The sequence below is a fragment of the Pongo abelii genome, chromosome 5 (assembly GCF_028885655.2).
Source record: "Pongo abelii isolate AG06213 chromosome 5, NHGRI_mPonAbe1-v2.0_pri, whole genome shotgun sequence".
Lineage (NCBI taxonomy): Eukaryota > Metazoa > Chordata > Mammalia > Primates > Hominidae > Pongo > Pongo abelii.
In genome coordinates, this window is record NC_071990.2 from 111,969,801 (window position 1) to 112,109,658 (window position 139,858).

The 139,858-nt window shown below is 43.4% G+C and overlaps 2 protein-coding genes, 1 long non-coding RNA gene, 3 other non-coding genes and 4 pseudogenes across 6 annotated transcripts; 8 read left to right on the forward strand and 2 right to left on the reverse strand.

Annotated features, from left to right (window-relative positions):
• The first annotated feature begins 477 nt into the window (after positions 1-477).
• Positions 478-605, forward strand: LOC112134061 (small nucleolar RNA SNORA40). The gene has a single exon (XR_002915645.2). It is a non-coding gene; the product is annotated as a small nucleolar RNA SNORA40 (small nucleolar RNA).
• A 9,461-nt stretch (positions 606-10,066) lies between these two features.
• Positions 10,067-10,968, reverse strand: LOC100436776 (ornithine aminotransferase, mitochondrial-like; annotated as a pseudogene).
• A 9,203-nt stretch (positions 10,969-20,171) lies between these two features.
• On the forward strand, positions 20,172-20,278 carry LOC112133973 (U6 spliceosomal RNA). Its single transcript, XR_002915570.1, has one exon. It is a non-coding gene; the product is annotated as a U6 spliceosomal RNA (small nuclear RNA).
• A 1,501-nt stretch (positions 20,279-21,779) lies between these two features.
• LOC100432389 (calponin-2-like) lies at positions 21,780-22,761 on the forward strand (annotated as a pseudogene).
• A 582-nt stretch (positions 22,762-23,343) lies between these two features.
• LOC112133821 (ribosomal biogenesis factor-like) lies at positions 23,344-27,971 on the forward strand (annotated as a pseudogene).
• Positions 27,972-38,578: 10,607 nt separating this feature from the next.
• Positions 38,579-58,817, forward strand: AMD1 (adenosylmethionine decarboxylase 1). Its single transcript, XM_002817243.5, has 9 exons — positions 38,579-39,024; positions 50,596-50,682; positions 51,959-52,085; positions 53,355-53,457; positions 55,266-55,308; positions 55,404-55,548; positions 55,841-55,933; positions 56,017-56,172; positions 56,579-58,817. Exons 1-9 carry the CDS (start codon positions 38,915-38,917, stop codon positions 56,717-56,719), a joined length of 1,005 nt encoding a protein of 334 aa, XP_002817289.1. The 5' UTR covers positions 38,579-38,914; the 3' UTR covers positions 56,720-58,817.
• Positions 58,638-63,940, reverse strand: LOC134761600 (uncharacterized). The gene is made up of 2 exons (XR_010140501.1): positions 63,873-63,940; positions 58,638-60,849 (listed from the first exon to the last, which is right to left on the reverse strand). It is a non-coding gene; the product is annotated as an uncharacterized LOC134761600 (long non-coding RNA).
• An 18,589-nt stretch (positions 63,941-82,529) lies between these two features.
• LOC100437143 (28 kDa heat- and acid-stable phosphoprotein-like) lies at positions 82,530-83,090 on the forward strand (annotated as a pseudogene).
• Positions 83,091-125,425: 42,335 nt separating this feature from the next.
• On the forward strand, positions 125,426-134,888 carry GTF3C6 (general transcription factor IIIC subunit 6). The gene is made up of 6 exons (XM_024249101.3): positions 125,426-125,834; positions 126,180-126,260; positions 127,453-127,516; positions 127,611-127,655; positions 129,456-129,569; positions 134,529-134,888. Exons 1-6 carry the CDS (start codon positions 125,778-125,780, stop codon positions 134,807-134,809), a joined length of 642 nt encoding a protein of 213 aa, XP_024104869.1. The 5' UTR covers positions 125,426-125,777; the 3' UTR covers positions 134,810-134,888.
• On the forward strand, positions 130,521-130,624 carry LOC112134078 (small nucleolar RNA U13). The gene has a single exon (XR_002915661.2). It is a non-coding gene; the product is annotated as a small nucleolar RNA U13 (small nucleolar RNA).
• Positions 134,889-139,858: the final 4,970 nt, after the last annotated feature.

A 139,858-nucleotide genomic window follows, 5' to 3' on the forward strand; every position in this document is an offset into this window, starting at 1 on the left:
GCCTTGTGAAGTCAACACAAGTAACCATTACATCATGGGATGATGACATTATGATTCCTGAAAATATGAGCTGTGTTTGTTTGGAATGAAGAGTTTGAAAAGGGCAAGGCTTTGAGAATTCAAGAACTTGTCTAATGTGATAATAAAGATAGCCAAAGACAAGATGATTTCAGCTGGGCTCAGTGGCTCATGCCTATAATCCCAGCACTTTGGGAGGCTGAGGCAGGCAGGTCACTTGAGGTCAGGGGTTTGAGACCAGCCTGGCCAACATGGTGAAACCCCGTCTCTGCTAAAAATACAAAAATTAGCCATGTGTGATGGCAAGCACCTGTAATCCCAGCTATTTGGAAGGCTGAGGCAGGAGAATCAGTTGAACCTGGGAGGTGGAGGTTGCAGTGAGCTATCATGCCACTGCACTCCAGCTTGGGTGACAGAGCGAGACTCCGTGTTAGCAAAAAACAACAACAACAACAAAACTGCACTTATGTATGTTTTTGTTTAACTTGTGGACAAAGACTTATGGATAGATGCAAAAAATAAATCCTCCTTTGCAACCCAGAACTCATTGTTCAGTATGAGTTTTGATACATATAAGAAGGGATATTATGATACCTGAGACAGTTAACTGATGGAGTATTGATAGCCATAAAGGTTGGTCCCAGACCAGGCACAGTGGCTAAAGCCTGCAATCTCCACACCAAAGTGGGAGTATTGCTTGAAGCCAGGAGTTCAAGATGAGCCTGGGCAAGAACGTAACAAACACCTCATCTCCACAAAAATTTAAAAATTAGCTGGATATTGGGGCATGTACCTGTAGTTGCAGCTACTCAGGAAGGGGAGGCTAAGGCAAGAGGATTGAGCCAGGAGTTGGTGGCTGCACTGAGCTTTGATGGCACCACTGTACTCCAGCCTGGGTAACAAAGACAGACTGTCTCTTAATAAAAAAAGATTGATTCTAGAACTGTAGAAGAGATAGTTAAACAGCATGGGATATGAGGGAAATCCTCAGCAGTATTAATTTTGCATTCCAATTTCAATTGCATCCCAATTGATATAGACAATGACTTTTTGTTTTAAAGGCTTTTATCTTGAGAACATGATGTCTGGAGTTAAAGGTATTGGCATATTCCACACATCTGTACTATTCTTGAGTGTGATCGCTTAGGAATAAATATGATTTGAACTCATTCATGTTAAGAGAGGGTGTCAAATTGAGAACCAGGCAGATCCACCACCTACAGTAAAAAGGACCTTAAATTGGTTGAAGAAATTAGATCCCAAAGATTCTTGGTGAATTTTGAAGTCTTCATCAGTATATCCATATTAAAAGGAGATGACAGAAACCAAAATAAAAGAATTATGAGCTGACAGGACAACTGGATTAAAATTAGCATTAGTTTCATTAAAAAGGGCTAACTTGAAGATAAATCTTTTGACTCCAGCTCTTTAGAGGATCTAAAGTCACCTTGATGGACGGTGGAACAAATCACAACATGGAATTCCTTGAATAAAAATTTATTGACTTTAAATAATTTAGCCTAACGTTACATTTACACAATTTTTTTAAAAAAAACCTCTTTACACTGCTTCTAAAACAAACAAACAAACAAACAAAAAGACAAGATGATTTCTTCTAGGAGCACTGGAGAATAGAAGAATATTTCAGTAAGAATAAGAAAATGTTGCCAAGCATAGTGGCTAACGCCTGTAATCCTAACACTTTGGGAGGTCAAAGCAAGAAGATTGCTTGAGCCCGTGAGTTCAAGACCAGCCTGAGCAACATGGCAAGACCCTCTCTCTACAAAAAATTTAAAATATTAGCCAGGCATGGTCGTGCACCTGTAGTCCCAGCTACTTGGGAAACTGAGGTGGGGGGAATCGCTTGAGCCTGGGAGATTGAGGCTGCAGTGAGCTGTGATCATGCCACTGAACTTTAGCCTGGTGACAGAGCAAAACACTGTCAAAAAAAAAAAAAAAAAGAATAAGAAAATGACAGGGAGTTGAACTCTCAGTTCAAAGAATAGAGACCCAGAGAAGTTTCACAATAACGTTAAAAGAGCCGATCTCTTCATATATACAACCATAAATCATTAATTTACAATAAAATTAAACTAAAAAAAAGAACTGATTTCTTGCAACTGCCTGGCAGACAAAGCCCTGAATTTAATTTTGCAGATTATAGAATTAAAACACAACATACAACTTCATCAAGTCTTTCATGTTAAGATGAGGGTATTGGGAAGGAGGTAAACTCTTAGACGTTGGGAATATTTGGGTGGACTCAGGCGAAGCTGGGAATCTTATACCCCCAAATTCCCTTGACCCTCCCTTGCCAGTGAAAACAGAACTCCTTCACTGTCTCAGAAAACTGGTTTCCCTTGTTTAAACCTTTCCAAAGGCAGTAACCTTGCAAGAGGATGCCCGTTCTCCTGAAGACCCACCCCAACCATTCCTGCCTGCCTCCATAAACCAGTTCACTCCCAGAGTGCCTTGGGGAGAAAATTAAAATATGTGTTCCAAGTAGATAAGGCTTTACATACCAAAATAATTGCAAAATCTTGCAAGTTGGTATTAATAGGAACCTAGGAAATTTGTGGGAATGCATTGAAGTGTTAAAGAAATATGCAATGTAACACTGAATTGGGCAAATTTTACCAATACAAGGCTTTGACTAGAGATTCTGAGTTTAATGTTCAAAGCGGAGCAGCTGGAGGTAGCTCTAAGTATTTGCTTGATTAGTTCACTGAAGCCTAGACTGAGGACTGAGCGTGGTGAGTACTTGGAAAGAAGGCATCTTAGTTCTAGTTCTATTTGAGATTAATTATTTAAATATTCAGAAATGATTTTTGAAATACAGAAGTAATATATGATCATTATAACTAATAAAAGGTTATATAATATTTAGAAGTTATTTTATTTTATTTTTTGAGATGGAGTCCAGCTCTGTCGCCTAGGCTGGAGTGCAGTGGTGCAATCTTGGTTCATTGCAACCTCCACCTCCCGGGTTCAAGCAATTCTCCTGCCTCAGCTTCCCGAGTAGCTGGGACTACAGGCGTGTGCCACCATGCTCGGCTAATTTTTGTATTTTTTTAGTAGAGACGAGGTTTCAGCATGTTGGTCAGGGTGGTCTTGAACTCCTGACCTCAGGTGATCCATCTGCCTCGGCCTCCCAAAGTGCTGAGATTACAGGCATGAGCCACCATGCCCTGCCTTTTCTTTTCTTTTTTAATAAAGAAGGAGTCTTATTGTGTTGCCCAGGCAGGTCTTGAACTCTTGGGCTCAAGCAATCGCCCCTCCTTGGCCTCCCAAAATATTGGGATTACAGGTGTGAGCCACCATGCCTAGCCATAAGTACTTTTTTGAAAAGTTGTGGGGTTTTTTTGTTTCTTTTTGTTTGTTTGTTTTTGTTGTTGTCATTGTTTTTGTTGTTGTTGTTGTTGTCGGAATCTTACTCTGTCGCCCAGGCTGGAGTCCATTGGCACAATCTCCGCCCATGGCAACCTCCACCTCCCGGGTTCAAGCGATTCTCCTGACTCAGCCTCCCGAGCGGCTGGGATTACAGGCATGCACCACCATGCCCAGCTAATTTTATATTTTTAGTAGAGACAGGGTTTCTCCATGTTGGTCAGGCTGGTCTTGAACTCTCGTCCTCAGGTGATCTGCCCGCCATGGCCTCCCAAAGTGCTGGGATTACAGGTGTGAGCCACCTTGCCTGGCTGAGAAATCTTTTTTAATTACCAAAGAGTATAAAGAATAATGGGTATTGTTCATTTATCTCTCACTATGCTAGAACAAATTTGATAATTGTTTGTAGTCTTTTGATTTATTACTCAAAAACTGCACTTTTTAAATTTAGCTTTCTGATTCTGTGCTTGTGTTCTCAACGCTTTCATGATTTTCTGCTCCTCGATAAGGAAAACAAACTTGATCCTGTTATAGACACATTTAGCACACATGGAACCACCATCGGCCGTCCTGACACCTTTTTGTTTTAGACAATCTCATAAGAACTTTAGGTCTTGTAGCATGAACCCCTGGAAGTCAGCCTGGGCACATGCCACATGTGGATTTTGGTGCTTTTCCAACCTTCTTGGCATCAAGGTAAACAAAGCTATTACCAGGGGTTCAAGAGAGACTTGCATAGGGGCTAATAGAAAACTTCCCCTTTGCCGTTTGAAAAATAAACTCATGAAAGGCAGTTTAATAGTTCATTTTGTGCTGCTTATAATATAATACCACAGACTGGATAACTCATCATGGACATAAATTTACTGGCCCACAGCTCTGATGGCTGGGAAGTACAAGATTGAGTTGCTGGCATTTGGCAAGGGGTTTCTTACTCCATCATTCCATAGTGGAAGGGCAAGAGAGGGAGTGTGATATTATATACATATATTAATAGGTAGGTTTGCATCCAAAGCTCCTGGCTCATAACCCCCATAGCTCTTGTTATAATGTTGAGGCACTTTGGGCCTCAGAAAACAGAATCTCTCTCTCTCTCTAACCTTCCCTTGCCCTCGTTTCACTTACTTCTTTCTCTCCCCAAGGCAGGACTCTTCTCTTGCCTTTCTGTTTTGAAGCTGGTCGTAAAGAAATTCTCAGACCTAATGCAAATCAAAACCACAATGAGATACCATCTCACACCAGTTAGAATGGCAATCATTAAAAAGTCAGGAAACAACAGGTGCTGGAGAGGATGTGGAGAAATAGGAACACTTTTACACTGTTGGTGGGACTGTAAACTAGTTCAACCCTTGTGGAAGTCAGTGTGGCGATTCCTCAGGGATCTAGAACTAGAAATTCCATTTGACCCAGCCATCCCATTACTGGGTATATACCCAAAGGACTATAAATCATGCTGCTATAAAGACACATGCACACGTATGTTTATTGCCGCATTATTCACAATAGCAAAGACTTGGAACCAACCCAAATGTCCAACAATGATAGACTGGATTAAGAAAATGTGGCACATATACACCATGGAATACTATGCAGCCATAAAAAATGATGAGTTCACGTCCTTTGTAGGGACATGGATGAAACTGGAAATCATCATTCTCAGTAAACTATCGCAAGAACAAAAAACCAAACACCGCATATTCTCACTCATAGGTGGGAATTGAACAATGAGAACACATGGACACAGGAAGGGGAACATCACACTTCGGGGACTGTTGTGGGGTGGGGGGAGGGGGGAGGGATAGCATTGGGAGATATATCTAATGCTAGATGACAAGTTGGTGGGTGCAGCGCACCAGCATGGCACATGTATACATATGTAACTTACCTGCACATTGCGCACATGTACCATAAAACCTAAAGTATAATAATGATAATAATAATAATAATAATAAAAGAAAAAATAATAATAATAAAAAATATATATATAAAAAAAAAAAAAAAAAGAAAATGTGGCACATATACACCATGGAATACTATGCAGCCATAAAGAAGGATGAGTTCATGTCCTTTGTAGGGACATGGATGAAGCTGGAAACCATCATTCTCAGCAAACTAACACAAGAACTGAAAACCAAACACTGCATGTTCTCACTCATAAGTGGGAGTTGAACAACGAGAACACATGGACACAGGGAGGGGAACATCACATACTTGGGCCTGTCAGGGGGTGGGGGGCTGGGGAGGGAGAGCATTAGTAGAAATACCTAATGTAGATGATGAGTTGATGGGTATAGCAATCCCCCATGGCACTTGTATACCTATGTAACAAACCTGCACGTTCTGCACATGTACCCCAGAACTTAAAGTATATTAAAAACAAAAAAAGAAAAATAATAATTGAAAAAAAAAAAAAAAAAAAGAAATTCTCAGACCTACCTGGTCTGATTGTAGGTCATTATACCCTCAATTCAGAAGTGGTTCTGCCCCATACCCTGGAAGAAGGAATGCTGCAAGGGACCCCAAGACGAATCTGGGGTCCCTGTGACTCAAGGCCTAAACAGACAGGCCTTGCTGAGTTTCCCTACTCAGTCTGTTAGTGTTTGATCATGCCCTTTTTGTCCAATCACATTTCCAAATGGTGGTCAATCATGCCTATCCAATGAAGTTTCCATAAAGGTCCAAGAAGACAGGGTTTAAGGAGCTTCCAGAAAGCTGAACACATGGAGGTTCCTGGAGGGTGTTGCACTCAGGGAGGGGACAGAGGCTGTGTGTTCTTTCCCCCATTCCTCAACCCATGTGTCTCTCCATCTGTATTCTTTGTAATATTCTTTATAATAAACTGGTAAACCTAAGTGTTTCCCTGAGTTCTGAGACCCATTCTAGCAAATTAATCATACTCAAAGAGAGGGTTGTCAGAGCCCAGAGCTGGTCAGTCAGAAGTTCTGGAGGCCCAGACTAGTGACCGGTGTCTGAAGTGGAGGAAGTCTTGGGGACTCAGCCCTCAACCTGTGTGATCTCAACTATCTCCAAGTAGATAGTGCCAGAATTGAATTTGAGGACACCCAGATGGTGTCTGCTGCAAAAGTGATTGCTTATTTGGTGCGTGGGAAAAAACCTCCACACATTTGATCACAAAAGTCTTCCATGTTGATGAGTGTTGTGGCGTGAGAGGACAGAAAAAACAGTGTGAGTATTTCCACACTCAGGGACAGAGAGAGAGAGAGAGAGAGAGGAGGGCAAAAATTGTTTTTTTAAATAAGGAACCCACTCCCACAGTAATGGCATTAATCTGTTCATGAGGGTTGTGCCCTTATGACCCAAATACTTCACATAAGGGCGCACCTCCCAACACCACTGCATTGGGGCATTGAGATTCCAACACATGACCTTGGGGGACACATTCAAACCACAGCAAAAATGTAGACTGAAATTTAGTTTCACATTATGGTGTTGAAAATGATTAAAACCAAAGAAACAAACTTGCTTTTATGTTCTGATATATGAATTCATTCATTTTGTCCTTAAAAAGTAATGTAGTTGGCGCGGTGGCTCACGCCTGTAATCCCAACACTTTGGGAGGCCGAGGCAGGCAGAGCACATGAGTCAGGAGTTCAAGACCAGTCTGACCAACATGGAGAAACCCTGTCTCTACTAAAAATACAAAATTAGCTGGGCATGGTGGCGCATGCCTATAATCCCACCTACTTGGGAGGCTGAGGCAGGAGGATCGCTTGAACTGAGGAGGCAGAGGTTGCAGTGAGCTGAGATCACACCATTGTGCTCCAGCCTGGGCAACAAGAGTGAAACTGCATTTCCCGCCCCCCCCAAAAAAATGTAATGTAGTTTATAATTTTAGCCATTTTATGTCTCAGTGCTACAAAAGGCAAGGTTTTAGGCTGCTATTTTTAAGTACTTCTTTGTGATTAACACATTGTGGATATGAGTGGATTTTATTACCAGTAAATGAAAAGCCAAACAATTTAATAGACATCATAGTTCTCTCTCTCTTTCTCTCTCTCTCTCTCTCTCTCTCTCTCTATATATATATTTTTTTTTTTTTTTGATACGGAGTCTCGATCTGTTGCCCACGCTGGAATACAGTGGCACAATCTAGGCTCAGTGCAACCTCCGCTGCCCGCATTCAAGCAATTCTCTGCCTCCACCTCCGGAGTAGCTGAGATTACAGGCGCCCGCCACCACGCCCAGCTAATTTTTGTATTTTTAGTAGAGACAGGGTTTCACTATCTTGTCCAGGCTGGTCTTGAACTCCTGACCTCGTGATCCACCCACCTTGGCCTCCGAAAGTGCTGGGATTAAAGGTTTGAGCCAGCGTGCCAGGCTATAAATATATTTTTGTAAAATATATTTTATAAAATATAAAATAAATATAAATATGGATTAAATAAATAAATATAAAAATAAAATAAATAAATATACAAATAAACAAATATTTAAAATACATATATATATCCTATTAGTTCTGTCCCTCTAAGGGAACCCTGACTAATACAAAGCTCATGGCAGTTGTATAGCATAGTGATTAATGGAGAGGGCTCTGGAGACAAACTGCCCTAATTTGGTTCCATAGCTTGACAGCTGCATGACTATAGCTGAGATACTGAACCTCAAGATTACTTGGTATAAGCTTAAGATAATGACAGTCTCTACTTCTTTTTCTTTTTTTTTTTTTTTTGGAGACAGTGTCTCGCTTTGTTGCCCAGGCTGAAGTGCAGTGGTGTGATCCCGGCTCACTGCAACCTCCACCTCCCCAGTTCAAGCAATTCTCCTGTCTCAGCCTCCCAAGTAGCTGGGACTAAAGGCATGTGCCACCACACCTGGCTAATTTTTGTATTTTTAGTAGAGACGGGGTTTCTCCATGTTGGTCAGGCTGGTCTCGAACTCCTGACCTCATGTGATCTGCCTGCTTCGGCCTCCCAAAGTGCTGGGATTACAGGCGTGAGCCACCACTCCCAGCCGAGAGTATGTACATCTTACAGTTTAAATGAGCTAAAGCACATATTGTTTTCTGTTTTGTTCTGTTTTTTCTTTTTTTTTCTGGAATATGAGCTTTATTTTATATTTAAAGAAATATTGAAAATAAACATTTTTTCAAATTATAGTCAAGCACTCAAAACAATTTAGTAATGTTAAATGTTAACTCTTAATTCCAAATAATGACATACATAGAATACACCCTGGTGTTGGCCAATATGAAGTTTACTTAATATTAGTATTTTATATATGTTTAAGCATTAATCCTCCCTAAAATTCAATGATAACAATGGTTTGACTTTATAAGATGAAGTCTTTTATGTAATACCCCAGAGATAACTTTTTCAAATACAAAAAATTTATACCAGCAAAGAAATTATAGAAACGTGTAAATTGGCCAGGCATGGTGGCTCACGCCTGTAATCCCAGCACTTTGGGAGGCCAAGGCGAGCGGACCATGAAGTCAAGAGATCAAGCCCATTCTGGCTAACACGGTGAAACCCCATCTCTACTAAAAATACAAAAATTAGCCAGTCGTGGTGGCGCACACCTGTAATCTCAGCCACTTGGGAGGCTGAGGCAGGAGAATCCCTTGAACCCAGAAGGCAGAGGTTGCAGTGAGCTGAGATCGCGCCACTGCACTCCAGCCTGGGTGACAGAGCGAGACTCCATCTCCAAAAAAAACAAGACAAAACAAAACAACAACAAAAAACATATAAATTATACTGAAGGACTTGATTTAAAGGCTGTCTGTATACAGATGCATTTCACCTTAGAAAGTACACGTGCACAGCTGGTCGCAGTGGCTCATGCCTATAATCCTAGCATTTTGGGAGGTCAAGGCAGGCAGATCACTTGAGGTTAGGACTTCAAGACCCGCCTGGCTAACATGGTGAAATCTCGTCTCTACTAAAAATACAAAAACTTAGCAGAGTGCAGTGGCACGTGCCTATAACCCCAGCTACTCGGGAGGCTGAGGCAGGATAATCACTTGAACCCAGGAGGTGGAGATTGTAGTGAGTCGAGATTGTGCCACCGTACTCCAGCCTGGGGCAACAAAGCAAGAATCTGTCTCCAAAAAGAAAAAAAAAAATGAAAGAAATTGATAGGAAGAGTTGTACTATTTGGCCAGGCACGGTGGCTCACACCTGTAATCCCAGCACTTCGGGAGGCCAAGGCGGGTGGATCACCTGAGGTCAGGAGTTTGAGACCAGCCTGGCCAACATGGTGAAACCCTGTCTGTACTAAAAATACAAAAAAATTAGCCAGGCATAGAGTCGGGCGCCTGTAATCCCAGCTACTTGAGAGGCTGAGGCAGAAGAATTGCTTGAACCCAGGAGGCAGCGGTTGCAGTGAGCCAAGATCACACCATTGCACTCCAGCCTGGACTACAGAGAGAGACTCTGTCTCAAAAAAAAAAAGAAAGTACACAGACCTATCAGAACACTCATTGAATATAGATGCCATTACATTCTCTTAGTTTCATTACAAAGCAAACAGTAGGTTCATAAATATTGTTCTATTATGTATCAATTGAAAAAAATATACATTCCAAAAAAAGTATTTGAAGACACATGGGAATAGAATGTGCCCGCATTAAGAGCAGAGCTTTTACAGGACCACCTGTCTCCAGCTGGCTCTCAGGGACCACTGAAAACAGCTGCTACCCTCAGAAAGACAAGATGGTCTTAATGATTTCACTGGACTCATGAATCTCATCCTCCTTGATCAACAGCAGAGGCACAACCCTGATGATGTCGCCATGGGTTGGCTTGGCCAAAAGTTCGTTATCTTGAAGTTGTAGACACACCTTCCAAGCATCACAATCTTTGGTTTCTTTAATAACAACAGTGTTTAATAATCCTTTTCCTCTTACGGCAATTACAACATCAGAAGTTAGCTTCATGAGTTCATTTCTCAATACCCATTCTTTCTGCATTTTCAGCAAGGTCTAAAACCTCAAGGGCTGTGATAGCCACTCAGCAGCCTAATGGGTTGCCAACGTATGTGGACCCATGTTCCCCTGGCTTAATGGTCAGCAATATATCATCATCACACAGCACCGCAGACATAGGGGATAAGCCCCCAGAAAGGGCCTTTCCGAGGAAGACTATATCAGGTCTGACATTTGCACGTTCAACAGCCAGCCGTCTACCAGTTCTGGCTAATCTTGTCTGTATTTCATCAGCAATAAACAGAACCTGGTGCCTGGTGTGGAGTTCTTGCACTCCCATTAGGTAACCTGGATCCAGAACAACAACACTCGCTTCACCCTAAATTGGTTCAACCATGAACGCAGCCACATTCGGATCCTGAAAAGCATGCTCCAGTGCAGGCAGATCATTATAGGGAATGATGTCAAATCCCAGCATAAACGGCCCCAAACCATCATAACTGGTTGGGTCTGTGGAACTGGACATAGCAGACAACGTCCTACCCCAAAAGTTTCCAGCTGCAAAAACAACTTTGCTTGTATTTCTGAATGTCCTTCATGGTATAGCCCCACCTATGAGCTAGTTTACAGGCAGTCTCTGCAGCCTCCATTCTTGTATTCATGGGAATAACTGTGGTAGTTGAAAAGTTTAGTAATATACTCCTCGTATTCACCAAGTATGTTACTATAGAAAGCTCTAGAGGTTTGTCCACATGACTCTTTAAAGCATTCACAATCTTGGGGTGACAATGCCCTTGGCTGACAGCACTGTAAGAACTCAGGAAGTCAAAATATTTTCTGCCTTCTACATCCCATAAGTAAATATCAACTATTTTTCCTTCCTACGGTTCAGACTAGAACGCAGACTTTTAACCCAAGATGTAGGGATGGCCTTCAGAAAGTCCAAAATCTCATGACAGCACCTGACCACGCAGGCCACAGGACAGCTATGAAGCACAGCCTGTTTTTTTCTTATTTGAAAGTTGGTTTTTTTTTTTTTTTTTTGAGAGGAAGTCTTTTTGCTCTCTTGCCAAGGCTGGAGTGCAATGGTGCAATCTTGGCTCACTGCAAACTCTGCCTCCCAAGTTCAAGTGATTCTCTTGCCTCGGCCTCCTGGGTAGCTAGGACTATAGGCATGCACCACCTTGCCCAGCTAATTTTTGTATTTTCGGTAGGGATGGGGTTTCACCGTGTTGGCCAAGCTGGTCGCAAACTCCTGATCTCAAGTGATCCGCCCACCTCAGCCTCCCAAAGTGCTGGGATAACAGGTGTGAGCCACCACACCTGGCCCAAAGTTGGTTCTTTTTTTTTTTTTTGACACGGAGTCCCACTCTGTTGCCCAGGCTGGAGTGCAGTGGCGCCATCTCGACTCACTGCAACCTCCACCTCCCGGGTTCAATCAATTCTCCTACCTCAGCCTCCCGAGTAGCTGGAATTACAGGCATGTGCCACCATACCCAGCTAATTTTGTATTTTAGTAAAGACGGGGTTTCTCCATGTTGGTCAGGCTGGTCTAGAACTCCTGACCTCGGGTGATCCATCTGCCTGAGCCTCCCAAAGTGCTGGGATTACAGGCTTGAGCCCGGCAGTAACATTCTTGTAGTTAGACTCTCCTTTACAGAAAGAAAACATGAGGACGAGGTGCAGTGACTCATGCCTGTAATCTTAGCACTTTGGGAGGCTGAAGCAAGAGGAGTGCTTGACCCCAGGAGTTAGAGACCAGGGCAACACAGAGAAACCCCGTCTTAAAAAAAAAAAGATAAAAATTGGCTGGGTGTAGTAGCTCACACCTGTAATCCCAGCACTTTGGGAGACCAAGGTGGGCAAATCACTTGAGGCCAAGAGTTTGAGACCAGCCTGGCCAAACATGGCAAAACCCCATCTCTATTAAAAATACAAAAATTAGCTCAGTGTGTTGGTGCACACCTGTAGTCCCAGCTACTCAGGAGGCTGTGGCACGAGAATCACTTGAACCCGGGAGGCGGAGGCTGCAGTGAGCTGAGATGGCATCACTGCACTCCAGCCTGGGTGACAGAGTGAGACTCTGTCTCAGAAAAAAACAAAAACAAAAACAAAAAACTGAAAAAGAAAGAAAAAAATATGAATAAGAAAGTCCTAGATATGAAAGAAAAATATGAATAAGAAAGTCCATGGATATCAAAGATGCCCTCCAACTCCCACTGAATAGCATTCAAGATACCCTCATTCGGTGACAAAATCAAAGTTTGGACACAGCACTGGGTTAAATGCTGTTCCCGTAAAATTTATGTTTACCTGGAACCTGTGAATGTGACCTTTTTTGGAAATAGGCTATTTGCAGATGTACTCAAGTTAAAATGAGGTTATACTGGACTAGGGTGGGCCCTAAATCTATTATGACTAGTGTCATATGACTAGTGAAATAAGAAGAGGGAAGTTTGCTCACACAGATACAGAGAGAAGATGGCCGTGTGGAGACAGAGACTCAAGTTATGCTGCCTTAAAGCAAGGACTGCCGAGGCTTGCAGGCAACACCAACTTGGAATCTGCACAGAAGGATTCTCCCCTGTGGGCTTCAGAGAGATCATGGCCCTTAGACATCTTGATTTCAGACTTCTGGCCTCCAGGACTGTGAGCTAATCAGTTCCTGTTGTTTTAAGCCACTCAGTTTGTGGCAATTTGTCACAGCAGCCTGAGGAAACTGACACAGGCATCAATCAAGCTCTTCTCATACCTTATCAGGAGGAGGCGGGCAACCCTTCCTTAGTCTGGTCAGCATCCTCATCCAACAGAGAGAAGTTTGATTCTTTTAATTTTGTTTTTTAATGAGACAGAGTTTCTGTTGCCCAGGCTGGAGTGCAGCAGTGTGATCATAGCTCCCTGCAGCCTCGAACTCCTATGCTAAAGGCCTCAAACTTCTCCTGCCTCATCCTCCTGAGTAATAGGGATCAGGGGGCATGTCGCCAGGCCCGGCTAATTCTATAATTTTTTGGTAGAGACAGGGTCTCACTATGTTGCCCAGGCTGGTCTCAAACTCCTGCCTCAAGCAATTCTTCCACCTTGGCCTCCCAAAATGTTGGGATTACAGGCATGAGCCACTGTGCCTGGCTAGAAGTCTGATTTGGTTGGTTGGCTGGTTTGAGACAGAGTCTCGCTCTGTCACTCAGGCTGGAGTGCAGTGGTACAATTTCGGCTCACTGCAACCTCCACCTCCCAGGTTCAAGTGATTATTGTGCCTCAGCCACCCCAGTAGCTGGGATTACAGGCACCAGCCACCACATCCAGCTAATTTTTGTATTTTTAATAGAGTCGGGGTTTCACCATGTTGGCCAGGCTGGTCTCAAACTCCTGATCTCAAGCGATTTGCCCACCTTTGCCTCCCAAAGTGCTGGGATTACAAGTGTGAGCCACTGCACCTGGCCCTCAAAATTGGTTCTAATCACATAGTGTTTAACATCACCCCAGCTTGCATAAATTAAGTGCTTAATAAATGTCATTGTTCATTTATCTTAGATACATTATTTGCCAGGAGAAAAATAAAGGATATCCTAGACACAGAATAGTGAATGAATATGCAAAAAAATAAGTAACATGTGCAGCTCACTTTAACAATACGCTTTTTAAAATGTGCATAAATTGAATTATTTAAAGTAAAATCAAGAGCTTTGGTTTAAAACAGAACTTCAGCAATCTTCTATAACATAACGAGTTTTTTTTGTTTTTTTTTTTTTGAGATAGGATCTCTCTTTGTTACCCAGGCTGGAGTGCAGTTGTGGGAACATGGCTCACTGCATCCTCAACCTCCCAGCCTCAGGTGATCCTCCCTACTGACTATAGGCATGCACTTCCACGCCTGGCTAATTTTTTTTTTTTTTTTTGGAGAAGGAGTCTCTCTCTGTCGCCCAGGCTGGAGTGCAGTGGCACGATCTTGGCTCACTGCAACCTCTGCCTCCTGGGTTCAAGCAATTCTCCTGCCTCAGTCTCCCAAGTAGCTGGGACTACAGGCACACGCCACCAAGTCCGGCTAATTTTTTGTATTTTAGAAGATACAGGGTTTCACTGTGTTGCCCAGGCTGTTCTCGAACTCCTGACCTCAGGATCCACCCGTCTCAGCCTCTTAAAGTGCTGGGATTACAGGCGTAAGCCACTGCACCTGGCCCATAATGAATTCTTAATATTATGTAGCTATTCATGTTAAGACTTCCTGGTCACCTCCTTCAACAACTGGGAAACATCAGTTTTGGAACCCATAGTCATATCTAATAAAGGCTCATTCTCTTGCCTTGTCTTAGAAATAAAATAAAACAATAATCAACACAAAGAATTGCTGTCTTTGGTCTCTATACTTTTTCATTTTTACAACAAACTTCTTATGCAAACCTCACAATATCAGTGTAAGAGTCAATTTTCATACTTTGACCTAACACTCTACCTTATAGGTACTCAATGAATATTTTTCTGAATGAACGAACGTTTTAATTAATTAATTAGTTAATTAAGTAGTTCTAAACCTAAGATTATTCTGGGGTGCGGAAGGAACTGACATGAAAAATTTAGAGATATAAGCAGCCATATCAGTCTTTCCCTTTTTTTTTTTGAACTTGCATCATTGGCTAATTAAGCACATCTTTTTTTTTTTTTTTTTTTTTTTTTTTTAGTGTGTGTGACTCACTTTATTGCAATATTCATTTTATTGTGGAGTGGTCTGAAATTGACTCTGCAATATATTTGAGGTATGCCTGCATACAACAGCATTTCTATTTTTTCTTTTCTTTCTTTTTTTCTTTTTTTTTGAGACAGAGTCTCACTCTGTCGCTCAGGCTGGAGTGCAGTGGTGTCATCTTGGCTCCCTGCAGCCTCCACCTCTAGGGTTCAAGCAATTCTCCTGCGTCAGCCTCCTGAATAGCTGAGACTACAGGCATGCACTACCACGTTCAGCGAATTTTGGGGTTTGTGGGGTTTTTTTGTTTTTTTTGTTTTTTGAGACGGAATCTTGCTCTGTTGCCCAGGCTGGAGTGCAGTAGCGCGATCTTAGCTCACTGCAACCTCCACTTCCAGGGTTCATGCGACTCTTCTGCCTCAGCCTCCTGAGTAGCTGGGACTACAGGCGCAAGCCACCATGCCCAGCTAATTTTTGTATTTTTTAGTAGAGACAGGGTTTCACCATGTTGACCAGAGTGGTCTGGATCTCTTGACCTCATGATCTGCCTGCCTCGGCCTCCCAAAGGGCTGGGATTACAGGCGTGAGCCACCGCACTTGGCCATTTTTGTATTTTTAGTAGAGATAGGGTTTCACCATGTTGGCCAGGCTGGTCTTGAACTCCTCATCTCAAGCGATCCTCTCGCCTCAGCCTCCCAAAGTGCTCAGCTTACAGGTGTGAGCCGCTGCGCCCAGCCCAAACACATCATTCTTTAACTACCTGACCCTTCAGAACTAACAGTTGAAGCTAGGAGTTCTCTATTTTGCCACTCTGTCTACAATCCTCCATTATCTACATAATATTGCAGCTCTTCCATTATATTGTGGAATGGCTGTGAAGTAACACAAGGCTCAATGTCAAGTGTCCTCTAATACTCCATCGCACGACTAAACCCCATGTCACTTAGCAACATTTCCCTGCCCTGCTCTCCCAGCTCTTGTTAGGAAGCCTGCTCTGAGACTGTGGAACTTGGCAGGGGTGAAGGAAAATCCAGTGACTGATGCTTTATGTCCAGAAATTTTCAAAGCCTGTAGATGGCTTTTGGTTTTGGGTGGTGGTTTTTGTTTTTCTTTCTTACATTTTTTCTTTACTAAAGGATTAGAATTTATAAATAATAGAGTGTACTGCACAATGGAAGATGCAGAACACAAACACGTTTAACTAGAATAGTATTCTTTAGCACTGGTGGTACCACACCTTTATTGCTAAAGACCTGTGTTGGGAAATGGGGACACTCCCCTTCTTACACTTCAGGTTACAGCCCTGTCCAGTTAAGCAATACACTACTTCACACTGGAGGCCTTAATTTAAATGAGTTACAACTAACTTTTATGTAGGGCAGCAAGGTGCATGAAAAGGAAAACAAATGAGTACAAAGGATAAAAGAATCACTCCTTTCTTTTCTTTTCTTTTTTTTCTTTTTTTTGAGACGGAGTCTCATTCTGTCACCAAGGCTGAAGTGCAGTGGTGCGATCTTGGCTCACCGCAACTTCTGCCTCCCGGGTTCAAACGATTCTGCTGCCTCAGCCTCCCATGTAGCTGGGATTATAGGCACCCGCCATTATGCCCAGCTAATTTTTGTATTTTTGTAGAGATGGGGTTTCACCATGTTGGCCAGGCTGGTCTTGAACTCCTGACCTCAGGTGATCCACCAGCCTCAGCCTCCCAAAGTGCTGGGATTACAGGAGTGAGCCACCAAGCTCAGCCCTTTCTTTTTTGAGTCAGAGTCTTGCTCTTTTGCCAAGGCTAGAGTGCAGTGGCGCGATCTCAGCTCACTGCAACCTCTGCCTCCCAGGTTGAAGCGAGAATCACTCCTTTCTATATAACACCTTGGTATAATTATAATTCTGAGGGGATAAAGCAAATACATAAACACTAGCCTGTATGGACAAAGCTAAGCTAAAATTACTGCAAAACCTTCTTCACATAATTGCTTTCTTTAAAAAATTAAGCTACAAAATATCTATTGGTTAATCAATTAAAGTAGTAATTATAATAATTAAATAGTCATATGTAATTAAATTCATAGTAAAATACTTAATCTTTTTTTTTTGAGACTGAGTTTTGCTCTTGTTGCCCAGGCTGAAGTGCAATGGCGTGATCTTGGCTCACCGCAACCTCTGCCTCCTGGGTTCAGGTGATTTTCCTGCCTCAGACTCTGGAGTAGCTGACATTACAAGAGCCCACCACCACACCCGGCCAATTTTTATATTTTTAGTAGAGACGGGATTTCACCACGCTGGTCAGGGCTGGTCTCAAACCCTTGACCTCAGGTGATCCACCCGCCTTGTCTTCCCAAAGTGCTGGGATTACAGGCGTGAGCCACCATGCCCGGTCAATACTTGAATTTTTGTTTATATATATATTTTTATTATACTTTAAGTTCTAGTGTACATGTGCACAATGTGCAGGTTTGTTACATATGTATACATGTGCCATGTTGGTGTGCTGCACCCATTAACTAGTCATTTACATTAGGTATATCTCCTAATGCTATCCCACCCCCCTCCCCCCCCAATACTTGAATTTTTAACCACTCAAGGCAGAAATAATTTATTTCCTTTCATCCAAAATGATGATTTTTATTTTTCATCTACCTTTCTTTCATAAGTATTTAATAATTGTAAACAGTATAACCAATACTTATAAATAAATGCATGTTTTTATGATGTCAGAATTGAATTAAACATCATGTTTTCTTTTTTTCTTTTTTCATACTTCACAGAATAAAGTCATTTTTAAAAAGCTACTTTAAAAGTATACGTGTTGTGGCTGGGCACGGTGGCTCACATCTGTAATCCCAGCACTTTGGGAGACCAAGGTGAGTGGATCACCTGAGGTCAGGAGTTCGAGACCAGCCTGGCCAACATGGTGAAACCCCCGTCTCTACTAAAAATTAAAAAATTAGCCAGGTGTTGGTGGTGGGCGCCTGTAATCTCAGCTACTCGGGAGGCTGAGGCAGGAGAATCACTTGAACCTGGGATGCAGAGGTTGCAGTGAGCTGAGATCATGCCATTGCACTTCAGCCTGGGTGACAGAGCAAGACTCTGTCTCCAAAAAAAAAAAAAGTATACGTGTTGTAATATGAACAGATACCAAAGTACCCGTAATTATCTGATATGTGCCCATTAAAAAAAAGGTATCACTTTTCCACTGGTGACAATAGAATATCCTCTTTAAATGTTTGTAATTCTTTTTTTTTTTTGAGACAGTCTTGCTCTGTCACCCAGGCTGGAGTGCAATGGTGCAATCTCAGCTCACTGCAGCCTCTGACTCCCAGGTCCAAGTGATTCTCCTGCCTCAGCCTCCCAGGTAGCTGGGACTACAGGCACCCCCAGCCCCACCACGCCTGGCTAATTTTTGTATTTTTAGTAGAGACAGGGTTTCACTATGCTGGCCAGGCTGGTCTCAAACTCCTGACCTCAGGTGATCCACCCGCCTCTGCCTCCCAAAGTGCTGGAATTACAGGTGTGAGCCACTGCACCCGGCCGAATGTTTGTAATTCTTACATTCTCTGGAATAAAATTCGTTAATTGAGTTTATATTGAAATGTAGCAACTCCTAGTTTCATGAATTTTATGTATGTAATATTTGAAGGATCCTGATTTTTTGCTTTCTTATTACATAGCGCTAAATACACAGTATATATGAGATTTTGCCGAGTTGAAAACTACAATTGTGGATTTCAAATAAATAATGCTAAACTAGTTATGTGGAAAATGAGAAGGTTAGGTTTATTTATAAATATCTACTTGGGTAGATTATCTTCACATTCTCTAATTGCATGGCTTAAAGTTCTCTCTCTCTCTCTTTTTTTTTTTTTTGAGAGAATTGTCCAGGCTGTTCTTGAACTCCTGTCCTCATTGGATCCTCTGGCCTTGGCCTCCTCAAGTGCTAGGATTACAAGCATGAGCTACCATGCCTGTCCTATGTCAGCTTTTTAAGAACCTTGAGATCAAAGAAATAAATGAGAAATTTCTGAAAATTTCCACATGTACTTAAAACTCTGTAACTATATACTATATATTAAATCTACCAAAAAATTGATGGTTGGGAACCTGCAACCAGGATTTAATAGTCTTGTTTTATAAAAGTATACCAAAACAATTAGAAAAACATAGTTAATAGCTTTTAAACAAAATTTGCTTACAAATTATAGTTTGATACAATTATAAAGTAATAAATGGCACTAAGTTACATAGATTATGTATCACGTGGCTGACCATCTGGTGCCTTCCAAAGGCTGCCAAAACTGCTGCAAGCCAGGCTGAGGCTTGAAGAACCCCCGAATTCCTGCATCTAGAAGGATGCAGGTGTCTCTTGTTTAGGACATTTCAAGGAAATGTCTTCTCCCTATTTCCTTGCTCCCGACCGGTTTATACAGATTACAGGGAATCCGTAGGATCTGGAGGCTGAGAGAAAGGTGTGAAAAGGTAGAGTGACAAAAATGGACTTTTAAAAACTGTTCCATCAGGTATTCTTTGGTTACAAGTAAAAGAAAGGTATACTAACCCAACTTAAAAGGGGATGATCAGCCAGGCGCAGTGATGCATGCCTGTAATCTCAACACTTTGAGAGGCCAAGGAGGGTGGATCACTTGAGTCCAGGAGTTGGAGACTAGCTCTGGCAACATAGCGAGACTCCAACTCCAAAAATAATTAAAAATTAGTCAAGCATGGTGGCACATGCCTGTAGCCCCAGCTACTCCGGAGGCTGTAGTAGGAGGATCAATTGAGCCTGTGAGGTTGAGGTTGCACTGAGCCATGTTTACACCACTGCACTCCAGCCCAGGCAACAGAGCGAGACCTTGTCTCAAAAAATAAATAAAAATTAATTAATTAAAAAGGGATGATCAGAAATCCAGAGGGGAAGATCACAGATCCCAAGTAGAAGTCACAGATGTCAAAGTTGTCAGACCACTACTCTCTCTACCTTTCTCTGGGATTGTACAGTTGCTGCAGCTGTTGACACATCCAGGCTATGGCTTATCTCTAATGACTGGATTTCCTCATTTATGAGCATGCATACATCAAAAAAAAAAAAAAAAAAATGGCTGCCACTCCTCACACTACCTGACTCTCCAGCTCTGGTGTCCTCCACTGAGCTAGTTACTCAAAGTCAAAGTCTCTGGGTTCAAATTAGCAAGCAAAAGAATTGGATTGGTGCTCGTATAAGCAGCACATATACTAAAATTGGACCAATACAGAGAAGATAAGCATAGTCACTACGCAAGGATGACACCCAGATTTGTGAGGCATCCCATGTTAAGGGGGAGAAAAGCATCTGAATGGATTAGGTGTTCTCTGATCCCATCAGCTGTGGCTAGGGAGACAAGGTCTAACAGTAAGTAGTATAGCTGCCCCTGCCAGAGACTCTGTGGCAGGGAAGATTTTCTGAGATGGGGAAGTGGGTAGGGAGACGACAATTAGTATCTCAAATTCCTAGACACCAAATAGGCTGAAATGGACTTTCTAAGTTGGACTTTTTCAGTCTCTATCTCTCAAGTTGGAGGTTCAGGCTCTGGAGGGAAGAAGGGACAGATCATATCAGCTAATTTTCCTTATTCCAAAAAAGGCAGGATTTTGGTGTGTGGCATATATAGCTTGGTTTATTAAAACTTTGAGTGGTCTGGCCAGGTACAGTGGCTCACGCCTATAATCCTAGCACTTTGGGAGGCCAAGGCAGGTGGATCACTTGAGGTCAGGAGTTCAAGACCAGCCTGGCCAATATGGAGAAACCCCATCTCTACTAAAAATACAAAAATTAGCTGCGTGTAGTGGCGGGTGCCTGTAATCCCAGCTACTCAGGAGGCTGAGGTAGGATAATCGCTTGAACCCAGGAGGCGGAGGTTGCAGTGAGCACAGATTGTTGCCACTGCACTTCAGCCTGGCCAACAAAGAGAGACTCTGTCTCAAAAAAATAAATAAATAACCAACTAAAACCTGTGTCCAGATAACAGAATAGCTTGTGTTCTTCAGCTCCACATAAAAATATCACCATAGCAGGCTCATGCCTGTAATCCCAACACTTTGGGAGGCCAAGGGGGCGGATCACCTGAGGTTGGGAGTTCTAGACCAGCCTGACCAACATGAAGAAACCCCGTCTCTACTAAAAATACAAAATTAGCTGGGCGTGGTGGTGCATGCCTATAATCCCAGCTACTCGGGAGGCTGAGGCAGGAGAATCGCTTGAACCTGGGGAGGTGGAGATTGTAGAGAGCCGAGATCATGCCATTGCACTCAGCCTGGGCAACGAGTCAAACTCTGTCTCAAAAAAAAATTTTATATATATATAGATGGTATATAGATAGATAGATGGTATATATATATAAAAGATGATATACATATATATATATCACTATAGATTGATTTATTGATTGAATTAGAGACAGGGTCTCACTCTGTCACCCAGGCTGGAATGCAGTAGACTGATCATAGCTTACTATAGCCTAGAACCTCTGAACTCAAGCTGTCCTTCCCCCTCAGCCTCCCAGGTAGCTGGGACTACAGGCGCTTGCCACCAGGCCCCAATAACTTATTATTTTTTTTCTTTTTGGTAGAGACATGGTTTTGCTATGTTGCCCAGGCTGGTCTCAAACTCCTGGACTCAAGTGATCCTCCCATCGTGGCCTCCCAACGTGCTGGGATTACAACTGTGAGTCACCATGCCCAGACCACATAAAAATATCCCGAGCGGAGCGCGTCCCAGCTCCGCGCCCGCCAGGCGGTCCTGTCCTGTCCCATCCCATCCCGCCGCAGCGCGCGCCAACCATGAGCTCCACGCAGTTCAACAAGAACCCCTCCTACGGGCTGTCAGCCGAGGTCAAGAACCGGCTCCTGTGCAAATATGACCCCCAGAAGGAGGCAGAGCTCCGCAGCTGGATCAAGGAACTCACCGGCCTCTCCATCGGCCCCGACTTCCAGAAGGGCCTGAAGGACGGGATTATCTTATGGACACTCATGAACAAGCTACAGGCGGGCTCAGTCCCCAAGATCAACCGTTCCATGCAGAACTGGCACCAGCTAGAAAACCTCTCCAATTTCATCAAGGTAATGGTCAGCTACGGCATGAACACCGTGGACCTGTTCGATGCCAACGACCTGTTTGAGAGTGGGAACATGACGCAGCTGCAGGTGTCTCTTCTCGCCCTGGTGAGTAAGGCCAAGACTAAGGGGCTGCAGAGCGGGGTGGACATCGGCCTTAAGTACTCGGAGAAGCAGGAGCCTAACTTCGACGACGCCACCATGAAGGCTGGCCAGTGCACCATCGGGCTGCAGATGGGCACCAACAAATGCACCAGCCAGTCGGGCATGACCACGTACAGCACAAGGAGGCATCTCTACGACCCCAAGAACCACATCCTGCCCCCCATGGACCACTTAACTATCAGCCTCCAGATGGGTACAAACCAGTGTGCCAGCCAGGTGGGCATGACAGCTCCCGGAACCCGGTTGACACCAAGCTGGGAACCGACAAGTGTGACAACTCCTCCATGTCCCTGCAGATGGGCTACACGCAGGGCGCCAAGCAAAGCGGCCAGGTCTTTGGCCTGGGCCGGCAGATATATGACCCCAAGTTCTGCCCAGAAGGCACAGTGGCCGACAGGGCTCCCTCGGGCGCGCAGGCCCGGGGGAGGTCCCTGAATATCCCCCTTACTACCAGGAGGAGGCTGGCTACTGAGGCTCCCAGCACGCTCTCTCCCCATATCGTCTCCCCGTCTGAGTTTTTGGGTTTTTCTGTGTTTTCATGGTTTTTTTTCTTAACCTGTTCAGTGCTGCCAATCAACCCAGGGTCTATGAGTGGCGGTGTGGGATCAGGGAGGTCTTTTTTCCCCCTTGCTGTGGTCCTTCACAGGACTGAGCCACCAGGCTGTGGGGGAAGGGGTCAAAGCCGTATCCCCATATGTGTAGGGTAAAGGTCCCTGCTGGCACGTCCAGGCTGTGGGCCGAGCTGTGCTGGGGAGAAGAGACCTGGGCTTGGAGGGACCCAGTCCCCGAAGGTTTCTGGTTCCCTTGTCTCTTCCCCATTTTGTCAGCCAATCAGTTTGTGGTTTCTGTACCCGCAAAAGTTTCAGGAATTATTAACAAAAGAAAAATACTTTTTTTTTCCCCAAGGAATGGGGCAGGGACAGTGGAGAGGGTGCTGGGAAATGAGTGCCCTGGGAAAGGGGGCCTGGCCATAATGCTAAATATCTCAGGCTCCCAAGTGGCTGCATTTCCCTAGAACCAACAGATCTCAGACCCTCAGACCTTCCCCGAGGCCCAGTGGGGAAACTGAGGCCCATAGAAGGAAGTGGAATTCTGCGTTGTTGGGGCTAAGCCTGACCCCTTCTCCATGCTAACCATCCCCTCCACTGTGGCCTCAGTAGGTTTTGTTGTTGTTGATGTTGCTGTTGTTGTTGCCCAGGCTGGAGTGCAGTGGTGCGATCTTGGCTCACTGCACCTCCACCTCCCTAGCTATAGGGATTCTCCTGCTTCAGCCTCCCAAGTAGCTGGTACTATAGGTGCTCCACCCTGCCTGGCTAATTTTTGTATTTTTATTAGAGATGGGGTTTCACCATGTTGGCCAGGCTGGTCTCAAACTCCCGGCCTCAGGTGATTCGCCCACCTTGGCCTCCCCAAGGGCTGGAATTACAGGCGTGAGCCACCACGCCCAGCCCCTCAGTAGGTTTTAAGGAGCCTCCAGCCCTCCTTCTCCCCTTCTGGGCCTGACCAGCTATACTGCTCCATCTCCCCTGGCCACACGCCCCACCGAGTACTGCACAGGGACCCCCACCCAGGGGCCCTACCCCATGAGATAATGTGAAATATGACTGTGGACCAAATGCAGTAAAACCTCTATTGGTAAGAAGAAAAAGATATATACATATATGTATCCTGAGAGATAATATATTTATACTCACAGTTTATTGTTCCAATTATTCCAGTTTTTATCTTTCTCAAATAAGAAGAGTGCAGAATAAGCCATAAACAGAAGTTAAATAATTCTTTAATATTTTCATTCTATTGCCCTAATTATAATACCGTTCTATGTGATTTAAAAACACACACACACACACACACACACACTGGGCAAAGTGGCTCACACCTGTAATCCCAGCACTTTGGGAGGCCAAGGTGGGAGGATCACCTCAGGTCAGGAGTTCGCGACCAACCTGCCCAACATGGTGAAACCCCGTCTCTACTAAAAATACAAAAATGAGCCAGGCATGGTGGTGTGTGCCCATAAGTCCCAGCTATTTGGGAGGCTGAGGTAGTAGAATCCCTTGAACACGGGAGGTGGACGTTGCAGTGAGCCAAGATCATGCCACTGCACTCCAGCCTGGGTGACAGAGTGAGACTCCATCTCAGAAAAAAACAAAAACAAAACAAAACACACACACACACACAGAGAGAACAATCACATTTTACTTCTGATATTTAAATTTGTGGTGATCCCTTGCTTTTATTAGTTGGCTGGTCGGGTACAGTGGCTCAGGCCTGTAATCTAAGCACTTTGGGAGGTCAAGGCGGGTGGATCACTTGAGGTCAGGAGTTCATGCAACATGGTGAAACCCAGTCTCTACACAAAACACAAAAATTAGCCAGATGGGCTGGGTGCGCTGGCTCACGCCTGTAATCCCAGCACTTTGGGAGGCCGAGGCGGGCAGATCACGAGGTCAGGAGAGCGAGACCATCCTGGCTAACACGGTGAAACCTCATCTCTACTAAAAATACAAAAAATTAGCCGGGCGTAGTGGCGGGTACCTGTAGTCCCAGCTACTCGGGAGGCTGAGGCAGGAGAATGGCATGAACCCAGGAGGCAGAGCTTGCAGTGAGCTGAGATCACACCACTGCACTCCAGCCTGGGCGACAGAGTGAGACTTCGTCTCAAAAAAAAAAAAAAAAAAATTAGCCAGATGTAGTGGCATGTGCCTGTGGTCCCAGCTACTCAGGAGGCTGAGGTGGGAGGATCACTTGAACCCAGGAGGCAGAGGTTGCACTGAGCCGAGATCATGCCGCTGCACTCCAGCCTGGGCAACACAATGAGACTCCATCTCAAAAAATAAAATAATAAAATAAAATACAATAAAATAGGCCAGGCACGGTGGCTCATGCCTGTAATCCCAGCACTTTGGGAGGCCAAAGTGGATGGATCACCTGAGGTGAGGAGTTTGAGACCAGCCTGGCTAACACAGTGAAACCCCACCTTTACTAAAAATACAAAAATTAACCAGGTGTGGTGGTACATGCCTGTGATCCCAGCTACTCAGGGGGCTGAGGCAGGAGAATCGCTTGAACCTGGGAGGCTGAGGTTGCAGTGAGCCAAGGTCACACCACTGCACTCCAGCCGCCTGCTCTTGCAACAGAGCAAGACTCCATCACACACACAAAAAAAGATTAAATAAAATAAAACAAAATGAAAAATAAACTAATAATTTTTACTCAAAATGTTAAAGGTGTTGCTCCATTGTCTTTAATCTTCCAATGTTGCTGTTGAGAAGTTCAATGCATTCTGATTCTTTGTCCTTTGATTGTGACCTATTCAAGATTTTAAATCTTTTTTTTTTTTTTTGAGATGGAGTCTCGCTTTGTTGCCCCGGCTGGAGTGCAGTGGCGTGATCTTGGCTCACTGCAACCTCCACCTCCCGGGTTCAAGTGATTCTCCCAGGAGTAGCTGGGACTACAGGCAGGTACCACCATGCTTCGCTAATTTTTTTATTATATTGTAGAGATAGAGTCTCATTATGTTGCCCAGTCTCCAATTTTTAAAAAATCTCAGCAATCCTAGCTTTAATTTCCTAGCATTCTTTTTTGTTCTCTGAATTCTCCTTATTCATAGTATTCTGGTTTTGTGTGATTGTTCTGTTTGTTTTTTTTAATGGATAGAGTGCTTTCTCTTATTTATATGGGGTATAATAATGGTCTTTTATCCTTGGAAGTTTCCTTCTACTTCCTGCACTATTTCTGTTTCCTCTGGTTTCCTTTTTTGCCTATTTACTTTTTTTTTTTTTTTTGAGACAGAGTCTTGCTTTGTTGCCCAGATTGGAGTGCAGTGTTGAGATCTGAGCTCACTGCAACCTCTACCTCCCGGGTTCCAGCAATTCTCATGCCTCAGCCTCCCAAGTAGCTGGGATTACCAGCTCGCATCACCGAGCCTGGCTAATTTTTGTATTTTTAGTAGAGATGGTGGGGTTTCACCAAGTTGGCCATCCTGGTCTTGAACACCTGGCTTCAAGTGATCTGCCTGCCTCGGCCTCCCAAACTTCTGGGATTACGGGCGTGAGCCACTGCACTTGGCCTACTTACTTTGATTTATCTCTCTCTCTTTAATGTTGAAGGCTCTCCTCAAATATCTGATACTTGACATTAGTATTTAAGCTTGAAGCATTACAAACTGATTGTAAACTCTTGGCTTGTGGACTTGTGGTCCTCACGATAGGAAAACCAAGTTCGGTTTTTTGTTTGTTTGTTTTTGTTTGTTTGTTTGTTTTTAGACAGAGTCTCACTCTGACACCCAGGCTGGAGTGCAGTGGTGCGATCTCGGCTCACTGCAAGCTCTGCCTCCCGGGTTCACGCCATTCTCATGCCTCAGTCTGCGGAGTAGCTGGGACTACAGGCGCCCACCACCATGCCTGGCTAATTTTTTTGTATTTTTAGTAGAGACAGGGTTTCACTATGTTAGCCAGGACGATCTCGATCTCCTGATCTTGTGATCTGCCTGCCGTGGCCTCCCAAAGTGCTGGGATTACAGGCATGAGCCACCACATCTAGCCCCCAAGTTCTTTTTTTTAAGTTGGAATGAGTCTCGACTGTAGATACATGTCTTTTACTTAGGGCTACTTCACTTCTATAAAGTAGAAGCTTCCTAACTCTGGGGAACATAAACCTGACTCTGCTTGCTTTTTTTTTTTTTAGACAGAGTCTCGCTCTGTCGCCCAGGCCGGGGTGAAGAAGCACAATCTCAGCTCATTACAACCTCCACCTCCTGGGCTCAAGCAATTCTCCTGTCTCAGCCTCCTGAGTATCTGGGATCACAGGCGCCTGCCACCATACCTGGCTAATTTTTTGTATTTTTAGTACAGACGGGGTTTCACCATATTGGCCAGCTGGTCTTGAACTCCTGACCTCAGGTGATCCATCCGCCTCGGCCTTCCAAAGTGCTGGGATTACAGGCGTGAGCCACCGTGCCTGGCGTGATTCTGCTTTCTATAATTACACATTAGACTTTGAGAAGGTAGGGTGTGCAGGGCTGATTTCTCCAAGAATGTATAAATTACATATTCTAAAGAACTTATTTCCCATAACACTTGACTTAAAAACTTACCATGAAACAAATGGCATCACCTGGAGCTTAAGAAGTTCACTGAAGGCCTGGTGAGAGACAATAACCAAGAACAAATAAAGAGGGCAGAAGTCCGGGAATGTATTTCACATAGCCAACCAAAAAAACATGAAGGCCAAAAACAAAGCAAAACCAGTTACCACTAATCTTTTTTTTTTGAAACGGAGTTTCACTCTTGTTGCCCAGGCTGGAGTGCAATGGCGTGATCTCTGCTCACTGCAACCTTCGCCTCCTGGGTTCAAGCAATTCTCCTGCCTCAGCCTCCCAAGTAGGTGGGATTACAGGTGTGCGCCACCATGTCCAGCTAATTTTGTATTTTCATTAGAGACGGGCCAGGCTGGTCTTGAACTCCTGATCTTAGGTGATCCACCCGCCTTGGCCTCCCAAAGTGCTGGGATTACAGGTGTAAGCCACCACACCCAGCCTGAGTTACCACTAATTTTAAGAAGATAAACATTATAAATGACGAAAAAATTAACAGAGTAAATAAAGCTTTTGTAAATATACAAAAGGAACCTGCACACTTCTCAAAAGTCCTTTTTAAAAAAATCTCTGCAGGAAGAACTAATTCCTCAGTGTGTCACTGAAGTGAACCAGTTAATGTTGATGAAGCTACAAAATTAATGGCTCAGTTGTAATACAGTGGTGAAGCATCTAATTCCCCCAAAAGGCCAATAAATTATAAATGTTTTATACAAAAAAAACTTACTATGAGCAATAAACTCAGTAATTGAATTTGTATAAATATTTGTCCTCAGAAAACATGGGCTTTTAAATTTCAATCTGACAGATGTTTTGAGATAGTGATTGGTGGGATCCCAATCATGGGTTCGGACCCCAACAATAGTGATTAATGGGACCCCTTAACTTTCTAACTTTGTCTACCAGTGGCCTAGAAAGACTAGGGAAGTGTTGGGAGTTTTTGGGACTTCATTTTGTAAACTCTGACTAGCATCACCCCTAGACCCAGCAAGAGGGGCCCCTGCCCTTAACCCTGCATGTCACAAATAAATGCCAAAATGCATTTATTAAATAACACACAGATACCTTTGTTACTTGGAATCCAGCATACAGGCTGGCATTGTATGACTTACAAACTTAAACATCCACTCCTGGAAATAACACCTATTAGACCCCAGGGAAACACTTCACATCACTTGCTCTGTGTCTACAAAACAAAAAGCAACTGAATGCAAATGCCATAAAGCTTTATGGTTTCTGCAGCTGTTGAAGTAGGAGAAAGACCTTGCTTCAGAATGTGGGGAGGATTCCAAACAGCAGAAACAGATAAAAGACAAAATAATTAGCTTGTCAAATAAGTTCTTCCTCTCAGTGTGAATGCAATAGCTTTTGGCTTAATAGAGTATCTTTTCCTAGTGTCAAGCATTTTCTTGCTTTTCTTAAGACACCAGAGATGCTCACAAATTAGGATGAAATTTCAGATGGGTAGCTGAGGAACATTTTGCAAAACTGAGCAATTTTATATTATTCTTAAATGTTTGTATAGATGTAACAAAGTATGATACTGATTCTTCACATTTGTAGCAAAAGGGACATGGAATGTTAGAATTGCAGATAGTTTTTTTTGTTTGTTTGTTTGTTTTCTTGAGTCTCGCTCTGTCACCCAGTCTGAAGCACAGTGGCGTGATCTTGGCTCACTGCAACCTCCACCTCCCAGGTTCAAGCAATTCTCCTGCCTCAGCCTCCCGAGTAGCTTGGATTACAGGCGTGTGCCACCATGCCTGGCTAATTTTTGGATTTTTTAGCAGACACAGGGTTTCACCATGTTGGCCAGTCTGGTCTTGAACTCCTGACCTCAGGTGATCTAGCCACCTCAGCCTCCCAAAGTGCTGGGATTACAGGCGTGAGCCACTGAGCCCGGCCCGAATTGCAGATAGTTTAATTCTATTAAAATGTTTAATAAGCTTTCATTAAATTTTCTTTTTTTCTTTCTTTTTTTTTTTTGTTTGAGATGGAGTCTTACTCTGTTGCCCAGGCTAGAGTGCAGTGGTACAGTCTCGGCTCACTGCAACCTCTACCTCCTGGGTTCAAACAATTCCCCTGCCTCAGCCTCCTGAGTAGCTGGGATTACAGGTTCCTGCCACCACGCCCAGCTAATTTTTGAATCTTCAGTAGAGATGAGGTTTCACCATGTTGGTCAGGCTGGTCTCGAACTCCTGACCTCAGGTGATCTGCCCGCCTCGGCCTCCCAAAGTGCTGGGATTACAGGTGTGACCCACCGTGCCTGGCCTTCATTAAATTTTCAAAAAATTAAATTAAAAAACTTTAGCCTTATCTACATAATTTTAATTTTAAGTTTTGTTATTAATTTTAGTTCATGCATTGATTGTTTTAAAGTTTTAATAGATAATCAAGGTTACGGGAAATACAGCTTTTGGAAATATCTGAAAATAATTTCCTGATTATTTTACAATTTCCATAAAATAATGGAAATGTAATATAAAATGGAAATGTAAAGGTTTTTTAACATTCACTTTAATTCATATTTTATACACTGTAGGGATCAAAAGAGGGCTTTCCCCTTGGCCCTCTGAAGGTTCACTGAAAATCACTATCATGAGGCAGTTTAATGGAAGAACAGGCTTACAAATTTATTTAACAAGTACACAACGAGCACAAGAGGAAAATCAGAGTCATTGCCCACCCCCATTGTGATTCAGAAGCTTACAGACCACACTAGCAAAACAGGTTGTTGGAAGTAGGGAAAAGAATTCTGTTACTAGGGAGAATGAATGGATTAGGGAACAGAGATTAAACTGTACATGATCCTGTGAAAAGCTGTGTTCAGGTGTAGTTACATTCCTGGTCTTCCAGGGAGGAGAAAAAAATTATTTTTTTTTGATGGTCTGGATCTTAGGAAGATAAAGGAACTCCTGTTTTACAGAGGGTGGGGGTAGGGAGGGGTGTAAGTCAGAGAGACTTTGAGACTTCCTCAGTTCACCAAGCCATATATGATGGTATCGGTTTCTGAGCTCCAACAACACTTTTTTTTTTTTTTGAGACAGAGTTTCGCTCTTGTTGCCCAGGCTGGAGTGCAATGGCGCAATCTTGGCTCACTGCAACCTCCGCCTCCCCGGTTGAAGCTATTCTCCTGCCTCAGCCTCCCGAGTAGCTGGGATTACAGGCGCCCAACACCATGCCCAGCTAATTTTTTGTATTTTTAGTAGAGACGGGGTTTCACCGTGTTGGCCAGGTCGAACTCCTGACCTCAGGTGATCCACCTGCCTTGGCCTCCCAAAGTGTTGGGATTACAGGCGTGAACCACCGCGCCCGGCCTCCAACAACACTTTCTTTTTTTTTTTTTTTTTTAAGATGGAGTCTCGCACTGTCACCCAGGCTGGAGTACAGTGGCACAATCTCGGCTCACTGCAAGCTCCGCTTCCTGGGTTCACGCCATTCTCCTGCCTCAGCCTCCCGAGTAGCTGGGACTACAGGCGCCCGCCGCCACGCTTGGCTAATTTTGTGTATTTTTAGTAGAGATGGGGCTTCACCGTGTTAGCCAGGATGGTCTCGATCTCCTGACCTCGTTATCTGCCCGCCTCGGCCTCCCAAAGTGCTGGGATTACAGGCGTGAGCCACCGGGCCTGGCCCAACAACACTTTCTAAACAATTACTTTTTCTTTTCTTTTTTTTTTTTTTAGAGACTGTCTCGCTCTCTTGCCTAGGCTGGAGTACAGTGGCTCAATCATAGCTCACTGTAACCTCAAATTCCTGGGTTCCGAGCAATCCTCCTGCCTCAGCTTCCCAAGTAGCTGAGACTACAGGCATGAGCCACTGTGCTAGCCCAATTAGTTTTTTAATCATTTAAATAACAGAATAAGTACAGTTGAGGTTATAACATAAAAAGTAAATACAGGCCAGGTGTGGTGGCTCACACCTGTAATCCCAGCACTTCAGGAGGCTGAGAGGGGGGATCACTTGAGGTCAGGAGTTAGAGACCAGCCTGGTCAACATGGCGAAACCCCATCTCTACTAAAAATACAAAAATTAGCCAGGCATGTTGGCAGGTGCCTGCAGTCCCAGCTACTCCAGAAGCTGAAGCTCCAGAATCACTTGAACCAGGGAGGTGGAGGTTGCAGTGAGCCAAGATCATGCTACTGCACTCCAGCCTGGGCAACAGAGTGAGACTCTGACTCAAAACAAAACAAAAAAAAAGTAAATACGAAAGTAGAATTCAAAAACAGTTAAAAAAATTTCAAAAGAAAAAATAAATTTTAAAACATTCATAGAGGCTGTCTGGTTAAATATTTTAAAACTGAAATAATGAAAGTGTTCATGAACCACATAAAATCTGCAAACAGCACATTACAAATTCTTTGTTTACTGAGTATTTAATTACTGATGAAAATGAGTAATTACTAATGGAAAATTACATTGGCATATTTTGCTAGGACAATGGTCAACCACATTGCTTATAAATGGCCTTGTCCATTACCATTAAGTTCATTGTTCATCTTTTCTTATTTATTTATTGTTTGTAGAGATGGGTCTGGCTATGTTGACCAGGTTGGTCTTGAACTCCTGGCCTCAAGTGACCCTCCTGCCTCGGCCTTCCAAACTGCTGGGGTTACAGGTGTGAGCCACCACACCTGGCCTGTATTTTCTCATTTATTTTATTATTATTATTATTTTTGAGACGGAGTCTCGCTCTGTCACCCAGGCTGGAGTGCAGTGGTGCGATCTCGGCTCACTGCAAGTTCTGCCTCCCAGGTTCACGCCATTCTTCTGCCTCAGCCTCCCAAGTAGTGGGAACTACAGGCGCTCACCACCACACCCGGCTAATTTTTTTGTATTTTTAGTAGAGACAGGGTTTCACGGTGTTAGCTAGGGTGGTCTTGATCTCCTGACCTCATGATCTGCCTGCCTTAGCCTCCAAACGTGCTGGGATTACAGGCGTGAGCCACCGGGCCCAGACGTCTTTTCTTATTTTTAATCTTATATCTGCTGTTAAATATTTAATTCATCCTGGGAAACATTATCACTAAATGTGTTATATTCTGAGCCTTTTATTCTCTCTTATTAGTTTCACTTTCTTCTGTTACTTGTCTTTCACCTATGTCTGATAAACTGAAATACAATACTGAACATTGAGGAGAGTCTTATCAAATAAAATTATATTTTCACTTCTGGTATATCTCCTCTATCCATATTAGTTACACCAAAGAAGACAAACAGCTTTTGGGACAGATTATATATAGGCACTTTTGTTTCACAGTTAAATTAATGTAATTCAAGGCCAGGCGCGGTGGCTCACACCTGTAATCCCAGCACTCTGGGAGGCCAAGTTGGGCGGATCACCTGAGGTCAGGAGTTCAAGACCAGCCTGACCAACATGGAGAAACCCTGACTCTACAAAAAAAATAAAATAAAATTAGCCAGGCGTGGTGGCGTATGCCTGCAATCCCAGCTACTCGGGAGGCTGAGGCAGCAGAATCGCTTGAACCCGGGAGGCGGAGGTTGTGGTGAGCCAGATTGCGCCATTGCACTCCAGCCTGGGCAATAAGAGCGAAACTCGGTCTCAAAAAGAAAAAAAAATTAATGTAATTCAATGTAATCTGAGGCATTACAGTGTTGTTTCTTTCGTCATTACTTTAGCTTCTTTTTTTTTTTTTTGAGACGGAGTCTCGCTCTGTAGCCCAGGCTGGAGTGCAGTGGCGCGATCTCGGCTCACTGCATGCTCCACCTCCCGGGTTCCCGCCATTCTCCTGCCTCAGCCTCCCAAGTAGGTGGGACTACAGGAGCCCGCCACTGCGCCCGGCTAATTTTTTTGTATTTTTTAGTAGAGACGGGGTTTCACTATGTTAGCCAGGAAGGTCTCCATCTCCTGACCTCGTGATCCGCCCGCCTCGGCCTCCCAAAGTGCTGGGATTACAGGCGTGAGCCACCGCGCCCGGCCCATTACTTTAGCTTCTATTTCTTCTGTATTTTGCAGTAACAATATTGTATCTTTACATGGTGTTTTACAGTTTCTTTTTTTTTTTTTCTTTTTTGGACACAGAGTTTCACTCTTGTTGCCCAGGCTGGAGTGCAATGGTGCAATCTCAGCTCACCCCAACCTGCGCCTACCGGGTTCAAGCTATTCACCTGCCTCAGCCTCCCGAGAAGCTGGGATTACAGGCATGCTCCACCATGCTCGGCTGACTTTGTATTTTTAGTAGAGACAGGGTTTCTCCTTGTTGGTCAGGCTGGTCTTGAACTCCCGACCTCAGGTAATCCGCCAGTCTTGGCCTCCCAAAGTGCTGGGATTACAGGCATGAGCCACCACACCTGACCTACAGTTTCTAAAACACTTTTCTCACTTATAATCTCTGAAGTCCCACAACAGCCTTGGGCAGTAAAACTTGCATTGATTGACATTAGAGAAAATCATATTTTCTTTTTTTCTTCTTTTTTAAATAGAAATGGGGGGGGGGGGTCTCGCTATGTTACCCAGGCTGGTCTTGAACTCCTGGGCTTAAAGCAATCCTCCCGCCTCAGCCTCCCAAAGGGATGAGATTACAGGCATTAGCCACTGTGCCTGGCCAAGAAAACCATGTTTTCAACACCATCAATGTGACAGATTTGTGAAACCTGAGGCATGCTGGTAAACGTTTAACAACCGGTAAGTGTTTAACAATCACCCAGCTGAGGGTATGGAGAACCCTGATTGTAGTTTGCCAATTTCACTGATGTAAATACTCACAACACGGCTAATTTCAAACCACCACTGTGATGTCAACTGACTCCCCAAATTTCTGAGAGTGTAAAGATTAGCTCTCAGAAACGTAGGAAGCCATTTCCAGCACACTACTTGGTCACTTTAAATTGAATCTAAGGCCAGGTGTGGTGGCTCACGCTTGTAATGCCAGCACTCTGGGAGATTGAGGTGGGCAGATCATCAGTCCAGGAGTTCAAGACCAGCCTGGGGAACATGGTGAAACCTGGTCTCTACTAAAAATACAAAAATTAGCCAGGCATGGTGGCACTTGCCTGTAGTCCCAGCTACGTGGGAGGCTGAGGTGGGAGGATCATTTGAGCCCGGGGAAGTTGAGGCTACAGTGAGTCAAGATGGAGCCACTGCACCCCAGCCTGGGTGACAGAGTGAGACCCTGCCTCAAAACAAAAACAATAACAAAACAAAAACAACAAAAAAAGTTTCCATATCTTGTTTTTATAAGGAAAGTAGTTTTTGTTCCTTTCTTTTTTTCCTCTTCTTCTAGGCTAGACTGTGGACAGATTAAGCCAGCTTCAATGATGAGAATAAAGATTTTACTCTATGGTCAAAATGGGTTAGAAGGAACCTGGTTCCCTGAATGATCTCATGGAACAGAGCTCCCTACTCATTCTAGACTACCTGCCTACCTCTGTACTGTTATGTGAGAGAGAAATAAACCTTAATGTTTGAGTTATTGTATTTGGAGATCTCTTTGCTATAGTAGCTTAGTGACTTCTTAGAAGAGGCAACATTTAAGCTAAGGTCTAAATGACAAGAATGAACAAGCCATACCAAGAGGGAGAGAAAGAGCATTTCAGAGAAATGAAAATGACCTAAAGGGAGACAGGTCAGTATGGATGGAGTACAGAGTGTGAATGGTAGAGATGAGGTTGGAGGATAATTAATTCAGGACCAAATCACATAAGGATTTGAAGGCCAGGGTAAGAAATTTTGATTTTAATTGTAATGGGAAACCCCTGGAGAATTTTAGTAAGTGTCATAATTGGGCTTATGTTTTAAAAACATCATTCCATCTTGGGCTATGGAGACATTTAAAAAAATAAAAACAAAAAAAAAATCACTCTAGCTGCTCTGTGTTAAACCAAGTGAGGTGGCAAAGTGAAGACAAACACTACTATAGTTAGAAAGCTACTGCAATAGTTCAGGGGAGCTAATTTTGTGCTCTGAACTAGGGTGGTGGTAGAAATGAAGACAGAGAGAACAAATTCTTGAAATGTTTTAGAAATATCAACAAGGCTAATGATGAGTTGGATGTAGGACAATGCAGGAAAGAGTGGAATTATTGATGATTTTGAGTTTAAGCAACTGCTATTTAACGAGGTGATTTGTTGTGTAAAGGGTGGACCATAAAGAGGTAAGAAGAGATAAGAGTGGAGACAAAGAGGTCAGCGGGAAGCTTGAGTTGAGGACAGCTGAGTTTTTGTAATTTGTTTTGCTTTTGTGGGGAGGAGGCAGATTTTGCCGTGAAAAGGAACAGCTCTTTTCTAGTAATGTTAGCTTCTATATGCTTGTTAGGCATTCAAGTAGTCAGGCAAGTGTCTCAAAGGTCTGAAGTTCAAGGGAGATGTCTGGGCTGGAGATATAAATTTGAAAGTCATTAATACTATGGGTGGGTCATAAAGCCATGGACTGGATGAGGTAGGTCACCTAGGGAGAAAATGTATGTAGAAAAGAGGGCAGAGGCATAGCCAAGAGCACTGCAGCATTGGGAAGAAAATTCCCAAGGAAAACCAAAAAAGAGAGATGTCACGAAAGCCTGGAGACTTTTTTCTAGAAGGAAGGCATAGTTAATTGTGTCAGAAGCTATTGAAAGATTGAGTAAATGGGGATTGAGAACATTCACTGGTCTCAATGGCTTTGGCAACCACTGGCTTTGGCAAGAAGTGGGCCTTGAGAAGTGTCATTTCAGTCAAGTGCTAGGAATAAATACCCATTTGGAGAATTTGAAGGAGAGATAAGGCGGTAGGGACCACACGTATAGACATGTCTTTACATCTTTTAGGGAGTTTTGCTGTTAAGGGAAGCAGAGAAATTCGGTGATAGCTGAAGGTAGAAGTGGGGTCAAGTAAAGATTTTTTAAAATTTGAGTAAGATCTTAATAGGAATGATTACTACAGAGAATAAAGGGAAGGAGTACAATCAGAGGTATCTTAAGAAGGCCTATGTGCAAAGTGCTATAGCCAATGAGGCGTTTTTAAAAAACTGGAAATCTGGGGGAAAGATGGTCACTCTTGATAGAAATGGGGCTGAGAAGGGAAATCATTTTAGAAATAATGGTAAATGTATTTTGGACATATTGAGTTCAGGAAAATATTTAAGCAAAGATTAACCAACTTAGTACAAGGGATTTTTATTTTTATTATTTCTATGATCTGAAGAGAAACCAGAGTATACAAGGAATTTTGAGCTTCAAGATAACAAGAAAAATGATATATTTTACAAAGGACCAATCCAGTTGGTGGACTCTATTTAAATTATCCTATATCAAATTAATAAGGATTTACTTTGACAAGATTCTTGGCACTTTTATATTAACTTAAATTGCACTGGGAAAAAAGCATAATAGTAGTTGAGAAGCAACTAATTATAAGCAATTATAAGCCAAATTATGTTTATACCACAATTAGTGTTTGAGGTGGTTTCGTAGGCAGATTCTTCAATAAGCAACCATCAAATACTTGAACAGCTTGTAAAACACAGAAATACTTCTTTTATCTTTATTCCAAGAAGAGTAACCACATTCTTTTATCATTATAAAATAAGCAACATTTATTATCTTTTGTCCCAATCCGCAGTTTGAGTTGGATGCTTATAAAACATGGCAAGAGGGCTGGGTGCGGTGGCCTCCCAGCACTTTGGGAGGCCGAGGTGGGCAGATCACCTGAGGTCAGGAGTTCGAGACAAGCCTGGCAAACATGGTGAAATGTCGTCTCCACTAAAATACAAAAATTGGCCAGGTATGTTGGCATGCACCTGTAATCCCAGCTACTCGGGAGGCTGAGGCAGGAGAATCGCTTGAACCCAGGAGGCAGAGGTTGCAGTGAGCCGAGATCACGCCACTGAACTCCAGCCTGGGCGACAGAGCGAGACTCAGTCTCAAACAAACAAAACATGGCAAGAGTAGTTTATGTACCTAGCTCACAACATAGCTTCTTTCAACAGGTTTCACGGAGACACGTGAATCCACGTTCTTGTAAGACAAGTGCTATTCTACAGAGTATCTAGAGTGCAAACCCAAACCATGTCTTTTTCAGTGGATTTTTCATGTTGACATCATCTTATTTCACTTTGGGGAAAGTTCTTTTCTAAGGATGATAGCGAAAAGTCCTTTTGTCTTGTGACAATAGCAATTTTTACGTCAGCTTGGGTTTTTTCCTCCCATATTTCCAAGTAAAAGTCATAACTTTGTTACCACAGTTTTGCCATCTGAGGTTAAACCGTTTGACCATGGCTTGACGACTATTTTATACTTAACATTTATAAAATATTAGACTGATAGTTATTTAAGTTACCACCAGTGATAGCTCTGGAATCCCTGTTTTATTAATTTCCAGGTAAATCCTTCTTAAGCACATGGGAAGATAGCACTGTAAATTTTGGGGGGTAAGGAGAACCTCCATCAATTAATACATCAGCTTGATAAAATTCAAAGAAAAACACGATCAAATAAGTTCAGATTAATTTAACACATTCAGTTTCTAGAAGTAGTTTTGCTGAATAAATTCCCACCAGTTGAGCTAATGGAGCAACGGAGTTGCCAGTGCTTCCCGGAGACTGCTGTGCTCAGCCAATTCGGAGGCATGGCGAGCCACACGGTGGGAGGTGGGTAGAGCTGGAGCCCTCCAAGGCTGGGCGCCACGTTGCTTTTCTCTTCTGAAATGGGAAGACAATGCTTCTGGCTATTGTATAAACCAGCCGAGGACTGCATTCATTCGCACATCAGCCAAGGCGTGAGCAGAATTAAAGCGCCTTCTAATTCGACCCCTGGCAACGTGCGCGTCACGGACAAATGTTTAGTTTTAACGCCTGGCTGCGTTCGCCTTGGGAAAACACACTTTAAAGAATGGCCAAGTACCTCAGCTGTCGCGGTGAACTGCACAAGATTAAAACCACCACGCCAACCCAGCGCTGGCCACCGTCCCCGCTGAACCCCGGCAACACCCCTAAGGACCCACCCATGTTTTCTGCTAATCATTTTTTTTTTTCTAAACAGCTCTGCACAGAGCTGTTTTCCTCATTCCGTTCCCGCTCTCCCCACCCACTCTGCATTCGATCCGAGGTTTCTAGTCCCCAGCTGGACATCACAGCACCGACTCCCACTCAGGAGCCGGCCAGAGCCCGAGCCGCAGCGCAGTGGGCAGCTCCCCGCGCTCTCCGCCAGGCCCTCGGCCAGCCAGCCGCCACTCGGCCGCGAGTGATTGACAGGCGGCAGCAGCTATGGGCTGTGGAGGTGGGACCATGCGTCACTTCCTGGTCTTTTGGGGGAGCCGGAATATATAAGGGCAGTGCTCACGCAGCGCTCTCGCTTACACAGTATGGCCGGCGACATTAGCTAGCGCTCGCTCTACTCTCTCTAACGGGAAAGCAGCGGAATACAAGAGACTGAACTGTATCTGCCTCTATTTCCAAAAGACTCACGTTCAACTTTCGCTCACACAAAGCCGGGAAAATTTTATTAGTCCTTTTTTAAAAAAAGTTAATATAAAATTATAGCAAAAAAAAAAAAGGAACCTGAACTTTAGTAACACAGCTGGAACAATCCGCAGCGGCGGCGGCAGCGGCGGGAGAAGAGGTTTAATTTAGTTGATTTTCTGTGGTTGTTGGTTGTTCGCTAGTCTCACGGTGATGGAAGCTGCACATTTTTTCGAAGGGACCGAGAAGCTGCTGGAGGTTTGGTTCTCCCGGCAGCAGCCCGACGCAAACCAAGGATCTGGGGATCTTCGCACTATCCCAAGGTGGGTCCCTCGCTGACATCCGGGCCTGGGGGCTGTCGCCGCCGCCAAGGCACCAGCCACGGGTGGGGCCCGAGATCCCTCAGCTTTCAGGTGGGGGCAGGTCTGCGGCCGGGGGTCGCTTCGGCGGCCTTGGAAGGTGCGCGGTTTGGGGGAGAGCGGCCATGTCCACGCGCCGGAGCCGGCTTCTCCCGCCGTAGTTGCCGCGCCTGGCATTGCCCTGGGGGAGGGGAGGAGGCAGGCGCGGCCGCGTGCTCAGGTAACGTCCCGCGCTGGGCGGCGGGCGGCGCGGCCCGGGGTGGTTTTGCGGCCCGCGCCTCCGGACATTCCCCTCCGTAGTAGCTGGCGGCAGGGGCCCCAGGTGGGGGTCGGGGGCGCCTGCGCGGGTTGCCTCCGGCAGGTGTGGCTCGGCGGGCTTAGTCAGGCGCTAATTCGGGCGTGCCCGCTTCGGGGAATGGAGGGCGGGAGCGGCGCTCGTTCTTGCCTCGGGCGCGGATAGGAGGGGCCCTCCCGGCCTTGTCTAAGGGGCTGGCGAACAGGCCTCCCACCCGCGGCGGCCGCGGGCAGCATGTGGCGTTCGGGCGGCGGGGATTGGGCGGGAGCAGTTATGTCGCAGTGGCGGGGCCCCACCGCTGCCCTAACGTGCTCTGTGCCAGAGCCTTTTCGGGGCGGCTGGGCAGACGGCGCAGTCCCCGGGGCCGCCCTCTACACGGCCGCTGAGCCCGCCGAGGGCTGCTCCCCAATCTCTTGACCTTGGGTTGTGTAACCTGCTACGGAGCCGGCGGAGCGGAGCGGGAGAGGTGCGGGTGGAGGGAGGCCCGCCTGCCCCAGGACATAATGCCTCTAATGCCTTAAGCTTGAGCAAAGGAATCTGGGGCCCACTCCCACTGCGGGCCGTCACGCGAGAGATACTTGGGCCGACCGCGCCGAAGAGGCGTTTTAGTTGTTATTGCTGTGGAAATCCATGCTTATATAAAAGCCCAGAGATCCCGTGGATGCTTGGGCCTTGTTCCTGGCGGCGGTCGCACCGGTGGCCCACCCATGGCCTTCCTAGGCCCTGCCACCGGATCCCCGGCTCCTCTGCGCACAAGTGCGGCTAGGGTGGCGGTGCAGCTGAGTAACCGGCGTGGCCAGCTTCATTGAGAGGCGGCGACCAATGGGCTCCTGGGCCGGACTCAGAGCCTGGCCCCAGGGTGCGGACCAATGGGCGTTTTAGGAATGTTAGCTGTTCTTGGAGCTGTCCCTTGACAAAAAGCAACTGGAAAAGGGAATCCAGGCAGACACGTGCTACCGAGACTTTAAGGCACGATGGGAAACCCGGTTTCTAGCAGTATATCTTGAACGATTCCGTTGTAGAAAAAAATACTAGTGATAGCTAAAATGTCACACGTCTCATTTTTTCAAGCTTCGTGTGACACTTAAAATGTCTATAGCGCTTACTACGTGCCAGGGTCACGTGTAGATTATAGGAAGCGGAGTTTGGTCATGGAGAAGCTGAGTATTTCCTTCATTTCACAGATGAGAAAGATGATATTTGTGATAGGCGTTTGGTGAAACGATTGTGATCAGGATAATTAACTTAGAAAATCTTGGCAAGGAAAAACTAATGGGTAAGAACAGTCCTAGAAAACGAGTAACAAGTTGTCACTTTGGCTTTTTAAATGTTTGAGCCCTTAAATAATAGTAAGTACATGATCTTAAAGGGAAGAAGGTTTTGTTCTCCCCAAGTTCTTGGCGGTGTGGCTATTTAGAGCTTCCTGAGTCAAAGTGGAGAGAGGAGGAAGAGGCTTTTTACAAAGCAGCCTGCTTTGTTTAAATGTTTAAGAACCCTTTTTACTTTGTACTTTAATTAGCCCAAATTGTTTTACTGCTCCAGTGTGGCTCTTAAAATCATGGCCAAAGTTAAACTTTGAAGGACAAAATATTCCCTTGTGTAGATGATTCAGTGCCATCCATTTTGTGGGCATGTAACATTCATTGAACAACTACTGGTAGTATACTGCCACATTGTAACTGTTGTAGATAAAGCAAGTTAAGCAAGAACTGAAAAATCTGTTGATTTAACTAAGGTCCCGTGATAACCTTCGTTGGAACATTTTTCAGTGACCACTCAAGTGGTTAGGTTATTTACCAGGATCTGAAAAAAAGCCTGAAAATAGTAGGTGTTCCTTGAATCACCTAAAATGAACAGCCTAGCAAAGAGAGTATCATGGATGGAGTCTGGTCTGTGGGGACATGGGGCCAGCCCCAGAGACCCCAGGGAAGGATAATCGGTCATCTAGAAGAATAAAGCATGACATGTTTTACTCAAATGACGTGATTAAGTGCATAGCCTCTGGAATAACAAGATTTGAATTCAAACAGCATTTAATAGCTGTGTGAGCTGTTTCCTCATCTGTAAAATGGAGACAATAATGGTACATAGCTCATGGAAGTTGTGCAGAATAAATAAGTTAATATTTTGTATGTAGTACTTAAAGTGTTATCTTTAACCCTTTAAAGGCGGGATCTCTCTATAGCCCAGGCTGGAGTGCAGTGGCAGGATCATGGCTCACTGCAGCCTTGACCTCCTGGGCTCTATTAAGATGTGAATAAACTAAAAGTAGGTTAAAAGATAACAGACTGAATTAAAATAAACAAATCTGTTTATAAAGCATAATAAACATAGGGACATAGAAACGATTAAGAGAGTGAAAGGCTTAAATGTCCAAAAAGAGCATTAGTATTGATGCTAAAAGGATAACAAGATAAGGATATTAGGGAGAAAAAAATCCTGGAAAAATAGCTTTCCAAAACTAACGCAAGAAGAAATGGAGAACCTAAAACAGTCCTAGAACACCTAAATAACTTGAATCAGTCAATAATCTAGGCCTAGATGGTTTCACTGGAGTGTTCTGTGTAATTCAAGGGAGAAAATATCCAACCTTTTTCACACATTCTTCTGGGAAACAACATACTTCTCTCGGTTTTCTCATCCCAAAGTCTGAAATATTTTTTTCTCCTACACGATATTTACCTTTCTTATTTAGATCAGCAATCCATCTGGAATTGATTTTGTGTGTGATGTGAGGGAATAGAATTCACTTTAAACAAACTTGGCTCATCAGTCCAAGCTTTAATGCCAAGTTAAGCTGGAATCCTTTCTGAATGTACACCTTTTTACAAAACACTGCTTCCCTCTTGTAGACCATTTAAGATAATTTATCTTAAGTGAACAAATTATGTATACTGAGAAATTTAACAAAGAAAAATCTTTTATGATATAGCTTGGGTTAAACAATACTGTTGGAGAAAAGCAGCAGTCTAGGTATATCCAGATGAATAAAGGACAATTAAGGGAGAGGCAGTTTCTTAGGGGTAACCTGCAGTTTTCTCTGATTTTTCAGATTTTAGGGATGTTGAATAAAAATCAGTGACCGTTTAAAAAATGGTTTAGTTGTTGGATCAAAGTGCTGTAACAAACAAAAACCTTTTATATAAGAAATGGCAGCTTTAGGGAGGCTGAGAGTAGTAAGGAGGAAATCTGTTAGAAAATAGAAAATTTTGCTGAGAAAAGAGTGATTTTTCAGGACTGGAAATCCTATTACTGTGCTTTACTCAGATTTTATAAACTAAAACATAATTTTTAGTAAAGGATTGGGGCAGTTGCAAAGATAGTCATACCTCACCTTAACTTTTCCCAAACTCATGACTTACTTGACTACATCATTATGCAGTATTATTGCAATATCAATAATTTACGTTGAAGGAATTTACAAACCATTGCCAAAAAACCTTTTAGTGTAATGTTTCAGAGTAGAAATGCTTCCTACTAAAGAATAAAGCTCGTTACATTCCTCCCAGCAGTTTGAAAAAGGTTTCATGGCTGGGCTTGGTGGCTCATGTCTAATCCCAGCACTCTGAGAGGCCAAGGAGTTTGAGAACTCAGTCTGGGCAACATAGTGAAATCCTGACTCTACAAAAAAAATTGAAAAATTATCTGTGCGTGCTGGTCCATCCTGGTGCATGTCTGCAGTCCCAGCCACTCAGGAGGCTGAGGTGGGAGGATTTTTTTGAGCCATTGGGGGATCGAGGCTGCAGCGAAATGAGATTGCACCAGTGCGCTCCATCTGGTGACAGAGTGAAACCCTGTCTCAACAACAACGAAAATATTTCAACTGTTGTTTACAAACCATGTATCTTTATGAAGCACATGTTGAAAGTAGCAGAAAACTGAGAGGAGTATCCCGATTTGGGGTAAAAATTTGAGATAGAATAGCAATAATGTGATTATAATAGGTTCATATCTTTGAACAAAAGGAGGAGGCTTATTTCTCAGGGTATCTGAATTCACTGCCCCAGGAAGGCATCCTCAGAATCTAACTTCTGGTCAGTCCAGCTTTACTCAAGAATGATCTGGTTTTAGGATGCCTTTTACCTAAAGACTGCTTACTACCTGGGGTAGAGGCACCCTGATGAATGTACTGTAATGAGAGTCTCTAAAACAGACCTAAAAATATGAGGTAAGAGCAGAATTGAGAAGCTGCAGTGACTTTGGATAAATTACACGAACTCTGAAACCAGCTGGTTTTACATTAGGAAGTAATGAGTAATCTAATGACCTGGAAGCTTTTCAAATAAAAATTTGCAGGCATCATCCTCAGAAAGTGTCTGACCTAACTGGGTATTGGAATAGCATCTATGTATTCAGTTTCCAGGTGATTAGAGCATAACCCTGCACTAATGGGATCCTTCTGTATTTAAGTCCTTTGTCTTTTTCTTTTTTGGACAGTCTCAGTCACCCAGGCTGGAGTGCAGTGGTGCCATCTCAGCTCACTGCAACCTCTACCTCCCAGGTTCAAGTGATTCTCCTGCCTCAGCCTCCCTAATAGTGGGTACTACAGGTATGCGCCACCATGCCTGGCTAATTTTTGTATTTTTAGTAAAAGACAGGGTTTCACCATGTTGGCTAGGCTGGTCTTGTACTCCTGACTTCAAGTGATTGAGCCATCGCCCCTGGTCTCTTTGTCCATTTTTTAATCACTTTTTTTGTTGAGTTGTGTGTAGGTGTTTCTTTTACTTTGGATATTGACCCCTTATAAGGTGACTTGCAAGTATTTTATTCTGTAGGTTGTCTTTTCACTCGTTTCTTTTGATGTATAGAAATGTTTACATTTTAGATTTTCAAGTTCCATTTGTCTGTTTTTTATTTTATTGTATGTCATATCCAAGAAATCATTGCCAAATGTAATGCCCTGAAGCATTTACCCTATGTAGTCTTCTAGGAGTTTTATTCACTGTTAATGTTTAGGTCATTGATCCATTTTGAGTTAATTTTTGTTTATGATGTAAGGTAAAAGTCCAACTTAATTTTGTTTGCATGTGGACATCCATTTTTCCCAGCACCATTTGTGGAAGAGATGTTTTTCCCTGTTACGTAGGCTTGGGACTCTTGTTCAAGATACTTGAGCTCAGTCATTTACTTCTTTTTTTGAGACACACTTGTCTTGCTCTGTCTCCCAGGCTGGAGTGCAATGGTGTGATTTTTGGTGCACTGCAGCCTCCGCCTCCTGGGTTCAAGTGATTCTCCTGCCTCAGCCTCCCGAGTAGCTGGGACTACAGGCCTGCACCACCACACCTGGCTAATTTTGGTATTTTTAGTAGAGACGGGGTTTCGCTATGTTGGTCAGGCTGGTCTTGAACTCCTGACCTCAAGTGATCCGCCTGCCTTGGGCTCCCAAAATGCATTTAATCAGGCGACATAGAGAAGTCTTGTTATAATATAATTATCTTGTTGCTGTAGACATTCCTAAGTTCTATTTTTATTAGACCTCAGCCTCTAAGAAAATGTTTTAAATATAAAATGTGGCATGCCACTAAAGTGTTGTTTTTCAGACATACAATTTGTGTGCTGTTATTAATATAGAACATCTATTTTTCTTTGGGATCATTTATTATGATCTCTGATTATATTTAATATTTTAGTATCTAGTTTTTAAGTGAAATTAGGGTATCTCAACCTCAGCATTCTTGACATTTTGGTTCAGATAATTCACTGTTGTCAGTGACTATCCTGTTAATTATACCGTGTGTAGCAGTGTCCCTGGCCTCTATCCACTGCATGCTGGCAACACCACCACCACCCTAGTTGTGATAAAAAATGTCTCCAAATGTTGCCACATGTCTTCTGGGTGGCAAAATTATTACAAGTTGAGAACCACTGAGTTAGATCAAAGAGGTGGCATTTAAGATGAGAAAAAGGAATTCAAATCAGGAAATACTCAATCTACATATTTCTTTGTGTTTTATAAGCACCTAAGAATTGTGTGCTTCGGGCCAGGCATGGTGGTGCATGCCTGTAATCCCAAATCCCAGCACTTTGGGAGGCTGAGGCGGGTGGATTGCTTGAGGTCAGGAGTTCGAGACCAGCCTGGCCAACATGGTGAAACACCTTCTCTACTAAAAATACAAAAAAAAATTAGCCTGACCTGGTGGCAGATGCCTGTAATCCCAACTACTCTGGAGGCTGGGGCAGGAGATTTGCTTGAACCTGGGAGGCGGAGTTTGCAGTGAGCTGATAGCGTACCACTGTGCTCCAGCCTAGGTAACAGAACAAGACTCCATCTCAAAAAAAAACGAAAATTGTGTGCTTGAATAGCTTTATAATAATTTCTAATGACTAGATCAGTATTATGTGATCTGTAATGTGAACAAATCCCAAAATCATGTTGCTGTCTTGCTTCTCTCTTGATTCTGCTTTATATCCATCAATTTGATTTATTGACTCTTTAAACAGCAAGGATTGCCAAATAGATCAGTTTTATAAATAGTTTATAATAGACTAGTGTTTCAAAGTCTCAGGGTGTAGTATACTTGGGAATGAAGCAGAGACAAGACCACCATCACTACTGAGCCTGATAAAACATTCTAGCTTAATACTATCTTTTTTATTTTTGACACACAGTCTCACTCTGTTGCCCAGGCTGGAGTGCAGTGGCATGATCTTGGCTCACTGCAGCCTGATTTAGAAAATGGCTCTGTCGACTGTATAAAGCACTTTGTCTTTTCCATCATTAATTTGATCAGAAAGCAGACCACTGAAAACCTTTCCTCCAAAACAAGAGTCAGCAAACTTTCTGTAAAGGACTAGAGAGTAAATTTGAAATTTTGCAAGGCAGACAGTCTGTGTTGCAATTACTTAGCTCTGCCCTTATAGGGAGAAAATAACCATAGTCAATGTATAAATGAATGGGTGTGGCTAGGTTCCAGTAGAGCTTTATTTACAAAAGCAGGCCATTTTTTCCCACAGAAATGTGATAGAAATAATTTGTGCTGAAATTTTCAGCTGTTGCAGTTTTTCACCTCTTTTATGTACATGTATAGCATTGTATTGACTTCTTTTTTCTTTCATCTATCTTGCCCTCTGATTTATTTTTCTTGAGCCTAGCAGCTCTGGTAAATGTCTTTATCATCACTAGGTTGATAGACAGTTTAACTGTTTGTCCTAGGTTGCTTGAAGTAATTGCTTTCTTTTGATACTATGAAAAATTCTGATTACTGGAGCATTACTATTTGTTGAGGAAAGGTTTGGATGGAGACTTTTATTAACTGATGATGAGTGAGTGTAAGAGCATTTTGAAGCCAATGGGTTGGCATGTGCCTGTAATCCTAGCACTTTGGGAGGCTGAGATGGGAGGATCTCATTAGCCCAGGAGTTTGAGACCAATCTGGGCAACATAGGGAGACCTCATCTCTACAGAAAAAATTAAAAATATATTAGTAAGGTGTAGTGATACATGCCTGTGGTCCCAGCTACTTGGGAGGCTGAGGTGAGAGGATCTCTTTGAGCGTGGGAGGCCAAGGCTGCAGTGAGCTGTGATTGTGCCATTGTTCTCCAGCCTGGGTGATAGTGAGACTGGCTCAGAAAACAAAAGGTTATTTCTCTCTGCCATTACAGAAGAAGCATGCTACACTGTCTTCTCTTATTAAAATGCAATTAATAAGCCCTGGACAGAATGCATTGTTGAGCAGCTATCCAAGGACTCTGAGAAGTAAATTTTAGCAGGTGAAATGGAGAAGAAAGCCAGAACTTTAAATTCCACTGAACCAGCAGTGAATTTCCTGTTTTTTTTTTTCCTCTCCGGTATCTCCTCGCTGATTTCTCCTGGGCTTGCCAGAAACCCAGAACTGAACAGTAGGGGCAGGCAAAAATAGTTCCAAGAAAGGCTCTCCAGTTCTGGTCTGCAAAGAAAGAATGAGAGGCCCCTTTGAATCAGAGTGGAGGAAATCTCTTTTTTGCTTTTTTTTTTTTTTCTGTTCTGCTCCAATCCCCTTGTAGGCCTTTAGCAGCTGTGGCAGTTAGGCAGATGTCTAAAACAACGAGAGAAGGGAATCGTTTTTTGTTTGTTTGTTTGTTTGTTTGTTTTTGAGACAGAGCCTTGTTCTGTAGCCGGGGCTGGAGTGCAGTGGCATGATCTCGGCTCACTGCAAGCTCCGCCTCCCGGGTTCACACCATTTTCCCGCCTCAGCCTCCGTACTCAGCCTCACAGTATCTGTGCTACAAGTTGTAAGGGTGAATACTTTCTGTTTTAAGAGAGGGTCTTGCTCTGTTACCCTGGCTGGAGTGTAGTGTTGTGACCATGGTTCACTGCACCCTCCACCTCCTGGGCTCAAGCAAACTTACCACATCAGCCTACCGAGTAGCTGGGACTACAGGCCTGCACCACCACTCCCAGCTGCCTTTTTTCTTTTTAAGAGACTGGCTATTGCTCTGTTGCCCAGGCTGGTCTTGAACTTCTGGCCTCGTGATCCTTCCTTCTTGGCCTCTCTGAACCACAGTGCCTGGCCACAACAGCCTTTAAAAAAAGAGAAAACAAAAATAAGAAAGGAAAAGACTGTTATACTGTTTAGTTCAGCCATGGAACATGTTTAAAAGTCTTAATAGAAATGGTGAATATAACTGAGAAAGGGAGGGTGGGATTTGTTAGTGCGTCCAGTGGGTAAAAAGGAATATGTGCAAGAATAAGTTATAGTGGGAAGTCAGTAGGTGATGACTTAAACAGGTAGCATTGTTGATGGACCTGAATTAGATAAGCTCTTAAAAAATCTGAAATTTTAATGCTTCTATTACTTAAATCATAGTGGGTATTTTTATTTACCTTCATATTCAGCAATGGGAGTCTTAATGGTAGATAATTTTTGCAAGGATTTTGTAAATTTATCTTAGTGAAGTGAAGCAGGATTTCATTCCCACGAGTAAAGTTTATTTTTTTGAGATGGAGTTTCACTTTTGTCACCCAGGCTGGAATGCAGTGGTGTGATCTCGGCTCACTGCAATCTCCATCTCCCGCGTTCAGTCTCCTGCCTCAGCCTCCAGAGTAGCTGGGATTACAGGTGCCCACCACTACGCCCAGCTAATTTTTGTATTTTTAGTAGAGATGGGGTTTCACCATGTTGGCCAGGCTGGTCTCAAACTCCTGACCTCAGGTGAGCCACTGTGCCTGGCCAAGTTTTTGTTGTTGTTTTTGTTTTGTTTGTTTGTTTTTGAGACGGAGTCTCCCTCTGTTGCCCAGGCTGGTACGCAGTGGCGAGATCTCAGCTCACTGCAACCTCCACCTTCATGGTTCAAGTGATTCTTCTGCCTCAGCCTCCGGAGTAGCTGGGATTACAGGCGTGTGCCACCACACAAGCCAGGGGTAATTTCAAGTGTTGTCACAGTATATGTCCCGCATATGTATTCTTTCCATATATGAACAAATTGTTAGCACCCTTTTTAAAGAACCTTAAAACTTTTTAGTAGCTCTTTTTAAAAAGTGGCCTAGTCATGTTATAGTCAAATACGGGAACTCAGCTCTGTAATCATTAGCAAGCCTAACACATTAAAGATTTTTGGATGGGTATTGGTACGCAGATGGGTCAGTAACAGTTTCTTATAGCAAAATGGTGAGACAGGCACAAAATTCTACCAGGCATGTTTGGTGTTGTGCTTGCTTTTTAATACAAACGAATAAAACATTTTGCTGTTGGATTTTGCTCAAAAGGTCTTATCTGGTTAACAAAGGATTTGCCAGCTGGGCACGGTGGCTCACGCCTGTAATCCCAGCACTTTGGGAGGCCGAGGCAGGTGGATCACCTGAGGTCAGTAGTACGAGACCAGCCTGGCCAACATGGTGAAACCCTGTCGCCACTAAAAATACAAAAATTAGCCAGGCATGGTGGCACGTGCCTGTAATCCCAGCTGCTTGGGAGGTGGTGGTTGCAGTGAGCAGAGATCATGCCACTGGACTCCAGCCTGGGTGACAGAGCAAGACTCAGTCTCAAAAAAAAAAAAAAAAATTGCCATTTTTGTGAGTATAGAGCAATGGCCTGTCAGAAATCATAGGGCTTAAAAATTTTTCTTCTTTTTTTAAAGACTAGGGTATTGCTCTATCGCCCAGCCTGGTCTCAAACTCCTGAGCTTAAGCCATCCCAAACTCCTGAGCTTAAGCTAGGATTACAGGCGATTCTCCTGCCTCAGCCTCCTGAGTAGCTGAGATTATAAGCACCTGCCACCACGCCCGGCTAATTTTTGTATTTTTAGTAGAAACAGGGTTTCACCATGTTGGTCAGGCTGGTCTCAAACTCCTGACCTCAAGTGATCCACCCGCCTTGGCCTCCCAAAGTGCTGGGATTACAGGCGTGAACCACCAGGCCCGGACTAAAATATATTTCTGGCAAACAGCTGGGCATGGTGGCACATGGCTCTGGTTCTAGTTACCTGAGAGACTGAGGCAAGAGAATTGCGTGAGCCTGGGAGGTCAAGGCTGAAGTGAGCTGTGATTGCACCACTGCACTCCAACCTGGGCGACAGAGTGAGACCCTGTCTCAAAAAATAATAATAGTCTGTCATGTTAAGCTGTTCCATGGAATTACATTATCTTTTTATAATGGGCACACTAATGAAAGAATGAACACTTTCCTAATTCTATTCTCAGGCAAATTAGGACTAGTTTCTTCATGTCCATATGACCTTCATTGCTATGGTTGCTTGTACTGCACATTTCCTGTTAAATGGGCTTTCTCATTGCATTTGGAGAGCGGCGTAGTATTCCCAAAATCTTCTAGGTATGCTTGTAATTGGCAAAGTCATTCCAGTTTTTTGTGAGTGCTGTAAGAGTAACATCACTCACTGTCCAGACAGATAGGCTTTTAAATTTCTATGCCAATTAGATTGGTAAAATTATGCTCTTCTTTAAGTGTTTCTTAAGGTTAAAAATCTGTACATTTTATAGACAAAGTATCCCATTGAATTTCTATAATCATTGATTAGTTATGGTTTACCTTGGTTTATGTACCTTTGAACATTTTTTTGCCCTATTTTTCTTTTAGTAATTTGTAAATACATAGTATAATGACCAATTTTTGTTTCATATATAGCATAATATACCTATCATTTATCTGGATATGTCAATATAGATTATTTTGAAAGAAACTAAAAGTTGGTGTACAATATTAATTAAAAATGTGGTCTTCATGAGAAAAAGTCTGAGCTTTGTAATTTTTATGAGTAGGTGGGTACTATTGTGGATTAATCATAATTTTTTTGTTAAATGATAGATCTGAGTGGGACATACTTTTGAAGGATGTGCAATGTTCAATCATAAGTGTGACAAAAACTGACAAGCAGGAAGCTTATGTACTCAGGTAAGTCCTGTAAAACAAGTGTTAGGTAGCTAATTTCAGTCCTAATCATAATGTGAAACAGTTAAGTTCCTCTCAGTTGTAGTTCTGGGGATTTTTTTGTTTTGTTTTGTTTTTTGAGACGGAGTTTCACTCAGTTACACAGGCTGGAGTGCAATGGTGTGATCTCAGCTCACTGCAACCTCCGCCTCCTTGGTTCAAGCAATTCTCCAGCCTAAGCCTCCTGAGTAGCTGGGATTACAGGCACCCTCCATCATGCCCGGCTAATTTTTGTATTTTTAGTAGAGACGGGGTTTCACCATGTTGGCCAGGCTGGTCTTGAACTCCTGACCTCAGGTGATCCATCCGCCTCGGCCTCCCAAAGTGCTGGGATTATACACGTGAGCCACCGTGCCCAGCCTTTTTTTTACATTATTCTTAAAAATATGGTATAAAAGGAAACATTTAGTGTAACGTGGATGTTTCTAGGACATAGGTTTTGAAGCCTCACCGGACAGTTTAAGGTGGTTGCCATCTTTTCCTCCCAATTGGTAAAGAAGGACCTCTTAATCAGAAGTTCAGGCAAAGGGAAGGTTAGCTTCTCTATACAAATACAGTTGTCTAATTGATATATAAAAGCATATCACCTTTTTCATAGTTGCAGAGTTAATTTATTCAATAAATACTTTGAATGCTTATAGTATATATTGTGATGGGCCTTGCAGGGGGATACTGGACTAAACAGCTCCAGCCCCCCCGCCCCCCCCACTTTTTTTTTTTTCTGAGGCGGAGTCTCAGTCTGTCCAGGCTGGAGTGCATTGGCGCAATCTCATCTCACTGCAACCTCTGCCGCCCAGGTTCAAGCGATTTTCTTGCCTTAGCCTCCCAAGTAGCTGGTATTAACAGGCGCCTGCCACCGTGCCCAGCTAATTTTTGTATTTTTAGCAGAGACGGGGTTTCATCATCTTGGCCAGGCTGGTCTTGAACTCCTGATGTGGTGATCCACCTCAGCCTCCTAAAGTGCTGGGATTACAGGTGTGAGCCACCGTGCCTGGCCTCTTTTTTTTAAACTAAGTTTATATTACAAATATATGAATGTTTATCAAAATGCTTACCATGTGCCAAGCCCTGGGGATGTTTTGTATACTAGAAAAAGAAAAGAATAATGTATTACTTGCTTCCTTGAGATCCTAATATTTAAAAGTACTAGCCAAAATTGTAAATGATAATTAAATTGGTTGATTGCACTGTAAGTAGTACGTTAGTATTGTTATAATATTGTGACTTTTTTCAACTGCAGTGAGAGTAGCATGTTTGTCTCCAAGAGACGTTTCATTTTGAAGACATGTGGTACCACCCTCTTGCTGAAAGCACTGGTTCCCCTGTTGAAGCTTGCTAGGGATTACAGTGGGTTTGACTCAATTCAAGTAAGTAAGCAAACATTTAAATATTTTTTTCAGGCATAAGTGTTAGAGTTCTTATCCTGTAATATGCGAAGTAAATAAGTTTATATACTTACTGCCTTTGTTACAATGCATGCAAACACGTGGTAAGGTGTTCATAAGGAAGAGATCTGATTCTCAAGAACAGCAGAAAATATGAAGGAAGCAGAGAATGAGTTAGGATGAAATTCAAATGGGAGAAAGAAAAGAAGCCAGACACTTCCAGTAGTTAATTTCTTAACATGGCTACTTATAATAATAGAGAGATGGTAAGAAAAGAAAAAGCAAGAAAAATGTCATTACCGAAATTGTCCAGTCTTCATAATGAAGTTAGGTTGAAGAGCAACAGTCAGTATTGAGTTAAATTCTCATACTTTTCAAGAACTAAGGTGTTTTTACCTAGGGTATAATTTTCTGATTAGCAGTTGTTACATTTTATTTATTTATTTTTTATTTTTATTTTTTGAGATGGAGTTTCGCTCTTGTTTCCCGGGCTGGAATGCAATAGCACAATCTCAGCTCACTGTAATCTGCGCCTCCCAGGTTCAAGCGATTCTCCTGCCTCAGCCTCCCAAGTAGCTGGGATTACAGGTGCCCACCACCATGCCTGGCTAATTTTTTTTGTATTTTTAGTAGAGACGGTGTTTCACCATGTTGGCCAGGCTGGTCTCTTTGCTCCTGACCTCAGGTGATCCACCCGCCTCAGTCTCCTAAAGTGCTGGGATTGCAGGCGTGAGCCACTGCACCCGGCCTGAATTTTAATCTTTAACTTCATAAGGAAAGGATGGATTGTCATTAGTACTCAATACAGTTTTTGTTGTTACAAATTGATCCTTGTAAAAAATCTAAAGCAATGTGTGCTTAACTGATGCTTAAAACTAATATGTTATTCCCCCCAAATTTTTGCTTATATGACTGTTAATAAGCTCAGTTTAGGAACTACTGTTCTAGAAAGGAATATACTTGTTGTTAATAGTTGTTATGACCCATCATCACTAGACTGGGCTTTCTTAAAAAAAAAAGAGAGAGAGAGATGGGGCCTCAGTATGTTGCCCAGGCTGGACTCCTGGGCCAAGTGATCCTCCCGCCTCCTCATAGTGAGACTACAGGCATATGCTACCATGTCCAGCTAAAATTTGAGTTTTGATTTTGCCGAGTTTTGATATGTGGAAAGTAGCTGATTAGCTTGGAAAAGTGATAGAATTCTACATCTAAAAGTTATCTTTTTTTTCTTTCTTTTCTTTTTTAATAAAGAGCTTCTTTTATTCTCGTAAGAATTTCATGAAGCCGTCTCACCAAGGGTACCCACACCGGAATTTCCAGGAAGAAATAGAGTTTCTTAATGCAATTTTCCCAAGTAAGTTTAAATAAAATATAAACCTATTGTCTTCTTAAAGATAGAAAGTGCAACCTCTCAGAGATCTTTCTATATGAGAGCATACGTATGCAGATATAGCATTCTACACACACTAATACTTGCTTTTCTTGTGGGTTTTTTGGTTTGTTTTAGACAGGGATCTCATTCTATCACCCATGCTGGTGCAGTGGTGTGATCACAGCTCACTGCAGCCTCAACATCCCAGGCTCAAGTGATCCTCCCACCTTAGCCTCCCAACTAGCTGGGGCTACGATGCGCACCACCCAACCTGGCTAGTTTTTTTTTAATTTTTAGTAAAGACGAGGTTTTGCCATATTGCCCAGGCCGGTCTTGAATGCCTGGGCTCAAGGGATCTACCTGCCTTGGCCTCCCAAAGTGCTAGGATTACAAGTGTGAGTTACTGCACCTGGTCCATATTTACTTTGACTTGGATGTTTTAGGAGTACAGTAGTGATCTTTATATAGCCTCTAATTCAAAATATGCAGAATTTATAAAGAGCATTAAAATATCAGATAAAATATTTTTAGCTTAATAGCTTATTGCAAATTATGTATACACATGTACTTGTAAAAATAATTGTGTATCATAAATCAGTGCTGTTTAAATGATGGAATTTTAAAATCTAGAATTGATCACCTGCCACCTCTGGTTTTTCATATAGCATAGAGAGAGTTCATCTTCATCTGGCCAGTCACTCTACTTTGTGTCTCACTCAGTGGTTCTTTTTGCGTTTTTGTTTGAGACAAGTTTCACTTTGTCTCCCAGGCTGGAGAGCAGAGGCATCATTATAGCTCACTGCATTGTCAAACTCTTGAGTTCAAGCACCCAGCTAATTTTTATTTTATTTTTAGTAGAGACGGAGTCTCGCTGTGTTGTCCAGGCTGGTCTTGAACTCCTGCCCTCTAGCAGTCCTCCAGCCTCAGTGGTTCTTAACATATAGATCATAATGTCCTTTGACAATATGAAGAAGGATATGATTCCCTTCAGAAAAATGCCTAGTGCTCTGCGCCAGCATTTTATATAATAATTGACCTGGCTTTTTAAAATTGCACAGTGTAAATGAGTGTTTCTTGAATGAAATTCGTAAGGGTTTCTTTCATCCGTTTACTAAGCTTTTATTTATAGAGGTCAGGGAACTAAAGGTTATCTGATAACATCCTTACTTCCTAGATAAGGCTGAAAACCTAAGATAATTTAGTAACTTTGCACAAAGTCGCTCATAAGCATGAAAATCAAACTTAGCACATCTAATATGAAACCAAACCAGGCTAATCAGAGTGTTGGGTATTTACTGCAAATATCCACGAAGTCAGTCGATCCTGCTTATCTGGGAATTCACCTACTGTTTCCATTCCTTTCACTGATGACATTTCTTTTTTCTTGAGATGGTGTCTCGCTCTGTCACCCAGGCTGGAGTGAAGTGGCATGATCTTGGCTCACTGCAACCTCCGCCTCCCGGGTTCAAGCAGTTCTCCTGCCTCAGTCTCCCAAGTAGCTGGGATTATAGGTGTGTGCCAACATGCCCAGCTAATTTTTGTATTTTTAGTAGCGATGGGGTTTCATCATGTTGGCCAGGCTGGTCTCGAACTCCTGACCTCAAGTGATTTGCCCACCTCTGCCTCCCCCAAAAGGGGTGGGATTACAGGCTATTATGCCCGGTCCACTGATGGATGACATTTCTAATAAGTGGCAAGTAGTATCATTCTGCTTATTGTGGAAGGGTAGTAACAAACCATCCTATTAAATGGTTGTGTTATATTTATTTTGCGTTCTCTTCCCTCAACAGATGGAGCAGCATATTGTATGGGACGTATGAATTCTGACTGTTGGTATGTTTAATGCAATTTTGTGGATTTTTCTTGTCCTATGTAAGATTTAAACTGCCAATTGTCATTTTTAGGAAGTATTTTTAACTTTTATTTAGGTACTTATATACTCTGGATTTCCCAGAGAGTCGGGTAATCAGTCAGCCAGATCAAACCTTGGAAATTCTGATGAGTGAGCTTGACCCAGCAGTTATGGACCAGTTCTACATGAAAGATGGTGTTACTGCAAAGGATGTCACTCGTGTAAGCATTTTTAGTAATAAATTGTTGCTGGATTCTTCTGCATGGGGACTAAATTTTATTTTTCATTCTTCAACTTTTAAGTTCAGGGTAACAAGTGCAAGTTTGTTACATAGGTAAACTTGTGTCATGGGGGTTTGTCGTACAAAGTATTTCATCACCCAAGTGTTAAGCCTAGTACCCATTAGTTATTTTTCCTGGTCCTCTCCCTCCTCCCACCCTGGGACTAAATTTTGGACTCATTTGAAGTTTATTTGTCAAACCTTTGTTAAACTCGGTCTTTTTTCCCCCCCAGGAGAGTGGAATTCGTGACCTGATACCAGGTTCTGTCATTGATGCCACAATGTTCAATCCTTGTGGGTATTCGATGAATGGAATGAAATCGGATGTGAGTAGTTATATATTGCTTCAATAATTATTTAAATGTGTAATAGTCTTTCCATTCTTAACACTGTGAACTTTTTCTCTCAGGGAACTTATTGGACTATTCACATCACTCCAGAACCAGAATTTTCTTATGTTAGCTTTGAAACAAACTTAAGTCAGACCTCCTATGATGACCTGATCAGGAAAGTTGTAGAAGTCTTCAAGCCAGGAAAATTTGTGACCACCTTGTTTGTTAATCAGGTAATTTTATATTTTATTACTAATCAGGTTATTGGATTTTTAAAATCTTAAAGGAAATGAGACAGTGAGGCCTAAGATGTATTCTGAGATAGCACATATACCAGCCACTCAGATATCCAGAAGTAATACTGTTTGAGGTTACTGGTAGCTGAGAAGCTTTGTTTCATTAGACCTCTGTCAGTCCTTGTTTTCTGTCTAGCCAAACTGATGGGTTCCTCCTGTCCTGCTATTGACAGGCCTGGTGGGAGGAACCATAAGATGCCCTGGTCCCTCCAGCACATAAGAAGGCAGCTAAAAAAACTCAGATGTCTTAGTTTCATTAAGATAAGTCTGTCACTTAACTGTTTTGGTTGAAAATACTTCTCTGGATTACAAACACTAACGGTTATTTAATTTTTTCCCCCAGAGTTCTAAATGTCGCACAGTGCTTGCTTCGCCCCAGAAGATTGAAGGTTTTAAGCGTCTTGATTGCCAGAGTGCTATGTTCAATGATTACAATTTTGTTTTTACCAGTTTTGCTAAGAAGCAGCAACAACAGCAGAGTTGATTAAGAAAAATGAAGAAAAAACGCAAAAAGAGAACACATGTAGAAGGTGGTGGATGCTTTCTAGATGTCGATGCTGGGGGCAGTGCTTTCCATAACCACCACTGTGTAGTTGCAGAAAGCCCTAGATGTAATGATAGTGTAATCATTTTGAATTGTATGCATTATTATATCAAGGAGTTAGATATCTTGCATGAATGCTCTCTTCTGTGTTTAGGTATTCTCTGCCACTCTTGCTGTGAAATTGAAGTGCATGTAGAAAAAACCTTTTACTATATGAAACTTTACAACACTTGTGAAAGCAACTCAATATGGTTTATGCACAGTGTAGTATTTCTCCAAGTATCATCCAAAATTCCCCACAGACAAGGCTTTCGTCCTCATTAGGTGTTGGCCTCAGCCTAACCCTCTAGGACTGTTCTATTAAATTGCTGCCAGAATTTTACATCCAGTTACCTCCACTTTCTAGAACATATTCTTTACTAATGTTATTGAAACCAATTTCTACTTCATACTGATGTTTTTGGAAACAGCAATTAAAGTTTTTCTTCCATGAATTGAGTCCTTAAGAAAATGATTCCAGTTACTCATTTTGCATATTTGCTATTTTAACAGTATTGGACCCTGCATTTGTAGTCCTTTGATTTCTTCCCTCTCCCTGGTGTCTCCCCCAAGACCCCAAATAAAGCAATACACTGTTAACACTGTCGGTTTATATACTAATTCTATACCCCAGATGGGGAATGGGGGAGATGGTCCCTGGGCTTAATATTCTTTAAAGGGCCTGGGAATTTAGCCTCTCTTTTATTGTAATGTGCTCTTTTGGAAAATAGTTGATTAGCAGGGAAGACCCAGAGTTGTAGATTGAGATGAGGGTGTACTGGCTGAACTGTGGAAAACATACAATTCTGTGTTCCTCAGTAAATGAGATTAGCGTCTAATGAGTAGTACGCCTTTACTAACTTAGTAGTAGTATAAAATCATTTTTATTTAGTTAATTACCAGAGAGATTTAGCATAATTTTGTTCTGGATTCAGTAAATCAAGTCAGCTTGGATCATTCACCTTAACTTTTCCTTTAGCAGCCATTTCCACTAGTTTCCATTAAGTAGTGTTCTATAAACTTTGATCCAAAGCAGAATCAATGTCTTTTCCATCTTGTGACTTAAAGTTCTGTGACTGTGATGCATGTGAGTGTTCTGACTTCATCTGTTCCTCTTAACTACGGTGTTTCCCTCACCATGGCATTCATAGGATGAAATGAATGACTGCCCAGAATGAGAATTTGTCCATATTATTCAGATAAACATCATAAAGCAGAATACATGAATAAATAAGTAGAATATGAATAAATAAGTAGAATAATAAAATTCCAAAATACTCAATGGGAAATGAGTAGTAATATAGGCTTTCAAGAGTTGGTACCTTTTAGCCATATTTGCAGATACTCTGGGATTTTAGGGAACTGAGAAAACAGCAAAGTTGACTAAATTTTATATTTCTTGTCCTCTAAATATTTTGATAATTTCTGGATTGATGCAGTGATGTTTTTGTTCCTTCCGTATTTATAAATGAAACACCTTTTTTTAGTGTTTCTAAACCTAAAATCTACTTGGTTTGAAATCAAGTGGTTGGAACACTGTTTGACTTTTATTTGAAGCATGTTGTTGATTGAAAATTTCATTGAGGAAGTTTTCAATCAGTGTGATCAGTTTGATTCTGTAATGAGCACAGCACCTAATATTTTGAGGAGCTCTGTTTTGAGGACCAATGCTTAAGGTGGACTTTGTTCGTAAACAATATCCCAATAGATTTGTTGACTTGAGGTCTGGTTTGGTTTTGGTTTTTTTGTTTTGTTTTTGTTTTCCTAATAGAATTAAGAATTCTAATGTTGAAAAACTGCACAGATTTTTATGGGACAAAGCCTAGAAAAGAGAAATGTAGATTGAATCATAATCTAAATCATGGTGTGATAGAAGAGGGAAAGTTTTGGTGCCATAATTTCTCCTTTCACTGGTGTTGGACTTAAATCAGTTGAAATGTATTTCTGTACCACAATTTACGCTTCAATAAAAGTTTAATTGTCTAGTGACATTCAGAAACTTTTCTGTTGCCCTGTTTTTTAAAGTAGCCTACTTGACCAAATACTATATATCTGAAGTTTAAATCAATACAACAATGTGTATTTATGAGTTTGGAGTTAGAAGTTTAAAAGTGTTAGGTCCCAACCTTTATTATAGACTAGACTCTTAAAACATTGGTTGAGGATGATCAAACTCAAATAAGTTTCCTTATTCCATTCATGGTTATTTCTATTAAGTAGAAAAAAATTTATAACCTTGATCATTTTATTATTTTTAACTTAGGATCTTGTTCTGTTGTCCAGGCTGGAGTGCAGTGGCTGTTCACAGGTGCGATCATAGCATACTGCTTCCTTGAACTCCTAGGCTCAAGTAGTCCTGCTGCAGCTTCCCAAGTAGCTGGGAATGCAGGCTTCTGCCATCACACTTGGCGTTGTCATTTTCTTTATTTGGTAACATTTTAGTTCTACAGTCAAATATGTAATAAGCTGAAAATCTTATGAAAATGTATATTCTGATCTTATAATATGCTTCAGTTGGAAAATATTTCAATTTTCATTAAAAACAGATGGTGTTCCTAGAAAAGCAAAATATTACATATCTGTGCAATATGTAATTCACAAGATTCATTTGCCAAAAACAGGTGAGTGAATTTGGGGGTTCATTAGTAAGCAGTCAGCAAGTTTCTGTCATGGACACGTAAGTGGAAATGTGATACTGTTTTATTCTCCTGGATGGACAATTGTGATTGATTTTTTGGGTTCCGGGCTTCAGGCTTTGCAATCTCATCTTTGCCCTTCCTCTTGTCATAATGGAAGAGGTGCTGTTAATTTGGATTCCATCCTTTCCTGCTTTCAGAGACTGTCCTGTGATTTCCTAAAACATTTCCATTAGTTTGTTTGAATTTTCTAATTTTCTTCCCTTAGGGCCCTCCACAGGCCTCTGTGCTAGTGCCTTGAATGATGGCAAGTGTCCAAAAAAAATTTTTTTTTTCTTTTTAAGACGTTTTTGTTCTGTCACCCAGGCTGGAGTGCAGTGGCGTGATCTCGGCTCACTGCAACCTCCACTTCCCAGGTTCAAGTGATTCTCATGCCTCAGTCACCCAAGTAACTGGGACTACAGGGATGTGCCACCACAGCCGGCAAATTTTTGTATTTTTAGTAGAGACAAAGTTTCACCATGTTGGCCAGGCTGGTCTTGAACTCCTGTCCTCAAGCAATATGCCCACCTTTGCCTCCCAGCGTATTGGAATTACAGGCATGAGCCACTGCGCCTGGTCAGGTGTCCAAATTCTTACTCCAAAACTGAACTTTGGACTGGGCGCCATGGCTCACACCTGTAATGCCAAAAGTTGGGGAGGCTGAGGTGGGAGGACTGCTTGAGGCCAGCCTGAGCAACACAGGGAGACCCTGTCTCTACAATAAATAAAAGGAACTTGAGGTTGTAATGAGCTGTGATTGCACTTTTACTCTAGCCTGAGCAAAAGTGAAACCCTGTCTCAAAAGCAAAAATCATGACTTGTGCAATAGCCACCATTTTCCTGGATTCTTAACAGAACTCTGTGGTGAAATTCGAAACACAAAGCTAGAGGTATGTGACTTCAAGTTGGTAAGAAAACCATCAAACAGACTTGTCAAGGGATGTCTGATAAATTGTTGGATATATGGCCTAGGGGCCCAGACAATAGATATTAGATTTGTAAACATCTTAATACGGAGGGTGTGTGTGTGTGTGTTTGTGTTTGTTTTGAGACGGAGTCTCACTGTGTCGCCAGGCTGGAGTGCAGTGGTGTCATCTTGGCTCACTGTAACCTCCACCTCCCGGGTTCAAGTGATTCTCCTGCCTCAGCCTCCTAAGTAGCTGGGATAACAGGCACAACACCACCACGCCCGGACAGTTTTTTGTAATTTTAGTAGAGATGGGGTTTCATCATCTTGGCCAGGCTGGTCTGGAACTCCCGACCTCAGATGATCCGCCCGCCTCGGCCTCCTACAGTGCAGGGATTACAGGCATGAGTCACTGCGCCCAGTTTTAACATGGAGAATTTTCAAACCTACAAAGTAAACAAAATGGTACACTAAACCTTTATATACAAGTTTCAACAACACCATTCTAGTTAGGCATACCTGTCTACTAACTACCTGCCCTTTTTAGATAAAATTTATTTAAATTGAAATACATAAATCCGGCTGGGCGCAGTGGCTCACGCCTGTGATCCCAGCACTTTGGGAGGCCGAGGTGGGTGGATTACCTGAGGTCAGGAGTTCAAGACCAGCCTGGCCAACATGGTGAAACCCTGTCTCTGCTAAAAATACAAAAATTAGCTGGGAGTGGTGGCGCATGCCTGTAGTCCCAGCTACTCAGAAGGCTGAGGCAGAAGAATCACTTGAACCTGGGAGGCTGAGGTTGCGGGGAATCGAGATTGTCACTGCACTCCAGCTTAGGCGACAGAGTGAGACTTAGACTTCATCTCAAAAAAAAGAAATTACATATATATATACACATCTAAGCTATAATGTTGGTAAGTGGTTCTCCACCCACACCTTACCAGGACAAAAGGAGCTCACTTACTCTACCCAGGCAATTAAGCAATCTCCCACTACCACCAAGCTCAGTTGTTTTCATCATAGACTAGGGTTCATTTTTATTTCCTTCCCTGGAGCTTTGTAATTCTTTCAGCATAAACATTGTTGAGGTTCAACAGTCCTTATTGCTGAGTAGGACTCCATTGTATGAATATACTATAATTTGTTAATCTGTTTTACTGTTAGTGAACATTTTATTGGTTTCTAGTTTTTGGCAAGTGTGAGTAAAGCTGCAATGAACATTTGCACACAAATATTGTGACTTCTGGGCATGTCGTGGTATCTTGTGGTTTCAGTCTGCATTTCTCTGACTAATGAACATGTTCTCATGTGTTTATTGGCCATTAATATGTCTTTGAGTGTATTTTTAAATTAGGTTCGTTTTTATTACCAAGTTATAGGAACTCTATGTATTTTGAATAAAATTCCTTGTCAGTTATTTTGCAAATATTTTCCCCATTGTGTCTTGACTCTTGATTTTTTTATAGTGTTTTGAGCAGAAGTTTCCACTGGAGTCTTAATTTATCAATTTTTAAATGGACTTTTTCTAAATAAATCTGCCTACCTCCAGATTGTTATGGTGGTATTGTTTTCTTATAAAATGTTTAAGCTTTTATATTTAGGTCTATTATCAATCTCAAGTAAGTTTTTGTAGTGATGTAGGGTAGGGCTTGAGGTTCATTTTTCTCCCCCCATCAAGTTATTCTAACACTGTGGGAAAGATTCTTTTCTCCATCCATTTCTGGAGTGTATTCTCACTTTTGTTTTTTGTGGGTTTTTTTTTTTTTTTTGAGACAGAATCTTGCTCTGTTGCCCAGGCTGGAGTGCAGTGATGCAATCTTGGCTCACTGCAACCTCTGCCTCCCAGGTTCAAGCAATCCTTCTGCCTCAGCCTCCCGAGTAGCTGGGGCTACGGGCATACGCCACCATGCCCGGCTAATTTTTGTATTTTTATTAGAGATGGAGTTTGGCCATGATGGCCAGGCTGGTCTTGAACTTTTGGCCTCATGTGATCTGCCTGCTTCAGCTTCTCAAAGTGCTGGGATTACAGGCGAGAGCCACTTTGGGTGTGTCCAGAAGGCACCTGGCCTTCTGGAGTGTATTCTCTTTCATTGATCCACTTTTATCTGTCCACGTGCCCATACAATACTGATTGCTGAGCTTTAAAGTCTTGAAGTCAAGTGGTCTACTTTTGTTACGTTTGTAGATTACTTTGTCCTTTAGACGCTGATATAAATATGACAATAAACCTGTCAGTTTCAATTTTTTTAAAAGCCTGAGGGGATTATTAAGTTGAATTGTTTTGTTTTGTTTTGTTTTTTTATATACAGTTTTGCTCTTGTAGCCCAGGCTGGAGTGCAAAGGTGCGATCTCGGCTCACTGCAACCTCCAATTCCCGGGTTCAAGTGATTCTCCTGCCTCAGCCTCCCGAATAGCTGGGATTACAGGCCCCTGCCACCATGCCTGGTTAATTTTTGTAATTTTAATAGAGACGGGGTTTCACCATATTGGCCTGGCTGGTCTCGAGCTCCTGGCCTCAAGTGATCTGCCTGCCTCAGACTCCCAAAGTGCTGGGATATCAGATGTGAGCCACCATGCCGGGCCACCTTTAGCATTTTAGATGTAAGAGATACTGAGATGAAGTGTGCAAAACATGGAGAATGGATGCTGGTTAGTTAATGTGGTCTTAAGTGTTATGCAATTATATACAACTACATAAAACTACATGGGCTGGGTGCGGTGGCTCAAACCTGTAATCCCAGCACTTTGGGAGGTCAAGGCGGGAGGATCACCTGAGATCAGGAGTTTGAGGCCAGTCTGGCCAACATGGTGAAACCCCATTTCTACAAAAATACAAAAATTAGCCGGGCGTGGTGGCACATGCCTGTAGTCCCAGCTACTCAGAAGGCTGAGGCAGGAGAATCGCTTGAACCCGGGAGTTGGAGATTGCAGTGAGCCGAGATTGCACCACTGCACTCCAGCGTGGGTGACAGAGCAGGACTCTGTCTCAAAATACAAAAAGTACATGAATGTTTAGTCAAAAATAACTGGATGAGTATGAATTAAATGCTGGTCTTACTGGTAGATGCTGAGAATACAAATAGAAATGAGCTGAATTTTCTGACCCTTGGAGGAGGTCTAGTCTCTACTTGTAGAGGAAATAGATGTGTTAACAACATGAGAAGTTATAGAAGCATGTACAGAGGAGAGCCTCTGCCCTGGGAGTTTAGAAAAGTTTTACAGGAGGGGTCATCTTTGACATGACTGAAAAAAACCCACAAGATGACAAGTAAGGATGTGGTATTCTAACGCAGATCTTTTTATCCGGGGGGGAAACAAACAAAAAAACAGTGAATTCCATGCTCTACAAACCGTATGTGATTGGTGTGGGGAGTGGAGACAAGAAATGAGTTAAGATAGGATTGTGGTAGATGCTATGCTGCCACACCAAGATCACCCCAAGGACTAAGGTCTTTATTCTTTTACTTACCAGGAGTATTGGTTACTAGCAGCTCACAGCCAGGTCCCTCTCTAGAAACTTCTCAGCAAAAAGTTTCTGTATAAGAACAAAAATACTTGAATAAATTTCAAGTATTTGAAGTAGTTAGGGGAAAATTTAAAAGACCAAAAATGTAGTGCTGATGCAGCTTACAATGGGATTGCAGAAAGTTAGTTTGGAAGCCAGGAGGCCAGTTAGACTAGAGAGGTAAGAAATGTTAGGGCTGGCATGTGGAAGTGGCAGGGACAGAAAAGGAGTAAAGGGTAGACCTAGAGTTTCTGGCCTCATTCCGCTGACAATTCAGGAGAGGAAGGAGGATGGGGATAGAAGGAGGTAGATTTGCTTTTGGATATGTTGAGTTTAATGAGGCAAAATGTGCATAAAGAAACCTAAATTCATTATGCTACAATTGTGGGGTTATGAGCACTTTCAAAAATAATGCTTAATCTTTTCAACAAGTAATTTTTGTTGTTGTAGTTGTTGTTTTGAGACAGAGTCTCACTCAGCTGCACAGGCTGGAGTGCAGTGGCACATTCTCAGCTCACTGCAACCACCACCTCCTGGGTTCAAGCGATTCTCCCGTCTCAGCCTCCCAAGTAGCTGGGATTACAGCACCTGCCATCATGCCTGGCTAATTTTTGTATTTTAGTAGAGATGGGGTTTCACCATGTTGGTCAGGCTGGTTTTGAACTCCTGACCCTCAGGTGATCTGCCCACCTTGGCCTCCCAAAGTGCTGGGATTACAGGCGTGAGCCACCGCACCTGGCCTCAACAAGTAATTTTTAAATAATTTTTTAAAATTTTACATTGAGATTGGTTAAATAATTATACATTGAAATATGACGCTATCAAGACTGCATACAGATTTATATTGGCATTATAATTTTGTATAACATTAAGTGAGGAAAAGTAAGATAGAAAAATGGCGGGGCATGGTGGCTCATGCGTGTAATCCCAGCAGTGGGAGGCTGAGGTGGACAGATCACTTGAGACCAGGAGTTGGAGACCAGCCTGGCCAACATAGCAAGATGCCCCATCTCTACTAAAAATACAAAAAAACTAGCTGGGCATGGTGGAGCACGCCTGTAATTCCAGTTATATATGGGAGGCTGAGGCACGAGAATTGCTTGAACCCGGGAGGCGGAGGTTGCAGTGAGCCAAGATTGCTCCACTGACTCCAGCACTGGGCAACAGAGCAAGACCCTGTCTCAACAATAACAAAAAGACTCTGAATAAAACTAACTTTAAAAAAATAGAAAAATACCCATTGTCGATCTGGAAAATTAAAAAAAAAAAATTATTCCTGCAGGTATGAGGCAGGCAAATAGTAAATGATCATCTTTTTTTGTTTTAAATAGTGGAACAACAGATACAGGAAATCAAAAGTATCCTGGTGATGGAATTGTGGGTGTGCTTTTGCTTATCTATTTCTATAATCTATGTGGACTGTTTAGTAGCAAATAGGAATATCTTAACAAAAACGTGTTCCTGCTGTTGTTCATCCATTCCACCCTGAGCCACCTACCATAAGTCTAGCCCATGCAGGGAGTATATTTTGTGAAATAGCTCCTGCCGGGCAGCCACAGACCTGTGGGGAGGCATGGAGAGTGGAGCTGAGGGTGTGTTGGGTTTCAGCCCTGGCCTGAAAATGGACCTTTAGGCAGTGCAAATTATATCTATATAATTTTTGTTGTTGTTGTTGTTTTGAGACAGAGTCTCAATCAGAGAATGGAGACCAAGGTTAAGGTAAGACCAGGTAGAGTCAGAGATAGAGGCCAATGGCATAGAGGCATTCAAAAAGACAAAGCTTCCAGCCTAGGCAACATAGCTCTACCCCCATCTCTAATTTAATGTGGCAGACACCTGTAGTACCAGCTACTTGGGAAGCATGGGTGGGAGGATCACTTGAGTCCAGGAATTTGAGGCTGTAATTTAGAAGAGTTTCTCAAATGTTTGTTGTTGAAGGACCAGTTTTCATTTCCAATCTGCCACAGACTGATGCTTTTGTAAATGGCAATGAAAGTCGATTGCTATTCAAATGAATTTTTTAAAAATCAAAAATGCACCGTTTTGAATATTTTTAAAAATCAAAAATACACCGTTTTGAATATTAATATAGTCAAAATAAAATTGCCAAATATTTATAAAAACTAAACACGTGGCTGGGCACAGTGGCTCATGCCTGTAATCCCAGCACTTTGGGAGGCAGAGGTGGGTGGATCACGAGGTCAGGAGATCGAGACCATCCTAGCTAACACGGTGAAACCCCGTCTCTACTAAAAATACAAAAAATTAGCCGGGCACGGTGGCGGGCACCTGTAGTTTCAGCTACTCGGGCGGCTGAGGCAGGAGAATGGCGTGAACCCGGGAGGCAGAGCTTGCAGTGAGCTGAGATAGTGCCACTGCAGTCCGGCCTGGGCGAAAGAGCGAGACTCCATCTCAAAAAAAAAAAAAAAAAAAAACTAAACACGTATTTTAATTCCTGAGTTTATCTCACTGCAAACTGATATAGTCTGTGCGTGGTGGCTCATGCCTGTAATCCCAACACTGGGAGGACGAGACGGGCGGATCACTTGAGGTCAGGAGTTGGAGACCAGCCTGACCAACATGGTGAAACTCCATCTCTACTAAAAGTACAAAAAAAAAACCCCAGGCTTGGTGGTGTGCACCTGTAATCCCAGCTACTCAGGAGGCTGAGACAGGAGAATCGCCTGAACCTGGGAGACGGAGGTTGCAGTGAGCCGCGATCGCACCACTGCACTCCAGCATGGGTGACAGAGTGAGACTCCACTTCAAAACAAACTGATATAGTTTGGGACTGCTACCAGTCAACAGACCACAACTGGTGGTAGAGTGTAGAAGCCGGGACATGGGAGAAGGGGAGACATGATGATACGGGTCACACCATCAGCTGCAGGCCACGTCATCCTGATAAAACAGGAATCCAAACGGCATCTGGGGCCAGAGGCTTCCCCCACAACACAGCTCACTTATTCAAAGTTGTTCAAAAGAATTGACTGCCAGTACTGCCTCCTTAGGAGGTGAACTCTTTGTTAAGGCAGAATAATACTGTGTAATTTTTAGAAGTATGTATTAGACATAAAATATGTTAAAATGCATGTGAAATAAAGTATAATTCACAGTAGAACAAAGTTTTAGTTTCTTAGGGCTGAAATGTAGATCATCCTATTTGAAATCATTACTGTTAACTATATTAGGGCAAGACTCCTCAAGGACATAGAAACTAATTGAAGCAGTTGATTCACAATTTGACCTTTCTTGCAGTAGGCACTTAGGTTGATAAATCCCTAATCTAATAACTAACTGTTCTATGCTCTGGAAATAAATTTGGTAAATTCCTGCTTACCAAAATGCCCTATGTTAACATTGTGAATTCTTTCACAAATACTGTATTGTGAAATGGGAGTACATATTTGTGATGTGCTGTTTATTATGTGGACATAAGAAATTCTCAAGAGTTATCAGTAAACAAAAGGAAGCATCCTTTCCATTCAAAGGGTAATTCAGTGGACTAGAGACTTTAAAATTTCTTTGTTTTTAGAGGTGGGGCCTCTGTGTTGCCTAGGCTGGTGTCCAACTCCTGGACCCCAGCAATCCTCTTTCTTTGGCCTCCCAAAGCTCTGGGATTACAGGAGCTAGCCGCCACGCCTAGCCTACACTTCTGTTTTTACGTAGTAGAGGCAATTTATGAAGATAAAGTCCCAGCTGTTAAAGTGTGGTGTTAAAATTAAATTACTTCACATTTTTTCTTTTTTAAAAATATTGGTGCACACTTCGCCTGGACTTCACATTTTTTCAAAGTATACTTGTGAGTTATCTTAATGGTATTCCTTAATTACTTGTAACTATGTAGTGTTGTCTGAAGGTTTCACTATGCTTTTCCTGCCTCAAAACATCCTCCCCACCTTCAGCTGCCCTGTCTCCTCATGTCCCTGACCTACTTCCTCCTTGCTCAGTCCTTTCCAGGAACTCTGGCTTCTTGCTCTTCCTAGAGCACACCACGCATGATTCTGTGTTAGGATTTCTGTGCTAGCTGTATTCTGGAATGCTCTTCCTTTAGACATCTACATAGCTCACTCCCTCACCAGTCTGTCTTTGCTCAAAGTCTTACAGAGACATACCATACCCTGACCATCATATTTTATATTGCAAACTGACCCCCAAACAGTCCTAATCCCCCTCATCTCTATTAGTGTGTTTTACATACTAAGTATTCCTCATGCTTACTTTTATTGTCCAGCTCCCTCTACTAGAATGTAAGCTTTCTGAGGACAGGGATTTATGTCTGCTTTGTTTCTATTTCCCAAGCATCGAGGTCCAAGATAGCCCTAGTAATTACCACATACTGTGCTGTGTTTACAACCTTCTGTAGTCCCTTCCCACACTGATAGGGCTGACTTATGTGGCCAGTAGGTCGTTGCAGAAATAAGAGAGTATGATTCCAAAGATAGGTCATAAAAGGCATCTAAGGAATAGGTCCTCTAGACCCAGTCAAGCCTTTAAATGACTGTAGATCTCTCCAACATCTTTGTATTTTTCATGCAGTCTTTTTTCCCCATTATCTATAATTTTTCTTTCCTGAGAGCCATTATAGGTTTACAGCAAAACTGAGCAGAAGGTACAGAGATTTCCCATACATTGTCTTCCCCACACATGCATAACCTCCTTCATTATCAACATCCCCCACCAGAGTGGCACATTTGTTACAATTGATAAGCCCACATTCTATTACCAAGGGTCTGTAGTTGACATTAGAGTTTGCTCTTACTGTCGCACATTTGATGGGTTTGGACAAATGTATAATACCATGTATTCACCATTATATTATCCTGCAGAGTATTTTCACTGCACAGAAAATCCACTGTGTTCCTTCTATTCGTCCCTCCCTCCTCCTCAGAATTATTTGTAAGACTCCAGAAACAGAACAGAGGGGAGGTTCCAAGATGGCTGAATAGGAACGCTCCAGTCTGTAGCTCCTAGTGTAAGCGATGCAGAAAACGGGTGATTTCTGCATTTCCAACTGAGGTACCAGGTTCATCTCACTGGAGCTTGTCAGACAGTGGGTGCAGCCCATGGAGCAGGGTGGGGCATCATCTCACCCGGGAAGCACAAGGGATCTAGCAAAGGGAAGCCATGACAGACAGTACCTGGAAAATTGGGACACTCCCACCCTAATACTGCGCTTTTCCAACGGTCTTAGCAAACGGCACACCAGGAGATTATATCCCACGCCTGGCTTGGAGGGTCTGACGCCCACGGATCTGCGCTCACTGCTAGCACAGCAGTCTGAGATTGAACTGCAAGGCGACAGGGAGGCTGGGGGAGCGGCATCTGCCATTGCTGAGGCTTGAGTAGGTAAACAAAGCAGCCAGGAAGCTTGGCCTGGGTGGAGCCCACTGCAGCTCAAGGAGGCCTGCCTGCCTCTATAGACTCCACCTCTGGGGGCAGGGCATAGCTGAACAAAAGGCAGCAGAAACTTCTGCAGACTTAAACGTCCCTTTCTGACAGCTTTGAAGAGAGTAGTGGTTCTCCCAGAATGGAGTTTGAGATCTGAGAATGGACAGACTGCCTCCTCAAGTGGGTCCCTGACCCCCGAGTAGCCTAACTGGGAGACATCTCCCATTAGGGGCCAACTGACACCTCAAAGAGCTGGGTGGCCCCCAGACGAAGCTTCCAGAGGAAGGATCAGGCAGCAACATCTGCCACTCTGCAATATTTGCTGTTCTGCAGCCTCCGCTGGTGATACTCAGGCAAACAGGGTCTGGAGTGGACCTCCAGCAAACTCCAACAGACCTGCAGCTGAGGGTCCTGACTGTTAGAAGGAAAACTAACAAACAGAAAGGACATCTACACCAAAACCCCATCTGTACTTCACCATCATCTAAGACCAAAGGTAGATAAAACCACAAAGATGGGGAGAAACCAGAGCAGAAAAGCTGAAAATTCTAAAAATCAGAGTGCCTTTTCTCCTCCAAAGGAACGCAGCTCCTCACCAGCAACGGAACAAAGCTGGATGGAGAATGACTTTGACGAGTTGAGAGAAGAAGGCGTCAGACGATTGGTAATAAAAAACTTCTCCGAGCTAAAGGAGGATGTTCAAACCCATCGCAAAGAAGATAAAAACCTTGAAAAAAGATGAATGGCTAACTAGAATAAACAGTGTGGAAAAGTCCTTAAATGACCTGATGGAGCTGAAAACCAAGGCACGAGAACTATGTGACACATGCACAATCTTCAGTAGCCGATTGGATCAAGTGCAAGAAAGGGTATCAGTGACTGAAGATCAAATTAATTAAATGAAGCAAGAAGAGAAGTTTAGAGAAAAAAGAGTAAAAAGAAACGAACAAAGCCTCCAAGAAATATAGGAGTATGTGAAAAGACCAAATCTACATCTGATTGGTGTACTTGAAAGTGACGGGGAGAATGGAACCAAGCTGGAAAACACTCTTCAGGATATTATCCAGGAGAACTTCCCCAACCTAGTGAGGCAGACCAACATTCAAATTCAGGAAATACAGAGAATGCCACAAAGATACTCCTCAAGAAGAGCAACTCCAAGACATATACTTGTCAGATTCACCAAAGTTGAAATGATGGAAAAAATGTTAAGGGCAGCCAGAGAGACAGGTTGGGTTACCCACAAAGGGAAGCCCATCAGACTAACAGTGGATCTCTCACCAGAAACTCTACAAGCCAGAAGAGAGTGGGGGCCAATATTCAACATTCTTAAAGAAAAGAATTTTCAACCCAGAATTTCATATCCAGCAAAACTAAGCTTCATAAGTGAAGGAGAAATAAAATCCTTTACAGATAAACAAATGCTGAGAGGTTTTGTCACCACCAGGCCTGCCTGACAAGAGCTCCTGAAAAAAGCACTAAACATGGAAAGGAACAACCAGTACCAGCCACTGCAAAAACATGCCAAATTGTAAAGACCGTTGATGCTAGGAAGAAACTGCATCAACTAATGAGCAGAATAACCAGCTAACATCATAATGACAGGATCAAATTCACACGTAACAATATTAACCCTAAATGTAAACGGGCTAAACATTTCAGTTAAAAGACACAGACTGGTAAATTGGGTAAAGAGTCAAGACCCATCAGTGTGCTGTATTCAGGAAACCCATCTCATGTGCAGAGACACACATAGGCTCAAAATAAAGGGATGGAGGAAGATCTACCAAGCAAATGGAAAACAAAAAAAAAGCAGCGGTTGCAATCCTAGTCTCTGATAAAACAGACTTTAAACCAACAAAGATCAAAAGAGACAAAGAAGGCCATTAATAATGGTAAAGGGAAATGGAAAACAAAAAAAAGCAGCGGTTGCAATCCTAGTCTCTGATAAAACAGACTTTAAACCAACAAAGATCAAAAGAGACAAAGAAGGCCATTAATAATGGTAAAGGGATCAATTCAACAAGAAGAGCTAACTATCCTAAATATATATCCAGCCAATACAGGAGCACCCAGATTCATAAAGCAAGTCCTTAGAAACCTACAAAGAGACTTAGACTCCCACACAATAATAATGGGAGACTTTAACACCCCACTGTCAACATTAGACAGTTCAATGAGACAGAAAGTTAACAAGGATATCCAGGAATTGAACTCAGCTCTGCACCAAGCAGACTTAATAGACATCTACAGAACTCTCCACCCCAAATCAACAGAATATACATTCTTCTCAGCACCACATCACACTTATTTCAAAATTGACCACATAGCTGGAAGTAAAGCACTCCTCAGCAAATGTAAAAGAACAGAAATTATAACAAACTATCTCTCACACCACAGTGCAATTAAACTAGAACTCAGGATTAAGAAACTCACTCAAAATCGCTCAACTACATGGAAATTGAACAACCTGCTCCTGAATGACTACTGGGTACATAATGAAATGAAGGCAGAAATAAAGATGTTCTTTGAAACCAATGAGAACAAAGACAAAACATACTAGAATCTCTGGGACACATTTAAAGAAGTGTGTAGAGGGAAATTTATAACACTAAATACCCACAAGAGAAAGCAGGAAAGATCTAAAATTGACACCCTAACATCACAACTAAAAGAACTAAAGAAGCAAGAGCAAACACATTCAAAAGCTAGCAGAAGGCAAGAAATAACTAAGATCAGAGCAGAACTGAAGGAGATAGAGACACAAAAACCCTTAAAAAAATAAATGAATCCAGGAGCTGGTTTTTTGAAAACATCAACAAAATTGATAGACCACTAGCAAGACTAATAAAGAAGAAAAGAGAGAAGAATTAAATAGACGCAATAAAAAATGATAAAGGGGATATCACCACCGATACCGCAGAAATACAAACTACCATCAGAGAATACTATAAACACCTCTACGCAAATAAACTAGAAAATCTAGAAGAAATGGATAAATTCCTGGCCACATACACCCTCCCATGACTAAACCAGGAAGAAGTTAAATCCCTGAATAGACAAACAGCAGGTTCTGAAATTGAGGCAATAACTAATAGCCTACCAACCAAAAAAAGTCTAGGACCAGACGGATTCACAGCCGAATTCTACCAGAGGTACAAAGAGGAGCTGGTACCATTCCTTCTGAAACTATTCCAATCAATAGAAGAAGAGGGAATCCTCCCTAATTCATTTTATGAGGCCAACATCATCCTGATACCAAAGCCTGGCAGAGACACAACAAAAAAAGAGAATTTTAGACCAATATGCCTGATGAACATCAATGCAAAAACCCTCAATAAAATACTGGCAAACCAAATCCAGCAGCACATCAAAAAGCTTATCCACCATAATCAAGTTGGCTTCATCCCTAGGATGCAAGGCTAGTTCAACATATGCAAATCAATAAACATAATCCATCACATGAACAGAACCAAAGACAAAAATCACATGATTATCTCAAGAGATGTAGAAAAGGCCTTCAACAAAATTCAACAACCCTTCATGCTAAAAACTCTCAATAAACTAGGTATTGATGGGACCTATCTCAAAATCATAAGAGCTATTTATGACAAACCCACAGCCAATATCATACTGAATGGGCAAAAACTGGAAGCATTCCCTTTGAAAACTGGCACAAGACAGGGATGCCCTCTCTCACCACTCCTATTCAACATAGTGTTGGAATTTCTGACCAGGGCGATCAGGCAGGAGAAAGAAATAAAGGATATTCAGTTAGGAAAAGAGGAAGTCAAATTGTCCCTGTTTGCAGATAACATGATTGTATATTTAGAAAACCCCATCGTCTCATCTCAAAATCTCCTTAAGCAGATAAGCAAACTTCAGCAAAGTCTCAGGATACAAAATCAGTGTGCAAAAATCACAAGCATTCCTATACACCAATAACAGACAAACAGCCAAATCATGAGTGAACTCCCATTCACGATTGCTTCAAAGAGAATAAAATACCTAGGAATCCAACTTACAAGGGATGTGAAGGACCTCTTCAAGAACTACAAACCACTGCTCAGCGAAATAAAAGAGGACACAAACAAATGGAAGAACATTCCATGCTCATGGATAGGAAGAATCAATATCGTGAAAGTGGCCATACTGCCCAAAGTAATTTATAGATTCAATGCCATCCCCGTCAAGCTACCAATGACTTTGTTCACAGAATTGGAAAAAACCACTTTAAAGTTCATATGGAACCAAAAAAGAGCCTGCATTGCAAAGACAATCCTAAGCCAAAAGAACAAAGCTGGAGACGTCACGCTACATGACTTCATACTATACTACAAGGCTACAGTAACCAAAACAGCATGGTACTGGTACCAAAACAGAGATATAGACCAATGGAACAGAACAGAGCCCTCAGAAATAATATCACACATCTACAACCATCTGATCTTTGACAAACCTGACAAAAACAAGAAATGGAGACAGGATTCCCTATTTAATAAATGGTGCTGGGAAAACTGGCTAGCCATACATAGACAGCTGAAACTGGATCTCTTCCTTACACCTTACACAAAAATTAATTCAAGATGGATTAAAGACTTAAATGTTAGACCAAAACCATAAAAACCCTAGAAGAAAACCTAGGCAATACCATTCAAGACATAGGCATGGGCAAGGACTTCATGACTAAAACACCAAAAGCAATGGGAACACAAGCCAAAATTGACAAATGGGATCTAGTTAAACTAAAGAGCTTCTGCACAGTAAAAGAAACTACCATCAGAGTGAATGGGCAACCTACAGAATGGGAGAAAATTTTTACAATCTACCCATCTGACAAAGGGCTAATATCCAGAATCTACAAAGAACTCAAACAAATTTACAAGAAAAAGTCAAACAACCCCATCAAAAAGTGGGCAAAGGATATGAACAGACACTTTGCAAAAGAAGACATTCATGCAGCCAACGGACACATGAAAAAATGCTCATCATCACTGGCCATCAGAGAAATGCAAATCAAAACCACAATGAGATACCATCTCACACCAGTTAGAATGGCAATCATTAAAAAGTCAGGAAACAACAGGTGCTGGAGAGGATGTGGAGAAACAGGAATGCTTTTACACTGTTGATGGGACTGTAAACTAGTTCAACCACTGTGGAAGACAGTGTGGCGATTCCTCAAGGATCTAGAACTAGAAATACCATTTGACCCAGCCATCCCATTACTGGGTATATGCCCAAAGGATTATAAATCATGCTGCTATAAAGACACATGCACACATATGTTTATTGCAGCACTATTCACAATAGCAAAGACTTGGAACCAACCCAAATGTCCATCAATGATAGACTGGATTAAGAAAATGTGGCATGGCCAGGCGAGGTGGCTCACACCTATAATCCCAGGACTTTGGGAGGACGAGGCAGGCAGATCACGAGGTCAGGAGATCAAGACTATCCTGGCTAACATGGTGAAACCCCATCTCTGCTAAAAATACAAAAAATTAGCTGGGCATGGTGGCAGGCGCCTGTAGTCCCAGCTGCTTGGGAGGCTGAGGCAGGAGAATGGCATGAACCTGGGAGGCAGAGCTTGCAGTGAGCCGAGATTGTGCCACTGCACTCCAGCCTGGATGACAGAGAGAGACTCTGTCTCAAAAAAAAAAAAAAAAGAAAAAGAAAAAAAAAAAAAGAAAATGTGACACATATACACCATGGAATACTATGCAGCCATAAAAAAGGATGAGTTCATGTCCTTTGTAGGGACATGGATGAAGCTAGAAACCATCATTCTGAGCAAACTATTGCAAGGACAGAAAACCAAACACCACATGTTCTCACTTATAGGAGGGAATTGAACAATGAGAACACTTGGGCACAGGGTAGGGAATATCACACACCGGGACCTGTCGTGGGGTGAGGGGAGGGGGGAAGGATAGCGTTAGGAAATATACCTAATGTAAATGACAAGTTAACGGGTGCAGCACACCAACATGGCACATGTATACATATGTAACAAACCTGCACGTTGTGCACATGTACCCTAAAACTTGAAGTATAATTAAAAAAAAAAAAGAAAAAAAATCACGGGACAGGAATTATAGCATTTTAACACAGATAAGAGCTCAGCAGCCAGGCATGGTGGCTCACACCTGTAATCCCCACAACTTTGGGAGGCGGAGATGGGCAGATCATTTGAGGCCAGGAGCTGGAGACCAGCTTGGCCAACATGGCGAAACTCCGTCTCTATTAAAAATACAAAAATTAGCTGGACGTGGTGTCGCACGTCTGTAATCCAAGTTATTCAGGAAGCTGAGGCAGGAGAACTGCTTGAACCTGGGAAGCAGAGGTTGCAGTGAGCCGACATCACGCCACTGCACTCTAGCCTGGGTGACAAACCGAGGCTCTGCCTCAAGAAAAACAAAAACAAAAACAAAAAACTTCAACTATTGGGACAGGCTTGGATCAATCCATGGTTCTGATAATTATCAGCTGTGTTTCCTTAGGCAAGTATCTTTTTTTTTTTTTTTTTTTTTTGAGACGGAGTCTCTCTGTGTCCCCCAGGTTGGAGTGCAGTGGTGCGATCTCAGCTCACTGCAAGCTCCACCTCCTGGGTTCACGCCATTCTCCAGCCTCAGCCTCCCGAGTAGCCGGGACTACAGGCGCCCGCCAACACGCCCGGCTAATTTTTTGTATTTTTAGTAGAAACGGGGTTTCACCATGTTAGCCAAGATGGTCTCGATATCCTGACCTCATGATGCGCCCGTCTGGGCCTCCCAAAGTGCTGGGATTACAGGCGTGAGCCACCGCGCCCGGCCGCCAGGCAAGTATCTTCAACTGACTAAACCTCATTTTCCTTGATATCTGCAAAAAGTCTAAAATGAATGAAGGATAAAATGAAGAGGCACTATTTACTGCACCTGTTTTAAACACTGTGAGTATTAAATGCAATATTTCAAGTATAGTGCTTAACACAGTCGTTGGCAGATTATAAGCACTTTATAAATATTAGTTAATACTATCATTTCCTTGTAGATTTAATTGCTTTTATTGATTTTGAGATTGCATTTAAAAAAAAAAAAAAGAACCACTAGGGCTTTCAACATATCTTTCTAACATGATATGGCTCATTTCTAACCAACGTTGTTTTTTTTTAAGAGACAAAATCTTAAAAAAAAAAAAAAAAAAAAAAAAAAAAGAGAGTCTCACTCTGTAACCCAGGCTGGAATGCACTGGCTCGGTCATGGCTCACTTCAAGGTTGAACTCCAGAGCTCAAGGGATCTACCCGCCTCACTCTCCCAAAGTGCTGGGATTCAGAAGTAAGCCCCACCATGCCCTGCTCTTTGTGGTTTGGCTATTATTATTATTATTATTATTATTATTATTATTATTGTTTTTAAGGCAGAGCCAACCGGGCGCGGTGGCTCATGCCTGTAATACCAGCATTTTGGGAGGCTGAGGTGGGCAGATCACGAGGTCAGGAGATAGAGACCATCCTGGCTAACATGATGAAACCCCATCTCTACTAAAAATACAAAAAATTAGCCAGGTGTGGTGGCACACGCCTGTAGTCCCAGCTACTCGGGAGGCTGAAGCAGGAGAATCGCTTGAACCCGGGAGGCGGAGGTTGCAGTGAGCCGAGATCGCACCACTGCACTCCAGCCTGGGCGACAGAGCGACAGAGCGAGACTCTGTCTCAAAAAAAAGCCTTGCTCTTTTACCCAGGCTGGAGAGCAGAGGCCCAATCATAGCCCACTGCAACCTTGACCTCCCAGACTCAACCAATCCTCCCTACCTCAGCCTCCTGAGTAGCTGGGACCACAGGCACATGCCACCACACCTGGCTAATTTTTATTTATTTTTATTTTTATTTTTTGTAGAGACAGAGTCTTGCCATGTTGCCCAGGCTTGTCTCGAGCTTCTGGGCTCAAGCAGTCCTCCCACCTTGGCCTCTCAAAGTGCTGGGATTACAGGCATGAGCCACTGAGCCCAGCCATCAACACAGAGTTCTTTACCCAACAAAAATGTATTTGAAAAACCTAAGTAAGATAAAGGTTTTTTCAGACATATAGCATCATTAATAATTAGAGAAATACAAACTAAGCCACAATGAGATATCACTACACATCCATTAGAAGGGCTACAATTTAAAAGATGGGAGTGTGGAATCAACTCAAATGTCCATCAACTGAGTGGATAAACAAAATACTCATACAATTAAATATTATTCAGCAATAAAAATAAAGTGCTGCTACATGTTACAACATGGATGAATCCTGAAAACCTAATATGTTAAGTGAAAGAAAGTCACAAAAGACCTTGTATCATATGATTCCACTTAATGTAAAATGTATAGAATAGGCAAATCCACAGAGAGAAAGTATATTAGTGGGTGCATAGGACTAAGGGGAAAAGATCTGGGGGAAGAATGAGGTGTTACCACTAAATAGTATGGGGGTTTTCTTTTTTAAAATGTTCTAAAATAGATGCACAATTCTGTGAATACAATAAACATGTTTTACTTTTTTTTTTTTTTTTAGTGGAGTTTCGCTCTTGTTGCCCAAGTTGGAGTGTAATGGCGTGATCTCAGCTCACTGCAACCTCTGCCTCCCGGGTTCAAGTGATTCTCCTGCCTCAGCCTCCCAAGTAGTGGGGATTACAGGCACGTGCCACCACGCCCAGCTAATTTTTTGTATTTTTAGTAGAGACGGTGTTTCACCATGTTGGCCAGGCTGGTCTTGAGCTCCCGACCTCAGGTGATCCACCTGCCTCGGTCTCCCAAAGTGTTGGGATTACAGGTGTGAGCCACCGCACCTGGCTATTTTTTGTATTATTATTTTTTTTACAGACGGAGTCTTGCTCTGCCGCCCAGGCTGGAGTGCAGCTGCGTAATCTCAGCTCACTGCAACCTCTGCCTCCCAGGTTCTAGCAATTCTCCTGCCTTAGCCTCCCAAGTAACTGGGACTAGAGGCGCACACTGCCAAACCCGGCTAATTTTTTTTTATTTTAGTAGAGATGGGGTTTCACCGTGTTGCCCAGGCTGCTCTCAAACTTCTGAGCTCAGGCAATCCACTCGCCTCAGCCTCCCAAAGTGCTAGGATTACAGGTGTGAGCCACCGCGCCCAGACAATTTTTTATTTTAAATGTGCAAACTGTATGGTATGTGAATTATATCTCAATAGAACTATGTTTTTAGAAAAGGCTGGCATGTTGGAGAGAATATATACTGGAACTGGACCTCTCATACACTGCTGGTAGGTACAACCACTTTGAAAGAGTTTGTCAGTTTCTTAAAAAGTTAAAAATGCGGCCAGGCGCGGCGGCTCACACCTGTTATCCCAGCACTTTGGGAGGCCGAGGAGGGCAGATCACTTGAGGTCAGAGTTCGAGACCAGCCTGGCCAACATGGTGAAGCCCTGTCTCTAATTAAAAAAATATAAAAATTAGCTGGGCATGGTGGCGGGCACCTGTAACCCCAGCTACTCAGGAGGCTGAGGCAGGAGAATCGCTTGAACCTGGGAGGCAGAGGTTGCAGTGAGGCGAGATCACACCACTGGACTCCAGCCTGGGTGACGGTGCGAGACTCTGTCTCAAGAAAAAAAAAAAAAAAAGTTAAAAATACATGTACCATATGAACCAGCCAATCCAGTCCTAGATATTTACCCAAAAGAAATGAAAGTATATGTTCATACACAGACTTGCACATGAATGTTTATAGCAGCTTTATTTGTAATAGTTGAACTCTGGAAACAACCCGAAGTCTGTCAATAATAGGTAAAGAATAAATAAGTCATGGTGTAATCCACATAATGGAATACTACTCAGCAAGAAAAAGAAATAGACTCACATAAAGGGTGTGGTAGGCAGGTGGATGAAGTTAAAAGAGGGCAACATGAGACCCTTAAGATGACAAAGCCATTCTGTATCTTTCTTTTTTTTTAGAGATGGGGTCTCACAGGCACGGTGGCTCATGCCTGTAATCCCAGGCAGTTTGGAAGGCCAAGGTAGGCAGATAGCTTGGGAGTTTGAGACCAGCCTGGGCAACATGGTGAAACCCCAACTCTACAAAAAAAAAAAAAAAAAAAAAAATGCAGAATGGCTTTATCATATGAAGGTCAGGTCAAGCTTCAGGAGCCATGACCATACCACTGCACTCTAGCCTGCACGACTGACTGAGACCCTGTCTCAAAATAATAATAATATGACGTCTGTAATCCCAGCACTTTGGGAGGCCGAGGTGGGCAGATCACCTGAGGTCAGGAATTCAAGACCAGCCTGACCAACATTGTGAAACCCAGTCTCTACTAAAAAGACAAAATTAGCCAGGCATGATGGTGTGTGCCTGTAATCCCAGCTACTCGGGAGGCTGAGGCAGGAGAATCGCTTGAATCTGGGAGGTGGGCCATTGCACTCCAGCCTGGGCAACAAGGGCAAAACTCCATCTCAAAAAAAAAAAAAAAAAAAAAAAAATTGGTCAGGCATGGTGGCACATGTCTGTAAACTCAGCTACTCGGGAGGCTGAGGAGGGAGAATTGCTTGAACGCAGGAGGCGGCGGTTGCAGTGAGCCAAGATCGCACCATTGCGCTCCAGCCTGGGCAACAAGCACGAAACTCCGTCTCAAAATAATAATAATAATACAGAGAGCTCTTCTGTACAATTTACCCAGTTTCCCACAATGTTAACATCTTACAAAACTGGAGTACAACATCGCAACCAGGATATTGACCTTGATACAATCTACTGATCATATGCTCTTTTTTTTTTTTTGAGACAGAGTCTCACTCTGTCACCCAGGCTGGAGTGCAGAGGTGAGATCTCAGCTCACTGCACACTGTGCCTCCTAGGTTCAAGCCATTCTCCTGCCTCAGCCTCCCGAGTAGCTGGGATTACAGGCACCTGCCACTACACCTGGCTATTTTTTTTGTATTTTTAGTAGAGGCAGGGTTTCACCATGTGGGTCAGTATGGTCTCCAACTCTTGAAGTCAAATGATCCACCCACCTCGGCCTTCCTAAGTGCTGGGATTACAGGCATGAGCCACTACCACGCCTACCCCACGTCTGGCCCTTTGATCTTATGTTCTTTTTTTTTTTTTTAGTTGGAGTTTCGCTTTTGTTGCCCAGGCTGGAGTGCAATGGCGTGATCTCAGCTCACTGCAACTTCCACCTCCCATGTTTAAGCGATTCTCCTGCCTCAGCCTCCCTAGTACCTGGGATTATAGGCATGTGTCACCATACCTGGCTAATTTTGTATTTTTAGTGGAGACGGGGTTTCTCCATGTCGGTCAGGCTGGTCTCGAACTCCCGACCTCAAGTGATCTGCCTGCCTTGGCCTCCCAAAGTGCTGGGATTACAGGCATGAGCCACCACGCCCGGCCTTGATCTTATATTCTTGAGTGTTTTAGTTCTATACAATTTTATCACATGGATTCCTGTATGCCACTGGACTTAGCAGCTCACACCTGTAATTCCTACACTTTGGGAGGCCAGGAGGATCACTTGCAGCCAGGAGCTTGAGACCAGCTGGGGCAACGGAGCAAGAATCCATCTCTATTAAAAAAAAAAAAAAAAAAAAGAAGAAGAAGGGAAAAAAAGGCAGGAGAAAATTTTGGGAGGTGATGGATATGTTTATTATCTTGATTGTGGTGACAGCTGTACACATGCAAATTTATTAAGTAGTATACTTTTTCGTATGTGTGATTGATTGTGTGTCAGTTATACCTCAATAATGCAGTTTTTAAAAATTCTGGGCCAGGCATGGTGGCTCACGCCTGTAATCCCTGCACTTTGGGAGTCTGAGGTCAGGAGTTTGAGATCAGCCTGGCCAACATGGTGAAACTCCATCTGTACTAAAAATACAAAAATTAGCCAGGTGTGGTGGTGGGTGCCTATAATTTCAGTTACTTGGGAGGCTGAGGCAGGAGAATGGCTTGAACCCGGGAGGCAGATGTTCCAGTGAGCTGAGATTGCACCACTGCACTCCAGCCTGGGCAACAAGAGCAAAACTCCATCTAAAAAAAAAAAAACAAAAAAGTGTGTGTGTGTTTATATATATATATATATATATGGATATATATGGATATGTGTATATATATGGATATGTATATATATGTATATATATGGATATGTATATATGTATATATGTATATATATGGATATGTATATATATGGATATATGTGTATATATGTATATGTATATATATATGTGTATATATGTGTGTGTGTGTGTATATATATATATATATATAATATATATATATATTGGGAACAGGCCCCCAAATCTGGCCATAAACTGCCCCAAAACTGGCCATAAACAAAATCTCTGCAGCACTGTGACATGTTCATGATGGCCATGACGTCCACACTGAAGGTTGTGGGTTTACCGGAATTTACCGGAATGCGGGCAAGGAACACCTGGCCTACACAGGGCAGAAAACTGCTTAAAGTCATTCTTAAACCACAAACAATAGCATGAGCAATCTGTGCCTTAAGGACGTTCTCCTGCTGCAGATAACTAGCCAGAGCCCATCCCTTTGTTTTGGCCCATCCGTTTGTTTCCTGTAAGGAATACTTTTAGTTAATCTATAATCTATAGAAAGAATGCTTATCATTGGCTTGCCATCAATGAATATGTGGGTCAAACTCTGTTTGGGGCTCTCAGCTCTGAAGGCTGTCAGCTCCCTGATCCCACTCCACACTCTATATTTCTCTGTGTCTTTAATTCCTCTAGTGCTGCTGGGTTAGGGTCTCCACAACCAAGCTGGTCTCAGTATGCATATATATAAATTCCAAAAGTAGCTGCCTGCAGTGGTTCATAACTATAATCTCAGCGCTTTGGGAGGCTGAGGTCAGAGAATAGCTTGAGCCCAGGAGTTTGAGATCAGTCTGGGCAACATAGGCGGACCTCATTTCTACAAAAAAAATTAAAAATTAGCCAGGTTAGTGGTGGCACATGCTTGTAGTCCCAGCTACTTGGGAGGTTGAGTGGGGAGGATCCATTTAGCCCAGGAGTTCAAGGCTGCAGGGTAACAGAGCGAGACCCTGTCTGAAAAAATTTTTAAAAATCCTGGCTGGGTGCAGTGACTCACACCTGTAATCCCAACACTTTGGGAGGCCAAGGCGGGTGGATCACGAGGTCAGGAGTTCAAGACCAGCCTGATCAAGATGGTGAAACCCCGTCTCTACTAAAAATACAAAAATCCAGTTCCGGTGTCAGTTTGAGGCGCCGCTGCCACCGCTGGAACCATGATACCTAAAGGAGGGAGAAAGGGAGGCCGCAAAGGCTGGGCGAGGCAATATACAAGCCCTGAGGAGATTGACACGCAGCTGCAGTCTGAGAAGCAGAAGGCCAGGGAAGAAGAGGAGCAAAAAGAAGGTGGAGATGGGGCTGCAGGTGACCCCAAAAAGGAGAAGAAATCCCTAGACTCAGATGAGACTGAGGATGAAGATCACTACCAGCAAAGGCGCAAAGGTGTTGACGGGCTAATCGACATCGAGAACCCCAACCGGGTGGCACAGACAACCAAAAAGGTCACACAACTGGATCTGGATGGGCCAAAGGAGCTTTTGAGGAGAGAACGAGAGGAGATTGAGAAGCAGAAGGCAAAAGAGCATTACATGAAAATGCACTTGGCTGGGAAGAGGTAGCAAATCAAGGCCGACCTGGCCTGGCTGGTCATCATCTGGAAACAGCAGGAGGACACTGCCCGGAGGAAGGAAGAGGAAAGGAAAGCAAAAGACGATGCCACATTGTCAGGAAAATGAATGCAGTCGCTCTCCCTGAATAAGTAACTGCGACCCATGGGAAGAGATGCCGGGGACCTGGGCTGCACTGCCAGGACCTCTGCTGTGTCTCGCCCACCCTGTGCCCTGGCGCTGCTGCAAGAGCCCCTCACGGTCAGGAGCCCCCCCATGGCCTGGGGCCTCCTCTTCATCTTGGCACAGAAATTGTTTGGGAGATCTGGGGGTGGGGTGGGGGAGGGGCAGCTGCTATCTTTGAGACAGAAAGATACAGGACAGCATTTCATATGGAACCATTTGAATGTTTTTGCTGTTTTTAGAATTCAGAGCCCCTGCTCGGGGGTGCCTGGGAGATCGGATACGAAGAGCTTTCCTTTGTCTGGTAGATAGCACGTAATGGCATGGTCGTGCCAGCAGGCAGCTGCTGACGGGTTTGCTACACCCAGCCCTGGACTGTGTTGCCTGGGAGCTCATTCAGAGAGGGGCTGTCATCTGGGAGCCTGTGCCCCTGGGTCCTCGAGGGTCATGGCTTGCCCCAGTCACTCCTGTCTGACCAAGGCCTTGCCTCTCTGCCCTTCCCCACCTGGTTCCTACCCACCTGGCCAGGGCCAGTGCCCATTTTTTACCCGACCCATTGATCATTTCAAGAAACCTCTGTTCTCCAGCCTGGGCAACAGAGCAAGACTCCGTCTAAAAAAAAAAAAAGAAAAGGAAAAAGAAACCTCTGTTTACTGTGTGGCACCTGGGCAAAACATGCTCCACAAATTCAACTTGTATATTTGGCAGATTGAACTTGACATTATCCAAAAAAAAAAAAATTAGCCCAGCATGGTGTCAGGTGCCTGTAATCCCAGCTACTCGGGAGGCTGAGGCAGGAGAATCACTTGAACTCGGGTGACAGAGGTTGCAGTAAGCTGAGATCACACCACTGCACTCCAGCCTAGGCAACAGAGTGAGAGTCTGTCTCAAAAAAAAAAAAAAAAAAAAAAAAATCCTGAAAGTTAAAATATCTCCAGAAATACAACTAAATTTTCTAATCGTGGTTCAACCAAATTGGCCCTCATTCCGTGAAAGAATAATAGGTTTCATCATCCAAATTTTGTTTGGAACCGAGGGGATCAATTCCAATTTAAAACACAGTACAAACTGTCATGTCAGGATTAGTTAGTTCTACAAGAAATCACAAAAACCCTGCAACCTATGGGTGGAGGTTGGCCACCACCTGAACCTGTTTCAACAGTGTCTATTGTAAGAAGTGAAACTGCCTTAGGCGTTTTTTGAAAACTTATTCAGAGAATTTGGTAGCCGAGGAGTTTTCCCCACATTAGCCAAATGCCGAAATATTTTAATTCTCTTATTTCCACAAACACCAAAGTTTTAATTGGTTTCCTCCTACTGCAGATGCACACACATATACTTTTTCTTTGAATGTTAATTTTGGTAAAAGTTATAACTTAAATAAAAGCACGCTGGTATGTAAAATATTTCAAACTTGCGGGATTCTTTCTCCATAAAACCTCTATTAATTCCTAAGTTTCTGATTGCTATTTTTAAAACTCATTTGCTTTTATTAAGTAAATACTTGTACAAAGTATATTCAATAATTGAATTCATAAAAACACAAATGGTACAAAACGGTAAAGTCTCTCACCTCTATTTCCACCCAATTCCCTTCCCCAAGGTGTCCAGTTTTGCCAGTTTCTTGTACGAATTGTCAGAAAGTCTAAGCATATACAGGCATGTGTGTGTGTGTGTGTACACAGCACGTTGTCTCAGTATCTCAGCTGGTTTTTTTGTTTTTTTTTTTGAGACAGAGTTTCACTCTTGTTGCCCAGGCTGGAGTGCAATAGCGCAGTATCAGCTCACTGTAACCTCTGCCTCCTAGGTTCCAGCGATTCTCCTGCCTCAGCCTCCACAGTAGCTGGGATTATAGGCACGTGCCACCACGCCCAGCTAATTTTTGTATTTTTAGTAGAGATGAGGTTTCTCCATGTTGGTCAGGCTGGTCTCAAACTCCTGACCTCATGACCCACCTGCCTCGGCCTCCCAAAGTTCTGGGATTACAGGCGTGAGCCACCTCGCCCGGCAGTATCTCAGTTTTTTTAAAAAACAAAAAACTATAGGCCAGGCATGGTGGCTCATGCTTGTAATCCCAGCACTTTGGGAGGCTGGTGGGGGCAGATCACCTGAGCCCAGGAGTTAAAGACCAGCCTGGCCAACATGAAGAAATCCCATTTCTACTAAAAATACCAAAATTAGCTGAGTGTGGTGGTGCACGCCTGTAATCCCAGCTACTCAGGAGGCTGAGGCATGAGAATCCCTTGAACCTGGGAGGCAGAGGTTGCAGTGAGCCGAGATCACGCCATTGCACTCCAGCCTGGGTGACAGAGTGAGACTGTCTCAAAACACAAACAAAAAACTATACATTTTTTACACCATGAGATCTTATTATATTTAAAAAATGCTATTTTTAAAATAGTTAACAAATTCATGTGTTAAAATTCAATGTTTCCTTTGTTCCCTCCCTGTCTAGGAGGGGAAAACCTTTAGACAAATTCTAATAGAACTGTAAAGTTCAACAGGTTTCTCTTCTACGTTTCTGCTTCCATCTAGTTCTCCTAAACAACCAGTGTTTTCAGTTTGTTGTGTTTTCTATGCATATAGAGCCTGTTTTCCACCAATAACACAATCTTGCTCCATAAATGCAGGGACTCTGTCTATCTGGTTCACTGTTTCTTAACCTAATACAGTACCTAACACAGTTCCCGGCACATAGTAAATGTTCAATAAATCTTTTGGGGGGCTGGGAGCAGTGGCTCTCGCCTGTAATTCCAGCAGTTTGGGAGGCTGAGGCCAGGGGATTGCTCAAGTCCAGGAGTTGGAGGCCAGCCTGGGCAACATAGATCCCATCTCTGCAAAAAATTAAAAAAATAGCCAGATGTGGTGGTGTGCACCTGTCTTCCCAGTTACTTGGGAGGCTGAGGAGGGAGGATCGCTTGAGTCCAGGAGTTCGAGGCTGCAGTGAGCTGTGATCACGCCACTGTACTCCAGCCTAGGTGACAGAGCAAGACCCTGTCACAAAAAAAAAATAATAAATCTTTTCGGAATGAAATAATATCCTTATCTTCCTATCCCTTTACCTCCATTTCCAAATATATCTAGCAAGTCTAATTCTCTCATGTGAATTTTCTCAGCTTCATCCCTTCCTTGCTTTTTCTGTGATCACAGTCCCACTCAGTCTAACCATTACATGGCTTAGACCACTGCTACCTCCTGATGAATCTCCTATCTGTCTCCCACATAGATACATAGCTCTATGGAAAGAGAAGCCATGTCACGAGATGGTTAGAAGAGACACCAGGTTTAGACTCAGACAGCCTGAGTTCATATTCCAGGTCTGCTATTTAGAAGCAATGGGGCCTTGAGGAAGCAAGTTACCCAAGATCTGTGCCTCAGTTTCGTTGCCTGTACAACAGAGATGACAGTGTCTTCCTCATGGGGTAGTTGTAAGATTAAATGGGCTAATATGTAAGGCACTTACATATAAGACATATAAGAAATGTTCAATAAATGTCATTATTATGGCAAGAATAATCTTCCTCAAACACTGTTTGAATATGAAGTCCTTTTTCATAAACCTTTAATTGCTTTTAGCAGCTCCTCATAGAAACTGTAAATTATTTACACTGAGCCCTAAATTTCCTTATCAATTTAGCTCCTCCTCCTACTTACTCAACCAGTTTTTTTCTTTTTTTCTTTTTTCTTTTTTTTTTTTTTTGAGATGGAGTTTCGCTCTTGTTGCCCAGACTAGAGTGCAATGGCATGATCTCAGCTCACCACAACCTCTGCCTCCCGACTTCAAGCTATTCTCCTGCCTCAGCCTCCCGAGTAGCTAGGACTACAGGCGCCCACCACCATGCCCAGCTAATTTTTGTATTTTTAGTAGAGACGGGGTTTCACCATTTATATACTTTGATATATTTTCAATTGTGTGTATCCAGATTATCCCAGTAGATTATAATGTCTTCAAAATCTGCCTGTCTATTCTTTCGTTACATCTTGTACATTATATTCACAATGTACACAAATATATTTTCATTTCCTCCTTCCCTCCCTCCTTCCCTTCATTCCTTCCTTCCATTTGATCATCCTCCAAATCCCCTGGCTTTCAGGAAAATGAAGACAATAAAATACAGAAAAGGCTGCGCCTGGGTATGGTCTGAGACAGGCTGCGGGAATCTGTACCTAGGTGACAGCAAAGCTGTCACTCCCAAAGTGCGTTCCTTTTAGAAAATTTGTATCTGAAGTATTTTGGGGGGTTGATATAAGCAACTGGCAAACCTTTAACAGTAAATCACTTATTACTGATCATCAGGATCATCATCAAATATTTATTTAGCAACTTTGTTATGAAGGCACCATGCTTACAGGATACAAGGAGAAATTACATGATTCTTCCTGTGCTGAACTAAAAATCTAACGTGCTGAGGTAGGAGGATCGCTTGAGCCCAGGAGTTCTAGTCCAGCCTGGGCAACATAGGGAGACACTGTCTCTGATAAATAAATAATAAGTAAATAAATAAAAATCTAGTGTGGTGATAGAGACCCCACCCAAAATGCTTAGCCACCTGAATGGTACAATAAATAAGAAAATGCCATAATTAAGTGCTGTAACAACCAATTAGTACTTCATAGAGAAGGATGAACCTCATCTGACCCCTGAAGAAAGGATCAAATATTTAATGAGCATGAGGAAAAGCTAATATTTTAGGTGGTGGACATTATATAAGTGTTATATTATTTAATGTGAAATGCCATTTAAAAACCAGGTTTCACATTTATTTACTAGACAAAGAGAGCATCAAATGACATTTATTGAGTACCCACTATCTGCAAAGTATTAGACAAGGTAGAATGGGGTACAGACATGCATAGCATGTGATCCCTGCCCTCCTAGAGATTACAATATAGTAAAGAATACAACATGTAAATAGCTGACTAGCAACTTGCAGAATGAAGGAAGCTCAGAGATCTGGAACCCCAAGAGTAGCATAAAGATTTCCTGACTGCCACAGTGTTGTGTAGTCTAGAACACAACAAATCCCTTTAACAGCAAATTCTGACAAATGTGATAATTGTGGAGACAGCAGGTGAATAACAGAGTGCCTGTGCTTTGCATTACTGAATGAATTATGCTATATTTTATTCTACCCATCCTTATCATTATTGTCATTGTAGCAAGTTGTTGTTGTTGTTGTTGTTGTTGTTTGAGACGGAGTTTCTCTCCTGTTGCCCAGGCTGGAGTGCAATGGCGCAATCTCGGCTTACTGCAACCTCCGCCTCCTGCGTTCAAGCAATTCTCCTGCCTCAAACTCCTGAGTAGCTGGGATTACAGGCATGCACCACCAAGCCCAGCTAATTTTTTGTATTTAGTAGAGATGGGGTTTGATTGAGTATCCACTATCTGCAAAGGCACCTTGGTCTCCCAAAGTGCTGGGATTACAGGCGTGACCCACCACGCCTGGCCTATAGCTTGTTTTGGTCAGTTCCTGTCACATGAGACCTTTTTGTTTCTGAAAAAACATTACGATGTGTGGAAAGGACCTTAGTATTATCCAATCCAATTTTCTCATTTTATAAATGGGCAGCTGAGGTCTGTTAAGGAACTTGCTTAAAGTCATAAGGCTTTTTTTCTTTCATTCATTTCTTTAATAAGAAATGTACCTATAGGCCAGACACGATGGCTCATGCCTGTAATTTCGGCACTTTGGGAGGCTGAGCTGGGAGGATCGCTTGAGGCCAGGAGTTTGAGACCAGCCTGGCTAACATGGTGAAACACTGCCTCTACTAAAAATACAAAAATTAGCTGGGCATGGTGGCGAGTGCTTGTAATCCCAGCTACTAGGGAGGCTGAAGAAGGAGAATCGCTTGAACCCAGGAGGTGGAGGTTGCAGTGAGCCGAGATCTCACCACTGCACTCCAGCATGAGTGACAGAGTGAGACTCCGTCTCAAAAAAAAAAAAAAAAAAAAAAGAAAAAGCGAGAGAGGCATTTATTTGTACCTTTTATATTACAACTTGTCATTTTAGACATTTCTTAAACTTCCTGTTTCATGACTAATCCAGGATGTAACATCTATGACAGAAAGTTAATGCTGACATAACTAAGTACTCGATGAAATTTTTGCTGCCCATCTCCACATCCCCATTACTAGTATGAAACTGTCTTTCTTTCTTTTCTTTTCTTTTTTTTTTAAGACGGAGTCTCGCTCTGTTGCCAGGCTGGAGTGCAGTGGTGAGATCTCGGCTCACTGCAACCTCCTCCTTCCATGTTCAAGCAATTCTCCTGCCTCAGCCTCCTAAGTAGATAGGATTACAAGGGTGCACCACCACACCCGTCTAATTTTTGTATTTTTAGTAGAGACAGGGTTTTACCATGTTGGCCAGGCTGGTCTTGAACTCCTGACCTCGTGATCCACCCTCCTCAGCCCCCCAAAGAGCTGGGATTACAGGCATGAGACACTGCACCCAGACAAAACTTTCTTTTCATGCCAGTTAAAAAAGAACTTTTGTTATTTCTCCCAGGAGAACGTCAATACTATCAAACACAACAATATATAAGAAATATAAAATTACTTTTTCTTTGTATATTTCATTTTTTCCAAGTTTCAACTTTAAATAATACCCCACTGGATTTGGTAATATGCTTCTGAATAGAAATATATGTGGTTTTAATGGTAGGAAAATTAGAAGAACTGAAGTTGCTTTTTTCCCCCAAGTCAATTCTTTTTTGCCCCTATTTTGAATCTTTATCTGCAAACTGGATTTTGCTCCAACTCACCAAATATCTAACTCCTGCAATATGTATTGTCTTATGCTTGACATCAAAGGACACAATAAGAAGACTGGTCCTGTACTCTCATATTGCTTATCAGATAGTGGGCAGTGTTTCATGGAACAAAAGGTTCATGAAAGACAAATAGATCCTGTTAGTTTACTGAAATGCAGGTTAAAAAAAAATTTCTTTGTCCTAAAGTGTATCCAATGTTATCAGGGGCTGGCCAGCCATGGTGGCTCATGCCTGTAATGCCAGCACTTTGGGAGGCTGAGGCAGGCAGATCACTTAAGGTCAGGAGTTTGAAACCAGCCTGGCTAACATGGGGAAACCCCAACTCTTGTAAAAAAAAAAAATACAAAAATTAGCTGGGCATGGTAGCAAATCCCTGTAATCCCAGCTACTCAGGAGGCTGAGGCAGGAGAATCACTTGAACCCAGGAGGTGGATGTTGCACTCCAGCCTGGGCAACAAGAATGAGAGTCATCTCAAAAACAAAAACAAACAAAAAACACAAAAGAAATAAAACAACACAAAGTTATCAGGGGCTTATGAAAAGCCACCAGTGATGCCTGTATGTGCTCCCAAGCTGACAGAGTGACTTCCATATAGAAAATTATGTGATGAATTACTATAGGATACTGTGTTACTAAAGCAAGCACCTCCTTCCTTTAAAAAAATAAAAATAAAAACAGCTGTGTAACACCTGAGAAAACAAATATAAACTGAAAAACAGAACATGAAAGAGTGGTGTTCACTGTTCATAGTAAAGATGTCCTTTTTTTTTAGAGAGAGGATCTTACTCTATTGCCCAGACTGGAGTGCGGTTGCAGCCTCAACCTCCTGGGTTCAAGCGATCCTCTTGCCTTAGCCTCCCAAGCGGCTGGGACCACAAGCGTGCACCACCATGCACACCTAATTAAAAAAAATTTTTTTTTGGTAGAGACAGAGGTCTTGCTATGTTGCCCAGGATGGTCTCAAACTCCTGGGCTCAAGCAATCCTCTTACCTCGAACTTCTGAATAGTTGGGATTGCAGGCACGTCCACTGTGCCCAGCTAAAGCACTTACTCTTTAGTATCTATTGAGCTAAAAGAGTATATCAATTACTTTTTGTTTTGTTTTGTTTTGTTTTTTGTGTTTTTTGTTTTTGTTTCTTTGAGATGGAGTCTCCCCCTGTCGCCCAGGCTGGAGTGCAGTGGCGCGATCTCGGCTCACTGCAACCTCCGCCTCCTGGGTTCAAGCGATTCTCCTGCCTTAGTAGCTGGGATTACAGGCACACGTCACCATGCCTGGCTAATTTTTTTTTTTCAATTCTTTTTTTTTTTTTTTTTTATTATACTTTAGGTTTTAGGGTACATGTGTGCAATGTGCAGGTTAGTTACATATGTATACATGTGCCATGCTGGTGCACTGCACCCACTAACTCGTCATCTAGCATTAGGTATATCTCCCAATGCTATCCCTCCCCCCTCCCCCCACCCCACAACAGTCCCCAGAGTGTGATGATCCCCTTCCTGTGTCCATGTGTTGTCATTGTTCAATTCCCACCTATGAGTGAGAATATGTGGTGTTTGGTTTTTTGTTCTTGCGATAGTTTACTGAGAATGATGATTTCCAATTTCATCCATGTCCCTACAAAGGACATGAACTCATCATTTTTTATGGCTGCATAGTATTCCATCGTGTATATGTGCCACATTTTCTCTCTTTTTTTTTTTTTTACTTTTTTTTATTATTATTATACTTTAGGTTTTATGGTACATGTGCACAATGTGCAGGTTAGTTACATATGTATACATGTGCCATGCTGGTGCGCTGCACCCACCAACTCGTCATCTAGCATTAGGTATATCTCCCAGTGCTATCCCTCCCCCCTCCCCCCACCCGACAACAGTCCCCGAAGTGTGATGTTCACCTTCCTGTGTCCATGTGTTCTCATTGTTCAATTCCCACCTATGAGTGAGAATATGCGGTGTTTGGTTTTTTGTCCTTGCGATGGTTTGCTGAGAATAACGGTTTCCAGCTTCATCCATGTCCCTACAAAGGACAAGAACTCATCATTTCTTATGGCTGCATAGTATTCCATGGTGTATATGTGCCACATTTTCTTAATCCAGTCTATCATTGTTGGACATTTGGGTTGGTTCCAAGTCTTTGCTATTGTGAATAATGCGGCAATAAACATACGTGTGCATGTGTCTTTATAGCAGCATGATTTATAGTCCTTTGGGTATATACCCAGTAATGAGATGGCTGGGTCGAATGGAATTTCTAGTTCTAGATCCCTGAGGAATCGCCACACTGACTTCCACAAGGGTTGAACTAGTTTACAATCCCACCAACAGTGTAAAAGTGTTCCTATTTCTCCACATCCTCTCCAGCACCTGTTGTTTCCTGACTTTTTAATGATCGCCATTCTAACTGGTGTGAGATGGTATCTCATTGTGGTTTTGATTTGCATTTCTCTGATGGCCAGTGATGGTGAGCATTTTTTCATGTGTTTTTTGGCTGCATAAATGTCTTCTTTTGCGAAGTGTCTGTTCATGTCCTTTGCCCACTTTTTGATGGGGTTGTTTGTTTTTTTCTTGTAAATTTGTTTGAGTTCATTGTAGATTCTGGATATTAGCCCTTTGTCAGATGAGTAGGTTGCGAAAATTTTCTCCCATTTTGTAGGTTGCCTGTTCACTCTGATGGTAGTTTCTTTTGCTGTGCAGAAGCTCTTTAGTTTAATTAGATCCCATTTGTCAATTTTGGCTTTTGTTGCCATTGCTTTTGGTGTTTTAGACATGAAGTCCTTGCCCATGCCTATGTCCTGAATGGTAATGCCTAGGTTTTCTTCTAGGGTTTTTATGGTTTTAGGTCTAACATTTAAGTCTTTAATCCATCTTGAATTGATTTTTGTATAAGGTGTAAGGGATCCAGTTTCAGCTTCTACATATGGCTAGCCAGTTTTCCCAGCACCATTTATTAAATAGGGAATCCTTTCCCCATTGCTTGTTTTTGTCAGGTTTGTCAAAGATCAGATAGTTGTAGATAGGTGGCGTTATTTCTAAGGGCTCTGTTCTGTTCCATTGATCTATATCTCTGTTTTGGTACCAGTACCATGCTGTTTTGGTTACTGTAGCCTTGTAGTATAGTTTGAAGTCAGGTAGTGTGATGCCTCCAGCTTTGTTCTTTTGGCTTAGGATTGACTTGGTGATGTGGGCTCTTTTTTGGTTCCATATGAACTTTGAAGTAGTTTTTTCCAATTCTGTGAAGAAAGTCATTGATAGCTTGATGGGGATGGCATTGAATCTGTAAATTACCTTGGGCAGTATGGCCATTTTCACGATATTGATTCTTCCTACCCATGAGCATGGAATGTTCTTCCATTTGTTTGTATCCTCTTTTATTTCCTTGAGCAGTGGTTTGTAGTTCTCCTTGAAGAGGTCCTTCACATCCCTTGTAAGTTGGATTTCTAGGTATTTTATTCTCTTTGAAGCAACTGTGAATGAGAGTTCAGTCATGATTTGGCTCTCTGTTTGTCTGTTTGTCTGTTATTGGTGTATAAGAATGCTTTGACTTTTGCACGTTGATTTTGTATCCTGAGACTTTGCTGAAGTTGCTTATCAGCTTAAGGAGATTTTGGGCCGAGATGATGGGGTTTTCTAGATATACAATCATGTCATCTGCAAACAAGGACAATTTGACTTCCTCTTTTCCTAATTGAATACCCTTTATTTCCTTCTCCTGCCTGATTGCCCTGGCCAGAACTTCCAACACTATGTTGAATAGGAGTGGTGAGAGAGGGCATCCCTGTCTTGTGCCAGTTTTCAAAGGGAATGCTTCCAGTTTTTGCCCATTCAGTATGATATTGGCTGTGGGTTTGTCATAGATAGCTCTTATTATTTTGAGATACGTCCCATCAATACCTAATTTATTGAGAGTTTTTAGCATGAAGTGTTGTTGAATTTTGTCCAAGGCCTTTTCTGCATCTATTGAGATAATCATGTGGTTTTTGTCTTTGGTTCTGTTTATATGCTGGATTACATTTATTGATTTGCGTATATTGAACCAGCCTTGCATCCCTGGGATGAAGCCCACTTGATCATGGTGGATAAGCTTTTTGATGTGCTGCTGGATTCGGTTTGCAAGTATTTTATTGAGGATTTTTGCATCAATGTTCATCAAGGATATTGGTCTAAAATTCTCTTTTTTGGTTGTGTCTCTGCCAGGCTTTGGTATCAGGATGATGCTGGCCTCATAAAATGAGTTAGGGAGGATTCCCTCTTTTTCTATTGATTGGAATAGTTTCAGAAGGAATGGTACCAGTTCCTCCTTGTACCTCTGGTAGAATTCGGCTATGAATCCATCTGGTCCTGGACTTTTTTTGGTTGGTAAGCTATTGATTATTGCCACAATTTCAGCTCCTGTTATTGGTCTATTCAGAGATTCAACTTCTTCCTGGTTTAGTCTTGGCAGAGTGTATGTGTCGAGGAATTTATCCATTTCTTCTAGATTTTCTAGTTTATTTGCGTAGAGGTGTTTGTAGTATTCTCTGATGGTAGTTTGTATTTCTGTGGGATCGGTGGTGATATCCCCTTTATCATTTTTTATTGCATCTATTTGATTCTTCTCTCTTTTTTTCTTTATTAATCTTGCTAGCAGTCTATCAATTTTGTTGATCCTTTCAAAAAACCAGCTCCTGGATTCATTAATTTTTTGAAGGGTTTTTTGTGTCTCTATCTCCTTCAGTTCTGCTCTGATTTTGTTATTTCTTGCCTTCTGCTAGCTTTTGAATGTGTTTGCCCTTGCTTTTCTAGTTCTTTTAATTGTGATGTTAGGGTGTCAATTTTGGATCTTTCCTGCTTTCTCTTGTGGGCATTTAGTGCTATAAATTTCCCTCTACAGACTGCTTTGAATGCATCCCAGAGATTCTGGTATGTTGTGTCTTGGTTCTCATTGGTTTCAAAGAACATCTTTATTTCTGCCTTCATTTCGTTATGTACCCAGTAGTCATTCAGGGGCAGGTTGTTCAGTATCCATGTAGTTGAGTGGTTTTGAGTGAGATTCTTAATCCTGAGTTCTAGCTTGATTGCACTGTGATCTGAGAGATAGTTTGTTATAATTTCTGTTCTTTTACATTTACTGAGGAGAGCTTTACTTCCAACTATGTGGTCAATTTTGGAATAAGTGTGATGTGGTGCTGAGAAGAATGTATATTCTGTTGATTTGGGGTGGAGAGTTCTGTACATGTCTATTAGGTCTGCTTGGTGCAGAGCTGAGTTCAATTCCTGGGTATCTTTGTTGACTTTCTGTCTTGTTGATCTGTCTAATGTTGATAGTGGGGTGTTAAAGTCTCCCATTATTAATGTGTGGGAGTCTAAGTCTCTTTGTAGGTCACTCAGGACTTGCTTTATGAACCTGGGTGCTCCTGTATTGGGTGCATATATATTTAGGATAGTTAGCTCTTCTTGTTGAATTGATCCCTTTACCATTATGTAATGGCCTTCTTTGTCTCTTTTGATCTTTGTTGGTTTAAAGTCTGTTTTATCAGAGACTAGGATTGCAACCCCTGCCTTTTTTTGTTTTCCATTTGCTTGGTAGATCTTCCTCCATCCTTTTATTTTGAGCCTATGTGTGTCTCTGCATGTGAGATGGGTTTCCTGAATACAGCACACTGATGGGTCTTGACTCTTTATCCAATTTGCCAGTCTGTGTCTTTTCATTGGAGCATTTAGTCCATTTACATTGAAAGTTAATATTGTTATGTGTGAATTTGATCCTGTCATTATGATGTTAGCTGGTTATTTTGCTCGTTAGTTGATGCAGTCTCTTCCTAGTCTCGATGGTCTTTACATTTTGGCATGATTTTGCAGCGGCTGGTACCGGTTGTGCCTTTCCATGTGTAGTGCTTCCTTCAGGAGCTCTTTTAGGGCAGGCCTGGTGGTGACAAAATCTCTCAGCATTTGCTTGTCTGTAAAGTATTTTATTTCTCCTTCACTTATGAAGCTTAGTTTGGCTGGATATGAAATTCTGGGTTGAAAATTCTTTTCTTTAAGAATGTTGAATACTGGCCCCCACTCTCTTCTGGCTTGTAGAGTTTCTGGTGAGAGATCCGCTGTTAGTCTGATGGGCTTCCCTTTGAGAGTAACCCGACCTTTCTCTCTGGCTGCCCTTAACATTTTTTCCTTCATTTCAACTTTGGTGAATCTCACAATTATGTGTCTTGGAGTTGCTCTTCTCGAGGAGTATCTTTGTGACGTTCTCTGTATTTCCTGAATTGGAATGTTGGCCTGCCTTGCTAGATTGGGGAAGTTCTCCTGGATAATATCCTGCAGAGTGTTTTCCAACTTGGTTCCATTCTCCCCGTCACTTTCAGGTACATCAATCAGACGTAGATTTGGTCTTTTCACATAGTCCCATATTTCTTGGAGGCTTTGCTCATTTCTTTTTATTATTTTTTCTCTAAACTTCCCTTCTCGCTTCATTTCATTCGTTTCATCTTCCATCGCTGATACCCTTTCTTCCATTTGATTGCATCGGCTCCTGAGGCTTCTGCATTCTTCATGTAGTTCTCGAGCCTTGGTTTTCAGCTCCATCAGCTCTTTAAGCACTTCTCTGTATTGGTTATTCTAGTTATACATTCTTCTAAATTTTTTTCAAAGTTTTCAACTTCTTTGCCTTTGGTTTGAATATCCTCCAGTAGCTCAGAGTAATTTGATCATCTGAAGCCTTCTTCTCTCAGCTTGTCAAAGTCATTCTCTGTTGCTGGTGAGGAACTGCGTTCCTTTGGAGGAAGAGGGGTGCTCTGCTTTTTAGAGTTTCCAGTTTTTCTGCTCTGTTTTTTCCCCATCTTTGTGGTTTTATCTACTTTTGGTCTTTGATGATGGTGATGTACAGATGGGTTTTTGGTGTGGATGTCCTTTCTGTTTGTTAGTTTTCCTTCTAACAGACAGGACCCTCAGCTGCAGGTCTGTTGGAGTACCCAGCCAGCTGTGTGAGGAGTCAGTCTGCCCCTGCTGGGGGGTGCCTCCCAGTTAGGCTGCTCGGGGGTCAGGGGTCAGGGACCCACTTGAGGAGGCAGCCTGCCCGTTCTCAGATCTCCAGCTGCGTGCTGGGAGAACCACTGCTCTCTTCAAAGCTGTCAGACAGGGACATTTAAGTCTGCAGAGGTTACTGCTGTCTTTTTGTTTGTCTGTGCCCTGTGCCCAGAGGTGGAGCCTACAGAGGCAGGCAGGCCTCCTTGAGCTGTGGTGGGCTCCACCCAGTTCAAGCTTCCCAGCTGCTTTGTTTACCTAAGCGAGCCTGGGCAATGGCGGGCGCCCCTCCCCCAGCCTCACTGCCGCCTTGCAGTTTGATCTCAGACTGCTGTGCTAGCAATCAGTGAGACTCTGTGGGCATAGGACCCTCTGAGCCAGGTGCAGGATACAATCTCCTGGTGCGCTGTTTTTTAAGCCCGTCGGAAAAGCGCAGTATTTGGGTGGGAGTGACCCGATTTTCCAGGTGCCGTCTGTCACCCCTTTCTTTGACTAGGAAAGGGAACTCCCTGACCCCTTGCGCTTCCCGAGTGAGGCAATGCCTCGCCCTTCTTCGGCTGGCGCACGGTGCGCGCACCCACTGACCTGCGCCCACTGTCTGGCACTCCCTATTGAGATGAACCCGGTACCTCAGATGGAAATGCAGAAATCACCCGTCTTCTGCGTCGCTCACGCTGGGAGCTGTAGACCGGAGCTGTTCCTATTCGGCCATCTTGGCTCCTCCCCCGCCTGGCTAATTTTTTGTATCTTTAGTGGAGATGGGGTTTCACCATGTTGGCCAGGATGGTCTCGAACTCCTTACTCATGATCCGCCCGCCTCAGCCTCCCAAAGTGCTGGGATTACAGGCGTAAGCCACCGTGCTGCCTGGCTGACTATATCAATTACTCCTATAGCTAGACTTTACCTACCATTGTTCAAGTTAGAAGATGCTACAATTTGAAAATGATGCTATCAACAATGATTATTATCTGATTGGGTGTTGCTGAAAAGACCGATACTTAGATTACTCTATAGTTAATTGGGTGTGGTATATTTTTTCCAGTTAAGAATTAAGGTTAGAAGGGCATTATGTCTGCAACTTACTCTTAAATTGCTCAGGAAAAAAAAGACATATATATGTATATTCTAACCTATGTAAAATCTATAGGTTAGGTTTTCTACAATTAGGCTTTATAAAGAAATGTATATAATGTTATAATGTGAAGGCTATCTGGAAATTCATTGTACTGTTCCTTCAATGTTTCTGTATATCTGAAATTATATTTAACTTAGAATGAAGGTTCATGCAAGTGGATTATACATTTGATGAATGACAGAAAATTAGAATTATTTTTAAATTGATAGATAATTCATATACCATGTCATTATTTTAAAAAAGAATCAAGATTCGTTAAAACATCAACTAAAACTATTATGATCCTGATAGCCTGGTGTGCCCACCTGCAGTCCTAGATACTCAGGAGGCTGAGGGAGGATCGCTTCAGCCCAAGAGTTTGAGGCTAGCCTAGGCCAAATAGTAAGATTTAATCTCAAAAAAATTATTATGATCCAAAGTAATTATGAAAAATATTACATAAGCAGAATATGTATAAAAAAAGAGCAAAAAGAAAAATATGTATTCACAGGCACTTTATATCTTATGTTTAACAGCAAAGCTTCTATTATACTTTCATTAGATAAAACACTAGAGAATTATACTTTGTGGAGTTTTTGTGTTTTGTTTTGTTTTGTTTTGTTTTTGAGACAGGGTCTGGATCTGTCATCCAGGCTGGAGTGCAGTGTTGTGATCTCGGCTCACTGCAGCCTCTGCCTTCCAGGCTCAAACAATCCTCCCACCTCAGCCTCCCAAGTAGTTGGGACCACAGGCATACGCCACCATGTCCAGCTAATTTTTTGTATTTTTGGTAAAGATGGGGTTTCACCAGGCCGGGTGCGGCGGCTCACACCTGTAATCCCAGCACTTTGGGAGGCCGAAGCGGGCGGATCACGAGGTCAGGAGATCGAGACCATCCTGGCTAACACGGTGAAACCCCGTCTCTACTAAAAATACAAAAAATTAGCTGGGTGCAGTGGCGGGCGCCTGTAGTCCTGGCTACTCGGGAGGCTGAGGCAGGAGAATGGTGTGAGCCGGGGAGGCGGAACTTGCAGTGAGCCGAGATAGCGCCACTGCACTCTGGCCTGGGTGAAAGAGCAAGACTCCGTCTCAAAAAAAAAAAAAGATGGGGTTTCACCATGTTGCCCACGCTGGTCTCGAACTCCTGAGCTCAAGCTATCCACCTGCCTCAGCCTCTCAAACTGCTGGGTCAGGCATGAGCCACTGTGCCTGACCACTTTGTGTTTTTTATTCACTAGCTAGATGGTCAGAGAAATAATTAATACCAAAAATAGAATATCCATGGCACTTAAATTTTTGGCCTTGAAGCAAAAATTTCAGTAATTCTCCAATTTCAGCTTCAATTATGTCAACTGCAAAATTAACTAAATCCTCAAGTTTTATTCCTGGCCCTACTACTTACAAGCTCTTTGGACCTTGAATAAGTCCCTCAACCTCTCTGAATCTAGCCTCTATAAAATGCAAGGAGTCATATTAAGTTGTCTTAGAAATTCCCGTTAGCACTAACATTCTAAGTTCCTTTTTACAAATAGGGAAATAGAAATTCTAATTTTAAGTAACTTTGAAGAAGTCACATGATAAAAGGAAATCCTAATTTTAAAAGAGTCAATTATTAGCTACAAGTGACAAGTTAAAAAAAAAAAGATAAAAGAGGCAATTAATCATATCCAGTCTGGATTCATACACCAACAAGAAGCCCATTGTAGAAAAACTGTCTTAAACTTCCCAGGCACATCTGCTCTCAAGGATCATCCTCGAGTGATCAGTTGCCAAAGCTCATCTCATTCTATAAGGGGTGGGGAATGGAAGTGCTAAACCTTCTAGTTTGTTCTTGGGAATGTTTTCCATCTATCAGAGGCTCACAAACCTCCTGGAGACAGGAGTAGGAAGGAAGAAGAGGCCCTGGAGTCAACACAGTCTCCACAGAGACTTGGGACAGGAGATGACTTGGCCAAAGGATTGTTGCTACAATAGGCTTTGTGTTTTGTTATCCTTTGTAACTACCCCAACACTTTCTGGTAAGTGAGAAAACATGTTAGGTTCATTTTGAATCCCTGCCCTTTTTATGTGATCTTAATTATGGGAAAGCGGTACAAAGATTGACCTCTGATCCTCTGGCTCATCAGCATATGCTAATCATCTTAGCTTTCTTTGTGCAGTTTGACCCCACATAAGGAAATATCCTGGTTTGAAGTGTCCACTTCTCTAAAACAGAAAAGGAGAAAAGAAGAAAGGACAAAATCTATAGGTTAGGTTTTCTACAGTAAGATAGGCTTTATAAAGCAATGTACTTTTTTTTCTGAGATGGAGTCTCGCTCTGTCGCCCAGGCTGGAGTGCAGTGGCACAATCTTTGCTCACTGCAACCTCCACTTCCTGGTCCAAGCCAAGTAACTGAGACTACAGGTGTACACCAACACACTTGGCTAATTTTTGTATTTTTTGTAGAGGCGGACTTTCACCATGTTCCCCGGGCTGGTTTTGAACTCCTGAGCTTAAGCCTCACTTTGGCCTCCCAAAGTGCTAGGATTACAGGGCTGAGATCGATCTATCTATCTATCTATCTGTCTATCTATCTATCTACCTATCTTTTTTTTTTTTTTTTTGAGAGAGAGTTTTGTTGCTCTTGTTGCCCAGACTGGAGTGCAATGGCGCCATCTTGGCTCACTGCAACCTCCACCTCCCGGGTTGAAGCGATTCTCCTGCCTCGGCCTCATGAATAGCTGGGATTACAGGCATGCACCACCACACCCGGCTCATTTTGTATTTTTAGTAGAGATGGGGTTTCTCCATGTTGGTCAGGCTGGTCTCAAAGTCCCGAACTCAGGTGATCTGCTCGCCTCGGCCTCCCAAAGTGCTAGGATTACAGGCGTGAGCCACCACGCTCGGCCTGGGATCTATATTTTTAGCAAGCATTTCGGTGATTATATTACAGAGGGTCTAGTACCACATTGAGAAATACTGACTTAGCCAAAGAGGGTTCTTTCTTGTAAGGGAAAAAAATTTTTCTTTGTAATTTACTCACTCACTCCAGAAGTATTTATTAAGTACCCACTGTAAACTTACAATTGTATTAATTGTAAAGTTGGTATGTGTAGACTGAAAAGGACTTTTGGTACAAAACTGTTTGCAAAATACAAAATAAAGCAGATAGGCCAGGCGCTGTAGCTCACGCCTGTAATCCCAGCACTTTGGGAGGCCAAGACGGGTGGATCACCTGAGGTCAGGAGTTCGAGACCAGCCTGGCTGATGAGACCCTGTTCCTACTAAAAATACAAAAATTAGTCAGGCATGGTGGTGTGTGTCTGTAGTCCCAGCCACCTGGGAGGCTGAGGCTCAAAAATCACTTGAACCCAAGAGGCAGAGGTTGCAGTGAGCTGAGATCGCGCCACTGTACTCCAGTCTGGGTGGCAGAGTGAGACTTCATCTCAAAAATAAAAATAATAAATAAATAAATAAAGCAGATGGCCAGCTGAGCCTGGATACCAGATTGTTCACATCAGTGAGTAGACAAAGCTAATGAGACAAAGCATCAGAAGCATAACAAAGGATGCTGGATTTGGAAGAAGAAACTTCAGCATGAAAATCTCTTTGCACCAGCCCTTCCTCTGAGGCAATAATCAAGATGTATATTGAGTTATAGCAGAAAGTTAGATTTTAGGGTCAGAGAGATCAGGATTAAAATTTAGACCTTATGGCTGGGTGCGGTGGCTCATGCCTGTAATTCTAACACTTTGGAAGTTCAAGGCAGGAGGATTGTTTGAGGTCAGGAGTTTAAAGACCAGCCTGGGCAACAGAGCAAGACCCCTGTATCTACAAAAAATAAAAAAAAAATTAGCCAGGCATGGAGGCACACACCTGTAATCCCAGCTATTTGGGAGGCTGAGGGGGAAGATTGCTTGAGCCCAGGAGGTCAAGGCTGCAGTGAGCTGAGATCGTGCCACTGCACTCCAGCCCGGGCAACAGAGCAAGACCCTAAAAAAAAAAAAAAGAAAAATTAGACTTTGTCAGCTATTGCCTATATGAAGCCTTGGACAAGACACATTTGTCAGTCTCCATTCCTCCATCTGTAAACTGAGGATGGTAATAATCTACCCTCAGGCTTCTTGTAAGAACTGAAGAAAAAAATGAACATCAAGGATTTGACAAACTTCCTGGTTTATGATAGTTACTTAACTGGTGGTGATTATTATTAGGTGTCCTATTGGAAAAATAATGAGGTAATCCCACCCCACAAGATGAACAAGAAGAGACTGGAAGGCCAGGCAAGGTGGCTCACCCCTGTAATCCCAGAACTTTGGGAGGCTGAGGTGGGAGGATCACTTGTGGCCTCCCAAAGTGCTGGGATCGAGACCAGCCTGGGCAATACAGTGACAATGCTTCTCTATGAAAAAAATGTTTTTTTTTTTGTTTGTTTGTTTGTTTTGAGACAGGGTTTTGCTCTGTTGCCCAGCTGGAGTGGTATGACCACAGCTCACTGCAACCTAGACCTCGTGGGTGCATGTGATCCTCCCACCTCAGCCTCCCGAGTAGCCAGGACTACAAGCACATGCCACTGTGCTTGGCTAATTTTTTAAAAAATTTTTTTGTAGAGATGAGGTAGTGCCATGTTGCCCAGAATGGTCTCAAACTCGCTTGAGCAATCCTCCCACCTCAGCCTCCCAACATACTGGATTACAGGTGTGAGTCACTGTGCCCAGCCTGAAAATTTTCTATTTTTAGAGACTGGAGCAGACACTACTAGCTGCCTTCCCTCGATTCATTGTCCTTTTATTTATTTTTTTCTTTCTGAGAGAGCAGGAATATTGCTAACCACAGAACTACATTTTCCAACCTCCTTCACTGCCCAAGGGTGGCCATATTCCACAGTGTTGGTCAATGGGACTTATATGAAAGTCTACTGGATTTTCTTTTTGTAATTTTTTTTTTTTTTGAGACAGTCTCACTCTGTTGCCCAGGCTGGAGTGCAGTGGTGTCATCTTGTCTCACTGCAACTTCCGCCCCCTGGGGTTCAACGGATTCTTGTGTTTTAGCCTCCCGAGTGGCTGGGACTATAGGCACGCACCACCACACTCAGCTAATTTTTGTATTTTTTAGTAGAGACAGGGTTTCACCATGTTGGCCAGGCTGGTCTCTAACTCCTGACCTCAAATGATCCGCCTGCCTTAGCCTCCCAAAGTGCTGGGATTACAGGCATGAGCCACCACGCCCAGCCTCTACTGGACTTTCTCTTTTTTTTTTTTTTTTTGAGATGGAGTCTCACTCTGTCTCCCAGGCTAGAGTGCAGTGGCGCAGTCTCGGCTCACTGCAACCTCCGCCTCCCAGATTCTCTTACTTCAACCTTCCGAGTAGCTGGGATTACAGGCGCATGCCACCACACCCAGCTAATTTTTCTATTTTTAGTAGAGACAGGGTTTTGCCATGTTGGCCAGGCTGGTCTCAAACTCCTGACCTCAGGTGATCCTCCTGCCTTAGCCTCCGAAAGTTCTGGGATTACAGGCATGAGCCACCATGCCAGGCACGGACTTTCTATTTTATTTTCTCCTTACAGCTTTCTTCTACTTCCCTGGCACAGACAGGTGGGGCTGGGGTGCAAAGACCATCTTTTGATCAGAAGAGACAAGGAGCAGAATAGAAGACAGAAAACATAAGATACAAGAAGAAGAGACACTGGTGACATGAGGGAGACACTGCCGCTCAAGACTACCTACTCTAATTACCTATGTGAGAAGATTAAACCCATGTGGTGAAAAAAAAAAGAAAAGAGAGACATAATCATCAAAGACTGAGAAGCAAAAGTCAGCCTGGCGAAGAAAACAGCATTAGCAAAGGCCCAGTAGCAAAAAGAATATAAAGCAGGATGTAGAGTTTCAATAGATCATCTTGGTTGGAACAAAAGGGCCAGTTGGTGGGTGAAAAGGAAGAGTGTGAGGTTTGATAAGGTGTGGTGGGTTCTGATACAAGTCAAACTGTCATAACAAATGAAAACATTCGTAACACCCTAAGTACAACAGTTTTGCTCTTATAACTTTTACTTCCTTTCTTAAAATGTGTTGGTAAAAAAACATTCTATAAGACCAAGCTATTTATTATTATTTTTTTTTTATTTTTGAGACAAGTCTTGCTCTGCCACCCAGGCTGGAGTGCAGTGGTGCAAACACAGCTCACTGCAGCCTGGGCTCAGGTGATCCTCCTGCCTCAGCCTCTTGAATAGCTGAGACCACGGGCATGTGCCACCGTGCTCAGCTAATTTTTAATTTTTTGTAGAGATGGGGTTTCGCCATGTTGCCCAGGCTGGTCTCAAACTCCTGGGCTCAAACCCCCCTGGGCCTCCCAAAGGGCTGGGATTATAGTCGTGAGCTTCCACACCCAGCCCTAGGCCAAGCTATTTAAATAAGTAATATTTTGTAAATAGACTAAAGAGCAACGCCATCAAGATGACAGAGCAAATAAAATGGCATAGGCAATGTCAGGGATGAAAAGGAATTTAGAGATATCTCTTTCAATTCAACCTCCCTTTTACGAGATAAGAAGTTAAGAGTCCTGGCAATGTAAGGTCCTGTCTAAAGTTTTGACAATGCCAGACAACACTGCTGCCTCATTTACTAACAGTTGATGGAATCTTTGTGTTCACAACTCTACCTGAATTACACGACTGTTATTCTTTGAAGATCAATATGAAAAATATGAAACATATAAAAAATTAAAGAAAAGACAAAGACACTATACACAGAAGATGTTGAAATTAAGGATGGGAAGTTTAGACTTGGATTGGGGCAGTGGTCGAGAGAAATAGAGGAGACATCAAGAGACATTCCAGTTGAGAAAGTATTACCTGTGCTACATTTTCAGGGTGACTGCCTGAATAAGGAGGCCATAAGAGAAGAGAAAAATAGAGATTTCCAACTGTGACCCCAGCATCAGAAGTGAAGTTTAATTTAGAAGTGGTGATTGTTAAAGGGGAAAGGTAACAACACATTTCATCTAAAAGTAATTCTTGGCCAGGCATAGTGGTTCATACCTGTAATCCCAGCACTTTGGGCAGGCTGAGGCAGGAGGATCACTTGAGTCAAGGAGTTCCAGACTAGCCTGAGCAACATAGTGAGACCCCATTTCTTAAAAAAAAAAAAAAAAAAAAAAGAGTAATCCCAGCACTTTGGGAGGCCGAGGTGGGCGGATCATGAGGTCAGAAGATCAAGACCATCTGGGCTAACACGGTGAAACTCTGTCTCTACTAAAAACACAAAAAAATTAGCTGGGCGTGGTGGTGTGTGCCTGTAGTCCCAGCTACTCGGGAGGCTGAGGCAGGAGAATGGCGTGAACCTGGGAAATGGAGCTTGCAGTGAGCTGAGATCATGCCACTGCACTCCAGCCTGAGCAACAGAGCAAGACTCTGTCTCAAAAAAAAAAAAAAACAAAGAAAGGTAAATCTGAGGCCAGGTGAGGTGGTTCATGCCTATAATCCCAGCACTTTGGGAGGCCAAGGCTGGCGGATCATGAGGTCAAGAGATGGAGACCATCCTGGCCAACTTGGTGAAACTCTGTCTGTACTATACAGGTTTGAAGCTATACAGATTGAGTTATCCCTTGTATGAAATGCTTGGGATCAGCAGGTTTTCAGATTTCTGGCTGGGTGCAGTGGTTCACGCCTGTAATCCCAACATTTTGGGAGGTCAAAGGGGGTGGATCCCTTGAGCTCAGGAATTCGAGACCAGCCTGGCCAACATGGTGAAACCCCACCTAGTAAAAATACAAAAATTAGCTGGGGGTGGTAGTGTGCACCTGTGGTCCCAGCTACTCAGAGGCTGAGGCAGGAGAATCGCTTGAACCCAGGAGGCAGATGTTGCAGCGAGCCGAGATCAGGCCACTGCACTCCAGCCTGGCAACTGAGCGAGAATCCGTCTCAAAAATAAAAAAAAAAAGTATTTGCAAGATGAAGTAGTTCTGGAGACCAGTTGCACAATGTGGATACATGTAACGTTAATGAACTGTGCACTTAAAGTTGGTTAAGATTGTAAACTTTATTTTAAAAAAGAACTAAAAAGTGCCTGTAATTTTTTTTTTTTTTTTTTAAAGACAGGATCTCACTCTGTCACCTAGGCTGGAGTGCAGTGGCACCATCTTGGCTCACTGCAGCCTCCCACCTCCCAGGCTTAAGTGATCCTCCTGCCTCAGCCTCCTGAGTAGCTGGGACTACAAACCTGCACCACCATGTCCAGCTAATTCTTATATATTTTTTTGTAGAGACAGGGTTTCACCATGTTGACCAGGCTGGTCTTAAACTCCTGAGCTCAAGCAATCTGCTCACTTCTGCCTCTCAAAGTACTGGGATTACAGGTGTGAGCCACCTTGCCTGGCCAGCTCTCTCTCTCTCTCTCTCTCTATATATATATATGTATTTATTTATTTATTTATTTATTTTTATTTTTTAATTTTTTTCCCTTGAGATGGAGTCTCACTCTGTTGCCCAGGTTGCAGTGCAGTGGTGTGGTCTCAGCTCACTGCAACCTCCACCTCCTGGGTTCAAGCGATTCTCCTGCCTCAGCCTCTTGAGTAGCTGGGACTACAGGTGCACACCACCACACGTGGCTAATTTTTGTATTTTTAGTACAGATGGGGTTTCACCATGTTGGCCAGCCTGGTCTCAAACTTCTGTCCTCAAGTGATCCACCCACCTCACTCCCATAGTGCTGGGATTATAGACGTGAGCCATCATACCCAGCCAAGCCCATTATTTTTTTTTCTTTTTTGAGATGGAGTCTCGCTTTGTCGCCCAGGCTGGAGTACAATGGCGTGATCTCGGCTCACTGCAACCTCTTCCTCCCAGGTTCAAGAGATTCTCCTGTCTCAGCCTCCCGAGTAGGTGAGATTACAGGCGCACCACTATGCCCAGCTAATTTTTGTATTTTTAGTAGAGATGAGGTTTCACCATGTTGATCAGGCTGGTCTCGAATTCCTGACTTCGTGATCCACCCACCTCAGCCTCCCAAAGTACTGGGATTACAGGCATGACCCACCACTCCTGACCTAAGCCCATAATTTTTAAAGTAATTATTTTTATTAATTTAAACTTTTGCTCAATCTACTTTGAAGCTATACAGGTTAAGTATCCCTTATATGAAATGCTTGGGATCAGAAGTGTTTCAGATTTCTGGCCAGGTGCAGTAGCTCATGCCTCTAATCCCAACATTTTGGGAGGCCAAGGGGGGTGGATCCCTTGAGCTCAGGAATTTGAGACCAGCCTGGCCAACATGGTGAAACCCCATCTCTACGAAAATACAAAAATTAGCTGGGGGTGGTAGTGTGCACCTGTGGTCCCAACTACTCGGGAGGCTGAGGCAGGAGAATTGGTTGAATGCGGGAGGTGGAGGTTGCGGTGAGCTGAGATTATGCCACTGCCCTCCAGCCTGGGTGACAGAGCAAGATCCTGTCTCAAAAAAAGAAGTGTTCCAGATTTCTGTTTTTTTCAGAGTTTGAAATACTTGCATATGTATAATGAGATATCTTGGGGATGAGACCCAAGTCTAAACACAATACTCATTTATGTTTCATATACAGTTTATACACATAGCTTGAAGGTAATTTTATATAATATTTTAAATAACTGTGCATGAAATAAAGTTTTCTTTTTTTTTTTTAAATTGAGATGGGATCTTGCTATGTTGCCCAGGCTGGTCTTCAACTCCGGGGCTGAAGTGATCCTCCTGCAACAGACTCCCAAAGCACTGGGATAACAAGCATAAACCATGTGCTGGTTGAAGTAAAGTTTTTTTCTTTCTTTTTTTTTTTTCTCCTTCCCCTCCTCTGAAACAAACAAACAAAAAAATTTTTAAGCATTCCAATCTAGGAACATGGGATGCTTTCCTATTTATTTAGTTCTTTTTGTTGTTCTTGTTTTTTGAGACAGTCTCACTCTGTCACCCAGGCTGGAGTGCAGTGGGGCAGTCCTGGCTCACTGCAACCTCTGCCTCCCAGGTTCAGGTGATTATTATGCCTCAGCCTCCCAGTAGCTGGGATTACAGGTGTGTGCTACCATGCCCAGCTAATTTTTGTATTTTTAGTAGAGATGGGTTTTCGCCATGTTCGCCAGGCTGGTCTGGAACTCCTGGCCTCAAGTGATCCACCTGCCTTGGCCTTCCAAAGTGCTGCAACTACAGGCATGAGCCACTGTGCCCAGCCTAAAACAAAGTTTTGATTTTGACCCATCACATGAGGTCAGGTGTGGAGTTTTCCCTTGAGGCATCACATTGGCACTCAAAAAGTTTTGGATTTTGGGCCAGGCGTGGTGGCTCACACCTGTAATCCCAGCACTTTGGGAGGCCGAGATGGGCAGATCACCTGAGGTCAGGAGTTTGAGACCAGCCTGACCAACATGGAGAAACCCCATCTTTACTAAAAATACAAAATTAGCTGGGTGTGGTGGCACATGCCTATACTCCCAGCTACTTGGGAGGCTGAAGCAGGAGAATCACTTGAACCGGGGAGGCAGAGGTTGCGGTGAGCCGAGATCACGCCATTGCACTCCAGCTTGGGCAACAAGAGTGAAACTCCATCTCAAAAAAAAAAAAAGCTTTGGATTTTGGAGAATTCTGGATTTTAGATTTTTGGATTAGGGTTGCTTAACCTGTATCAGCTTTTCAAGTTTTAGGAACGCAGATTTACTCCTGCCATCTCAAGTAGTAGGAAGTCTCTCTATACACATATTTTATAAAGAGATGGAGGTCTTGCTATCTTGCCCAGGCCGGTCTCAAACTCCTGAGCTCAAGTGATCCTCCCATCTCAGCCTTCTGAGTAGCTGGGAGGAAGTCTATTTTGAGGATACACGTGACAAGAAAGATGAGACTATCATAGGAACTTAAGAACAGCAAAGTGGTTAGACTGCAGTTGGGAACTAAAATGAACGTGGAAGTGGACAACAAATTCTATGCACACCTACAGATGGAGTTAAGTGTCACTCTCAGTGGCAGAAGTCACGCAGTACTCCCCAACCCCGAAGGTGTGTATCACCATTTCTCTCTGTCTCTATGACTACCAGCCAACTACCTCATTTAGTCATAGCTTCTGCTTAGTCATAATGCCAGTTTACTCATACCATGTCTCTCTATAACCACTTATAACCACTTTCAGCTTCTCTCCCCACATTCAACAGACTGATTCTCTGTATAATCAACTTCAAATTCTTTTTTTCTTTTCTTTCTTTCTTTTTTTTTTTTTTTGACAGAGTCTCGCTCTGTCACCCAGGCTGGAGTGCAGTGGCGTGATCACAGCTCACTGCATCCTTGGCACCCCAGGCTTAAGCAATCCTCCCACTTCAGCCTACTGAGTAGCTGGGACTATAGCTGTGCCACCATGCCTGGCTAATTTTTTTTTTTTTTTTTTTTTGAGACGGAGTTTCACTCTTGTTACCCAGGCTGGAGTGCAACGGCACGATCTTGGCTCACCGCAACCTCTGCATCCTGGGTTCAAGTGATTCTCCTGCCTCAGCCTCCCGAGTAGCTGGGATTACAGGCATGTGTCACCAGGCCCAGCTAATTTTGTATTTTTAGTAGAGACAGGGTTTCTCCATGTTGGTCAGGCTGGTCTTGAACTCCCAACCTCAGGTGATCCGCCCACCTTGGCCTCCCAAAGTGCTGGAATTACAGGCGTGAGCCACCATGTCCAGCTGCCTGGCTAATTTTTTAATTTTTTGTAGATACAGTGTCTCACTATGTTGCCCAGGCTGGTCTTGAACTGGTGGGCTCAAGCAATCCTCCTGCCTCGGCTTCCCAAAGCTCTGGGATCACAGGCATGAGCCACCATGCCCAGCCCAAATTCTTGAAAGAAAAAAAAAACAAAAAACGCCAGGCGTGGTGGCTCATGCCTGTAATCCCAACACTTTGGGAGGCCGAGGCGGGCTGATCACCTGAGGTCAGGAGTTCGAGACCAGCCTGGCCAACATGGAGAAACCCTGTCTCTACTAAAAATACAAAATGAGCCGGGAGTGGTGGTGCATGCCTGTAATCCCAGCTACTTGGGTGGCTGAGGCAGGAGAATTGCTTGAACCCGGGAGGTGGAGGTTGCAGTGAGCTGAGATCACGCCATTGCACTCCAGCCTGGGCAAACAGAGTGAAACTCCGTCTGAAAAAAATATATATATATGACTGGGCTTGGTGGCTTACGCCTGTAATCCCAGCACTTTGAGAGGCCAAGGTGGGCAGATCACTTGAGGTCAGCCGTTTGAGACCAGCCTGGCCAACATGGTGAAACCCCGTCTCTACTAAAAATACAAAAATGAGCCAGGCATGGTGGCGTGTGCCCGTAAGTCCCAGCTATTTTGGGAGGCTGAGGTAGTAGAATCCCTTGAACACAGGAGGTGGAGGTTGCAGTGAGCCAAGATCATACCACTGCACTCCAGCCTGGATGACAGAGTGAGACTCCATCTCAAAAAAAAAAAAAGAAAAAAATTTGACTGGCCTAGTTCAGTTTTCAAAATTAAATGTGCGTCAGAACCTGGCCAACATGGCGAAACCCATCTCTACTAAAAATACAAAAACTAGCTGGGCATGGTGATGTGTGCCTGTAGTTCCAGCTACTCAAGAGGCTGAGGTGGAAGGATCACTTGAACACAGGAGGTCAAGGCTGCAGTAAGCTGTGATCACACCACTGCACACCAGCCTTGGTGACAGAGCAAGACTCTAACTCAAAATAATAGTAATAATAATAATATGCATCAGAATCATCTGGAGAGCTTAAATCACAAGTTGTAAGGCCCCTTCCCAGCATTTCTGATTTAGTCATCTGGGGTACAGCCTGCGAATTTGCATTTCTAACAAAATCCCAGGTAATGCTGACTACACTGATCTGGGGACCACACTTGAGAACCACTGGTCTGGTTAATCATCCTTTTATCTGTTTGGACAGAGCAACTGGGGCAAGCTACCTCATGTTGCCAGTACCATATTTCTGAACTGACTCTCAGGCTCATAACTGGAGATTTTTTTCCTCCTCATTTAGGCAGTCACCCAAGTCTTATGATTTATAACTGGAATGTCTCTGACCTTTCCCTTTATCTTCCTCAGTCACTGCCCTCATTGAGGGTCTCATCTCCCCATACCTGGATCACAGAAAAGTTTCCTGTGTCAAGCTGCCCTAGACCCACAGCTGCCAAATTACCCTTCCGCTGACAGTCCTCAAATGCTTATGGTTTCCCTCAAGGCCATCGATTGGCCACCTTTGGTTATCACATTAAGTTAAATGTTGGAACACCTCTAAACTTTTGCTTTTAAGTCGATAATATTTATTTACTTTTATTTATTTATTCAGGTATTTAGAGAGAGAGTCTTGCTCTGTTGCCCATGCTGGAGTGCAGAGGCGCAAATCTCAGCTCACTGCAAACTCCGCCTCCCAGGTTCAAGCCATTCGCCTGCCTCAGCCTCCCGAGTAGCTGGGATTACAGGCGCTCGCCACCACACCCAGCTAATTTTTGTATTTTTAGTACAGATGGGGTTTCGCCATGTTGGCCAGCCTGGTCTCGAACTCCTGACCTCAGGTGATCTGCCTGCCTGGGCCTCCCAAAGTTCTGGGATTACAGGCACGAGCCACCGCACTTGGCCTTAAGTCAATATTTAAATGTCTGAATTTGTTTTTCCATATTGATATATATTTTTTTCTTTTTTCTCTTTTTTTGGAGACAGGGTCTTGCTCTGTCACCTAGGCTGGAGTGCATGGGTACCATCACAGCTCACTGCAGCCTCAATGTCCCAGGCTCTAACGATCCTCCTGCTTCACCCTTCCAAGTAGATGGGACCACAGGTGTGCGCCACCACATCCAGCTATTTTTCTAATTTTTTGTAGAGATCGGGGGGTCTCACTATGCTACCCAGGCTGGTTTTGAACTCCTGGGCTCAAGTGATTCCTCCACTCTGGCCTCCCAAAGGGCTGTGATGACAGGTGTGGGCCACCACACCCAGCCTTCTATCTCCTTTCTACCATGGTCTCCTACCCCTTCCCTTAAGGAACCCACCTATCTGAACCTTAGGACCATGCTTTAGGAAGAAGCTTCAACTTTTTGTATTTTTTGAAATAAAGATGACTCTGGAACTGGAACTTTAAAAAAAAATTATATTATATTTGGCCAGGTGCAGTGGCTCACGCCTATAATCCCAGCACTTTAGGAGGCTGAGGTGAGTGGATAACCTGAGGTCAGGAGTTCGAGATCAGTCTGGCCAACATGGTGAAAGCCCATCTCCACTAAAAATAGCTGGGTGTGGTGGCGAGCGCCTGTAGTCCCAGCTACTCGATAGGCTGAGGCAGGAGAATCACTTGAACCTGGGAGGCAGAGGTTGTCGTGAGCCAAGATAGTGCCACTACCCTCCAGCCTGGGCGACAGAAGAGACACTGTCTCAAGAAAGAAAAAAAAAGTTATGCAGATTTTGCAATCTTCTCCATCTATTTTTGCTTTAACATAAAAGGAATGGGATGGGTGCAGTGGCTCATACCTGTTATCCCTGCACTTTGGGAGACTGAGGCGGGTGGATCACTTGAGGTCAGGAGTTCAAGACCAGCCTGGCCAACATGGTGAAACCCCATCTCTACTAAAAATACAAAAATTAGCCGGGCATGGTGGCAGGGCCTGTACTCCCAGCTACTCAGGAGGCTGAGGCAGGAGAATTGCTTGAACCCGGGAGGCGGAGGATTCTTGCAGTGAGCTGAGATCATGCCATTGCACTCCAGCCTGGGTGACAGAGCAAAACTCTGTCTCAGAAAAAAAAAAACAAAAAAAAACCTGCACTCACTGCAACCTCTGCCTCCCAGATTCAAGTGATTCTCCTGCCTCAGCCTCCCAAGTAGCTGGGATTACAGGTGTGCACCACCCCGCCCAGCTAATTTTGTATTTTTAGTAGAGACACGGTTTCACCATGTTGGTCAAGGCTGGTCTAGAACTCCTGACCTCAGGTGATCCGCTGCCACAACCTCCCAAAGTGCTGGGATTACAGACGTGAACCACCACGCCAGCCAAGTGCTTTCTTTTGAATTCAAGGCCTTCAAGGATGGTAATTCCAGTCTTATTTCTAACACTACATTACTTTCTAGCAAACTGGAATACTTAGTGTGTTCTCAATATTTAATTGAATCTGATTGTTGGCAGGTGGTGTTGACGTCTACTGTCATCTAGCACAGTGGTTCTCAAAGCGTGTTCCTTAGACCAGGGCATCAGAATCACCTGAGAACTTGTTAGAAAGGCATCTGTTCCGCCGAGTGCAGTGGCTCACGCCTGTAATCTCAGCACTTTGGGAGGTTGAGGCCAGTGGATTGCTTGGGCTCAGGAGACAAGCCTGGGCAACATGTCTCTACTAAAAATACAAAAAAAAAATAGCCAGGCATGGTGATGCATGGCTACTCAGGAGGCTGAGGTGGGAGGATCACTTGAACCCAGGGAATGGAGGTTGCAGTGAGTAGAGATCGCACCACTGCACTCCAGCCTGGGCGACAGAGTGAGACCCTATCTCAAAAAAAAAAAAAAAAAAAAAAGGCATATTTTCTGTCCTCTCCTATATCAAACCTGCTGAATCAGAAACTCTGGGGGTGGGGCTTGAGCAGTCTGCATTTTAATTAGCCCTCCAGCTGATTCTGATACAGCTGAAGTTTGAGAACCAGTGGATTAACATTTAGTTTTCAATCTAAAACACAATAAGATATATTTTTAAAAGCTCGTATTGTCCTTAAATGGAACATAAACTACTACATAAGTGTAAAATGTTGATTTTTAAGACAAAATGTTGGGTTGGGTGAGGTGGCACATGCTTGTAATCCCAGTGCTTTGGGAGGCTGAGAAAGGAGGATTGCTGGATCTCAGGAGCTCAAGACCAGCCTGGGCAGCATAGTGAGACTCCATCTCTACAAAAAATTTTTTTAAATTAGCCGGGCATGGTGGCATGAGCCTGTAGTCCCAGCTACTGTGGAGGCTGAGGTGGGAAGATCGCTTGATCCCCGGATATCAAGGCTGCAGTGAACTATGATCGCGTTTCTGCACTTAGCTTGGGGGACAAAGCGACATCCTGTCTCTAAAAAAAAAAAAAAAATTCAAAAACAAACAAAAAAAAGAAAATGTGTTGTTGAACAATTTTTAATTCATTTGTCTCCTCCTAGTGGCAGGCTTTTAAATAGAGAGCACAATACTTGATTTCTCAGAAATTATATTTCTGAAATTTTTCATGATTCTTTTTTTTTTTTTTTTTTTGAGACAGAATCTCACTTTGTTGCCAGGCTGGAGTGCAGTGGTACAATCTCAGCTCACTGCCACCTCCAACTCCCTGGTTGAAGTGATTCTCCTGCCTCAGCCTCCCTAGTAGCTTGGACTACAGGTACGCGCCACAATGCCCGGCTAATTCTTGTATTTTTAGTAGAGACGGGGTTTCACCATGTTAGCCAAGATGGTCTCGATCTCTTGATCTCGTGATCTGCCCGCCTCCGCCTCCCAAAATGCTGTGATTACAGGCGTGAGCCACCTCACCCAGCCAATTCTTATTAACTACAATTAAAATCACTTGGGCCAGGTGCGGTGGCTTATGCTTGTAATCCCAGCACTTTGGGAGGCCAAGGCAGGAGGATCATTGAGCCCCAGAGTTCAAGACCAGCCTGGGCAATATAATGAGACCTCGTCTCTATTTTTTAAAAATAAATAAATCAGCCGGGCCCAGTGGCTCACACCTGTAATCCCAGCACTTTGGGAGGCTGAGGCAGGAGAATCGCTTGAACCCAGGAGGTGGAGGTTGTGGTGAGCCCAGATCTCACCACTGTACTCCAGCCTGGGCAACAAGAGTGAAACTCCATCTCAAAATAAATAAATAAAAATAAAAATAATCCATTGCTCCTCCCCCTCCAACGTACACACACAGATTTTTCTCTAGTAGCTCCAGCTGTGCCTGCAGAAGGCCATGTCATTTGTCTCTCACACGGCTCATTTTAATCTGACTTATAAATTTCCCCTCATTACCCACATGTCCTTCTTAGCGGTAAAAAGTGTTTACTTAGAACACTTAGAAATGAGTTTTCTGGCCAGGCTCAGTGGCTTACGCCTGTAACACCAGCACTTTGGGAGGCCGAGGTGGGCAGATCCCGAGGTCAGGAGTTGAAGACCAGCCTGGCCAACATGGTGAAACGCTCTTTCTACTAAAAATAAAAGAATTAGCTGGGTGTGGTGGTGGGCGCCTGTAATCCCAGCTATACAGGAGGCTAAGGCAGGAGAATTTCTTGAACCCGAGAGGTGGAGGTTGCAGTGAGCCAAGATCGCACCACTGCCCTCCAGCCTGGGTGACAGAGCAAGACTCTGTCTTGAAAAAGAAAAAAAAAAAAAAGAAGGAATGAGTTTTCTTCTCTTACAAGATTTCTTTTTTTTTTTTTTTTGAGATAGATTCTCACTGTGTCACCCAAGCTGGAGTGCAGTTGTGTGATCTTGGCTCACTGCAACCTCCACCTCCTGGGTTCAAGCAAATCTCCTGCCTCAGCCTCTTGAGTAGCTGGGATTACAGGTACACACTGCCACGCCCAGATAATTTTTGTATTTTTAGTAGAAATGGGGTTTCACCCTGTTAGGCTGCTCTCAAACTCTTGACCTCAGGTGATCCACCCACCTCAGCCTCCCAAAGTGTTGCGATTACAGGTGTGAGCCACCACACCCGGCCCCTTACAGGATTTCAACACCACCCAGGTGTTTGTCTTTTACACTCTCACTACCAGTCCCTTTCTTAAGAGCAATGCCCCAGGAACCACACAAGATTACCAGGATACAATAGCCCACTGCCACCAAATTTCTCTCTTTTTTTCTCTTGAGACAGGGTCTCTGTCATCTAGGCTGGAGTGCAGTGGTGCAATCACAGCTCACTGCAGCCTCAACCTCCTGTGCCCAAGCCATCCTCCCAGCTCAGCCTCCCAAGTAGCTAGGACTACAGGTATGTGCCACCACGCCCAGCTAATTTTTTGTATTTTTTGTAGAGATAAGGTTTTGCCATGTTACACAGGTTAAACTCCAGGGCTCAAGTGATCTGCCTGCCTCAGCCTCCCAAAGTGTTAGGATTACAGGCGTGAACCTCTCCGCCCAGCCCCAAATCTCTTTTCAATGAGCACTTTGAGGCTTCAAGCTCCCAGGTGAGAACAAATCTTTTTGACTCTTTTGTTTTTGTTTTTAAGACAAAGGGTCTCACTCTGTCACCCTGGCCGGAGTACCGTGGTGTGATCTTGGCTCACTGCAGCCTTGAATTCCTAGGCTCAAGCTATCCTCCCACCTCAGCCTCCCTAAATAGCTGGGACTACAGGTGGGCACCACTTCTCCTGGTTACCTTTGACTCCTAAAACTAACAGGATAAAGGCCAGGAGTGGTGGCTCATGCCTGTAATCCCAGCACTTTGGGAGACCAAGGCAGATGGATCACTTGAGGTCAGGAGTTTGAGGCCAGTCTGGCCAACATGGTGAAACCTCGTCTCTACTAAAAATATAAAAATTAGGGGCCGGGCGCGGTGGCTCACTCCTATAATCCAAGTACTTTGTGAGGCTGAGGTGGGCGGGTCACAAAGTCAGGAGATGGGGACCATTCTGGCTAACATGGTGAAACCCCGTCTCTACTAAAAAATACAAAAAAATTAGCCGAGCGTGGTGGCGAGCACCCGTAGTCCCAGCGGCTTGGGAGGCTGAGGCAGGAGAATGCCATGAACCTGGGAGGTGGAGCTTGCAGTGAGCCGAGATCATGCCACTGCACTCCAGCCTGGGCGACAGCAAGACTCCATCTCAAAAAAAAAAAAATTAGCCAGGAGTGGTGGTGCACACCTATAATCCCAGCTACTTGGGCGGCTGAGGCAGGAGAATTGCTTGAACCTGGGAGGTGGAGGTGGCAGTGAGCTGAGATTGCACCACTGCACTCTAGCCTGGGTGACACAGCGAGACTCTATCTTAAAAAGAGGGACTCTATCTTAAAAAAAAAAAAAAAAAAAAAACCCAACATGATAAATTTAAAATTTTTCAAAGGCTTTTAGTGATATGGCAGGGTAATTTATGGAGACACTAATGCCCTACATTTTCCCCCTTTATCCCTTCCAAGCAGGCAGGTAGGCAATTTGTATTTCTTTATCTGTGATGTTTAAAAGAGTGGAAAGCTGGCCAGGTGTGGTGGTTCATGCCTATAATATCAGCACTTTGGGAGGCTGAGGCAGGTGGATCACTTGAGGTCAGGCGTTCGAGATCAGCCTGGCCAACATGGTGAAACGCCGTCTCCACTAAAAATACAAAAATTAGCCAGGCGTGTTGGCTGATGCCTGTAATCCCAGCTACTTGGGAGGCTAAGGTAAGAGAATCACTTGAACCCAGGAGGCAGAGGTTGCAGTGAGTTGAGATTGTGCCACTGCACTCCAGCCTGGGTAACAGAGGGAGACTCTGTCTCTAAATAAATAAATAAATAAATAAATAAAATTAAAAAAAAAAAACTGAAGAATTAGCCAGGCATGGTGATGCATGCCTGTAGTCCCAGCTACTAAGGAGCCTGAGGCAGAAGGATTGCTTGAGCCCAGAAGTTCCAGTGAGCTGTGATCACCCCAGTGCACTACAGCCTGGGCAACAGAGCAAGACCCTGTATCTAAAACAAAAAATAAAAACTGCAGGAGGAAATGGAGATTTCCTTAGACTGGGAAAGGACTGGTGTGTCTCTTCTCTCCCAGCAGTGTCCTGAAGTAGTGCCAAGACCTAAGAGTCTAGCCTCAGAAAGGCCTGCTCTAAACTTCAGGGTTTCCAAACAGCAGGGATTCCCATGCTTTACTGAAGCATAGTGCCTGAAATTGAAGGGTCTGTGTGGCTTCAAGAACCATGGGAATCTCAGTAGTAACCAATATGGATTAAAGACTGGAGAGGCCTCTTCAAATACTATGCCTGATCTGGGGGTGTAAAGGAGAAGAAATTGAGATTAAATTTTCCTGCCAGCTTGCTGTCACAGGGGCTCAGAGTCAAGCTTAATTTAAGGAAAATAAGGAAACACGGTTTTTCTTAAATATCAAAGTTTGTGGTTGCAGTTCACACCCCAGGAAATACAGTGAAAAACAAAGCAGAAAGAGATGAAGATGAAGAACATAGCAATAGATGTGTTTACAGAACAAGGGTTATTGATCCTAATGTCATTAAAGTCTTACCATGGAATGATGTGGCTGACCCAGTTTAATCAGGTGTGCAGCTCCCTAGCTCTTTAACTCCCCTTCAATTCTATTAAGGCTGGATGCTCGATCTCATTCTGTTGACTCTTAACTAGCCTGATGCAGACGTTGGCATCTCCACCTGCTTTCCCAGAAAAGACAATACAGTGTAGTATGTCAGATAAGTTTCCTAATTTTCTTTCTTTCTTTTTTGAGACGGAATCTCGCTCTGTCGCCAGGCTGGAGTGCAGTGGCATGATCTTGGCTCACTGCAACCTCCGCCTCCTGGGTTCAAGTGATTCTTCTGCCTCAGCCTCCCGGCTGGGACTACAGGCACATGCCACAACACCCAGCTAATTTTTGCTTTTTTTTTTTTTTTTTTTGAGATGGAGTCTTGCTCTGTCACCCAGGCTGGAGTGCAGTGGCACGATCTCGGCTCACTACAAGCTCCGCCTCCCGGTTTCACGCCATTCTCCGGCCTCAGCTGGGACTACAGGCACCCGCCACAATGCCCGGCTAATTTTTTATATTTTTAGTAGAGACAAGGTTTCACCGTGTTAGCCAGGATGATCTTGATCTCCTGACCTCGTGATCTGCCCGCCTCAGCCTCCCAAAGTGCTGGGATTACAGGCGTGAGCCACCGTGCCCGGCCTAATTTTTGCATTTTTAGTAGAGATGAGGTTTCACCATGTTGGCCAGGAAGGTCTCGATCTCTTGACCTTGTGATCCACCCGCCTCAGCCTCCCAAAGTGCTGGGATTACAAGCGTGAGCCATCGCTCCCGGCCAAGTTTCCTAATTTTATAAGCGTCAGTTTCCCAATTTTCTAAGCGTCAGTTTCCCAAAGTGTAAAATGGAAGTTAGACTAATGAGGGCTGATATTTAGCTTGTATGCACTGATAAAAACATACCAGTTGTTAAATTAGAGACATTTTTCCCGTATCAGTCAGTAACAAGCAACCATCACAAGCCTTTAGCTCACTCCAGGCGTCCCCATGATCCAGCTTTCCCAGGACCCTACCCCAGCATGGCTGAGTTGTTGTGCCCTGCTAGTTAATTGTTAAATAATCTTGATAATTCATTAAATGTCATTCTTGATAATAGTTACCTTTTGAGACTGTCATGAGGCTGATAACCTATATGTCACACTTGGTAGTTTACTTTTAAAGTAAACTGGCTTCCAAATTAACTTGCCTTGGGGAGGTCTTGTGACTCATGGGAACATCCTATCCCTGAGTAAAGAATCTGTGCGCTCTTCAAGTTGTTGACATACTGATTAATGCATAACTTACTGACAATGGAAAGGACACTGACTTCTGATCATAAAATTTTACTGATTGTCTTGCACACAGACATTTTATCCTGCATGTTGCAATCTGTAGCCAATGACTGTAACTTCTGTATTGTATGTACTCTCCAATAACTTTGGTATAAGGAGTACTCCTCCCTTCTCCTTCCCTCCCTCTCCTTCTCCTCCCTTCTCCTAAAAAACGCCGTCCTTTTAAAAGCCTGTTCCAGTAACTTGTAACAGACTCCAGAACACTCCTAACTCTGTTGGTGTGTCTTCCCAGTTCAATCCTCACATCTGGCTTCCAATAAATGTTTTTCAAATTATTTCTGCCTCAGCAGCCTTAGTTTCAGTAGACAAGGCTTAAAGTGGGTTCAGTTAAAGCAGACTAATAACACTTGATCCTTTCCAACTTTTCTTCCTCTCAGCCATGGGTCCTTAAGCCATCTTTTTTGGATCCAGAGCCAAATTATATTTCTATGCAGCCACCATGGTTCTAGCCCTTATCTAGCTTTCAAAGATTTTTCCTTGATCGCCCCAAGCAAATTTCCTCTTCTCTGTTCAGTTTAAAAGTGTTTCTATTCTTTTTTAAACAAAAAACAAAAGGAAAAAAACAGCTTTATCAAGATATAATTCATATACCATAAAAATCACCCTTTAAAAATATACATTTGGTGTTTTTTTTTTTTTTTGGTACATTAACAGAACTGTGCAACCATTGCCATTAATTTCAGAACATTTTCATCACCCAAAAAGAAACTCCTGGCTGCTCTGCCTATGGAGTAGCCCTTCTTTATTCCTTTACTTTCTTAATAACTTGCTTTCACTTTTCTCTAGGGACTCTCCCCAACTTCTTTCTTGTGTGAGGTCCAACAACCCTCTCTTGGGGTCTGGATCAGGACCCCTTTCCAGTAACATCTTCCTGGCGAACCATGAAGGGACTAAACTGAGGAGACCCCCAACCCAAAAGAAATAGACCGAAGCACCACAATTGGCTGACTTTGGAATCAAGAAAACTTTTCCTTTGAGCTATTTACAGCTTTTAAAAATTAAGTAAAGTATATTCCTGTGAACAAACTTTGGAGCATATTAGTTTCTCTCTACCTGTTTTCTCCAGAATTTGGAAACTATATCACCTTTTGTCAGAACTCAAGAGTTATGAGTGGCCCTCACCATACTGATGTTTTCTGACTGAGCTCCTCTCTACCCTGAATACAAGAGCCCCTCATAGTTAGGTAGGAATATAATTGCCCCTATTCATCCTGAAAAAGTGACAGAAAATGGATCTTCATCCCTCTATAACCCTTAGGATTAAGGGTTCCCTTGTAAAAGGGTGGGGGAATATGTCAGAGGCGTTTGAACTAGAGCAACTCCATCTTTAATAGGGGCTGGGTAAAATAAGACTGAGACCTACTGGGCTGCATTCCCATGAGGTTAGACATTGTAAGTCACAGGATGAGACAGGAGGTCAGCACGAGGTCAGGTCATAAAGACCTTGTGGATAAAACAAGATGAAGTAAAGAAGCTGGCCAAAACCCACCAAAACCAAGATGGTGACGAGAGTGACCTCTGGTCATCCTCATTGTTCATTATATGCTAATTATAATGCGTTAGCATGCTAAAAGACAGTCCCACCAGCGCCATGACAGTTTACAGATCCCATGGCAATGTCCAGAAATTACCCTATATGGTCTAAATGGGGGAGGAACCCTTAGTTCAGGGAATTGCCCACCCCTTTCCTGGAAAACTCATAAATAACCCACCCCTTGTTTAGCATATCATCAAAAATGAACTTAATTAAGTATTATCAGTAGAGCAGCCCAAGCTGCTGCTCTGCCTATGGAGTAGCCATTCTTTTATTCCTTTACTTTCTTTTTTTTGAGACAGAGTTTTGCTCTTGTCACCCGGGCTGGAGTGCAGGGGCTCGATCTTGGCTCACCACAACCTCCGCCTCTTGTGTTCAAGCGATTCTCCCACCTCAGTCTCCCAAGTAGCTGGGATTACAGGCACCTGCCACCACACCCAGCTAATTTTTGTATTTTTAGTAGAGACAGGGTTTTGCCATGTTGGCCAGCTGGTCTCGAACTCCTAACCTCAGGTGAGCCACCTGCCTCGGCCTCCCAAAGTACTGGGATTACAGGCATGAGCCACCATGCCTGGCTCCTTTACTTTCTTAATAAACTTGCTTTTACTTTAAAAAAAAAAAAAAAAAAAAGGAACTGCTTATCCAGTAGCAGTTGCTCCTCATTCCACCATCCTCCCAAGCCCCTGGCAACCACTAATCTCTCTCTCTCTCTTTAAAGATAGAGATGGGATCTCTCTACGTTGCCCAGGCTGGTCTCAAACTCCTGGCCTCAAGGGATATGCCTACCTTGGACTCCCAAAGAGCTGGGATTATAGGTGTGAGCCACCATGCCCAACCTACTGTCTCTCTTTATAGGCTTGCCTATTCTGGACATTTCATATAAATGGAACCATTCAGTATGTGGTCCTCTGTGTCTGACTTCTTTCACTTGGCACAATGTTTTCTCTTTTTTGAGACAGGGTCTTACTCTGTCACCCAGGCTGGAGTACAGTAAGTGACATGATTGCAGCTCATTGCAGCTTCGAGATCCTGGGCTCAAGCGAGCCTCCCACCTCAGCCCCCGCAAGAACCTGAAACTACACACATGCGCCACCATACCTGGGTAATTTTTAAAATTTTTTGTAGAGACGAGGTCTCACTATATGGCCCAGACTGGTCTCAAACTCCTGGGCTTAAGCAGTCCTCCAGCCTCAGCCTCCCGAAGTTCTGGGATTACAGGCCTGAGCCACTGCACCCGGCTCCTTTTAATCTTTTTAGGAATTCTAAGTCATTGAGAGTAGACTGTATTAAGAATAAAGTCCCACTGTTAGATTGTGGAAATTCCTCCCAGTCACCAAAAGGCTTGTCTCCTTTCAAAGCTGATGCTGATGGGTGCCTATGGATGCTTATGGATGCTTATTGTGCCTAATAAGCTCCTGTTTTGAGCTGAGAGATGTTTCAAACTTTAAGCTTATTTTCACAGGGTACAAGCTCTAGATCATGGAGTCATTACTATGATGTCCTCCTTCCTTCCAAGGGAATAGTTTTCCAGTCTGCATGCCACATTATATTAAAATTATTGGCTGGGTGCGGTGGCTCACACCTGTAATCCCAGCACTTTGGGAAGCTGAGGCAGGTGCATCACCTGAGGTCAGGAGTTCAAGACCAGCCTGGCCACTATGGTGAAACCCTGTCTCTACTAAAAACACAAAAATTAGCTGGGCATAGCGGCAGGCACCTGTAGTCCCAGCTACTTGGGAGGCTGAGGCAAGAGAACTGCTTAAACCCAGGAGGCAGAGGTTGCAGGGAGCCGAGACAGTGCCATTGCACTCCGCCTGGGCGACAGAATGAGACTGTCTCAAAAAAATAAAAATTAAAATTAAAAAATAAAAATTATATCACAGATTTTATATACACGTGTTTTTGTAAACACATAGAATATCTTTGAAAGGATATAAAAGAAACTAGTACAAATGGTTGGGGGACAGGGGTAGAAGGCTCACTTTCTGGCTGGGCGCAGTGGCTCACACCTGTAATCCCAGCACTTTGGGAGGCTGAGGTGGGTGGATCACTCGAGGTTAGGAGTTCGAGACCAGCCTGGCCAACACGGTGAAACCTGTCTCTACTAAAAATACAAAAATTAGCCCGGTGTGGTATTGTACACCTGTAATCCCAGCTACTAGGGAGGCTCAGACACAAGAATTGCTTGAACCCAGAGGGCAAAGATTGCAGTGGGTCAAGATCACACCACCGCACTCCAGCCTGGGCGACAGAGCCAGACTCTGTCTCAAAAAAAAAAAAAAAAAAAAAAAAGCTCACTTTTAACTGTGTATTGTTTTGTAAATCATTAAAAGTAAATAAAAATAATTACTTCATAAATACCAAACAATAATAACTTTTGCTAGAAGTATGAGGCTTGTTTATTTTAAAGGGACATCTTGAGTTATAACACACTAACCTTTCAAAACGCACATATTTTCATTCCTCAAGCCTTTGTTTCTGCTGTTCCCTCAGCTTGGATTATCCACTCCTCCTTGCTCTCCCCACATCTCCCTCAAAATCTGACAATTTATGTAATTTTTCAATTTACTAAGTATTTTTAGATATACGATTGAATTTTTACTTTCCAAGCAAAAAAGACACAGTAAGTATTATTATTATTATTTTTTGAGACGGAGACTTGCTCTGTCGGCTAGGCTGGAGTGCAGTGGCGCAATCTCGGCTCACTGCAAGCTCCGCCTCCCGGGTTCACGCCATTCTCCTGCCTCAGCCTCCCTAGTAGCTGGGACTACAGGCGTGCACCACCACGCCCAGCTAATTTTTTTGTGTTTTTAGTAGAGACAGGGTTTTACCGTGTTAGCCAGGATGGTCTCGATCTCCTGACCTTGTGATCCGCCCGCCTCAGCCTCCTAAAGTGCTGGGATTACAGGCTTGAGACACCGCAGCCGGTGTTAAGTATAATTATTTTCATCCTCATATAATAAATAAGAAAACTGAGGTTGGAAAACTTCACAATTATTAAGCTTCAGAGCTAGAACTGAAATGTACTTCTAACAAGTCCAGTGTTCCTTCTACTTTTTTATGCTATGAAATCCTATACATTTAATTAGGCAACTGGACAAAAATACACACAAAAGAGTGTTTACTACAGTGTTATTTACAATATCCACAAATTGTAAATAACCTATGTGTTAAAAAATAGAGGATCAAGTTATGGCACACTCATACAACCATTATGTAAAGGCAGGCGCTGTGGCGTGCGCCTGTAGTCCCAGTTACTCAGGAAGCAGAGGTAGGAGGCTCCCTTTGAGCCCAGGAGTTTAAGGGTACAGGGAGCTACGATGGCGCCACTGCACTCCAGGCTGGGTGACAGAGCCAGACCCTGTTACAAAAAAGAAAGGAAAGAAAGAAACAAAGAAACAAAGAATAAAAGAAAGAAAAAGAGAGAAAGAGCATCATACTAAAAAATTTATATATTACTACTAATAATAGATTAAATGCACTTTAAATGCTTACTATGTGCTGAATACTGGACTAAATTTTTTTATATGTATTGTCTCATTTAATCTTCACAATAACCAATCTGCCCAAAGCCTTGCTGTTAATAATGCAGCAGAACTTGACTGGTATTAAAATCCAAAACTCAGGCCGGGGACGGTGGATCACGCCTGTAATCCCAGCACTTTGGGAGGCCCAGGCGGGCGGATCACCTGAGGTCGGGAGTTCGAGACCAGCCTGACCAACATGGAGAAACCCCGTCTTTACTAAAAATAACAGAATTCGTCCTGCGTGGTGGCGCATGCCTATAATCCCAGCTACTCGGGAGGCTGAGGCAGGAGAATCGCTTGAACCCGGGAGGTGGAGGCTGCAGTGAGCCGAGATTGCGCCATTGCACTCCAGCCTGGGTAACAAGAGCAGAACTCCATCTCTAAATAAATAAATAAATAAAAATCCAAAGCTCATGATCTTAACCACTAGATCAAGCTATCGCAAGTAAGAAGACCGTTTCTTTCATAATCAGAAACATCTATGGGATCCTTCTGAAAATTCTGTTCAAACTTCTCTTGCCCAGGTCTCTGTGTTCCTATAACAATGTGTATCTCTTACAGCACTTGCTTGGATCCATTTATGTACCTCTCACAGATCTTATGCTCCTGCAGGCCTCAAACTTAAGCCCACTTTCTGTTTTTCATAGCTCCTAGTGCCGTGCTTTTTACTGTGTAGGCGCTCATTAGTGTTAAACCGAATGTGCCTTTAACTTGGCTTGGGGTACGTTGAATTGAGGATGAGTGCTCACACAATATTACGAATTTCTTTCCAAGAAATGTGCTCGGGTCAAACACAAGGCCTTTCTGTCCATGATCCGCCTGAAACCATGGTTTCCTTGCTTTCACCTTTATCCCCTTTGCCTTGCCAGTCCTCCCCGCCAGCGGGGCCGGGAGCCCGGCGACTCCCTAGGTCGCAGGGCCTCTCTTGCGTAACCGAGCGGGCTCCGCTGCCTACAGCAGCCCACCCCCAGCCCCTGCTCTCAGACACCGAGCAAGGAGGAGGCCCGTGGCGAGTCTCCACGTGGGTACCGGCGCTCTCGGCGCCCGTAGCCACCCGCCCGCCGGAAGCCGACATCTCGAATTCTGGCAGAAGCGATTTGCCCGGCGAGGAGCGGAGCGGCAGGAACCCAATAAGCTGCTTCGCGTCGGAGCTGCTGCCCGTACTTAAGATGGCGGGTCCGGGCGGGCGTGGCCAGTGATTAGGAGGCGAGGCGCCGCGAGACCATGGCGGCGGCGGCGGACGAGCGGGGTCCAGAGGACGGAGAAGACGAGGAAGAAGAGGTAGCAAGCGCTACGCCGAAAGCCTGCACCGCAGTGGCAGTGATGCCTGTGCTGGCTGTGTGTGGGGAAGGGAGTCGGGGAGCTGCGGGCCAGAGGGAGGCCCCGCCGCTCCTCACTGGCTTCTTGCTCTTAGGCGCGAGGAGTCGGGCAGCTTGGGACCTTAGCCTTAATCGTCACCCCGTACTTAGGATGGGAAGTATCGGGAAGTTACCTTAGGTAGCGTAGTTTCCTCTTACTGAAAACAGGGTCCGGTTTTCACAAATGTGGGAAATTTGGCTTCTTTTGCTAATTGCTCCCTCTTGCCCGCTCGCGTGCTAGCATGTTAACCCCTCTTTCTTTCACCAGGAGCAGTTGGTTCTGGTGGAATTATCAGGAATTATTGACTCAGACTTCCTCTCAAAATGTGAAAATAAATGCAAGGTTTTGGTGAGTTTTCTAGACTTGGGGGGATTGTTCTAGAGTTTCTTAAATGTAAAACAAGAATGAATGGTGAAATACCTATCCGCAAGTATTGATATATTTATTTCACCTTACAAAGTAGTGAACTCTAAGGATAAGAAGTATGCTAAGTATAATTAATTAATATATAATTAAGTATAATGTGGAAGTACAGGGGGGACTATGGGAGCAGATAGGAGAAAATGGCTAACTTTGCTTGCCTGTTTGAATGTGTGGCTGAAGAGACAGATTTGGAGGAAGTAACACTGTGATATGGAACAGTACATATATTCCTGTAATCTCAGCACTTTGGGAGGCAGAGGTGGGAGGATCACTTGAGCCCACGAATTGGAGACCATCCTAGGCAACATAACGAGACCCCCTCTCTACAATAATAATAATAATAAAAAATGGCCGGGCGCGGTGGCTCACGCCTGTAATCCCAATACTGGGAGGCTGAGGCGGGTAGATCACGAGGTCAGGAGTTCGAGACCAGCCTGGCCAACATGGTGTAACCCCGTCTCTACTAAAATACAAAAATTAGCCAGGCATGGTGGTGGGCGCCTGTAATCCCAGCTACTCGGGAGGCTGAGACAGAAGAATCGCGTGATCCCTGGAGGCAGAGGTTGTAGTGAGCCGAGATCACGCCACTGTACTCCAGCATGGGCAACAAAGGGCTAAACTCCATCTCAATAAATAAAAAAAAAATAAATAATAATAAATTAGCTGGGGATGATGGCATGTGCCTGTGGTCCCTGCTTCTCAGGAGGCTGAGGTGGGAGGATTGCCTGAACCCTCATGGTCAAGGCTGCAGTGAGCCATGATCATGCCACTGCATTCCAGCCTGGGTGACAGAGCTAGACACTCTCTCAAAAAATAAATAGACAGATGACAGATAGATAGACTCTTTGCACTACTGTTGACAAAACTTCCTCTGTTTTTAGCTTACTTTTGAAGAGGATGTTGATTGAAATGAACCTTGTTACTTGAGTATGAATTAAGTAGTCTTCAGGTTGTAACTGCTGTGATCAGAGCAGTTGTAGTTTATCCTGTACTTGGTAGGACAAGATGCTCTAGAGGTTCCCCAGTTTTGGAGATTAGTTTCCTTGGTAGCAAGGTTACAATGTTGAAGCCTTTTTCTAATGATGTTTTTTTCTTATGATTCTTTATTCTGTTGTAGGGCATTGACACTGAGAGGCCCATTCTGCAAGTGGACAGCTGTGTCTTTGCTGGGGAGTATGAAGGTAGGAGGATGTCAGATAGATGGAACTCTTTCTGATATGGGCTTTTCAGAGATGGTACCTCTTCTCAACAATTTGCCTTTGTATTTTTCTGCAGACACTCTTGGGACCTGTGTTATATTTGAAGAAAATGTTGAACATGGTAAGTGATTGCTAGCCCAGCCCTTTTTAATATGAACTATTTCAATCATACTTAAGCATAATAAATATTAAATATCTCATGTATCCATTGTCTAGCTGTATCATATCCTACCATTTTCCCAAACGTGACGCAGATTATAGTTAAAAAAAAACATGCCAGGCTGGGCCAGGTGGCTCAATCCTGTAATCCCAGCACTTTGGGAGGCCAAGGCGGGCAGATTACTTCAGGCCAGGAGTTCGAGACCAGCCTGGCCAACATGGCAAAACCTCATTTCTACTAAAAATACAAAAATTAGCTGGGTATGGTGGCATGTGCCTCCCAGCTACTCGGGAGACTGAGGCACGAGAATTGCTTGAACCCAGGAGGTGGAGATTGCAGTGAGCCGAGATCGCACCAGTGCACTCCAGCCTGGGCAACAGAGCTAGATAGACTGTGTCTCAAAAACAAACAACCAAAAAAACCCATTCCAGATACATTTGAAGTCCTTCTATCCCCCTTTCCAAACTTACTTCTTTCCCTCTGTCTTCAGAGATGATCACTCTCCTGAATTCTTTTTTTTTTTTTTTTTTTTTTTTTTTTGGGACGGACTCTCACTCTGTCACCCAGGCTGGAGTGCAGTGGTGCGATCTCGGCTCACTGCAACCTCCGCCTCCCAGGTTCAAGCAGTTCTCCTGCCTCAGCCTCCCGAGTAGCTGGGATTACAGGCGCCTGCCACCACGCCCAGGTAATCTTTGTATTTTTGGTAGAGACGGAGTTTCACCATGTTGGCCAGGCTGATCTCAAACTCCTGACCTCAAGTGATCTGCCTGCCTTGGCCTCTCAAAGTGCTGGGATTACAGGTGTGAGCCACCGCTCCTGGCCAAGGAATAAAAGAAGGGCTACTTCATAGGCAGAGCAGCCTACTTTCTAAAGTATGGTATCAATTTACACTCACAGTAGCAATGTATGGAAGTGTCTGTGCTTCATATCCTTGGCTCAAGGGCCTCATCCTCCCTCCTGCCTAGGCATACAGTTTTCTGAAACTTTCAACTCCAGGCAGCAGGTTGGCAGCAATTTTTTTTCTCAGGCTTTCATGATTGAGAATGTCCCTACTCCATACTTTGGCTTCAGGTAGTAAGTCTGACTTTGGTCCTTGATTTGATTGGTAGAATTTTAGATCCCAATACGCTGTAGGGTAAAATTCTTGGCCCCAATTTCCATTTCAAGGATGAAGCCTGTTAGACCTATGGGTTTAATCTCACTCATAACTCTGTGTTTCTGTCCCTTGAAGATGTTTGTTACTTTTGAATCCAGTTGTGCTTTCAACTGTTAATGTATTTTTTTTTTTTCTTGAGACAGAGTTTTGCTTTTGTTGCCCAGGCCAGAGTGCAGTGGCGCAATCTCTGCTCACTGCAACCTCCGCCTCCCAGGTTCAAGCATTTCTCCTGTCTCAGCCTCCTGAGTAGCTGGGATTACAGGCGTGTGCCACCATGCCCAGCTAATTTTTTGTATTTTTAGTAGAAACGGGATTTCATCATGTTGGCCAGGCTGGTCTCGAACTCCCGACCTCAGGTGAACCATTCGCCTCGGCCTCCCAAAGTGCAGGGATTACAGGCGTGAGCCACCGTGCCCAGCCTGTTAATGTATTTTATCTATCACTTTTCTATGCTTGGAGCAGGAGGGATGAGCTATACCTTGAATTTACTACACTATCTTGACAGGAAGTAGTTTAATCTGACTCCCTACACTGGAATTACTAAGGCTTCATCTTTGTTTTATTTGATGGCATAAGAAGTATAATAATGTTCATTTCTGTTCTAGCTGATACAGAAGGCAATAATAAAACAGTGCTAAAATATAAATGCCATACAATGAAGAAGCTCAGCATGACAAGAACTCTTCTGACAGAGAAGAAGGAAGGAGAAGAAAACATAGGTTAGTTCCCTTATTCTCTGAAAATAGGTGATCCAGTACTGGCTTTGACAATGATACATTGATGCCAGGACAGTCCTTGTATTTTTTAGTAATAACTATACATGATTTTTGTTTTTTCAGACAGAGTCTTGCTCTGTCACCCAGGCTGGAGTGCACTGGCACAATCTCGGCTCACTGTCACCTCCGCCTCCTGGGCTCAAGCAATTCTCTTGCCCCAGGCTCCTGAGCAACAGGGATTACAGGCACCCACCACCACGCCCAGCTAATTTTTTTTTTCTTTTTTTTTTTATCGAGACGGAGTCTCGCACTGTCGCCCGGGCCGGAGTGCAGTGTCGCGATTTGGGCTCACTGCAACCTCCGCCTCCCGGGTTCAAGCGATTCTGCTGCCTCAGCCTCCGGAGTAGATGGGACTACAGGCACGCACCACCAGGGCCAGCTAATTTTTGTATTTTTATTATAGACGGGGTTTTACAATGTTGGCCAGGATGGTCTCGATCTCTTGACCTCGTGATCCGCCCGCCTCGGCTTCCCAAAGTGCTGGGATTACAGGCGTGAGCCACAGGTGCCCGGCCACACCCGGTTAATTTTTTTAGAGACCGGATTTTACCGTGTTGGCCAGGCTGGTCTTAAACTCCTGACCTCAAGTGATCCACCTACCTTGGCCTACAAAGTGCTGCAATTACAGGTGTGAGCCACTGTGGCTGGCCTCATAATATGTTTAATATATTAAAATTGAGGGTACTCTATCTAAAGTACCAAGCATAGAGTTAAAATTCAGTTGAACTCTCATATAGCTTAGGGCACTGGGAACATAGAAATCTTTTATCTGCTTGGCATTGGAAATGACTGAGGAGTTTTTGAAGAAACTAGATATCTAAGCCCTAGGGAATTCAGTAGTGCTTCTCTGTCTCTTCTTCCCCCTCTCCCCTTTTTAATTAAAAACTTCCTTGTATCTTTTTGTAGTTCATAAGCATGATGATTATGTTTTTACATTCACGCGTAAGATGTGCCTCCCTCAAACCTTGTTATGATGTCAGCATATTACCTGTCTGATGTGTGGGGGGAAAACCTTCCTTGTGAGCAAAGTGGATATGATCACAATAGTTCTGAATTCCCAAGGTGAAATCTCCTGGAAACTTCTGGCAGCTGCGGCAGTCTTCAACAGGCTCACAGCTGAAAAAGCTGGCTTTTTTTTTTTTTTTAGAGACAGTCTCGCTCTGTCACTCAGGCTGGAGTACAGTGGAGCCATCTTGGCTCACTGCAACCTCCACCTCCTGGGTGCAAGCGATTCTCCTGCCTCAGCCTCAGGCATGTACCACTAGGCCTGGATGATTTTTGTATTTTTATTAGAGACAGGGCTTCACCATGTTGGCCAGGCTGGTCTTGAACTCCTGATCTCAGATGATCAACCTGCCTCGGCCTCCCAAAGTGCTGGAATTACAGGTGTGAGCCACCGCCCCTGGCCAAAAGCTGGCTTTAAATGTGGAGGAGACTGTAGGACCACAGTTGTTAGTCCTCAGTCTAGTTTTTATTATTATTTAATTATTTTATTTGAGACAGGGTCTCACCCTGTCACCCAGGCTGGAATGCAGTGGTGTGATGTCAGCTCACTGTGACCTCTGCCCCCCATCCCCCTACCTCAGCCTCCCCAGTAGTTGGGACCACAGGCATGTTCCACCATGCCTGGCTATTTCTTTTTTTGTTTTTTTTTTTCTTTTTTTTTTGAGATGGAGTTTCACTCCGTCGCCCAGGCTGGAGTGCAGTGGCGCGATCTCTGCTTACTGCAACCTCCACCTCCCAGGTTCAAGCGATTCTCCTGCCTCACCCTCCTGAGTAGCCGAGACTACAGGCGCATGCCACCATGCCCAGCTAATTTTTGTATTTTTAGTAGAGACAGGGTTTCACCATGTTGGTCAGGCTGGTCTGGAACTGACTTTGTGATCTGCCTGCCTCAGCCTCCCAAAGTGCTGGGATTAGAGGCGTGAGCTGCCGCACCTGGCCTTTGTATTTTTAGTAGAGATGGAGTCTCGCCCTGTTGCCCGGGCTTGCCTAGAACTCCTGAAGAGACCACTGTGCCCAGCCTTTCTTTTTCTTTTGACATTTTTCTTTTCTGGAGACAGAGTCTTACTCTATCCCCCAGGCTGGAGCGCAGTGGCGTGATCTCAGCTCACTGCAACCTCTGCCTCCCAGGTTCAAGTGATTCTCATTCCTCAGCCTCCTGAGTAGCTGGGATTACAGGTGCCCACTACCAGGCCCGGCTAATTTTTAGTAGAGACGGAGTTTTTTTTCTTTTTTTTTTTTTTTGGAGACGAGTTTCACTCCTGTTGCCCAGGCTGGAGTACAGTAGTGCGATCTTGGCTCACTGCAACCTTCGCCTCCTGGGTTGAAGTAATTCTCCTGCCTCAGCCTCCTGAGTAGCTGGGATTACAGGCACGCACCACCACGCCCAGCTAATTTTGTATTTTTAGTAGAGAGATGGGGTTTCTCCATGTTGGTCAGGCTGGTCTCGAACTCTCAACCTCAAGTGATCCGCCCACCTCAGCCTTCCAAAGTGTTGGGATTAGAGGTGTGCACCACCGCACCCAACCATTTTTTTTGTTTTTTTTTTGTTTTTTTAAAATAGAGACAGGGTCTTACTATGTTACCCAGCTGGTCTCAAATTCCTGGGCTCAAGTGATCCTTCCGCCTCAGCCTCCCAAAGTGTTGGGATTACAGTGATGAGTTCTTAATTTGCATCCACTTATTCTTCACTTGCTGGTCACCACATACTAGAGACTTTTAGACTAGTGCTTCTTTCACCTGAAGCAGACACGTTTGTGGAGTTGAACAAATAATAATTTGATGGTTTAAAAGTTCACTGCTCAACAACATATTTGAAACTCTAGTAAATAAGATTCTCATGATGAGTATTTATAGCTTAACAAGGAATAAACATTTGAAGGTACATTGATCTTATAAAATTAATTGTATCACCTATATACAACTATATAATAAACCCTTGTTCTTATTATGTATATCCCTGAACTATCCCCTCTTTTAGGCACCTTGTAATAATTATAGGAAGAAAGAGGTACTAGGTTCTAGAATAAACTTGAAAGGCTGACTTGTATCATAAGCTTAGCTGTCATTGGGATATTCTTACTAGAGTGAGTTTCCTCTTCCTAGTCTTTAATAATCTGACAGATCTTTGGGAATATTTGGGTGTTTTGTTTAGTCAAATAAATGAGCAACCAACAATTGAGTCTGCATTAGTTACCTACTGCTGCATAACAAATTACCCCTAAACTTGACAGCTTAAAACAACAAAAAACCAGTATCTTACAGTTTCCGTGAATCAGGAATTTGGGAGCAGTTTAGGTAGGTGGTTCTGGCTCCAGGTCTCCGATAAGGTTGCAGTCAAAATGTTATCTGGGCTGCAGTCATCTGAAGGCTTGACTAATGCTGGAAGTAAAATGGCTTATTCATATGGCTTGTAAATTTGTTTTGGTTGTTGGCAGGAGGCCTTAGTTCCTTGCCGTGTTGTCCTCCTCACAAGACTGTTTGAATGTCCTCCTGATATGGCAGCTGGCTTCTCTCAGATAAAATATTCCAAGAAAACATGGTAGAAGCCACAGTGTCTTTTATGAACTAGCCTTAGAAGTCACAGTCTTGGCTGGGTGTGGTGGCTCATGCCTGTAATCCCAGCACTTTGGGAGGCCAGGGCAGGCAGATCACTTGAGGTCAGGAGTTCAAGACCAGCCTGGCCAACAACGTGAGACCCCCATTTCTACTAAAGATACAAAAAATTAGCCAGGTATGGTGGCATGCACCTGTAATCCCAGCTACTCGGGAGGCTGAGGTGGGAGAATTGCTTGAACCCAGGAGGCGGAGGTTGCAGTGAGCCGAGATCACGCTACTGCACTCCAGCCTGGGTGACAAAGCGAGACTCCGTCTCAAAGAAAAAAAAAGTCACAATCTTGTCATTTCCACAATATCCTATTCAGTGTGGGACAGGACTACACAGGGGCATGAATACCAGGAAGGTGAAGATCATTGGGGACCATCTTGCAGTCTGGCTACCAAACACGGCTACATGCTGGAGGCAAAACAGGACAGAGGAAGTGTGACCCTTACCTTCTAGGAACTTGCATTCTAAAGTAAATTACATTGAAACAGTGAACATCAAATTCATTCTATTTTAAGTACTATGCTAAATAACAGAATAAAGGAAAGCTTCAAGATTTTGAGCCTGGCTCACTAGGAGAACGATGTTATTGCAGGAAAAAAATATGAACATATATAGTTGAAGCTGAATTGGAAGAAAAAGGACTAATAACCAGGCGCAGTGGGTCATGCCTGTGATCCCAGCACTTTTGGAGGCGAGGCGGGTGGATGGCTTGAAGTCAGGAGTTCGAGACCAGCCTGGCCAACATGGTGAAATTCCGTCTCTATTGAAATACAAAAATTAGCCAGGCATGGTGGCGCACACCTGTAATCCCAGCTACTTGGGGGGCTGAGGCACAAGAATCGCTTGAACCAGGGAGGCGGGGGTTGCAGTGAGCCAAGATCGTACCCACTGCAATCCAGCCTGGGTGACAGAGCAAGACTTTGTCTTAAAAAAAAAAAAAAAAAAAATTGTAGGGAAGTGGTAAGTTTCCTTGAAGGCATGAGATGGCAGAGAGTGCTCAAATTATTTCTTAGAATGAGCTGAGAACTGAACTCTGGAAAAAGGCATGGAATAGTAATCGAAGTTGGTAACGTGTAGTGATTTCGACGGTACCTACCTAATAGGCATTCCAAGGTCTCCAGAGAAGATGCAAATCATATTTTATCAGTAGTTACAGACACCATATTCCTTGGTTTATGTTAGGCTTTCAGTTTGACATGTATTCATAGGATAGAAATTTAAATTAAAGAAAAATATACTAAAATTCATTTTTTGTTTCTTTTTTTGTTTATTCCTCATCCTCTCCAAATTAGGTGGGGTGGAATGGCTGCAAATAAAGGATAATGATTTTTCCTATCGACCCAACATGATTTGTAACTTTCTACATGAAAATGAAGATGAAGAAGTGGTAGCTTCAGCCCCAGATAAATCTTTGGAATTGGAAGAGGAAGAGATTCAAATGAACGACAGTTCAAACCTGAGTTGTGAACAGGAGAAATCAGTGCACTTGGAAATAGAAGATTCTGGTCCTCTTATTGATATACCTTCTGAGACAGAAGGTTCTGTTTTTATGGAAACTCAAATGCTGCCTTAGAAATCACTCCTAGATGAAATGTTTCTCATAATAACTTGTCAAGAACTTTTTAGAGTTACATAAAAATAATTGCTGTGTAGCTTTCAGTCTTTTAATATTTTATTGCATTTTATTGGCTATACACACATAACCAGTCATAACACAACTTATTTTACCAGAATTATTTGGGACCAGACATGAGTTGGATTTTTAAAATGCAGTTTAGGCTGGGTGCAGTGGCTCACACCTGTAATCTCAGCACTTTGGGAAGCTGAGGTGGGAGGATCACTTGAGCAGCCTAGGAGTTTGAGACCAGTCTGGGTAACATAGGGAGCCCCTGTCTCTACAAAAAATTTTTTAGAATTAGCTGGACATAGTGTCATGCGCCTATGGTACCAGCTACTGGGCAGCTGACCTGGGAGGATGGCCTGGGACTGGGAAGTCGAGGCTGCAGTGAGCTGTGTTTGCGCCTCTGTACTCTCACCTGGCTGACACAGTGAGACCCTGTCTCAAAAAATAAGTAAAATGAGGCCGGGCACGGTGGCTCACGCCTGTAATCCCAGCACTTTGGGAGGCTGAGGTGGGCGGATCATGAAGTCAGGAGATCAAGACTATCCTGGCTAACACAGTGAAACCCCGTCTCTACTAAAAATACACAAAATTAGCCAGGCGTGATGGGGACGCCCGTAGTCTCAGCTACTTGGGAGGCTGAGGCAGGAGAATGGCGTGAACCTGGCAAGCGGAGCTTGCAGTGAGCCATGGAGCTTGCAGTGAGTCGCGCCACTGCACTCCAGCCTGGGCGACAGAGCAAGACTCTGTCTCAAAAGAAAAAAAAAAAGTAAAATGAAATATTTTTAAATGACTTTAGGGACCCTTCTGAGTCCTTTACATTCAAGGTTGCATTAAGGTAAGTATATAAAGTTTTCCTTTGAGGCTGTTACAAATTACTACAAACTCAGTGACTTAACACAAATGTACTGTCTTATAGTTTTGTAGATGAGAAGTATGATGCGGGTCTTACTTGGGCTAAATTCAAGGTGCTGGCAGGAATGCATTCCTTTATGGAGGTTTTGGGGTGGGGGGCAAATCCATTTCCTTGTTTATTTAGTTGTTGGCAGAATTCAGTTCTTTGCAGTTAAAGGATCAAAGTCTCCTTTCCTTGTTGTCTGTTAGCTGAGGGTCATTTCTAGCTCCTGAAGGCTGCCTTCATTCCTTGGCTCATGATCCCCTTTTCTTCAGAGCCTGCAATAATGGGTGAAGTCCCTCTCCCATTTTGAATCATTCCTGTTACTTCTATCATCCCTCTCTCTGACCTACCCTTCTGTCTTCCATTTCCACTGTTAAATGTCTATTTGATTACTCTGGGCCCACTTGGATAATCTCCCTTTTTTTTTTTTGAGATGGAGTCTCACGCTGTTGCCCAGGCTGGAGTGCAGTGGTGAGATCTCTGCTCACTGCAAGCTCCGCTTCCCGAGTTCATGCCATTCTCCTGTCTCAGCCTCCCGAGTAGCTGGGACTACAGGTGCCCGCCACCACGCCCGGCTAATTTTTTTGTATTTTTAGTAGAGACGGGGTTTCACTGTGTTAGCCAGGATGGTCTCAACCTCCTGACGTCATGATCCACCCGCTTCTGCCTCCCAAAGTGCTGGAATTACAGGCGTGAGCCACCATGCCTGGCCTGATAATCTCCCTATTTTAAGGTCAATAAGTTTTTTGTTTTTTTTTTTTTTTGAGACGGAGTCTCGCTCTGTTGCCCAGGCTGGAGTGCAGTGGCTCGATCTTGGCTCACTGCAAGCTCCACCTCCCGGGTTCACGCCATTCTCCTGCCTCAGCCTCCCGAGTAGCTGGGACTACAGGCGCCCACCACCACACCCGGCTAATTTTTTATATTTTTAGTAGAGACAGGGTTTCACCGTGTTAGCCAGGATGGTCTTGACCTCCTGACCTTGTGATCCACCTGCCTCAGCCTTCCAAAGTGCTGGGATTACAAGCGTGAGCCACTGCACCCAGCCAACTTTTTTTTTTTCTTTTGAGACAGGGTCTCGCTCTGTCACCCACGCTGGAGTGCAGTGGCGTGACCACAGCTTACTGCAGTCTTGAACTCCCAGGCTCAAGCAATCCTCCCACCTCAGCCTCCTGAGTAGGTGAGATTACAGGCACGCACCAACATGCCTGGCTGGTTTTTTTTTTTAATTATTTTTTTAAGAGATGGGGTCTCACTATGTTGCCCAGGCTGGTCTTGTACTCCTGGGCTCTAGCGATCCTCCTGTCTTAGCCTCTCGATGTGCTGGGATTACAGGCATGAACCACTGTACCCAGCCAAAGGTGTATAACATTAATTCTGGCCAGGTGCAGTGGCTCACACCTGTAATCCCAGCACTTTGGGAGGCCAAGGCGGGCAGATCATGAGGTCAGGAGTTTCAGACCAGCCTGGCCAACATGGTGAAACCCCATCTCTACTAAAAATACAAAAATTAGCCAGGTGTGGTGATGCACACCTGTAATCCCAGCTACTCAGGAGACTGAGGCAGGAGAATTGCTTGAACCCAGGAGGTGGAGGTTGCAGTGAACTGCGATTGCACCACTGCACTCCAGCCTGGGTGACAGAGTGAGACTCCGTCTCAAAAAAAACCCAAAAAACCAAAAAACATTAATTCCATCTGCAAAGTCTCTTTTGCTAGGTCATTTAACATACACAGGCATTAATACCAGGGATTAGGGCATGGAAATCTTTGGGGCCTATTTTTAGTCTACAACAAAGTATTTTATCGAGAAAAATAATTCCCACTTGAGAAAGATTATTGGAAGTCAACTGTATTAGTCATTTTATTATGGCAGTAAACTAAATCTGTGCTAGTTCATATTTTTTAAGTAAATTATTCACTCTTTGATACTTTGTTACAGGTTGAGCTGTGTAAAATTGCCAATATTTGATTGTTTCCAACTACAAAAAAACAGCAATTTCCTATAGTTTAACCTAGTACCAGTAAGTTAAAACATACCTCATGTTAATTACATCTCACAATTGATGGAGATATAGCTATTTTAACAGATTAAAGAGCTAATGTTCTAGGATGAAGAATTTTTTTTTTTTAAATCAAGTTCTGACTCTATCATCCAGGCTGTAGTGCAGTGGCACAATCTGGGCTCACTGCAACCTCCAACTCATGGGCTTAAGCCATCCTCCCACCTCAGCCTCCCTAGCAGCTGGGACTACAGGGGTGCGTGACCACACCCAGCTTATTTTTGTATTTTTTGTAGAGATGGGGTTTTGCCATGTTGCCCAGCCTGGTCTCAAACTCATGAGCTCAAGTGATCCTCCTGCCTTGACAAAGTACTATAATTACAGATGTGAGCCATCATGCCTGGCCCAAAGAATTTTTTCTTCAAAAAGTTTTGTATTTAATTGGAAAATGACTTACCTTAATAAAAAGCATTTTCAAATCATAAGCAGATGATTATAAGCATAATCTTCCCAATGTCTATATGACTTTTTAATTTTTTTACTTTTAAGATAGTCTGTCACTCTTGTTGCCCAGGCTGGAGTGCAGTGGCACGATCTTGGCTCACCACAACCTCGGAGGTTCAAGCAATTCTCATGCCTCAGCCTCCCAAGTAGCTGGGATTACAGGCACATGCCTCCATGCCCAGCTAATAACTTATATGACTTTTTTTTAGTCTCAGCTTTTAATGAACAGCTTATTGTTCCCCCTATATGTATGTATAGGAGAGAATGCTAATAGCCTGACCCAATTATCTATTCTCCCTTTTTGGCTTTGTATCAGAATCCCAGAATGTATTCAGGTTAGCAACGTCCCTAGCTTTCCTTGCAGATATATGTGGTCATATGACTAAGTTCTGGCATTGACATGGAATAAGAAGTGCTGAGTGATGGGAAAAAAAAAAAAAAAAAAAAACAAGAAAAAAACAAAGTGCTGAGTGGTGCTTCTGGGAAGTTTCCCTAAACTTAAAGGCTTAAGAGGAAGCAGCAGGGCTCATCTGTTCCTGCTGGAACATGGATGTGGTAGCTAGAACTCCATCCAGCAGCATTCTTGGACTTCAAAGTAACTTTGGAAATAGAAGCCATGAATGGCAGAGCAGCAATATGGAAGACTGGGTCCTGATACTGTGAGATTACCCAGGACTGCTTTGAGTAAAGGGTTAATAAAATCCTTTCTTTCTCCCTGGTGAAATGACCTAGAATTTGGCTTTCAGCACTGTTTCTCTGGAAACCTACTAGGCAAGGTAATAATGGAATGTCAGCTGTAATATTAGGCAATATTGTTTATGATTAAAAATGAGCCCTTAGCTGGGCGCAGTGGCTCACACTTGTAATCCCAGCACTTTGGGAGGCCAAGATGGGTGGATCACTTGAATCCAGGAGTTCGAGACCAGCCTGAGTGGCATGGCAAAACCCTGTCTCTCTAGAAAACACACAAAAAAGTAGCTGGGCATGGTGGTGCGCGCCTGTAGTCCCACTTACTTAGGAGGCTGAGGCAAGAGGATTGCTGGAGCCTAGGAGGTGGAGGTTGCAATGACCCGAGATCACACCATGCCACTGTACTACAGGGCAGGACCGTGTCTCAAAAAAAAAAAAAAAAAGACACCTTATTGGTAAACTATCTGGACCAGGAAGACTAACACATACTACAAATGCCCATTCAAAACATGGGCTTTGGGATTCCTTAAGTGTGGTGTTCCTTATTGCAAATATTTCTGGAAGCAATACTCACGTACTGTTTCAACAAGAATTGGTTTTTATGGAGCATAAAGCTTCTAAGCCAGGTGGCTTCTGCATCCACCCAAAATGATCTTGTTTCTTCACCCCTCAGCTGACACTTGGGAGGCTGGAGTAAAGACTCCTGTAGAAATAAGTCTCATGCTGCTGTGTTGCTATGCTGTTCCTTGTTCTGTATCCTGGAATACTAAGTAAGCTGGGTGCCAGATTGGGTTCCACAAGGCTTATTGGGGTCCTGTGATTGTGAATGTCATTCCAAACCTGTAGCTATTGCTGCTGTTTAGGCAGAGAAGGCATTGAGGCTTTGCCACTTTCTACCTAAGAGAGAAACA

Bases quoted from the DNA above. Each gene is read 5' to 3' on its own strand.
- GTF3C6 (XM_024249101.3), top strand. From the start codon at position 125,778: ATGGCGGCGGCGGCGGACGAGCGGGGTCCAGAGGACGGAGAAGACGAG. The intron at 127,517-127,610 runs GTAGGAGGATGT...ATTTTTCTGCAG, and splicing joins CTTTGCTGGGGAGTATGAAG to ACACTCTTGGGACCTGTGTT. The intron at 129,570-134,528 runs GTTAGTTCCCTT...TCTCCAAATTAG, and splicing joins GGAAGGAGAAGAAAACATAG to GTGGGGTGGAATGGCTGCAA.
- AMD1 (XM_002817243.5), top strand. From the start codon at position 38,915: ATGGAAGCTGCACATTTTTTCGAAGGGACCGAGAAGCTGCTGGAGGTT. The intron at 53,458-55,265 runs GTAAGTTTAAAT...TTCCCTCAACAG, and splicing joins TCTTAATGCAATTTTCCCAA to ATGGAGCAGCATATTGTATG. The intron at 55,309-55,403 runs GTATGTTTAATG...ACTTTTATTTAG, and splicing joins CGTATGAATTCTGACTGTTG to GTACTTATATACTCTGGATT.